This window comes from Mesocricetus auratus, unplaced genomic scaffold, assembly GCF_017639785.1.
Source record: "Mesocricetus auratus isolate SY011 unplaced genomic scaffold, BCM_Maur_2.0 Super-Scaffold_100021, whole genome shotgun sequence".
In the NCBI taxonomy this organism is placed as follows: Eukaryota; Metazoa; Chordata; class Mammalia; order Rodentia; family Cricetidae; genus Mesocricetus; species Mesocricetus auratus.
In genome coordinates, this window is record NW_024429202.1 from 531,485 (window position 1) to 671,807 (window position 140,323).

Genomic DNA, 140,323 nt, shown 5'->3' on the forward strand with positions numbered 1-140,323 from the left:
ACATAATTCCTAGAGAGAGTTTTAAGGATGGGAGATGTTTTAAAATCACATGTGTTTTGCTCTTTTCTCATTCTCTGACAGATATAAAGTGAAAAATATAATGAAAAAAATTTAATTTCTAACAAATTTTCTTCAATGGTGGAGTTTTAGTGAATGACACAAAAGACAGAAGTGTCTTCCCCCAACTCTCCAGCAGACTGAATTTTTTTTTTTAGTTACATGTATATGTTTGTATATGTGTGGATATTTGCATGAGAGTATGGGTGCCTTTGAAGAACATAGGATGGCATGAGATCTCGAGCTGGAATCAGAGGCAGTTAATTACAAGCCATTAAATGTCGGTCCTGGGAATCAACCTCAGGTCCTTAACACCAAGCCTTCTCTCTAGCCCTAAATATAGGGTTTGCTTTGCTTTCTTTATAAAACTTCCTACAACTGCAGCAATTCTAGACATGTTCACAAAAGCTTAAGAGCTAAGGATTAAGGGCAAAATCAATGATCATACCAGCTGACACATTGCCCTGCTAACCTCAGACTGTTAGTGGAACAAAACATAACACCAGACAGAGTTTTCCAAAATATAATTTAAAATTATTTTGTACCAGTACAATATATTAATTTTACAAATGTAAAGTTTTTATCGACTGTTAAAGCATTTGCAAAAACCACACATTCTATTTCAGCTTTATTGCACAATATCTATAAGAAAATATTAATTTTTAAATTAGAAAACATAAAAATGCTTTCAATATAGAAGAGACCATCTGATTTTAAAGACAATACTCTATAAGAATGTCTACCCAGGAAATAACAAACTTTCACAGGATACCAAGCTGGACAGATGCTTCAGCAAAATCCGGTTTTTAAAACAGTCTGAGATACTTAATGCAATTTGTATATTTCTTCATTAAGAGTCTAGATGCCATTCAGAGTGTTCCTTGCAACTCAGAAAGTTGAGGCATCCTCAGTATGGTCTTCAGTGAACACTGAACATACAGAGCACCATCCATGCCAGAAGCAGCACTCAGGAGCATTTCCAGGGTGTTTTCCTTCACCCACACTATGTCTGCAAGCTCTTTGTAATGACTGTTAGTGACCCATTATAATTTACACTGATAGAAAACATACATTAAATACATTTTTAAAACCTCAGCCTTTACAAAAAAAATCAGTTTATAAATTTGCATCATAAAAATTAGTGTCGACCTTTGAGGTGGTCTTCATTTGATATGGTTGTATGCTAGTTGGTTTTTCCCAGAGCTGAGGTGGCTGGTGCCCACTTTTCTGTGTAGTGTAATCAGGAAGTAAAACCAAGCACTAAGTGTGAGTCCCCAGACAGATTGGTCAATAAGATTGTACAGTGGATGGACAGGAGTGGGCTGTAACTGTGAACTAAAGAAATGATGCAGGTGTTAAAATACTGTCATAGACTGGTGAGAATTCAGTTCACCTCAGACAAACACAAATCTGGAAGTGCAAATGGGAAATGTTCGCACAGACATTGCTGGTAGGGTTAAATGTACCAGAAAATATAAAGAATCATCACCTATTTGGAGCAAGACTCTCAGCACTCATAAGTATTTAGGACACATGTCTTAACATTGACAAAACCTCCAGTGTTTCCAAGTTAACACCTTTGTGGCCTGGGAAAGGATCTTTTAGAACTTAGAACCTGCACTAGCAAAGGCAAATATGAGATGGACACATATCTGCCAAGAATTATTAGATAGTGGTTGTGCACTCTCAAGCCTGTGAGGGGTAGACACTTGTAAAAAGTCCTGTCCTCAGGAGTCAAAGCAGCTGCTGCTGTAGGAGTTGCATTTTTCAGAACTGCTCAAAGCACCTCATCTAGATGAGTGTTTTAAAAAATATATATTTGTAAAAGGTCTACAATGAGACTTCAAACATCACATAGGTCACCTTGACAGGCATATTGTGGACCCTTTTCTTAAAGTCCTTCAGAATAAAATAAACTCTCATGTTCCATTAGAAAATTCATGGTCAAAATTTTCTCTAGATTCCCCTAAATCCTGGTACTGTGTGCAATTTCCTCACATACAGGTTTTGAGGAAGCCCCTGATCATCTACCATACATTAGTCAGCTACTGGACATGCCAGAGAAAATTTACATGATAGTAGTAAATAAATTAAAATCTACTCCACAAAATAAAAAAGTTTTCTATGATTTCCATTTAAATACGTCTCTGAAAAGCTAAAAGGAGGTTTTGTTTGTTTTTCAAAAGTGCTAATTATTATAAGTCTCTTCCACACATGATGTATAATTCTTAAAAACAAACAAACAAACAAAAACCTAAACCACCTGCTTTAGGCACACTGCTGATGCTTGTCTAAGGAAAAGAAATCACTTGTCAATCAACCCTGCTTCCTTAATTTTACTGAAGAAGAACTTCTCCAGGATGCTGGCACATTTGTAGTACTCGCTCTCGGGAGGGTTGTACTCTTTGCAGTTGGTGAACACTCTCTGCAAGTCCGCCATGAATAATTTCTTAGACACATAGTACCTGTTCCTGAGACGTTCGCTCATGGTTTTCAGATCTGCACAGGAAACAACAACATTAGCAACTATTGACTCCTCCTACACAACAGCTGACGAGTGTGAGTTGGGAAGAAATGTATACTATTGACTTGCTTGCATTTTTCTACCCCCAATGCCATGCTTAAGAGAAATTCCTGGGATTAAGCAAAATAATTCTAAGGCTACTCTTCTGAAAAGGGTTTGTATATAGCATGTAGCCACACTAACATGAAAAGGACCATTAGTACTTGGCTGTTCCCATCCCTTACTGTGCACCAGGAGGCTAAGGGACAGTGGAGGACCCAGGGATGCTGAGCGAGGCCGACAGAACACCGGCACAGAATCTTTGATTGCTAAAATTTACAGGTTGAGCTCTTTTTACTAAAGCCACAGTTGTATTAGTGTGATACAAAGAAAGAAGCTGGTATGATATGTGCAAATGCATCAGTAACCTGCACATAAAATACTAAAAGTAAAACAAATGAATTGTGTTCCAGGCTCCATCAGTGAAGTCAGACTTTAACTTTGGACTTTCAACTTCACCAAAAGTCATTTATTTATTGTTATTTTAATTGTATAGATACTTTGTTTCCATGATGTCAGTGTGCTGTGTGCATGCCTGGTGTACTTTAAGGTCAGCAAAGGGCATACAATTCCCTAAAACTAGAATTACAAAGGGTTATAAGTGGCCGCATGGGTGCTGGGAACCTCTGGAAGAGCATTCAGTAAGCTTAACTGCTGAGACATTGCTCCAGCCCAAAACAATTTACACACACACACCGCATACACCCCCCCCACACACACACCCTAGGTGGAACTCTTAATGGGAAACCCTCGTTAAGCAAGGTCATGAGGATACAGACTCCGGGGTATCTCTTGCTTCTGTTGTACCTTCACATATGCTGCCACAATCTTTCCCTGGTGGCTGTGAGTTTATCTCATGAGTATATCCTGATCTACTGGGCATTTTTACCTGCAGACTGTCAAGAAGATGATTCCTCCGTAATTGATATTAATAATGTTAGCTTATACAGAGTTTTGATGAACAAGTTGAATACAAGGAAATGTGACACAGTCGGCCTGTGCGTTTTGCCTAGGTGCTGCTTTAGATCTGGTTAGTGGCCAAGATAAACAACTCAATTTCCTCAGAAGCCAGGCTGGCTCTTGTTCTCTTAATGCTGAAATAACGCAGTGGCAGATTTCAGTGTGCACCATTTAGCAAAATCAAACCTTTAAAGTAACTTTAGGTTAGAACAGATGACTTGCTAGTGGCCTTTTAGATTAAACCCCAAAAGAACAACCTGAAGTTTACAAGGACATATAGCTGAGTTGTCTGATTTGTTGGGCTGGGTTGAAAGTGCAGAGCAAAGTTGCACCCACTTTCCTTGCTAGGTCTGGCTGATAACCTAGGACAATGGTTAATTCTCTGCACAAATTCCTGACCTCAGTTTTCTAATTCAGGTATGTTCCCTGAAGACGTAAAGCTCAGCCAACTGTTTTTATGTATAAAAATGTTGGGTCCTGGAATTGCACAGGTGATAGGGATCAAAAATCTGAGGTTTAGATACAGAAACATATTTTGTTCAGAAACACCACAGGGAAATATATTCAAATAATTTGACCTTATAACCCCCCCCAAAAAGTTACAAGTTTCTTTTTATGGTCTAGAGTTACACTTAGCTACATTTTGAGATTTAAAGCACTATTGGTGTCACAATGTCCTGGGAAGTGCCAGCTGAGCTGATGCTCAAAAGATTTACAGTAACTCAGGAATGCTGATCTGAGTCTGAACTAGAGAATTTATGACACCTGGAGTCTCTTTGTCTAAAATATGGCACTCTGAGAAATCTTATAAAACCCAGAACTTGCAACTCCTGATTACAGAATGTTAATCCAAAATGTTTATATAGTCATGGGTTAGTTTAAAATTTGCCTTTCCCCTGCCTGAAAAAAACAGGGCAAAAGGACAAAATGGCCCTCATTTCTAAGGACACTTAAAAGTAGTAGGCTGTTTTCGTACCGTCTTAGACTCTTCAGTAGTTTAGATTTATAAAATTCTTTATAAGACTACCTCTCAAGATAAATAATAAAATGACTGATTCTTTCTTTACTTCCACAATTTGCAGCCTGCCAATAAGAGTTCCTTCTTTGTGATATGTTGTACGTAAGTTGTCAGATAACTCTGCTTTTAATCATCCACTTAAGAAATGGGATGTGATCCCTTTGTGACTGTATTTAAGCCTTGGGGGAGAGGGAACAGAGGAGAACAACGAGAGAATAAAGAAAGGAATGGTTAAGAGAGTGCTTTTTTTTTCTAACTCCCTCAGATAAAAAGATCTTATTTCAAGCCAACGCTGTGGATTTTCCCTCCAATCCCTGTGCAGTCTTGAAGCTTGTTGCCCAGGCTGCCAAAGCCAACATTTGTCTCCCACATCACCACACAGTTTTATACCTCTACTGAGAAAATTATAATAGCATTACCCATGGGGAACCTTATAACTTCATAATATCCTGGAGCTTCTGTTCTCTTCACGGGTTCCATGAAAGGCCAAGCACTTTGATGGCTCTTGAATAAAAGAAATAAAATTAGGTGTCTCATACGGAAATGCCGTGTGGGAAAGCATTTCAAATGAGGTGAAGGATAGGCACCCACCTTCACCTGCTGCAGGATGTTCTTCAGCGTGCTGTAAAGCTGCTCAGGGTCTTTGGGCTCTTTACTTGAAAGAAGAGAAAGAAGAAGGATTAGTGCTCCTGTTCCAGGCCTCACCACTCAGCTCAGCCTCTCAAGTCCCAGCCTAGGAACTGAAGCCCACCAACGCTATATACCAATTATATCACTTGGCCCTTTTCCTAGAAAGTGCTGGAAGGGGGGAAATCACTTCCATTAACATCCTCTAGCCCGGCTTGCTTACCTTTTCTCTTTTCCACTTGGTTTCCAGCCTGTCTCTCCTATATGTCAACAAAATTAAACACTAAATGAGAACTGCTCTGGGTCAAGAGAATAACACATTTACTACTTATTAAAAGCACCATACATGACAGCCATGTCTCAATAAATGTCTATTTGGGGAAACACACTGAAATTAATAGCATTTATTTTCTGTTTCATACAGCTTACGACATAAAATGCTTTCCCAGACTGGCAGCTATATTAGTATATCTTGTTCTCCTAATTGATTAATTCATTTCTTTTGTAGCGCTAGGGATTAAAGTCAACACCTCGATCACTACTGAGGCAAGTGCTCTGTCTCTGAGCTATAATCTCAGCTGTTAGTGTTTGCAAAGGCAGGAATTCCAAGTCCTCAGAAGAAAGAAGAAAAGGGGGAGAAGAATCCAGTACTACATTTTTAATCTGCAAGTCGGAAATCTTCAATTACCACACAGTAACAGTGCTGCTGTTATCTTAGCTAGGGACAGGGCTCTGTGCTGTTTTGTTTGGCCAAGTCCCTGCTTGCAGTGTAGAAGGTTTACAGAGACCTGGTGTCTGAGGGATCTGGAGTTGATTCTTCTGTTCTCCTTAAAAAAGCCATTTTACAAGAAAGTAAAAATTACCTACCTACGAAACAAAACTACAGAAACTAGATGGTATTAGCACTTGTGACATTAGTTGATTTTGTTTGTTTTTTAGTCCAAATACCTGAACATTTGACAAAAGATGAAAAAATAAGGAATTGGGAGCAAATAAAAACAATAGTACCTGACACCATTAGGCATTCAACAATGGGGCAACTACTTGGCTATTAACAGTGACAACACAGGGAAGTGTGAGACCCAGGCTCAGCATCAAGAGTATTGGAGTAGGGCAGATGCAATGAAACAGCATCCTGTCTCTTTCCTGAAGAATTTTAGTTTTGTTCTATACTGGTGTGGGGTGAGTAGCAATTTTAAGAACTTAGGTTCAAACTAAATAAGATTGCCAAAATGATATTAATAGTTTCCAGTCTACAAACCCTGATCATTTTGTGTGGTTTAACCCAGTACCATTCATTTTAGCATATTAAAAAGAATCCCTAAGAAAGGTACTGTAAAATAGAAACTTGAAACAACTGATGAGACTCCCATCATGCATGGAGAGGAGGGAAGCTGAGAAGTCTGGCAACAGGTTCATGCAGGTGACAGTGGCATCGAGGCAGGTTGTCCACAGTAGGCCATTTGGAGAGCAGAATGGGTTGCTTCTTGCTCTGAACTTCTGCATGCTAACTTATACAACCATTTGAAGACAGTTCCTCAATTTGCAAATACAAAGATCGAAAGTTTCCATGTTTTTTAATACATACTCTTTTTGCAAAGTAGTGTGTACAAGTACTAGGCCTTAATAAATTATGTATGTTAACAATAACTCTTTTAAAGGTACTCTGAGTTAAGTTAGGAAGAAAAGACATTAGAAAGTCTTTATTACTGCCCTCCCCATCCCCATGTAGTGTCTCACTCTACTCTAACCTCAAATTCTACATCCTCTCTCAACGCTGGGATTACAGGCAAGCACCCCACAACTAGCTGGCTGCCTACTTCAAAGACCAGAAGCACCACACGTGGACAAGGGGCGGGTGAAAACTTTTCCAATGACTGTACTCTGGAAATCACTTCAAACATATCTTACAGGATCTACAGAAGAGTTTGCTTTTTAAAAGTGTCTATACGTACTGATTCCAGGAATGCTTTCTATAGGAATCTGCCGAACTCCATCTTTGAAACACGAAAGTCCAGGGTAGACTTTTCGAATCTGGGCTTGTTTTCTTTCTATCAGCTTTTTAATGATCTGAAAAGCATGAGAGAAAGTGTGTTTAGTCCAACACACCCCACACCATAATCCAGGGCAGTCAGATAAACTAAGGAGATGATGCTCCTAATGCTGTGCACATGTTCTTGAGACAAAAAGGGAAAGAGGACTAAATACAAATTACCAGGTAAGAGGTAGAAGCATTTCAGGACCTGTGACATGGCTCAATGGGTAAAGGCACCTGCCACCAAGCCTGATGACCTGAGTTCAATCCCTGGGGTTCCACATGGTGGAAGGAGAGAGGCAACCCCAGCAAGTTCTTGTCTGGCCAGAATACATGTCATGGAGTGTGTGTATTATACATGAATATAATACAAAAATTTTAAATATATCTTTTAAAAGAAGTATTCTTTTATACCACACTCAACCAGTGACACTCACACAAACCTTTGCCAATAAGGAAAGGACCATCAAAGAGAAGGAAAGGGGCTGACTAGAAAGGCTAGCAGGGGCCCTCTAGGTCCAGCCTCTTGTAGTCTCACATGAGATAGAAGAATCACCCTCCATACCACGCACAGACAACTTTGCAGATCCCTGCCTTCACATTTTCCCTTGCTTAAGTCGTGACCTGACGTTTGTTTATGCTATCCCAATTCATAAGGTATTCAGTGAGGCCACCTCACCTGTGGAGCAGTAGGCATGTCTCTCTCTGCCTTCACCTGATTTCAGAGACTAGAAAAGTTCTCAATTTACAACAGCTCATTCACTGCTTTTATTATTCAAGGAGCTTTCCACAAGTAGAGTCTGGCACTGTAGATTGAATGTTTCAGATTGTGGATTCTCCATTAAAGATGCTCAGTCACAAGTCAATGGAAATAGTGGAGAGCAACGAAACAGATTTGAAAATGCTTGGGTCAGGAACATTTTGGATGAGAGATACTTAGCCTTGTGTTGGTATCTTTCTTTTTTTTTATTTTTTTATTTTTATTTTTTATTTTTTTTACAAGACAGGGTTTCTCTGTTTTGTTTTGGAGGCTACTGGTCCAGCCTGGCCTCGAACTCACAGAGATCCTTTCTTGCACAAATAAAGACTGTCTGAAGTCGAGGTGATAGAGCTTGCCACTAGCTAACCATAGAGGTCTGGAGGTCTGTACTGACAGACAGGAAGTGATGTAGCTGAACAGAAACAGGATAGAAGCAGGGACAAACAGGAACTCACTCTCTTCTCCGAGGAGACGCTTAGGAGATAAGATGTGTTGTGGCTTGCTCCTTCTCTCTGATCTCTCAGCACTTCCCTCTGTATCTGACTCTGGCCTTTTATTATCTAGAACTTAAGAACTCCTTCTACATAGCCTGTCTCTACAAGGGAAGAATTTTATTTCGGTATGATGCAGCTGTCTTTTAAAACTCTAGTTTGTAACACTGAGCATAAGGCTATGAGGGTAAAGAGACAGATGGAACATCTTTATCAACACAGCCTTCCCTAAAGACATAGAGAACATCAGGAAAGCGGGGCAGAAAAGATTGAAGAGGCAGCAGACGGAGGAATGCTGTGAAAGGATGGCCTCACACCATTCAGCCTGTGCAGACACACATGAATGTGCTTGTCTGCACAAGAGTTAAAAATTGCATCATGAACAGGGAAAGAACTCCAGATGCCCCACCCTACGATGAGGAGCTAAGGGCAACTGGTGGCTTTGAGAGGGATAGAGGGAGGGAGAATGGCTTTTCTTGGCTGCTGTGGCCACTAATAGATTGTCCGTGCCTCAGTAGATGACCCCCATTCGTGCAAATGGACAGCACTGATTGGACTTAGTGATCTGGGGGCTTGTTTCTTCAGTTATGAAGTTGGGAATCAGATGGAAGATATATTGGGGGTGATGCTGGAGGGAATAAGTAGAGGATGGATATGACCAAGATACATTGTATATGTGTATGAAAAAAACTAGGTTTACACTCCAAACACTCCCATTGCACAGTATGTGTAAGAAGAGACTAGTGACAAAGGGAAGGGTAAAAGAGAAAAGGGAGAGGAGGGAGCTGAGAGGGAACAGAAAAGAGGAGAGAGAGAACGCCTTTATCTTTTAAAAAGTGAACCATTTTTTAGTCATCTGAAATAGGTCTGTGCTTCTGGGTATTAAGAGCTAACAGATCACCCTTTGTGAGAGTCTGCAGACTTCCAAGGGACTCTGACACTGGGGGCAGAACCCTTGTGGCTGGCGGAGGGCTATGGAACAGCAGCTGGCAGCAGGGTGCCCGTGTCAGCTGGCCAGAGAACTGCCAAGAGAACACTGAGGGGAGACAACTCTCCGGGAGGCGGGTCAGACACACCCACTGCATTAAGAGCCCTTCCCCAGCCCTACCAGGTAGGCATCTTTGGCCATGCAACACAGGTGCTTTGGTTTTCTAACGTAAAATGTCTTCGTGCTTGCATCTACAGCAGCACATGCCTGACCCCACATTAAATAAAATACTCAGCGAGTGACACCTGTCACTAGGCACAGGATAAACTTTCTGGCTGTTATGTGGGTCACATGTAGTAAGCAAAAGAACTGGGCCTAAGAATATGAGAAAGCTGATGGGTTTAAGACAGATGTGTTTCTTCAGTGATTTATCACGGGGAAACAGCAGATTAAGGAGCAGGAGTTCTGAGATGGAACTGATGTCATTCGCATACCAACTCCCAAGTCATGGCCCTGTCCTCTCCACAGAGCTCATTTGTTTCCTAAACAGTCCTTAAGGACTTTCTTTTATGCCATTCTGCCTCTTTAAGCATGTTAAATCATTGCATACTCACATCTGAAGCCTTCTGTTATTACTGTTTCTCATGTGCAAGCATAAAGGCTGCCATACCAACACAGATAACAGATTAGTTATGACCTGGACAGAAAGAGCTTGCAGTGTAAAGGGGGAGAATAATAGACACTAGAAGACATGCCTCTATGAGAAATGATTATATCCAAGTCAGACTAATGCCATAGAAGTTCAAAGGCAGCCTGGAACAGACTCTGAAAGAGCAACAGGGAATGTGAACCAGAGGGTTAAAGCATCAGCTATGTGGGGGATTAAAACAAAGAGATAAGATTGCAAAGGGGCCGGAATGCAAAAGGCCCAGTGAAGCTAAGATGCCAGCGTACTGTCTACATGCTGTATTTCACACAATTTAGCGCACACTGACACGGAACCCAGTGAAATGCAGCCCACCCCAAGGCTGGCCTGGGCAGGAGTCAGCAGCTCACCTCCTTCTGCTTCTTAATGATGACAGAGAATTCTGTGTACGGGATCTGAGGATTTAGCTCACATCCCATCAGAGTGGCTCCTTCATAATCCTTGATGTAGCCAACATACTTGGTTTTAGGTATTTTGATTTCTTTGGAGAAACCCTACAAGGCAAATCAGTTCGCTTATCAGGAGGCTGTGCAGCAACACCATCCCACGGGCTGCTAAGTGCTGGCTCTGGGCCAAGCCTGGTGCCACGGGTGAAGACGAGCACTCTTCCCAGAATTGTCGCACTGCTCTGAACAGCAGCCATGCAGCTGACCCAGAACAAACCAAATCATCAGAACTCAAACAGCGCCAACAGGAAACAGATTGGAATTAACTGAAGTGTCTGGAGGTGGCAGTGTGCACACCACTTATTCCAGCTCAGGGACTATAAATTCAAGGGTGGAATGACATCCAAGTTCCTAACCCTGCAATCCTCCTCGGACTTCACCAGAAATGAACATTTTCCAGAAGATGAATCAGTTTCCTTTAATTATGTTTTGTTTGGTTTGATCTGGTTTGGTTTTTTCGAGACAGGGTTTCTCTGTGACTTTGGAGGCTGTCCTGGAACTTGCTCTGTAGACCAGGCTGGCCTCCAATTCACAGAGATCCACCTGCATCTGCCTCCTGAGTGCTGGGATTAAAGGCGTGCCCACCACCACCTGGCAAATTTTTAATTTTTAAAGGAGATTCAGATTCAGTGAGCGATCCTGCCTCAAAGCAATAAAGCAGAAAGCAATAGAGGAAGATGCTCAATGTCTCGCTTTGGCTACCAAGTGTACACAAATGTACCCTGGACACACACGCATGCACACATGTGTGAACACAGGCTGCGGAGGCAAGTAAGGCTTCCCTGGGAACTGACCTGCTTCTTGAAGTAGCCGATGGCATACTCATCTGCATATGTGAGGAAGTTCAGGATGTCATGCTTTATGTGGTATTCTTTGAGATGGTTCATCAGGTGTGTTCCGTAGCCCTGGTGGAAGTAAGGATTCTCAAGAAAAGAAATTCCAAAAACACGACAGGAAATGACAGCATATAGGAGCTCACAGGTTTAAACAGTTTACCAACCAGGGTCTTTCTAGAAGAAACTATTATGTTAACAAGCCTTTCTTGCATGTTTAAATTTTGAAAAAGAATCACAAAGTATGATATTCAAAATTTATGGTTCAAGACAAAGATCATCACTGGGCAAATAATAGTTCCTGGTTCTTTGAAAATAGCATACTGAGACTCCAAACCCAGTCTTAAAATCCTTCTTTGCTGATGCCAGATGCTTTCAAAGTGAACACTGATGGTGAGTTTCATCTTGACCTTATCTAAGAAGCTGAGATGAAAGGAGGCAGACAGATGAATGGTGCTAAGCCTCATTAGCATACCTGAGGTATGTAAATGAGCATACAGATCTGTACTGGGTGTGTACTGATCCATTTACCTGTTCCAGGCACCAACAACCCTTCTAGCAACTGCATCACTGACACAGGACTTACAGCTTGGTTTATCGATAGACCAAGAAAAATCTGAGAAGCCCACAATCTGAGTCAGCAAAAAACAGTGGAAACAAAACTGTGGACAATGTTGAATAAATGAATGGTTTAGTAAATGAAAACAGAACCAGTGCTCTGGTGCACACCTGTGATACTAGCGCTCGGGATGCTGAGGTGTGATGCCAGCATTCAGGATTATCAAGTGACAGGGTCTATATTTGGTATATAACCTTGAGCTATATACCAAAATCCTGTCTAAAAAAAATGTAAAAATAGGTCAGGCAGTGGTGGCACACTCCTTTAATCCCAGCACTTGGGAAGCAGGCAGGGAGCTTTAGGCCAGCCTGGTCTACAAAGTGAGTACCATTATAGCCAAGACTGCTACACAGAAACTCTACCTCAAAAAAAGCAATAAATGAATAAATAATAAATAAATAAATAAGATTGGGGAGGGGCTGTGCACATGTGTTAAATTCTCAAAGAATTAATAAAGATGTATCTTAAAAATAAGAATGAATAAAAACTGAGCTGTTTAAATGGGGAAGATGCATGTGCCGGCGTTTTTCAGTAGGAAGCTCATGGAAGGACTGATGAATTTAGAAGGACTGTTTCAGAACCTCACAAAAAGACAGGAATTAGAGCCCCCAGAGGTGACTGTCGTCACACACAGACTTCATCCATACCTCACAGAACCACAGCACAGAAACTGACCCTCACCCTCGTTCACTTCCACCTCCCAAGCCTCAAGCCAAGCAGTACCCAGGCCAGATCTCTCTCTGCACGGCGTGCCTGGGGGACCCCTCAACAATCTAAGCACTTTTCAGGTCTTTCTCCAATGTGCCCTGCTACAGCATGCCTCCCAGTATCAAAAGGGGGGTGAGCTGTCTAATAAAAGTCAGCAGCATCGTCTCCCTCTCCTAGAAATTGGTCTTTCAGTGGCGTCACCCATCTTCCCCGCACCGCAATGCCAAGACACGGTGAGTCTGCATATAATGTGATTAGAAATCAAGTGAAATATCCTCCACTAGAAGGAATCATAGTGACATAGGGAAGAGAAACAACACAGAATTATATAGTATGGACCTGCACTGTTCATGACAGTTTGCTAATGCCGATTGGGCTGTGCTAGAAACATAAAATGTCCACCAGGAAAAAAAATGAATATACATTTTATACTTCCATGTTGACATATTATGTCAATATTTTAGACATTTAGGTTAAATACAAACTTTAAACATTTAACTTCATTTATTTCTCTTTACCTTGTAATATGACTAGTAGAAATTTTTATTTTATTTTATTTATTCATTTATTTATTTGGTGTTTTGAGACAACCTGGCCTGGAACTCACAGAGACAGACCTGCCTCTGCCTCCCAAGTCCTGGGATTAAAGCCATTACAACTAACATAGGAAAAGAATTACATATGAAACTTGTGTTTCTATTGTGCGGTGTGGATTCAGAACAATGTGTTTGTGATGGGTAAAAGGAAAAGAGTTAGAATGATTAAGTGAGGCATTAAAAAGGGTTTGCCAAATGGTTGGGGCTGGAGAGATGGCTCAGCAGTTAAGAACACTGGTGTCCTTCCAGAGGACCTGAGTTCAATTCTCAGTACACACATAGAAGCAAATAACTCAAAACTGCTTCAGGAAGACTGAGAATGAAGAAAGGATGGGCAAACACGCACCTTGGAATCTGCATGATTCTATAGAGAAACCCCCTCCCCAGCTCAGAACATTTAGTACACAAAGTTGAACAGGGAGGCTGGACAGTTGCATACAAGTGAACAGGTTTAACTCATCTCAGAAGGGACAGTCTCTGTAGAGGAGAGGTCCTCAGGCTGTAAATATTAAGGCAGCGATTCTCACCCTTCCCAATGTTGTGACCCTTTAATACAGTTCCTCATGTTGTGACCACCAACCATAAAATTATTTTCATTGCTAATTCATAACTGTAATCAGAATGTTATTTGTGTTTTCTGGTTGCCTTAGGCTACCCCTGTGAAATGGTTGCTCAACGCCCCCTGCCAAGAGGTGGCAACACAGGTTAAGAACCACTGTATTAAGAACACTAGACATTGAGCATACTACCAAAATCTGTACAAGGACAAGAGGAATGCTTTTCCTCCTTTCTCTGGGAGGGGGTAGAGGTTTTGCCATTTTCCCATGGGTTAAGGCTAGGGTCTCTGACATGCTGGCTTGTAGCAGCAACACATTCACTCAGGACTTGACAAACTCAGGGTTTCCTCCACTTCCCACATATAGGTAGACAACAGAGACTACTGAAAGACACTCTCAAACCATCTGAACCCTGGGCAGGACACTCTCCAGTCTATGCAGTGTGCTCTAGCCTGCACAGTGTGCTCCAGCCTGCAGTGTACTCCAGTCTGCGCAGTGTGCTCCAGCCTGCACAGTGTGCCCCAGCCTGCACAGTGTGCTCCAGGACATGCAGTGTACTCCAGCCTGCACAGTGTGCCCCAGCCTGCACAATGTACTCCAGCTTGCACAGTGTGCTCCAGGACATGCAGTGTGCTCCAGTCTGTGCAGTGTGCTCCAGCCAGTGCAGTGTGCTCCAGTCTGCACAGTGTGCTCCAGGACATGCAGTGTGCTCCAGCCAGTGCAGTGTGCTCCAGTCTGCACAGTGTGCTCCAGTCTGTGCAGTGTGCTCCAGCCTGCACAGTGTACTCCAGCTTGCACAGTGTGCTCCAGGACATGCAGTGTGCTCCAGCCAGTGCAGTGTGCTCCAGCCTGCACAGTGTGCTCCAGGACATGCAGTGTGCTCCAGCCAGTGCAGTGTGCTCCAGTCTGCACAGTGTGCTCCAGGACATGCAGTGTGCTCCAGCCAGTGCAGTGTGCTCCAGCCTGCACAGTGTGCTCCAGGACATGCAGTGTGCTCCAGCCAGTGCAGTGTGCTCCAGTCTGCACAGTGTGCTCCAGGACATGCAGTGTGCTCCAGCCTGTGCAGTGTGCTCCAGCCTGCACAGTGTGCTCCAGGACATGCAGTGTGCTCCAGCCAGTGCAGTGTGCTCCAGCCTGCACAGTGTGCTCCAGGACATGCAGTGTGCTCCAGCCAGTGCAGTGTGCTCCAGCCTGCACAGTGTGCTCCAGGACATGCAGTGTGCTCCAGCCAGTGCAGTGTGCTCCAGCCTGCACAGTGTGCTCCAGGACATGCAGTGTGCTCCAGCCTGTGCAGTGTGCTCCAGCCTGCACAGTGTGCTCCAGCCTGTGTAGTGTGCTCCAGCCAGTGCAGTGTGCTCCAGGACATGCAGTGTGCTCCAGTTAGTGCAGTGTGCTCCAGTCAGTGCGGTGTGCTCCAGCCAGTGCAGTGTGCTCCAGTCTGTGCAGTGTGCTCCAGTCAGTGTGGTGTGCTCCAGTCAGTGCAGTGTGCTCCAGCCTGTGCAGTGTGCTCTAGCCAGTGCAGTGTGTTCCAGCCTGTACAGTTTGCTCCAGCCTGTGCAGTGTGCTCCAGGACATGCAGTGTGCTCCAGGTTCCCAGCTTTTGAGGGCTGTTACCCATACTTGCTAGGCCTTGGTGATGCAGCTGTCTTTGACTGGTTTCCGCTCCTGTCAGTAACCCTTCACCCATTTTCCTGCAATAACTCTGAATAACCCTTCCCTCTTGTTATTCCTACCCAGTCTGTAATGTTTGGCCAACTCCCTTCAAGTATTTAGAAAAGTACATGGTCTATGCTGTGGCGGGGGAGGGAAATGTCCTTCTGGAAGCCATTAAAAAGTTTCCCACCAGTGTGAAGGCATCTTCAGTTTTCCTCTGGTATCCCTAAAAGTACCTATGTCCATTTTAATCAGTTCTTCCCAACTAAGTGTTTGGTACAGCCATCTTTTAAAAAGCAAATTACCTCAAATTACAAGCTACTGGTGTGTTTTCCAAGGCTCCCCTCTGTGTACAGCCAAACACAGTTTTCTTTTAAGTGTGATCCTATGTTCTGTACTTTGGGAGACATCTGGGTATGTTTCATATGAGGGACAGGTTGATGATAAAGACAGCAATAGCAGTGTCTACAGGAGTCTTGTCAGAATTCTTGAAAAGGTGTGAAAGGTCAATTTCTATCTAAGTTGAGTCTTTCCTTTCCTCAGACAAACTGTGAGAGGTCTGCATCTGGAGTTGGATGCTGGGTGTTAGGAGTCAAAACTAAAAAGCTCATTTGTGCCAGTAGGCAGAAGTAGATCTCTGTGAGTTCCAGGCCAGCCTGGTATACACAAAGTTTAAAAGAAAAAAGAAATAAAACAAAATCACAAAGAGCTAAATTTCAGGCCTATAATCCCATAACCCGTAGCACTCTGAAAGTTCAAGTAAGAACACTGACTTCAAGGCCAGCCTGAGCTCCACAGAGTTTCAAGAGAGACTGAGCTACAGGTGAGACCCTGCTTCAATAAAAATAGGGAAAAAATGGAAAGTTAGTAGAATCAGGAGGTCATGGCCATCCTTAGCTTTAAGCAAATAGGAGACCAGTATCAATTCCATGAGACTCTGTCTTTAACGGGAGAGGGGAGGGGAGTGTTAAGCCATAAAAGAAAGCACAAGTGTCCAAAACAAACCACATTTTAAACAGAGCATAGCTTCATCCAGTGACTTATTTTAGAAGCTCAAAGAACCAAAAGAATCCTTAACTCTGTCCTGCCTAGCACAGACACCACTGGCCTCTTGTGCCTGGGGAAAACTTGAATGTGGTCAGTACAAACTGAGACAAGTTGTGAGAGTAAACTACACACCCGTTTCAAATACTTAGCATATATAGAGAATACAGATGCTGTTGAAAATCCCTCATGATATTGAATGTTAGGTTAAATGAAATACACTTGTAAAATTAACCTCTCCTGTATTCGTTTGCTTTTTGAAATTGACCCTTCTAGAAAGTTTGTACTGTGTACATGCGTGACTCACGTGTGCGGCTTTCACATGGCTCTGCTGGACAACCTGCCCAAGACCACACAACAATTTTTTTGCAGTCACCATTGACCCCTGAGCTGCTTACAGTTCCATCATCACAAAGTTTCTCCACGCTCTTTTGCAGTGGTTCTCAACCTGTGGATCTTGACCCCTTTGGGGGTCAGATATCAGATATCCTGCACATCAGATATTTGCATTATGATTCATAATGGTAACAAGACTACAGTTATAAAGTAGCAACTAAATGAGTTTATGGCTGGGGGTCACCACACCATGAGGCGCTGTATTAAAGGGTCCCAGCATTAGGAAGGTTGAGAAGCACTGCTTTCAAGACTATGCAGTGCTAGAGACATAACCTTCAAAGCCTGAAGCAATGTCCTGATAGAAGTAGAGTAGAATATGACAGATGTCTACAGACAAGCTCTTTCTGTCCAACTCACCCTTCCAGGCAAACCAAAGGCAATCCTAAAAAAGCACAACCTTAGCGCTTAGGCCCAGAGGACCTATGCCAGGGACAACAACATGGTGCAGAGAAAGGACTCCAGCAGGATGAAAAGCCACGTGAGGGACTGGACAACAGCTCTATGGCAAAGGGCTAGAAGAGTGTGCGCAGACCTCTGGGCTCAAGGGAATACTCTGGCCAGACCCAGTTACATGTCTCACAGCTTCTGTCTCTTTCTTTTCAGAAAGGGTCTTCCCGGCTATCCTGGAACATAATAGGTTAACCAGGTTGGCCTCAAACTCATGGAGGCCTGCCTGCCACCCCTTTCTCAGTGTTAGGATTAAACATGTGGGCCACCACACCCAACTCCTAGAATTTCTTTAATACTTGTCTGACTTTATAGACAAGGTCTTACTGAAGTGTGAGATAACTGTATCATGTAATCTATCTGTCTGTGTCTGTTACATGTAAATTAACAGCAAACACGGGTTTGCTTCAAACGTGGATCTGCCATCCTCCACCCTTGGGATATATGCTAGGATGTGTGGTGTCCCTGACTGCGCCTGAAGGTTGAACAAAGCCTGTGTACTGAGAGTACACAAGCCGAGGTTCTGTCCCCACATACATGCAGCAAGAAGAGACTTCTGGGGAAGGCCTAATTCATCTGGAACCATCTCTGGGCTCAGCCGAGAGGGATTTCCCATGCTGCACAGCTTCAGCAAGAACGCCAGCCTCTGCTTTTGCGCTAAGACCCAGGAATTCTCTTACCTTGACTTGTTCGTTTGAGGTTACTGCACAGAAAACAATCTCTGTGAATCCCTGGGATGGAAACATTCGGAAACAGATGCCACCAATAACACGGCCATCTTTAATTAAAGCAAGGGTTTTGTGTTTCCTGAAAGAATAAGGTTAAGTCAGAGATGGATCTTTCTTGGTTATATAAAACATTTTTGGAGATATTCCTGGTTGACTAAGAAGGCTCAGTGGGGGATGGGAGGGTGTTCTTTCATCTAGACACCAGCTCACCAGACAGCCATTTTCCTTACTCTTTAGGGTGAGCCAACATCAGAGCTTCACCAAAACAAATACAAAATACCCTAAGAAGAGCCTGAGTCTGAAAGTATGTGCTTGGAGCAGCTCTGGAACTGGCTTTGGGAGCTGGAGAAGAGCTCAAAGCTCAGAGCTCGAAGTGGTAGCCAAGAGTGGCACACATTTCTGAAGAGTTCACACAGCGACAGTAGCATTACAGCACAGAACAGGCACACGCATGCAAATACAAGCCACTTGTGTGTGGAAGTCAGAGAACATTTTGTGGGAGCTGGTTCTCTCCTTCGACCATGTGGATCCCAGAACAGAACTTAGATAGTCAGTCTTGGCAACCAACCCACCAATCAAAGCAATTTAAACTATAAAGCTTTAATCTATTAATAAGGAACATTTAAGATTTATTAACAAATTAATCTTGGTGATTTTTTTGACATGAAAACTGTATCAGTGTGACTATATATCCATATCACGATAGGAAGCAGCTGGATTCAAAGTACTAGGTGACAATAAAATAGATTCCCCCTGCATTAAAGACAGAATTAAGAATGAGTTGAACTTACGGGTCAAAGACAAGCCGTGTAATGTACTCCTTGGGCATTCGGGGCAGCTGGTGAGAAAATACATTCTGTAGGCCTACCAGCCACATCAGGATCTTCTTGTTTGGTTTCTGGTTCAGGGAATTGCCCACCACGTGGAATTCAATGACACCCCTGCGCTCTTCCAGCCTGGCCGCCTCATCTCTGGCTGAATGCGCTGACAGAAAATTGGTCTGGGGTCCAGGAGACAAGAAAAGATTTCAAAGGGCTCTTTGAAAGCAATGGACCAGAGCACATGAAAGCTTTCCCTCTTTTAATAAGATGCTGGTATGAATTTCAGGGTCATAAACACATGTGCATGAGAGCACACACACACACACAAACATACACACAAACACACCACACACACACACAAACATACACACAAACACACCACACACACACACACACACACACACACACACACACACACACACACACACCCTAAGAGACAAACTAGAAGCGTGGATTAAGTACAGACCACTCATTGATCACAAGGGATCCTGTGCAATCAGGGAGAATGGAATTTGGATTCCAGAGTCCACGTAACAAGCCAGGTGAATCCATTGTACACCTGTAACCCTAGCTCCAAAGAAGGCAGAGACAGATGTGCCTCAGAAGACGTGACAGACAGTTATAGAAAAAGATACTGGACACCCTCTTCTGCCTTTATGTGTACATACACATGGAAAACCACACACATGCAAATAAATGAATAAAGTAAGTAGATAAAGCATTATGAAAAGATAACATTGCATGGATTAGGCATCGGCAAACTTTTTTTTTGAGAGGAAGTCTTGCTATGTAGTATAGACTGGCCTTGAGCTACCATCCTGCTGCCTCAGCTTTCCCAGCAATAGGAGATATATAACAGAAGTTTGGGTTAGCAAACATTTTTAAAAACCGAAACTCAACAGAAAATATTTTAGAAGAGCTGGAGAGATGGTTCAGCAAGTAAAGCACCTGCCTCCCAATGTGAGGACCAGGGTTCCAATCCCCAGAACCTACAGAAATCAAGAGGCCTGCTTGCAGTTCAACACTAGAGAAAGCTGGCTACTTAAGAGTAGTCAAAAAGCAAGTTACATGCTTGAGAGAATCTGCCACAGGCACTGATGTGCCCCTGTGTAACACGTGGGTTACTGCAAAGATTATTTTTAAGACACTACTTTAGGGGGCTGGGAAGATGGCTCAGTTCATGTTCTGCTCTTAGAAAGGGCCCACATGTGGGTCTTAGCTTGCACACTGGGTGGTTCACAACTCCCAGTACCTCCAGTCTGGAGGGTCTGACCTGCTTCTCCAGCACCTGCATTCACAAATAGACACCCTCCCATACAGATATATGCGTGTACACATAACTTAACAAGAAAATAATAAAATATTCTAGATGTTTTGAATCCTATAGTCTCTCTTAACTGCTCAATTGCCGTTACAGCCTAAAAGAATACATAGAAACACTTGGCATGCTGTTCCAATAAAACCTTAAGGGGTGGGGCTGGAAACAGGTCTCAGCACTTAACAGCGCCTGCCCTTCTGCAGAGGACCCAGGCTCTTCATTCCCAGCACCCATATTGAGAGCTTCACAACTGCCTTCAACCCCAGCTCCAGGGGCTCCAGTACCCCTTTCTAGCCACACATACCTGACCTATAGTCAGACACATAGACATTAATAAACATATGTCAAAATTCTGAACTGGGGGGCAGTGGGAAGGCTCAGCAGTAAGGGTTCGTGTTGCCACCCTGACTAGCTAAGTGCAATACCCAAAGCTGTATTAGTCGGGGGGGGGGGGGGGGGATCCTCCGGAGCATTGCTTCTGGCTTGAATTCTAGAGTATTAGCACCTAGGCTTTAAACTGCTTTTTGTGATGTTACCTTTTGTTACTGATGCCCTTTGAGGTGCCCGAATTTTATCTGAGTTCTTCCTGAAGCTGTGGTAGAATATTATTTTCAGGTGTATGACTTTTTTTTTTTTTTAGTGGTTTTTTTTAGTTTTTCGAAATGTTTCTCTGCAACTTTGAAGGCTGTCCTGGAACTAGCTCTTATAGACCAGGCTGGTCTCGAACTCACGGACATCTGTCTGCCTCTACCTCCCGAAGTGCTGGGATTAAAGGTGTGCGCCACCACCACCCAGTGGGATGTGTGACTTTTGTTTGTGCTGCATTTGTTCAACTCTGTGAAGCTGTGAGTCTTTGCCTGTCTAAACCACCTGAGCTGAACGGCCAAGAGGGAGGCAGGAGCAAGGATAGGTGGGGCTGGCTGGAAATGTATAAAATAGAAAGAGAAACAAGGAAGAGAAGCAACAGGGGCCAGCCACCCAGCCATCCAGCCAGCCATGGCCTAAATAGACTAAAAGTGAAAGTAAGGTAAGGTATGCAGGAATAGAGAAAGCTAAAAGCCCAAGGTCAAAGGGAGGTGGAATGATTTAAGTTAAGAAAAGCTGGCTAGAAATAAGACAAGTTAAGGCTAGGCACTCATAAGCAATAATGAGACCCTGTGATTTATTCGGGAGCTGTGTGGTGAGCCACTCAAAACGCAAAAGATTAAAACATTTCACACAACATGAAGCATTCAAAGCTTTTTCAAAACTTAGTTGTGAGGGGACTTAGAAAACCCACAGGTCGGCCGGGCGGTGGTGTCTCACGCCTTTAATCCCAGCACTCAGGAGGCAGAGGCAGGCGGATCTCTGTGAGTTTGAGGTCGGGCTGGACCGATAGCCTCCGAAACAATACAGAGAAACCCTGTCTCGTAAAAACAAAAAAAAAAAAAAAAAGAAAACCCACAGGTCTTGTGACTGAGAATTGCTTTGGCATTTGGTTCCTTCAAGGAACTTGAGATAAGCGGTTTTGGTATGTGGAAATTGACTTGCTAATGTGTAAACTGTGTAACAGTAAAAACAGCATTTTGCAAATTAATGGTCAGTCAGTTCACCAGAAGCTGACTACAGTCTCTGCTGTTTAGCTAACCCTAAAATTTATCCTGCAGTGAACCTTCTCCTCCACAGGACCTTGCAAAACAGAACACAGTCAGATTCTCTAGAGTTACAGAACTCATGAAATGAATCTCTCTCTGCACATATATGGATATATACATATACATATATATAAACACATATGTATATGTATGTAGAGGGAACTTATTGGAATGACTTACAGGCTGCAGTCAAACTAAACTAACAATGACTAGCTGTGAACGGAAAGCCCAAGACTCTAGTAGCTGCTCAGTCCCACAAGGCTGTGTCTCGGCTGGTCTTCTGTAAATGCTGGAATCTGAAGAAGTAGGCTCCAATGCCAGGGAGGGAATGGATGCATTAACAAGGTGAGGGGTAGCAGACAAAGAGCAAAATCTTCCTTCTTCCATGTGTTTATACAGCCTTCCTGCAGAAGGTATGACCCATTTAAAGGTATGCCCACCTTACTATCCCCATCAAAGGTGGGTGTGTTGTCTTCCTGCCTAAAGATCCAGATCAGAGTGTTATAGTGAAAGCTTTGCCCCAGCCCCTGGCACCCACATACCCAAAGAGTCTGGAATGTTCTGGTGGAAGTTCTACCCAAGTCCCCTCCTCTATCTCACTCCAAATTCTGCTGCATCTCAGAAAGCCCACCAAATGATGACCCCTCCCCCAGAGATGCTCAAGACCATGACCACAGGGCATTTAAATTGTCCCCCAGAAAACAAACTTGTGGTTTTCTAGTCTCTCCTGCCTCCTCTCTGGGGGTGGGGGTATATCTGTTATCATGGGCTTTTTCAAATTCGGTTTGATTTGGTCTGATTTGGATTGCAGCACCAACAGAGAGGCTCATCGGGGTACAGAGACTTCACAGAGGTGTGTCTTCCTATCTCAAGGTCTGGATTAGAAATGTATTTACCCACTTCAAACCAAGCAGGAAATCTTTCACAGGTGTACCCTCCATTTCTGGGCTGTAGTTCATGCCAGATATAGTCAAGTTGACAACCAAGAATAGCCATCACACATACCAAGACCTATCTGAGGGCAGGAGAGAAACAATTCCTTCCGAAGGCCTCTAAACTCCATACCCCACACCACAGCACAAGTGTACATGTGCTTGTACACACACACACACACACACACACACACTGAATAAAGAGGATCAGTGAGATGGCTTATCACTTCACATGCCTGATGATCTCGATTTGATACTCAGAATCCACAACTGAAGGAAAGAACTGACTCCTGAAAATTGTCCTCTGACTTCCATGCATGTGGAGTGACTCCTTTATACAACAGAGTAGCAATAATGATGAATAAATTAAGGCCCATTAAGATAATGGTCCCAGAACCTTGAAATACACCATCAGCCATATTTATAGTCTTAGCACCTTTTTGGAAGACAGTTTTCTTCCCAGAAGTATCTGTTGATCCTGACTTAACTCACAGTTGGTTGCTTGGCCTAGTGCCTGCACCTCAGGCTTTAATCCGCCCCATGCTGACAAACTGTTCTGCTGGGAAGAAAAGTGATAACTGTAGCACACTACCTTTGAGAGCTCCAGCTGGGTGCCCAGGTGACCTGGTATCACTGCGGTACAAACTCCCCAGACATTTAACAGCCAGCGTGCAAAGACATCAGAAAATGCAGCAGCTTTCTGGCCATGCAGGTGCAGTGCAGTACTAACTGCAGCAACAGATTGTAAAATGGGTGACTCTCCCCACCCCCGACTTTATATCTGAGCAGACCTGAGAAGGTATGAAAACCCTAAACACACACAGAAGGAGCTGACCTGACTGGACTCAGAAAGGAAAGAATTTTAAGAGAAGATCCGTTCTTTGCATTATCCTTGGCACTGATAAAGAGCCACAGAAACAGAGCAGTGTGAAACTCATTGATTTAGTCTAGCAGAGCCACTCAGAAAAGACAGAAGCTGTTTATAAGCTCAGGCCATGTCTTCACTTCCTGGAAATGTCTTGAGCCTCCCGTCCCTGTCCCTGGATGTCTTGCAATAAGATGCCGACATCACTTCCAATAAAAATGTTTTACCCGAACTGATCTAAACTATTACACAGATCCAGAGACGTTATGCAGAACTAGCCAACAAGACTCCACAGCAAAGGCAGCATTGCAAGGGAAGAGGAGGGGCCTGGAGAGCTGTTTGGGGTTAGCAGAGACTGGAGACTGGGCTATGGCTCCGGTAGGGTGCTTATCCAGCATGCAGGAAGTCTGGGATTGGATCCCCAGCACCACATGAACCAAGCATGGTGGCTCAAGGTCATTCATCCTGGCTATACAGTGACTCCAAGAGGAGCTCCCTACATGACACTTGTCCAAAAACAAAAAAAAAAAACAAAGAAGAGCACACAGAGATGAAGAAATGAAAACTAAATTCTATGCACAGTTTCTAACTCAGTCTCCAGCAACAACACAGCAGCAACCCATATGGCAGAATTTGGTAAGATGGTCACTGGATATAGGTTGCATATTGGGCCACTGGTCAGCAAATTTTTCAGTGAAAAATCAAGTGATGACCATTTTGTTTTGCAAGACATACATTCCAAGCTTCAATTGTCCAATTTTCTACTATTTGCAATGGTGTACAGATAACACTGTCCTTGAGAGATGTTACAAGCCTAGCCTAGTGGGATATACCTTTACTCCTAGCTAGTTGGGAAGCTGAAGCAGAAAAATTACTTCAGCTCACAAGCTGAATAGCAGATCTGACTGGCAGTCTGCAGTCTGCCAACCTTAAACCAAAGAACCTTATAACAAAGCTAAATTTGCTGAGTGCTAACTCATGCGATTATACAAGAGAATTGCTTCCGTATGAGACACAGGAAAATACATTAGGTATGAGGTATTATTACACCTGTTTGGAACTCTGCAATGATTCTAAAAGGTCCACAGGAGAGGAAAAAGAAGGTAAACCACTGGAAACGGCATACGATCACCGCTGCATCTCCAGGTGAAGTCCATGGGCTTTCCTTACAGACTTTTTGCATTACCGACAGAGGTTTAAAACTCTTCAAGATGGAAAAGTTTCCAACTATTTGAAACTGTAGTTTGGGACCCTATAATTGGTATTCCTCAAGCGGGGGCACATCTTGGTTAGCCATCCTGCCCTCCTCACAGGGACCTCAGTTGCTGATAGCTAACAGTGTGTTCTCAGCACCCCACCCTTGTGCCTGACAGTCGGTGTGGCAGGGAGGCTTCCCAGCTGCCTGCCTGGTTCCCCCTGCTAACCTCCGGTCCAAGCATCACTGCAGGATCCGTGATGGTAGACATGACCTCATTGATCAGTTCCACAGGGATATCCCCCATCACTCGGGACCTCTTGGCTTCCTCTGGAGCATGAGAGTTGTTCATTTTCCTCTTTTCTCCTTTGATATTAAAAATAAAAGGCAAAAGCAGATGGTTTGAAATGGAAAAAACATTCTGATGAATCTAACTCATTTGGGGAAGGGGATGTGGGGGGTGAGACAGACTCTTGCCATGTAACCCTGTCTGGTCTAATACTCACTATATATAGCTCAGGTAAACTTCAGACTTGTGGGAATCCTCCTGTTTCTACCTCCTGAGTGCTGGATAACATAACAGGTGTATGCCATCACACTGGCCTCCCACCTGATTTCCTCCTGAGTGCTGGATAACAGGTGTATGCCATCACACTGGCCTCCCGCACCTGAGTTCCTAACAGCACTGATGGCTGTACCTGGCTTTCCAGGAGGAGAAAGGCTGGTGGTGGAAGAGAAAGGCCCATCATCACCACTGCCAATTCCAGATCCATTTTAAGGACTGCCTATTTATTAAGGCGATTTCCAGATTGACATATGAGTTACTAGATCATGTTTCTCTTTAAAATTTTTAAAATTTATTTTTATTTCATGTGCATTTGTGTTTTTCTAACATGTATGCCTGTGTGAGCTGCCATGTGGGTGCTGGGATTAAACCTGGGTCCTCTGGAAGAGCAGTCTTATCACTGAGCCATCTCCCCAGTCCCCAAGTTTCTTTTTTAAGGTATTTTTATGTGTATGATTGTTTGCATGCATGTGCACCATGCGCGCAGTGTGTGTGTGTGTGTGTATGTGTGTGTGTGTATGTGTGTGTGTGTGTGTGTGTGTGTGTGTGTGTGTGTGTGTGTGTGTGTTGTCTACAGAGGATAGACAAAGATATCAGATCCCTGGAACTGAAGTTAAAGACAATTGTGAGATGTCTGATATTGGTACTAGAAACCAAACATGGGTCCTCTGCAAGAGCAACCATTTCTCCAGGCCCAAGCATGTGTTTCTTCATCTGAAGAAATAGTTTGGTTTCATTATTCTTGGAGGATTGGGAGCTCAAAATCAGCCTTGGCTACATCCTTGACTTGAGTTCATGAATGTCAAAGATTGTTAAAGACTGTTTTAATAGTCCCAAATAAGTTTTGTTTTGTTTTGTTTTTTGTTTGTTTGTTTGTTTGTTTCAAGACAGGGTTCCTCTATATTGTTTTGGAGGCTATCTTGGAACTCGTTCTGTAGGCCAAGCTGACCTCAAACTCACAGAGATCCTCCTGCCTCTGCCTCCCAAGTGCTGGGATTAAAAGCGTGCGCCACCAACGCCGGGCGAGAAGTTTTTGTTATTGTTGTTTTGTTTTTGTTTTATAAATGTCTTCATAGAAAGAATCTATGTTTTCCAATGCTGGGGTACAATAATCCCTGAGTACCCAGCAGCCCAACCCTGGATGACAAATTTTTAGACCACCTAGATTCTCTTTTCTGTTTTTATCTGCTTAATCTAAGAATTACTTGAGTTGTTTCTCAAACCTTCAATGCTGTTTTGTTAGCATCCAGGCACACCTTGGCCCTGCCCCTTGGAACCTGGCAGAGTGCATCACCCATGCACGCATAGCAAACAGTACCCTGGCTCTGCACACAGCTGAAAAAGGACCCTTTAAGAGATTAACTCTGCCTACTTCTGCTCTCTCTTTCTGCCATTTCTCTGAGGAGGCAGGCAGGTCTCTGTCTCTCTCTGTCTTTCTCTCTTCTCTCTCCCCTCTCTCCCTTATCTTCCCCTACTCTCTTCCCTTCCACAGAAAACTTCCCAGGTAAATTCTGCCTGTATGGTGTATTTGTCTCTCACCTACCAAGGGATCGAGCAAGGTCTCTCTCAAGCCACGTATCATAACAGTTTGGTCTGATTATATCTCCTTATAATCTCACTTATCTCCATTTACACACCACACAGTAAGTGTGCATATGCATGCATGGGTATTTTACTTAGGCTTCGTCATACATATTTGGAAAGTACTAGTAAATTGTCTTATTTTAATGAACAAAACAGCTGGGGAGATGGCTATGGTAAAAGAACCTGCTTTGCAAATGTGTACATCAAAATTCAGATCATCAGAACCTACAAAAGCCAGGCAGGCACAGTGACAAACTTAATTCCAGCCCTTGCAAGGAGGAACCCAATGTCTCTACAGCAAGCTGGCCAGCTACACTAACCTTCATCTGTCAGCTTTGGGTTCAACTGAGAGACCCTGCCTCAAGGAAAAAACTGGAGAGTGATGGGGGGAGAATGTTTTTGTTTTGTTTGTTTTCCAAGACAAGGTCTCTCTGCGTAGCCCTTGGTGTCCTGGAACTCCCTCTGTAGTTCCTTCCTGCCTCTGCCTCTGCCTCCAAGTGCTAGGATTAGAACACGCACCGCTACCACCAGCAGCTGGCGAGGGAGAGACTCTTAACATCAACCTTGAAGATCCGTGCACACATGCACCACACACACTCACATGAATGCCCTACACATATACACGGGAAAAGTAATAAAAAGTTAATAAGTCATTTTAAGATGGATTATCTTACCTTAACAATGATACTTCACAAGGCTGGTAAAGACATGCAAAGGCACACAGCTCTTCAGTGTTCCTACTGAGAATGTGGAGCACAGAAGCTTTTTCTTTTTTTAAGTCATGTAAACACATCTTGTGTGACCCTGTCTGGAGGTTGACTTACTATGTAACCTAAATTAATCCTGAAATCCTAATCCTCCTGCCTCGGCCTTCTCAATGCTAACATTAAAGCGCGAACTACCACACACAGCTTGTCGTGACTTCTCCTTTCTATTCTCATGTTTGGTTTCCTGTTTTTTTTTCTTTTATTATTATAACCTGCATTTATTTTTTCATAGATGTGGGGTGTATGTGTGTGTGTGTATATGTGTATGTGTGTGTGTTTGTGTGTGTGAGTGTGTATGTGTGTACATATATGTGTGTGAGTGTGTGTATGTGTGTGTATGAGTATGTGTGTGAGTGTGTGTATGTGTGTATGTGTGTATATGTGTGCATGTGTGTGTATATGTGTATGTGTGCATGTGTGTATGAGCATATATGTGTATGTGTGAGTGTATGTGTGTGCATGTGTGTGTATATGTGTGCATGTGTGTATGTGTATATGTGTGTATGTGTGAGTGTATGTGTGAGTGTGTGTATGTGTGTATGTGTGTGTATGTGTATGTGGTGTGTGTGTATGTGTGTGTGGTATGTGTATGTGTGTGTATGTGTGTGGTATGTGTATATGTGTATGTGTGTGTGCGTGTGTGTATGCGTGGTGTGTGTATGTGTATGTGTGTATGTGTGTGTGAGTGTGTATGTGTGTACATATGTATGTGCGTGAGTGTGTGTATCAGTGGGTGTGAGTGTGTGTGTGTATGTGTGGTGTGTGTGTATGAGTATGTGTGTGAGTGTGTATGTGCGTATGTGTGTATGTGTGTACATGTGTGTGCATGTGTGTGTATGTGTATGTGTGTGTTTATGTGGATGTGGTGTGTGTATGTGTGTGTATTTGTGTGTGTGTGAGTGTGTGTGTATGTGTGTGTTTGTGTGTCTCTGTGGTGTGTGTATGTGTGTGTCTGTGTGTCTCTGTGTATGTGTGTATATGTATCTGTGTGTATGTGTGTGTATGTGTGTATCTGTGTGTCTCTGTGTATGTATGCATGTGTATATGTGTGTATGTGTGTCTGTGTGTGAATGTGTGTGTATGTGTATGAGTGTGTGTGTGTGTTTGTGTATGTGTCTGTGTGTATGTGTGTAAATGTGTGTGTGTATGAGTGTGTGTGTGTATGTGTCTGTGTGTATGTGTGTGAATGTGTGTGAATGTGTGTGTATGTGTATGAGTGTGTGTGTGTGTTTGTGTATGTGTCTGTGTGTATGTGTGTGAATGTGTGTGAATGTGTGTGTATGTGTGTATGAGTGTGTGTGTGTTTGTGTATGTGTCTGTGTGAATGTGTGTGTATGTGTATGAGTGTGTGTGTGTTTGTGTGTGTCTGTGTGTATGTGTGTGAATGTGTGTATGTGTATGAGTGTGTGTGTGTGTTTGTATGTGTCTGTGTGTATGTGTGTGAATGTGTGTGTATGTGTGTATGAGTGTGTGTATGTGTGTGAATGTGTGTGTATGTGTGTGAATGTGTGTATGTGTGTGAATGTGTGTGTATGTGTGTATGAGTGTGTGTGTATGAGTGTGTATGTGTGTGAATGTGTGTGTATGTGTGTGAATGTGTGTGTATGTGTATGAGTGTGTGTGTTTGTGTATGTGTCTGTGTGTATGTGTGTAAATGTGTGTATGTGTGTATGAGTGTGTGTGTGTGTTTGTGTATGTGTCTGTGTGTATGTGTGTAAATGTGTGTGTATGTGTGTATGAGTGTGTGTGTGTGTTTGTGTGTGTATGTGTGTGAATGTGTGTGTATGTGTGTGAATGTGTGTGTATGTGTGTGAATGTGTGTGTATGTGTGTGAATGTGTGTGTATGTGTGTGAATGTGTGTGTATGTGTGTATGAGTGTGTGTATGTGTGTGAATGTGTGTGTATGTGTGTGAATGTGTGTGAATGTGTGTGTATGTGTGTATGAGTGTGTGTGTGTATGAGTGTGTGTGTATGTGTGTGAATGTGTGTGTATGTGTGTGAATGTGTGTGTATGTGTGTATGAGTGTGTGTGTTTGTGTATGTGTCTGTGTGTATGTGTGTAAATGTGTGTATGTGTGTATGAGTGTGTGTGTGTTTGTGTATGTGTCTGTGTGTATGTGTGTAAATGTGTGTGTATGTGTGTGAATGTGTGTGTATGTGTGTGAATGTGTGTGTATGTGTGTGAATGTGTGTGTATGTGTGTGACTGTGTGTGTGTGTTGTTGTTGTTGTTGTTGCTGTTGTTGTGGCTAGAACCCAGGGCTTTGTATGTGCCAGGCAGGCACTCTACCATTGAGCTGAATCCCCAGTACAATAACTAAAAGAAAAATAAGAATGGCAACTTAAAGTCAGGCACAATGATGCATGTCTTTAATCTCAATTCTGCAAAGACAGACAGATCTCTGTGTGTTTGGGGCCAGCCTGGTATACATAGCAAGTTCAAGGCAGCAAGGATACACAGAACTAACTACCAGTTTAAAAAAAAAGAGGAAGAAAGTGGAGGAGTAATTTTTCAATGTCCAAATGCACTTCACTATGAAACGCAGTAACCATACTTCCACACCATCCTCTCCCCAGCTTTAAAAAGCACTGTACTTTCGGAGTACACAGTCTACAGAAAAGGCTCCATAATGCTACGTAAGATCCACTACATGGTTCCAGTTGTACCAACTCTATGAAAGTTGGTTTTAGAGATGAGTGTGGGTTCTCTTTAGACAGCTGACCAACAAGTCACCACAGTACATGATTTGCATGTGACCTTGGAAGGAGCCGCCAATGGCATTTCTTCATTTTTCCCCAACTGAGATTACAAGTGTACCCATCTGATTTGTTGTTGATGCCAGAGTGAGGCAGTCTCCACCTCAAGACACTGAGTATTTCCTTTGTTTTCAGAAAGAAAACACATTTATTTAGTGCACTGTAAGGGCTGTGGGCTGGGCAGCAGCAGGGGGTGCTGTGCTGCCTGTAGACAACACTGTATCTCAGACTGACCTGTGGTAATGCCACTGTCACAAGAACATACTATATGCAGTACAATGTCCCCAGAGAAAAAGATATACGTGTGGAGGAAAGCTGTTTCCCCTTCAGTGCTTCTGCCAAGCCACACCCAGAATGAAGACCACAGAGTAGTGGGTAAGTCCAACCAAAACTGAGTGAGGCCAGCTGAAGTGTGATGGCTGCCAAAGGCACATGGGGGCTGTGATGTCAAGCTTGTTTGCTTGTTTGTTTTTTAGCTTCTTCAAACAAGGTTTCTCCATGTAGCCCTGGCTGTCCTGAAACTCACTCTGTAGACCAGGCTGGCCTCAAACTCATAGAGATCCACCTGCCTCTGCCTCCTGAGTGCTGGGATTAAAGGTGTGTGCTATCAACAGTCTTTTACAGTTATAGTTCTGGCACTGTGGGTTTGTTTATTACAGAGCAATGCACCCCCAAAGTATCCAGCCATTAAAGCCGTGAGGAAACATAATGGGGATTGGGTCTCAATGTACTCTGGGGCCCGGGTGGTACTGAGTTTCCAGTGTGAGCTGCCGCACGCTGACTCCCTCCATCGCTTACCTGGGTTTGCTTCAAGCCCAGAAGGGGCTCTGCAGCCAGGACTTGTTCTCCCTCCTCCATTGATCTTCTCATGGGAAGAGGAATTTGAACTGAATGATCCTGTCCCAGTAACAGGAGGATTGATCACTGTCCCAGGAAAAGGAAAAGAGGGTATTAGTTGACAACAAGAAGCCCAGTCCACGTGAGATCATGAGGCCATCCTATGACTGCTCAGCTCCATAAAAGCCATTATAACTCAGTGAAGAGAATTATAACATATGCAGGCTCACACTGATAAAATAGTGAGGAGACGAGAATGTAATGCTCATCTGACATATGTCAGGAAATAAATAAGGATATATGTTTGCTCTTTCTAAAAAATTTAATTAATCATTCAATAAGTAAACAAATCACCATTTGGTAGTCATTGCGATAAAACTAGTTAAAAGAAGATTGAGTATGGAGGCTAAACTTTGTGAGTATAATTGACAATGGTGGGGTATTGACAGAGCCTAAAGTTGTCCCCTTGAAGAATGCTCCCTGAAATGAAGACAGCCAGAGGCCTCCAGACTAACAAGTAAGCAAGCCCCACACCACGAGTAGCAGACAAGCTTTATCCCCAGCCTCCACAGCTGACTGAAACTACTAGTATGCTAATTTACTGAGGAAAGAGGCAAAAATTATAGGCAGCCTAGCCACCAGATAACATTGCATCCAGATACACTTACTGGCTTTAACAAGAACATCATCCCCATGGAAGAAAATGTCCTTGGCTCTGAGAGGAGTTCCTAAGTGGGAATTTTTGCTATTGTGAATTGATTTCTGAGAAAATGCATAATACAGCTGGTGTAGTAGTTTGAATGAGAAATAGGCTCTTTTATTTTTTCATCCAAGGCAGTGGTACTGTTCAGGGCAGTTATTTAATACTTCGGTGCAGCTTTGCTGAAGAAACTACTAGAGGGTTCCAGCCTCACCCCACTCCCTACCTGCCTTCTCTGATTCCCATGAGAATGAGATGCAATTGGCCATCTTCCTGCTCCTGCCACTAACATATTTTCTCAGCAATGATGGACTCTTGCCCTCTATAACCATAAGCCAAAATAAACTCTTCCCTCTATAAGTTGATTTTGGTCATGGTGTTACATCATAGCAACAGAAAAATGGATACACCAGGGATATGCGGAGATGTGTGTGTGTGTGTGTGTGTGTGTGTGTGTGTGTGTGTGTGTTGAGGCAGAGGGCACACACACGTAGAAAGTGAATGGGAAGGGAGCAATTCTTATTTATTGTAAATATGTCAAGTCCTAAGGCTGGAATGCCTTGTTTTAAGCTTGTAACTGCTCTGCACATCTGACTTTTCTTTCCAGGTAAACTGTTGGTGGTTTCCATCATACACTGTAGCATGTTCTTTTTCTGGGTATGCCACTAATTTTTAGCTAAAGAAGTGAGAGATGGCAGGTAGTGAACACTCTCAGTAGCACTGTAGCACATTCATTCACTGAGGTTGCTTGGGCAGTAGTGGCTCATGATGTTAGCAGCAGCCAAGTCGGGATGGAATAAGCAAGCCAGGTGACAATAAGTCACTAACCCCCACACTTCTATCTGTAGGCAACTGAATTACAATAAAAAGGGAGGTACAGCAGTCCCAGATACTTGGCAGAATGTTGTCTCAGCCCAAGAGTTTAAGGCTAATCTGGACAATATGGAAAGTTTCTCCTCTTCGCCTCTAAAAGGCGGCTGGAAACGTGCTGAAGAGTGAAGCTGGCACACAGGCTTCTAGATTGCAAGTATCAAGAAGCAATGTGAACAGAAGTAGCTCTGGAGACCCAGAAGACACTGGAGTAGCTGACAGAACTTCAGAGTTGTTATTAGGACAGCCATTTACTGCTGTGGCATGGTGTGCAGACATGGCAATGTAGGTGCTACACTCTACTGTCCCAGCCAAGAGCACATTGTAATCCCAGCTGAACAGGAGAGGGCAGCTCACGTCTGACTGGCTCCCTGTAACACCAGAATGGATGATCTAGCTTAAGGGTACAACCTTAAGCCACAGAGACTATCCAGTGCTATGGCAGGTAACCTGACCAGAAGTGAAGCAGAACGGGAGGAGTTTAATTAGGCAAAAGTCACAGAGAGATATTTTCCAGAGATCTTTCACCAAAGAATAAGCAGCAATGTGTGTCAAAATTCCTAGTATATTATAAAGGCGGGCTTGGCATTGGTAAAGACAATAGCAAGAACAACCTGGCCCAGTTGAAAAGTACTTTACATACTGAAACCAGTGTCTCATTCATTTACCCACCAATCCACCATTTTTCGTAAACTAGATATCACAGTTGGAAAAGCCAGATTGAGGCTTGATTCCTGGGTGTAGTTTGCCAATGACTGCTATTGTGATTTCAATGTGAAATGTCCCCATTAGGCACATGGAGTTAAACAATTGCTCCCTAGCTAGGAGTGCTGTTTTGGGAGGTCTTAGAATCATTATAAGTGGACCTTTGATGGAGGAAGTAAATTCACTGAGGGAAGACTTTGAAATTTTATGGCCTGACTCCTGTTTTCTCTCTCTTGACTTCCTGTGTGATGATGAAATGTGATCAGCCAGCTTCCTGTATCTGCCGCATCTTCAAAAAGCCAGCATTTCATGGCAGAGTTGTTTCCTAGAATTTGACCCTTCACTAATTGGACTATGCAAACAAAACTTCCTGTCCTTAACATGACTGTAACTGTTGGGTTTGTGCTTGCACTGCTCCTCAACACAGACATATGAGTTAACGCCTGCTTGCTCATCATTGTAGAATGCAGATAGAAGACTTATTGCCTCGTCACCCATCTCCTTATGGTAAACTCTAATAAATGCAAAGTGAACTACAACTAACACTCTGGCTTGATCTTCCTGGTTGCTCTCCAATTTATGTAAAAGACAATGTACCTGTTTGGATTCCTAGTGGGCTGGTTCTGGAAGAGGCTGAGAGAAAATCCTGATCCCAGATAGGAGAGTTTTGACTATACACTTCTTCTTCCAACATGGACAGAAACCTAGGCACAAAAATAAAAACAAGAGTAAGTTTCTAAAAATTATAAGTTTTCCAAAGTTCAGAGACCATCTTGGAAGAGGGAACAAAAACATTATAACAGCCAGATGTCAGGAAGGGCTAGAGCAATACACTGTCTTCTGGACATGACAATACCACTGCACTCAGTAACTCACAGCATCCATGGCTGGCTTCACAAGATCAAGCCACTCAGTACCCCATTATGAAGAGAGAGAAGGGCGCAGAAGCATCCACCCCAGCTGAGGAGTTATTGACAGGCTCTGGGGAAGGGTGTGTCTGTTGGTAAGTCAAACATGCCACCGTGGGTGGCCCCACACTGAGAGGTACAGGAGCAGCACAACTTGGACTTGATGGGTCACTCAGAAATAAAAGATGACACAAAGGGTAGCAGAGAGGTGAGGTGGATCTGGGAGGAGTTAGTGGGGAGTGAATATGATATTCTCAGAGTTAATAACAATATTTTAATTAAAATAGAGGCAGGAAAAATGGCTGTATGGTCAAGACAATTCACTATTCTTCCAGAAGACCCAGATTCAATTCCCCGTACCCACATGGTGACTCAGAAACATCTGTAACTTCAGTTCTAGTGGATCTGATGCCTTCTTCTGGCTTCCATGGGCACCATGCATGCACTAGGTGCACAGATATACATTCAGCCAAAAACCCATCCTAATAAAATAAAATAAAAACTTTTTAAATAAATAAAATGAAACCTTTAATTTATTACCAGAAAACAAAATCCTCAGTCACTCATAGCAACCACCCTAGAACAGGGTTTCTATTTCAGCCTAAAATTTATTAGACTGATGACTCAAGTGATGATTTCAGAAGGGCATTCCTGCGTATTCAAATATAGAAAAGTGTTTCTACAAACACCTCCTTTTTATTGTGCCTGGCTTACTGGCTACAGGGCACTAATGCACTAAACAGACGTATCCTTGGTGATGCCCCTGGCAGACGGATGCCAGTTCTCTATGTAGCTGTCATTGGCATCACCACTGCCACTGCCAGTGTTTTTATGTACTGCTTGGGCACCTGTACTGCTTCTGGGACTTCTGGAATTCACACTGACTCAGCTCACCTCCTCTGTGAGCTGTGCGTCTCCTTCACACACATCGGTGCACAACTCTTACTACTTGACAGTGTTCTGAGGGATGGATGCCCTTGCTAGCCTCATAAAGCTACCATAAAACAGAATCCACTGCACCCATGGAAACATGGAAGGTGTACCCATGACTACTAAAAGGCAGGGTGCGAACCCAGACCAATGATGAGCTATTCCCCAACCCACTGTCAATCACCCACATTTCAAGTTTTGGAGGCCAAAAGAAATAGATGCCCCAATGTCACCCCAGATTATTTCTTCTCACCTCTGATTCAGGAAAAAGAAACAGAAATATAGAAAAGAAGGGGTGGTTAATAAATGGTGGTATAGGAAGAAGGAAGGGAGGAGGAAGGATTCTTGTAACAATACAGAGAGATGGGAAAGGCACGAGTTAAAACCAGTACAAAAACCAGGCATAGCAGCACCGGTCTATAATCCCAGCTACTCAGGAGGCAGAGATACAAACATCACCTTTTCAAGACCAGTCTGGGTAATTCAGCAAGGGACTCTATTTAAAAAAACAAAACAACAACAACAACAAATATGCATTTGTGCATGTACACACACACACACACACACACACACAAGAAAAAAGGGAGAAAGGCTAGGGATATGGCTAGCATGTATGAAGAAGCCCTCCCTGGATTCAGTCCCAATATCTCAAAAATGAATGTTAGTTGGGTATATGCCTTGCATCCCAGCACTGGGGAGGCAGAGGCAGGTGGATCTCTGTGAGTTGGAAGCAGCCTGGTCAAGTTCCAGATCAACAAGAAGTCAGAGCTACCAAGTGAGACTGTCACATGAAATAAAAAATATTGGGGAGAGGGGAAACTGGGAGAAATGGAGGGAAGGGAAACTGTGGTCAGGATGTAATGTATGGGAAAAAATAAATTTAAAAAAAGAAATAACAAAGGCAGTCAGTGAAAGAAAAGGCAGCATAAAAAGACAGGAAGAAGGCTATGAAATTCAGGAGAGAAACAGAGCCCTCACTGTCTACTGAGAAAGTAGGTCCTAGCTCTCCATCTGACACATACGGCCAGATTCAAAGAGTACCTCGGACTTACAACAAGTGTGGTTCCACAGCCAAAACTGTAGGTATAAATCCCCAAGAGCCTCCCTCAAACGTTGTCATATGCTATGAAAGAGGTTTAAAAGAAGTGTGTCATAGTTTCACCCCACCATTAGTAACAGAAGAAGGAAAGAGAGCAGCCTTGATTTCTCGCTCAGTGCACAGGCATGCCAGAACTGTGAGCGGAGGGAAAAACACACTAGAATTAGCAAATATTTACAAAGAGCAAAATAATTTTGCTATGGGTAAAAAATAGACTGTTCACTATACAAAGTAATTAAAACTTCTCCATGAGCACTATAACGGGTGTGGCTTAGGGTCCCTCTTCATTCCTTGGCCGAGATAAATCGCTGTGGCCTGACAGCAGACCTCTCCGTAAGTGTCAAATGAGAAGCATTGGTGTGAAGCAGCTCTACCACGGAAGAAAGTAGCTAAGAGGACTGAAGTGTGGCTTCTGTGATGCTGCATGATCGGAATCACACCCCTTCCATCCAGCATGCAACCAGGTCTTTCACCTGTGACCCATCACATATGTGAGCTTTCTTAGGAAAAGCTGATGGTGCAGACATTGGGTTCCAGCCCTTCAACATTTTCTACAGCGTCCCCCAAGCCAGCGTGTGGATTCAGAGCAAACAGTTCTGTAATCTCAATCAGAAAACAATCTCTATTGCTGTGCTGTGCTTTGTGTGTGTGTGTGTGTGTGTGTGTGTGTGTGTGTGTGTGTGCGCGCACGCGTGCGCGCACTCGTGTGCTCACATTTGAGCATGCAAGCATATGTAATGCTGGGAATAAAAACCCCTGATAGACCAAAAATCTATCACTGAGGGGCATCCCCAGTCCTTGGACCTTCTTGTTTTAATATAGATAGATAGATAGATAGATAGATAGATAGATAGATAGATAGATAGATAGATAGATACTGTACTTTTTTTAAATTAGCTTACAAAGTAAAAGGTTCATACTTAGAGTTTTGATACATATTTCAATTTAGTTGATCCTGATCCCTACCCCCTAACCCAGGACCTAATTTATTCTTAAAAATTAAAAAAGTATATTTAGAGCCAAATTTGGTGATACACACCTGTAATCCCAGCACTAAGAAGGCTTAGGCAGAGTAAAACTGTAAGTTCAAAGCTAGCCTAGACTACAAGATGCTAACATCTTTCCTGAAATGTAAACTGGGTAATTCAATAACAATATCTTGATAATAAAAATTCAGTTTTTTGTGGTTAGAGATATGGTTCAGCAGGTAAGAAGATATATTGCTCTTGTAAAGAGGACCCATGGGGCTGGAGAGATGGCTCAGAGGTTAAGAGCACTGACTGCTCTTCCAGAGGTCCCAAGTTCAGTTCCCAGCAGTGACATGGTGGCTCACAACCATCTATAATGAGATCTGGTGTTCTCTTCTGGCATGAAGCCAACATGCAGGAGAACACTATATTCATAATAAATATTTTTTTAAAAAAAGAGGACCCACATTCAACTCCCAGAACCCACATCGAGTGTGTTCACAACTGCCTGCAACTACAGCTCCAGCAAACCTCTGGCCTTTTCAGCCGTCAGTGCTTATATACAAACCACACAAAGGCACATACACATAGTTAAAAATCAAATAAATCCAAATATTAGTTTTTCCAAAAGCATAATTTCAATAATCTTTGATCAAAACATACAAAACTGACTCTCCCAGTATGTTCCAAGTGGATAGTTTTCAGTGGGACAGGGAAAAAATGCTGTGTCACCCCTGGTGGGACAGGAAGAAATGCTGGGTCATTCCCTGTAGTTTTTGAATCTTTACTCTGCTGCATTGTGTACCAATCTAGGAAGAACTAAAAATTTTTTTTCATCCATTCATCCACCCCCTAAAACCCAACCATCTCATTCATGCCTTGCTGTCCTTGCTCAAAAACCCATGAGCTGTGTCCTCACTGACTCTCAGCCCCTCTCCAGAAGCCAGTCTCTTAGCTCAAACTCATGGTTCCAGACTGGGGATGTAGCTCACTGGCAGACCACACGCCTAATGTGTGAGGTCCTGGGTTTGGTCCTAAGCACTGAACATGGGAAACAAAACCCTTATGGCCCCAAAGCCCACAATACAGCACTTGAACTTCCTTTTGCTGTAATATGTTTTCTGAAAAAATACGTAACCAGCAAAACAAGAGCCAGGAGTCACAGAGAGTATGCAATCTACAAGCAATGGTTCAGAGGCACAAAGCTGAGCAGAGGGAAGCTTGCAGCCCAGCTCTGGCAGGCTGCCTTTGAAAGGGTGAGAGCCAGGAGTGAAGAGGCTGGAGCTTCACCAGAGCTCAGGGAGGACTGGCCAATGGGCTCTTCTGCACCCCCGGAATGGACAGAACTGCACTCACACGCTCTCCCGCATCCATCCTCAGCATCCTTGTAGCTGAGATACAAAGAGCAAAATAAGGGTGGCCCTGCACAAGACCGGCCCTCTCAACAGTCAGTCACAGACAAGAGTTAGACACACACCTCACTGATAAACCATCTGTACTGAGACACTCTGGGGGTGAAGAGACACTGTCTTCGGTTGTGTACCCACTGAAGAACGCAAAGGATAGTTTCAATCCCAGGGCCACACAGACAGTCTTGGTAGAGCACAGAGGGACCCACTAAACAAGAGTCTGTAATGTGGAGATGGTATGCGATAAAAAAGCAGTGGTCAGAGCAAACAGAACGTAATATATGCTTATGTGAAACGTCAGAGAACAAATTTGCTAATTTAACAAGTACTTAGATGTCGTGGTGATCTGAAAGAAAATGGACCCCAAAGGGCGTGACACTATAAGGAGGCATGGCCTTGTTGGAAGAAGTGTGTCACTGTGGGGGCAGGTTTTGAGAGCTCCTTCTCCAGCACCGTGACTGCCGGCACGCCGCCTCGCTTGGCACATGCTTCTCAGTCTGTAAGCCTGCCCCAGTGAAATGTTTTCCTTCGTGGGTGGGGTGCTGTGGCCACGTGTCTCCCCACAGCAACAGAAACCTTGACTGAGACAGAAGTGGGTGCACACACCTTTAACCCCGGCATTCAGGAGGCTGGGGCAGGTGGATCTCTATGAGTTTGAGGCCAGCCTGGTGTACAGAGTGAGTTCAAAGACAGCCAGAGTCTCAAAAAACACGAACAAATAAAAATAAAATAAGTACAGGTTTGCTGTATGGAATGCAGAGAACTCTCCTGGGAAGTGAGGGTTCTACTTCCTCTCAGGACTCTTTCTCTGATGTCATGATTTTGGTACTTATGTAGGCCTTGGTGGGTTTTTTTGTTCTTGTTTTTGTTTTTCCAACAACCTCAGGCCGTGGGATAAAGCAAAGTCCCACAAGCACACCCCCTTACTTTGGGAAATGTGTGAGGATTAGCGTGCGCTTCTCCAGAGGCAGTTTGTCTTTTTCCTGTCTGGCTTGCTCCAGGAGCTGTCGCCTCATGATGGTGAAGACTGAACGAAGCAGCGTTCGCCCAAACACCTTTGTGGTTTCGTACCGAGGGAGGCTGTCACAGAACTGTGGGACATTGCAGTAGCACAGCCACCTGTAAGAGAAGCAGACAAGGGCCATCAGTGGGTCACCAATTCCCGGTCATCCAAAACACCCAGGCACAGAGACCTCCAGACAATGACACTTAGTTGACGAAAGTAGGCCTTTGATGACAGCCAACAAGATCACTACCGGGTAGGGTACCTGGGATGAGAGCAGCTGGCCCTTAAATCCCTCCCCACCTCCCCATCCCGCCCCTCCCCTGTGACTGCATATCGGACTCTTCCCACTCTGTCATCAAGCAGGGAACCTGAAATCCAACCCTGCTTTGCAACTTGACTACCAACATGGAAACATTACATTGTTCCGTGCCCAGTTTCTTGCCTATCAAACAGGGACGAGTCATAGCCAATTCAAGGGGTTTTCTATAGAATGAGGTAGCATGGTTAAGGTACAGAGTGTAATTTGACTTTTTATTGAAATTATAGTTCAGGAGCTACAGTCTATAAAATAGCACTCTGGATGCTAACGTGGATGAGTGCTGAAGACTGCACCCAACATTCCTGTGTGCCTACAGGGAAGAGAATCCGTACCTAATTCATTGAACACCAAGGGAAGTGTGGCTGCCCACTTGTGTCACTGAATCTTAGGAATTCAAAATACAGCATAATCAGATGTTCTGTGTGGCATAACCCTGTCACTGTTCATGTGAAGTCAGACTGATAGATCGCATCAATCAGAAAATGTATTAATCTGTTCCTGTTTTTAAAGATAGTAAGCATCAGAAAAATGCACATAATATCAAATCTAAGTGACCTAAAAGAGCTTATCTAATTACAGAGAGTTTGGTAATGACTGCTTTTTATAAATTATTTGGTAGGTATAATACATTTTAATAGTATAACGTATTTAATTTTTGTTTAAATTAAATAAGGAAGTATGTATAAAAAGCAGGGTTTGGGATGTAGCTCAGGAGGTAGAGCTTTCTTAACAGGAGCAAGGTCCTGGGTTTGATCCCTGGCACTGAAAAGAAAAATAAATAAATAAACTGCGTAAGTGGGAAAGAAAGAGGAAAAGCAACAGAGACACAGCCAAAGTTCCATCCCTGAGACCCAGATGGAGAAGGAAAGAACCAATTCCTACAAGTTGTCCTTTGTCCTACACACATACACGCATGCACATACTCCATAAATAAAATGCAATAGAAATAAATAAATACCTATGAAGCTAGGCATGACGGCACACCCTTGTGACCCCAGAACTCAGGTGACTAAGACAGGAGTATCACTGAAGTTTGAAGCCTATCTGGGCTAGCTAAATATTAACAGTTTCCTTTCAAATACACACACACACACACACACTTTTGTCTTGTGATATATGAATGAATGAATGAAAAAGATGAATTGCCTAGGCAACACTCTCTTACCACTGGAGCTGTGGGGAGAAGGTGAAGAGCTCTAAAAGTTCAAAACCCAGTCAGGTGTATGAAGTAATAAGCTTTGAGCATCTGTTGCCTAGGTACAGTCTGTGTAGATGGAGAGGAACGAGGCTTCCTTGATCTGACCACAGGTCTGCAGTGAACTGCCCATAGGGGGCCATCTTGTTTGGAAAGCTCCTTCCAACACTGATGCTAGATAACAAAGAAATCACAAACAGCCCTTGGATTTTCAGTCGGCAGACACAGGCTCTGCATCTCCCAGGAACAGCTACAAGCACAGATCATGGGAATCCCAAAGTGCAGCTCTAAACTAGGGAAACACCTTGGGAATGTGTCATTTTGCACACCATTCTCTTCCAAATGAGTGCTGCTTTCAAAGCCAAAATCCATCCTCCCTTCAGTGAGGACACCACAGGTAAAGTGAAGGAGGATGGAAATAAGCAGCAAACCATCGTCTTTTCACCTCATACAGTATCTAACACCCACACTACCCTATGAAGAACAGCAACGGAGCAGTAATGTTTCACTTTGGAGAAAGACTTTCCTGACCACACACACACCTATAATTTCCCTTATCCGGAAGGCTAACGCAGGAAGGTAGCAGATTCAACACCAGTATGAGCTACACGGGGAAGTGGGAAGGGACAGGGAGGGAAAGAGACAAGACGGGTGGAAAGAAGGAAGAGGCTTTTTGTTTGCTCCCTGCCCCACACTCATACTCTATGGTCTAGCCTGGCCTTGAACTCACAGCAATCCTGCTAGCACAGATGCCTGGGTCCTGGGGTTACAGGCAGAAGCCACTCGTTAGGAAGAAGCAGGTTACTGTTAACTGCATCTGCTGTGATTTACAATTTTCTCTTCTTTTTAATTTTATTTTATGTGTATGGCTCCTTTGCCTGCATGTATGTATATGTACCATGTGTGTCTGATGCCTGAGGAGGCCAGAAGAGCATGTAAGATCCCTTAGAACTGGAGTTACAGGCAGCTATGAGCTACCTAATATGAGTGCTGGGAGCCAAACACACAAGTTCTCTACAAAAGCAATGTGTATTCTTAACCACTGAGCAATTTCCCTAGATTCACAATCTTAAAACCCTATATATGCTACTTCTGTTTCTTCTCTCAAATTTCTCTCCTAATATTTCATTACAAGTATTAGTTTGCAATAATTCTGAATTTTACCTATTTATTGAAAGTGACCTTGTTAGCAAAAAAAAATCATTATTTATTCTGTAATTCCAAAATTCATCTCTATGGAAGCCAATAATATTGGCTCCTCAAATTGTTCCACACAATAGAAACAGACAGAACACTGCCAAACTCTTTTTACAAGACTACAATTACCCTGATACCCAAAAAATAAGAAAGACGCCACTAATAAAAAGTATTACAGACCAATTTCCCTCATGATCAATGATACAAAATACTTAATAAAATATAGGGAAATTGAATCTAAGAACACATCAAAGAAACCATCCACCATGATCAAATAGGCTTCATCCCAGAGATGCAGGGATGGTTCAACATATGAAAATCCGTCAATGTAATCCACTATATGAACAAATTGAAAGAAAAAAAAAAAAAGAAACACATGATCATCTCATCAGATGCAGAGAAAGCCTTGACAAAATCCAACACCCCTTCATGATAAAGGTCTTGGAGAGATCAGGGGCAACAGGAACATACTGTAACATAATAAAGGCAAAATAAAGCAAATTAAACGAAGAAAAATTCAATGTGATTCCTCTAAAATCAGGAACAAGACAAGGCTGTCCATTTCATATCTATTCACTATAGTACTCAAAGTTTTAGCTAGAGCAATAGGACAACAAGAAGAGATCAAAGGGACACAAATTGGGAAGGAATTAGTTCAACTTTCACTATTTGCTGATGATATGATAGTTTACATAAGTGAGCCCAAACCATCTACCAGGAAATTCCTACAACTGATAAATACCTTGAGTAATATTGCAGGATGCAAGATTAATTCAAAAATATCAGTAGCTTTCCTATATACAGATGATAAATGGGCTGAAAAAGAAATCAGGGAAGCATTGCCATTCACAATAACAACAAACAACTCTAACCAAACAAATGAAAGACCTGTATGACAAAAACTTCGAGTCTGTGAAGAACAAAATTAAAGATGATATAGAAATGGAAAGATCTCCTATGCTTTTGGATAGGTAGGATTAACACAATAAAAATGGCAGTCTTACCAAAAGCAAGTTACAGATTTAATGCAATCCCCATCAAAATCCTACCACAATTCTTCGCAGAATTTGAAAGAACAATTCTCAACTTCATATGGAAAAACAAAAAACTCAGGATAGCCAAAACAATTCTGTACAATAAAGGAAATTCTAGAGGCATCACCGTCCCTGACTTCAAGCTCTATTATAGAGCTACAGTAATAAAAAAAAAATCAGCTTGGTATATACATAAAAGCAAACAGGTAGACCAATAGAATCAAACTGACAACCCTGATATTAATTCACATACCTATGAACACCTGATTTTTTACAAAGAAGCTAAAATTATACAATGGAAAAACAGAAAGCATCTTCAGAAAATGGTGCTGGCATAACTGGATGTCAACATGTAGAAGAATGCAAATAGATCCTTATCTATCCCCATGCACAAAACTCAATTCCAAATGGATTAAAGAACTCAACATAAATTCAACCACACTTAACCTCATAGAAGAGAAAGTGGAAAGTAACCTTGAATGAACTGGTACAGGAGATTACTTCCTAAATATAACACCAGTAGCACAGACACTGAGGGCAACAATTAACACATGGGACCTTCTGAAACTGAGAAGCTTTTGTAAGGCAAAGGACACAGTCAACAAAACAATTCCATTCCAGCCTGTGGAATGGAAAAAGATCTTCACCAACCCCCTATCTGATAGAGGGATAATCTCCAAACTATACAAAGAACTCAAGAAACTGGACACCAAAATACCAAATAATCCAAATAAAAAAATGGCATAGAGATCTAAATAGAAAATTCTCAACAGAAGAAACTCAAATGGCTGGAAGACATTTAAGGAATTGCTCAAAATCCTTAGCCATCAGGGACATGCAAATCAAAACAACTCTGAGATACCATCTTACTCCTGTCAGAATGACTAAAATCAAAAACACTAAGGACAGCTTATGCTGGAAAGGGTATGGAGTAAGGGGAATACTCCTCCACTGGTGGTGGAAGTGCAAACTTGTACAGCCACTTTAGAAATCAGTATGGCAGTTTCTCAGAAAACTGGGAATCAGTCTACCTCAAGATCCAGCAATTCCCCTCTTGGGCATATACCCAAAGGATGCACACTCATACCACTAGAACATTTACTCAACTATTTTCATAATAGCATTATTTGTAATAATGGAAAAAAACCTAGATACCCCTCAGCTGAAGAATGAATCAAGAAAATGTGGTACATTTACACAAGGGAGTACTTCTCCGAGGTAAAAAAAAACAATGACATCTGATGGAGGCAGATGTGGAGATCCACAGCTAAGCACTGGGCAGAGCTCCCAGAGTCCAGTTGAAGAGAGGAAGAATCAATAGTATTATCAAAGGAGACAAGACAATTTTGGGGATATGCACAGAAACAGCTGAGCTGAGCTAGTGAGAACTCACCAACTCTGAACTGACAGCTGTGGAACCTGCATAGGACTTAACTAGATTCCTGAATGCAGGTGACAGTGGGTGGACTGTTTATGAGGCCACTGCATTGGTCCAGGATCTATCCCTAGTACATGAACTGGTTTTTTGGAGCTCATTTCCTGTGGAGAGATCCTTTGCTCAGCCTAGAAACAGGCCTCATCCTGGTGATGGGACAGACTTCAATGACTCCCATGGGAGGCCATACCCTCTCTGAGGGAGGGGGAACTTGGATTTATATGTAAAATTAAAAAATAAAAATTAATTAATTAAAAAAGAATTGCAGTGGTCTTCACAGCAATAGAACCACAACTACGACAGAAAGAGTATCTGGGGATTAGAGGAGGCCAGCTCAATAACTAATTATGAAAATATAAACACATGAGCTAGCTGGTGACATATCTTAATAATCAAAGTCCAACTCCATGCAACTCTGATTATCCTGACACTATTTATGATTTGACATTAAAATACAAGAAAACAGGGCCAGAGTTATAACACAGTTGGTACATTACTTGCATGCAGGCCCAGAATTCAATCCTCAGTACTACAGAACACCAGAAACGAGGCTTGACAGTACACTTTATAATACTATCACACTTTTAATCAAAGTAATTGGGAATTTTCCACATTGATCATATAGACAGATGGCAATACTTTTTTCCTTTGTTGTTTTTTGGTTTGTTTGTTTGTTGTTTATTGAGACATAGTTTCTCTGTGTAGCAGTCCTGGCTATCCCAGAACTCACTTTGTAGACCAGGCTAGTCTCCAATTCACAGAGATCAACTTGCCTCTGCCTCTGGAATTCTGGGATTAAAGATGTATACCACTATGCCTGGCATAGATGACTATACTTTTAATTTTAGTATCATCTCAACCCTTTTGTGAATCAGAGTCTCATGAAGGCTGGCCTTGAACTCAAAAGTCTCCTGAGTACTAGGGTTAAAAGCATGTGCCGCGGGGGTCATTTTCCCCATATCTGTGTGGTGCTGACTTAGGTCTAAATCACATGACAGCCAGCTGATGCTCTGAGAAGGTGGCATTCCCGCTACAGAGGTGACAGTTCATAAATACAACAAAAACTTTTATCATTTGTTTTTGAAATAGTTTCTCTTTGTAGTCCTGGCTGGCCTGGAACTAGCTAAATAGTATAGACTGGCTTCAAACTCAAAGATACAACTACCTGGGATTAAAGGAGTGTGCCACCACGACTGGCTAAATTGTAATTTAAAGCTTTTATTCATAATAGTAACAAGCAATAATGCTAAATCTGTTTCATTTAGTTTGAATTTTGAGGTAGGCTCTCCTGTAGCTCAATCTGGCCTTAAACTCCCGGCCTTCCTGTCTTTCCATGCTGAGGACTAAAATTACAGGTGTGTATTACCACAGGTTGTTTTTTGGTTTTGGTTTTGGTTTTTTTTATTGAATAAAGCTATACAGGTTACTCTGGAACAAGTACCATCATCTCTGAGTCCAATATGACTACAGAAAATACCATTTTGCCTCATTTCCATGCTAATGGTGTATTCCATGAGTATGTGGCTTCTTTGTTTTAGCCCCCAACTTTGCTGGTTTCTTCTCCCTGCTTTGCTTTCTTTATCAAAGGACATGACAGAAGAAGCTGGTACTATGAACAGAGGCTCTGGGTCTAAAAATGGACAGGTTGCAGTGCACGTGAGAACTCATCCATGCCTCTCTGGGCAGCCTTCACCTGTGGCTGTAGGGTGTAGATGATGAGCCCCGAAAGGTTCCTCTGCTGTTTCTATCAGATGCTATCACAGCTTCCAGGATATTCGCTGTAGACAGAATTTTCTTTGGGCCACCAGCTTACAAAAAAAATGACACAGAGACTTATTAATTATGAAAGCTTGGCCTATAGCTTGGGCTTGGCCCACCAGCACTAACACCTTAAGTTAACACATTTGTAGTAATCTATGTTTTGCCTCATAGAATTTTACCTCTCTTCCATCATGCACCTCCTGTTCCCTCTCTGTGTCCTCTGGCATCTCTCCCACACCTAAATTCATCTCCTCTCCTTCTCCTGTGCCTAAGTCTCACTTAAACTCTTCCTGTCTGGCTATTGGCCATTCAGCTCTTTATCAAACCAATCACAAGATGCCTTGGCAAAGACACATCTTCACAGTGTACAAAGAAATTATTCCATGTTTCAACTATAATATAATAAAATTGTAAACAATGAAAACAATTATCAGATAAGAATTCTATTCACAATGTGCAAGTGATCTGCATTTGATAAATTCAGAGAAAATACTACATTATCTATCTGATCTTGGTGAGTCCAAAGTTTTATACCTTGAAGAATTCACTTCTTATCCTAACTTGTATTAGGTCTAATTTTTTAGTCCTCAAAATATTTTCTTAGATAAACAATTTAAGCTTTTATGTCCCCCAGCCTTGTACACTTTATACCTCTTCTCATTTTTGAATTTAGTAACAAAGAAAACTGAACTGTAACAACTATCTCATCTTCAACTCCACCAGAGACCCAAGAAGGATATAATATTACTTGAGTAAACAGGAAGTGCCAATCAAGCAACTTCGAAAACTACAGAAGTGACAGCAACAACTGGCTACCTAGACAGTTATCCAACGCTCCTCTATAGTGTTGGGGCATCTGTCTTCAGCCTACAGGCCTAGAATTCTGACAGACATTTCCGTGAAGCAGGAAATTTGAAGGACTGTACCACTTTGTCTTAGTAAATCTCGGCAGTCTTATTCCTTTGTGACTGTTTGTCCAGTTTGTACAGTATGCTATCAGCCATCAAAGCAAGGGCAGTTTCTTGCCCAAATGGCTAGCTTTGTCACAATGAAAGTAGGCACCATATGGAGGCTCTTCAATGCCCATTATACCTTTATGAAGTAGACTGGTACTGTCAGGAACAGATGTGTCTCACTGTCATGAAAAGCCTTAGGTTATTAAAACATCTTAAATGTCATATTCTGTAGGTCTCTGAAGTGTTTGGAGACCACCTATCTATGTATAATATATCAGTTTAACCATGAAAACATCCCTAACATCACAACAAATTTGATTATCATATAACCTGTCTTTCTTATTATCTGATGGGGGAGGTCCTTTTGTATATATGTTTCTCTTATTGGTTGATGAATAAAACACTGACTGGCCAGTAGCCAGGCAGGTAATAGGCAGGCTACCAGACAAGGAGAATTCTGGGGAGAGGACTCAGAGAGAAGCCGCCAGGAAGACACCATGTAGCTACTGAAAAGACAAAATGTCAGACATTTTTCAGTAAGCCAAGATCACGTGGAAATACATAGATTAAGAGAAATGGGTTAATAATTAAGAGAGAGGTAGCCAATAAGAAGCCTAAGCCATTGGCCAAACAGTTTATAATTAAGATAAGCCTCTGTGTGTTTATTTGGAACTAAATGGCTAGGACCAGGCAGAAGAGAAACTCCATCTTCAGTTATCCTTAATAACTTTCAATGACTAGAACTTTGGTTTTTTTTGTGTGTTTTGGGTTTTTTTTTTAAGTTTGAAAGTAGATTCAATAATCTACCCTTTTATCCTATTATTTCCATATCCCCCTTTTCTTTTCAGAACAGGATCCCTGAATCTAATTTCCTTTGTTTGGTGTCCTCCCTGACTATAGCCAATAACAACTGTGAGCAACCCTACCAAATGATGACAAACCATCATCATGTGATCAAAAACCGCCCACCCCATCTCTGGAGAATGTGGATGTTGTGATCTTATAATTATTTTCTGTTTTCTGAGACCCTGAAAAACATTGAGATAAACATATAGAATGCTTCATGAATGTGCTTGTCATCCTTGAGTAGTGGCCATGCTAATCTTCTCTGTATCGTTTATCATATAGCTACACTAATGCCCAGGCTGGCAGACTGTGTTTTAGACAGCATTGTGTGTAGGGTGCAAATAAGACCCAAAATCTTCCCTGCATCTGCTTTTTTTTTAATATATATCATTTTTTATTTTAATTTTAAATAGGTTGTTTTACATGTCAATCCCAGTTCCCTCTCCCTCCCCTCCTCCCGCACTCCCCTTCCCCCCCAGCCTCCCACCCTATTGCCAATTCCTTCCACATAGAGGACATCTAGAGTCTGTCATTTCACTCCGGGTAGGGTCCAGGCATTCCCCTAAGAGTCCAGGCTGAGAGAGCATCCCTCTTTGTGCTATGGGCACACAATGACTGTTTGTATCACATTTGGGGGGGGTCCAGATCAGTCCCATGTTAGCCTCCCTGCTGTCACTCTGGGGTCCAAGAGCTTTCCCCTGTTCAGATCAGCTGTCTCTGCTGGTTTTGCCAGCCCATTCTTTGCCAATTTGCTCATCACTCCTCTCTCTCTCTGCCACTGGGTTCCTTGGGTTCAGTTCAGTGTTTAACTGTGTGTTTGCCTCTGCTTCCATCAGCCACTGGATGAAGGCTCCCAGATGGTTATAGACATCAAGTTCACTATCAGGAATGGGCATTCGAGGTGGTCTCTCCACTATTACTTAGCTTGCCAATTGGTATTATCCCTTTAGATCACTAGAGGTCACTCTGGTGCCTGATCCGTCTTCTAACCTATGATTCCCTCTTCCCCCTATTCTACCCCCACCCACTCAACTTCCTGTTCCCCCATGACCTACTCTGTCTTTCTCTTCTCCCCCTCTCTTCTTCCCAGCTCCCACTCCCCCTTACCCCTCACCGTGTTCCCCATCCATTCAGAGGATCTTGTCTCAATCCTTCTTGGGTACTATGCATATATGCATATCTTTTAGGTTCTTTCCTGTTTCCCAGACTCTCTAGAAACCATATATGAGTGAAAAGCTTCTGTAAGGCAAAGGACACAGTCAACAAGACAAAAAGGCAGTCCACAGAATGGGAAAAGATATTCACATCTGACAGAGGGCTAATCTCCAAAATTTACAAAGAACTCAAGAAACAAGTCTCCAAAACACCAAAGGATCCAATTAAAAGGTGGTGTACAGATCTAAATAGAGAATTCTCAACAGAGGAGGCTAAAATGGCCAAGAGACACTTAAGAAAGTGCTCAACATCCTTAGCCATCAGGGAAATGCAAATCAAAACAACTTTGAGATACCATCTTACTCCTGTCAGAATGGCTAAAATCAAAAACACCAAAGACAATTTATGCTGGAGAGGATGTGGAGAGAGGGGAACTCTACTCCACTGCTGGTGGGAGTGCCAACTCGTACAGCCTCTTTGAAAATCAGTGTGGAGATTCCTCAGGAAAATGGGAATTAATCTACCGCAAGACCCAGCAATTGCACTCTTGGGCATATATCCAAATGAGGCAAATTCATACAACAAGGGCATCTGCTCCACTATGTTCATAGCAGCATTATTTGTAACAGCCAGAACCTGGAAGCAACCTAGATGCCCCTCAACTGAAGAGTGGGTGGAGAAAATGTGGTACATTTACACAATGGAGTATTACTCAGCAGAAAAAAACAATGGAATCTTAAAATTCGCAGGTAAAAGGATGGCACTGGAGGAAGCCATCCTGAGTGAGGTAACCCAGTCGCAAAAAGACAAACATGGTATGTACCCTGCATCTGCTTTTTGCCAGACAAAAGTACAACCTTCCCACAGAATATAACTGCGTCAGGTAAGAAGGGATGGGTCTACAGCTCACAGAAGTAGATAGAGAAAGAGACAATACCAGGCCCACTCGGAACCCACTTTCTGATATTTCCTAAGTATATATTAATATATGCCAGTCATTTCTTGATAGTTCCCAATGACACCCTCTATTATTCTTCTCTTTTGTTTGTTTGTTTGTTCTTTGGAGACAGGGTTTCTCTATGTAGTCCTGGCTGTCCTGAAACTCACTCTGGTCTTGAACTCACAGATCTGCCTGCCTCTGCCTCCTGAATGCTGCCATTAAAGGTGTATGCCACAACACCAGGCTTTATTTTGCTCTCTAAAATATGGCAATGTCTCTCATGTTGCTTTTACATTTAACTATTTCTCTCTTTACTCCTTTCTACTCCAAACCCCCTCTTAAAGACAATGGCCTGGGACTCACAGTCCTCCTGCCTCTGCTTCTCTGAGTTAGTGGACAACCCTTCCCTGCAGAGGCAAATAGTAATTTCATGTTTGGAGCCAGAGTGCAGTACCTCAGTTCAATTACCTTGTGTAGTTCTCCTTGTATCCAGAGATATCATCATTGGGAGACCGTAGTCTCCGCTGAGACGGAGCTTCCAAGTGCCAGTAGTTGATTCGATTCAGAAACATCTTGGCCAGCTCAATTGTTGTCTGTCTCTCTTTTGATGGCAAGTGACTAAACTTGTACTGTACAAAGTTATTCACACCCTGAAAAGAATGGAAGGCAGCGTGTCCATGTAGCTACATGACCACACTAACACTGTTAGCAAAGGAACAGATAATTCTCAGTCCACAAACATGTCTTCACTTTCCTTCAAAATATACAATACTGTCAGGGAAAATACCCCCTCTGGTCACAGTGGTAGAAAAAGTGACAAAACAGAATTATGATTCTGTCACCATTTTAATCCTGGAACATCAAAGAGAAAACCATGGACACAGATGAGAAGGGTCAAAACCCCTTAAATGAGATAGCATGCAGAATGAGGTTCTCACGTAAATGTTCCTAGCAGTAAAATTTTTAAAACTTTGCTACCTGATCCTTCATTGAACTAAACACTAAAATTTATACCTTTATTAACACTGTTGTAGTTTTAGCAAGAATATCAGAGGAAGAAAAAACATTCAGAAATGTGCACTTTTCCAAGAGATTTGTAGATTAATCTACATTTTCTATAGAATACTCCCATCTCATCACATTAAAAAAATCTCTTATTAATTTAGAATCAACATGAAACTTATTCTCAGCTGGGTAGTGGTGGTAGGGCACACCTTGAATCTCAGCACTCGGGAGGCAAAGACAGGCCTGAGTTTGAGGCCAGCCTGTCCTACATCTTGAGTTTCATGATAGCCAGAGCTACACAGAGAAGCCCTGTCTCAAAAAAAATAAATAAATAAAACAAACAAACAAAAACATAAAAAAGAAGAGGAGGAAGAGAAAAAAAATTTGTTCTCTCCAAAAACTACTTACAAAAAGCCATTTATTTATAAAGACTCTGGTATCATTTGTGATGGTTAGCTCTGTCAACTTGACATAACCTAGAGTCACCTGGGGAAGGAAACCCAAAGAGTGACTGTTTACACTGGGTTGGTTTTTGGGCACATCTCCAGGGGTGGTCATAATCGAGGTTACTGCTAAGGGATGAACTACAGGTGGCACCATTCCCTGTGACTGAGGGACTGACCTCTGTGAGAGTAGAGAAGCCAAGCTGAACTTAAGACTGTGAGTATGATCTGATGAGCTTTGTGGAGCTCCTGCCATGTAACTTCCCTGCTGTAAAGGACTGCAACCTGGACTGTAAGCCTAAAGCCTGAAACTGCTTTTTTGAAAATCAAGTATTTTATCACAGCAACTGAAACAAAGCTAGAATAAACTGACGACCCCCCCTACAATGTTTTCCACATCGTGAATGAATGCCCTCTCTCCTCACTAGGCTTTTCAGACAGTGCCAAATAAAAAACAAAGACTTAATTTTAAAACATCAAGAGCAAGAAAAGGCACGTTTTATGAATTCTTACCAACTACACGTTCTATGCATTTTTCCCTAGATACAGAGTGGGGTTTAAGTGCACAACACTCCTAAGACAAAAGCCAGATTATTTATTTAAGTGGGCATGATTGTGGGAGCCAGAATGTCCTAGGTGACTCCGTAGTCTTTGTGTGAACACCTTGAAGCTGGGTGGGGATGGATGCAAGGCCTGTGTGAAGCTGGAAGTTCTTCAAGCCAGAGTGCAGCTTAAGTGTATGATGACTATTCACAAGGTTCCAGGTGTGAGCCCCACACACAGAAACTGGGAGGGGCCCTTCAGCCTCAAGTTCATGTAAAAGAGACCCTCAAAAGCACTTACTTGTTCAATACTCGGCTTTTCAAATGGGGGCTTCTTCTCCAATGAGCCTTCAACCACAGGTTTTCCTCTTTGTAAAATCGACTTTCTCAAGAGCTGCAAAGAAATCATTTTTAAAAACAAACTTTAGTTTGAGAGGCTTGTTATGGTGTATCTGTGGGAATGTGGTTTCTGGTGTTGGTTTTTTTGAGACAGGGTCTCCCTGTGTAGTCCAGGCTGATCTTCAACTCATGGCTCTTCTTTCTCAGCCTCAGCTTTCCAAATGACGGAATTACTGGTACATACCGACATAACTGGCACTACACACACACACACACACACACACACACACACACACACACACACACACACACCCCACATCACATCATTCCTTTCCTTCTGATTCCCACCTCACATGTACCTAACCTTTAAGCAAAGGCACTAACTATATTCTACTTAGTCACATAAGAATTAACCTTTAAGTGAAGCGCACAAACTTCTAGAAACCACAGACTTGCCTCCATGCCTCTAAACAAAGCTATACACCTTTCAGTTCTGAGCAGCCTGGATTACCCTGCACTGATCCCCACACTCTACCCTTCCCTCCATTTCCCCTTTGTTTTTCCTTACTAGGGACCCAGAGGCCCATTTAGACTCATCGAGGTCACCAGAGGCGGCTGAAGCTCTCAGTCTTGACCACTAGAAAAGTCAGGATCCGCTCTGCATAAATAAGGCCAGAGACAACTGTTCTTTGGGGAGCCATGCAGCCCACATGTTACCATGCTTGGCTGAAAGCACCTTTGCCCACTGAGCCATCTTGCCAGTCCTTGTTCTCAATAAACTCCAACTCTGAAAAAGACAAAAGACACTGAAATTCCTTCCATTCAACCCTAACTGAAATCGCCCACAGCTTCCTTCGTGTGTAGGCCATGCATCTATTTGCTCTTTCCTTCTTTTCTCCATGTCTGCCTTTCCAGGAGAAATGAAAGAGAGCAACTATTCTCTGTATCAACAAAACTGATGAATCCAAGAGACTGAACTTCTCCATCTGTAGGCAGCGGGCATGTGTTCTCATTGCCTACAACCAAATATACTACTTTTAATTCCTGTTCTAGGATCAAAAGCTTCCAAGGAGAAAACACAAGAAAGGGGCAGAAAAAGGAGTACACCACCACAGAGCACATACCCACTCAGGGTCCCACATAAGTTGAGTGCAGACCACTTACTGGCCATTTCAATGGTTTGTGTCCAACTTCACAAAAATTAATTGTAATAAAAGTAAGCATTGCGTGTGTTCCCGGCGATAAAGATTACTCCTGAGTCAGTTGGGATGGCCCAACTGGCATCCCAGAACCTCTAAGGTGGAGGCAGGAGGACCAAAAGGGTTGGGTCATCCTCACCTGCATAATGAGTTTGAAGTTACAAGAGACTCCAACCCAGTACTCAGGAAGCTGAGGTGGTAAAGACTGCCACAAATTCAAAGCTAGCCCATGACTCCAACTGAGTTCCAGGCTAGCCACAGCTACATAGAAAGATGCTGTTTCAAACAACAACAAGAAGACCAGCATGAATTACACAGAAAGACCTAGTCAAAAGAAAAGAAAGGAAAAAAAAGAAGAAGGGGGTTGTTGGAAGAGAGTACAGTGGCTGTCTTGGATTCTGATTTTAGAAGCAGCATGTCTGTACTGTTGTTTGATAATGCAGAGGTGGGGGGCAGCAGAGACCACAGTGCTATGACCCAGGGCAATGCTTGCTGGCTTGCTAAACTGGCTGCAAGCCACATGGCCTACATGCAGGATGGAAAGCCTACCAGCACCTTCACTTGGCAGGGCAGCAGAAGCTGCAGGGCCCCTTGCTCCAAGACAAACAGCAGCTGCAGCTATGAAGTCCTGTTCTCCCTCAACCAAGATCTTTCTCCAAAGCAGAAACAGCTTGAATCTGCCAGGGTGCAACCAGATGACTCAAGCAAGTTGCCACCTGAGGAGCCCAACCTGACATCATAGTGTGATTCAATCCCCCATCCACCCCACCCCATCCAGAATATCCCAACAGCACCCTAAAACTTTAGAAAAAAATGGATTCTCCTTCTCCCTCTGTCTTCTATTTACCCCCAATCCCTCAATTAATACAATAAAAGAGAAAAGAAAGGAAGAAAGGGAGGGAGGGGAGGAGGGAGTAAGGGAGAAAAGAAGGGAGGGAGAGAGGGGGGGACGGAGGGAGGGAGGGAAGGAGGAAGGAAGAAAGAAGGAAGGAAGGAAGGAAGGAAGGAAGGAAGGAAGGAAGGAAGGAAGGAAGGAAGGAAGGAAGGAAGGGCCCCCGAGCAAATGTTTACAAGACAAAAACTATAAGAACCCTGTAGAGAATCCACTGAGATTCCCAGCAGCCACACAAAGAGGGAATTCCATAGCTAACTCAGTTCTCTGTGTTACCCAAAACAAGCAGAGGCTGGAATACAACTCAATAGAGCATTTGTCTGGTACATACAAAGCCCTGGTTTCAATCCCCAGTACTGCAAGGAATAAAAACCAAAATCCAAAATAAAAGTAAGTTAAGCACAGTTGTTCTTATTTAAAGAAGAAAGTTTTGTGGTATGTGCCGTGCACTCATGTGGTACACAGACTTACTTGCAAGCAAAACTCTCACACACATAAATAAAAAGCACTATAGAGAAAGAGAGCAACCAGGAAGGGAGGTTAATTTGCTTCATAAAAATCGATGTCACAAGGTTTGAACCTCTGTTATAAACGTTGAGGAATTATTGTGAAATGTTTATTATGTAGCCATGAAAGCTGAGGATGCTCTTATTATAGTAAATGGGGGGAGGAACCAAGTTATATAACAATATGTTATTAAGTTTTATGCCACATGCATAAAATACATCGAAAGGATGTGCATTAAAAGTCTGATAATAATAAAAAAATCGATGTAAATGGGGGCTGGAGAGATGGCTCAGAGGTTAAGAGCATTGACTGTTCTTCCAGAGGTCCTGAGTTTAATTCCCAGCAACCACATGGTGGCTCACAACCATTCATGGCATGTAGGCAGAACACTGTGGATGTAATAAATAAATGAATAAATCTTTTTTTAAAAAATCAATGTAAATTACTAGGTATGGGACCCTGCACTAGTGGGACCGAAGCAGAAGACTGTGAGTTCACATTCAGGCTGGAAATCACTGAGAGACAGTATTTCAAAACTAATCTTTAACAACAAAATAGTGAATCCTAAAAGAAAATACAGACATTGGTACATGTCTCCTGGTCACACCTTCTGCTTTGATATGTTTCCTGACATTTTTACAAGGGTTGCACAATACAGTGTCATCTGCAAAGAACTCAAGAATGGGTGGTTTGTCACTTTGTGTGTCTCTTTATGAGACACTGGGTACTGAACCCAAGTGCTCTCAGCCACGGGGCCATATCTCCAGTCCCAGTGCTCTTGTTTTAATTGTTCTTCTACAGCCTCATTTAGGAATCTGGTTTTGGCAAGTTGTATCATCAGCACCTGTGAACAGCTCCAGGGAGTGGCAGCAGCAGTCAGTGACAAAGACATCCCCAGAAGGTCGGCTGGCTTTCTTCCCTTGACACCTCCGTCCAGGCTCTACCTGGAAGGCCACTGCCATGCCTGCACACCACAACCTCTCTAGCTGCCTGCAAAGCTTCCTGAGCAGGAATTGACTCTTTTCCCCTCACATGCTTTAACATTTCAAAAATGCTATCGATTGTACATTGGCCATCTCCTTGACTGACATAGCTCCATAACAGAACTCTGTCTCATCAGAGTTCTGTCCCTAAGGGCTGGAGAGAAGGCTCAGCTGTTAGCGTTCTGTCCCTCAAATACCCCAGTGCCATCTACAGTTCACGCTGTGCTAAACACTTATTTGGTGGATGTTTAAAAACTCTATAAACATATGTGACCGAGTGTTCACTTTTGCACACATATGTGAAGGTGTTCACAAAGCTCATACTAGAGCCTCCTGAGGAAGCAAAGCCTCAGGAGCAAACCTGAGTGCCTTCCGCCCGCAAACTGCACATGGGATTGGGCTTGTCTGAACGTTTGCTTTGGAAATGTAAAAGCCTCACTTCACACTGGGCACAGTGGCCTATAACTGAAAGGCCAGCACCTAGACTCTCGGTCGTAGAAGGTAGACGCAAGAAGTTCAGGCATTTAAAGTAGGCCTCGGCCACACAGGGAGTGTGAGGCAAATATGGAATATATAACACAATGTTTTAAAAAACACTGAGGGCTGGAAAGATGGGTCAGTGGTTAAGGGCCGTTGTTGTTCTTCTAGAGAACTTGAGTTCATTTCCTAACATCTACTTTGGACAGTTCATAACTGCCTGTAACTCCAGCTCCAAGGGATCCAACAGCCTCTCTGGCCTTTGCAGGTACTATATTCATGTGCCCATATCCCTAAACACACACACATATGCACATAATAAAAAATAAATTAATCCTTTAAAACAATAATACGGGGACAGCAGGGAATGGCACTTGCTACCAAAGCTGACAACCTGAGTTAGCCCCTGTGGCCCCAATGGGGGGAAAGAGAAAAAGGACTCACACAAGCTGATCTTCACATGTGAGCCATGACATGTGTGAGTACAGTTGTACACATGCACACATACAAATAAGTAATTAAATGTAGTAAAAAAGAACGCTAAAGTCTCACCTTGAATAGGTAGAAATAAACTTGTTTGGTATCGGCGTCTTCTTCTTTGTGGACGCAGGTAAAGAGGTACTCCACATCCAACACGATTCCCAGGAGTCTGTTCATTTCCTCCTCTGACACGTTCTCCAAGTGGGAAACATGAGCAGCTTGAGGGGAGACCAAGGAAGAGGTGTAAGACTCAAGGGACAGTCACAAACATCATCCACAGTAAAACAGAAGGTTGTCACCTAGCACGGTGGCACTTGCCTATAATCCCAACACTTGGCAGGCTCAGACAGGTGGGACACAAGTTCCAGGCAAGCATGAACCACAGAGCAAGATCCAACAAAAAAAACATAGAAGAGTGGAGCCATCAGGACGGCTCAGCAGGTGAACAGGTTGCCACCCAAGCCTGATGACCCAAGTTCAGTCACCAGAGCCCACGCTGGAAGGAAACAGTTCTCTTCTTCTGGCCTCCTCACATGTACCACTATGTTCACACCTACACTCACCCACTCACACACACTCACACTCATGCACACACTCTCACACACACACACACTAATAAGTAGCCAATCACGGTGGTTTTGGTGAGCTGGCTCAGTGGATGAAGGTAGTTACTGGCAGAACTGACACTTCAATCTTATCTCACACAGTAGGAGAGAACCAACGCCAAAGCATTGTCCTTTGTCTCCATTAACACACTGTATACACAAGTACACAAACAGACACCCACACACACAATAAAAAAATTTCCGAGGCCAAAGCCATCCTTGCAATATGCTGCTTACATGGATAAATCTAGTGGACACATCTGGATTGACAATCATTCACACAGCATCTTTGCATTATCAGGTTGAAAAGGAACTGATTAGCTGGGCATGGTGGAGGACATTTGCCATTCCAACACCTAGGAGAACTAAGAGTTTAGGAAGAGCCTGGATTACAGAGCAAGACCTCACTCAGAGGATCCTGGCTAGGACACAGTATAGTGGTACACGTGTATGAAAATGCCATAATGAATTCCCCCACTCATATGCTAAGTTACACTTAATTATGAAAAGGAAACCCTCAGCAGTGCTCCTGTGTCTCAGGTTTGCGGCTGCTGTGGATAAAAGGGATTGTTTCCCAGGCTAGCGCCTAGTAACCACACCTTCTATCTCTTCATTGGTCACCACACTGACAGATGTCAGGTTAAGCGCTAGAGATCTGCATGCAGAAATTTACTGATTTTTTAATCTTGGGTATTTTGGGGTGAAGGGGACTTATTTTTGTTTTGTTTCAGACAGAGTCTCACTACATATCCCTGACTAGCCTGGAATTTACTATGTAGACCATGCTGGCCCTAAACTCAGAGAGATATGCCTGCCTCTGTTTCCATCTTTGCCTGGTGTGTGTGTGTGTGTGTGTGAGAGAGAGAGAGAGAGAGAGAGAGAGAGAGAGAGAGAGAGAGAGAGAGAGAGAGAGAGAGAGAGAGAGAGAGAGAGAGAGAGAGAGAGAGTAGGCAGGGAGAGGGGGAGAGGGGGAGAGGGGGAGAGGGAGAGGGGGAGAGGGGGAGAGGGGGAGAGGGGGAGAGGGGGAGAGGGGGAGAGGGGGAGAGGGGGAGAGAGCTGCCCAAATGTGGCAATGAGAACATTTAAAATCTACTCTCTGGGCAGTTTTCAAGCACACAATACATAAAGAACCATCTTTTTCTTTTTTTTTTTAACTTTTTGTTTTGTTTTTTTGTTTTTTGTTGTTGTTGTTGTCTTTTGGTTTTCTGGTTTCTTGTTTCAAAACAGTGTTCCTCTGCCTAACCCTGGCTGTCCTGGAACTCACTCTATAGACCAGACTGGCTTTGAACTGGGAGATCCACCTGCCTCTTCCTCCTGAATGCTACCACCGCTCAGCTTCTCTTTCTCTGAAAAAATTATTTATTTATTCTTTTGTATGTATGTTTGCCTGCATGGATGTATATGTATCATATGCTTGTCTGCTACCCAAGGAGTCCAGAGAGAGGGTCAGACACCCTGACACTAGCATTAACATTTATGAACTGGAAATTGGACCTTGGGTAGTCTACTAGAGCAGAAAGTGTTCTTAACAATTGCCCCCATCCCCAGAAACCATGTCTTAAAAAACATGTGTGGTGATATATTATTTAGGATTTATTAAAGCTTGCCCAAGGATTCAGAAGGCAAAGACAGCCATAAGCCATACAAGCCAGGCACACACCTTTAATCACAGAACTCAGCATTAAGAATCAGACATATCTCTGTTAGGTCAAGGCCACACTGAGCTACACAAAACTGATCCAGTCCTAAAGAGAAACAGCTCACACAAAGATGATCTCAGCACTTGGAATCACACATCTTTAATCCCAGGACTCATGACAGGAACAGGGTCTTAGAGATGGCATTCATTCTCCAGCTACACTGAAGATAGGAAGGTATAGAGTCTCAGGATTCTTCAGCCATGTTGAGGGGAGCCAAGAAGTCTGGGATGACAGTCTGAGGTTTAGTGGAGTCAGGATCGCTTTTCAGCCTGAGGTAGAGGTAAGAGCTAGTAGCCAGCTGCTTTGACTTTCTGATCTTCAGCTTAAAGCTGGAACCCCAATATCAGTCTGTGGGTCTCTCATGTGTCGTGCTACAAGCATGCCTTCTTAGGACTGGTATGGTTTCATGCAGCACTTGCCTAGAATGCTTGAGGCCCTGAATTCAAGCCTCTGCAGAAACACAAACAAAAGTACCAAAAAAGGAAGGAAGGAAGGAAGGAAGGAAGGAAGGAAGGAAGGAAGGAAGGAAGGAAGGAAGGATGAACCTAAGAAAGACTGCTCTGTTTACATCAAAAATCTTCCTTAGAAAAGATTAAGAGACTGAAGAGACGGCTCAGCAGTTAAAAGCTCTTGCTTCTCTTCCAAGATCCAAATTCAATTCCTAGCACCCACTGGAAGGTTCACAGCACTCTATTAACTCTAGTTCCAGAGGATCAAATGCTTTCTTCTGGCCCGCACAAGCACCAGGCACATATGGGGTGCACACACATGTAAGAAGGAAAAACATCCATACACATAAAATAAAAATAAATAAATCTAAAAAGGTTTTTTTTAAGACTAAGAGTTTCTTTTAGCAATGAGTGGGTCTTTAGGGCATAGTACAAGTTGCTTATCAATGAACAGTTCTGCCTTACATTAGAGGTGCTGGCATAAGTGGGGGATGACTGAGTGCCTGGAGACCAGAGATAAGCTGAGCATGTCCAGTTCTAGCAAACAGGCCCAAAGAAGGAGAACTGTGGCTTAAATGTGAAATCCCGACCTCACCCCACTGATGGATTTGAACATTTGTAAACCAAAACAAACTCTTCCTCCCCTTAGCTGCTTTGAAAGATGTCAGAGAGCAGCTTTCCCTGTTTGAGCCCCTTGAATCCATGGTCCTCAGTCCTGTCCCACCACCGAATCCCCCCAGAGAGACATGGAGGCAGACCCAGCCATCCAGCATCTCCCACCATCCCAGTCTTGGAAAGGCACATACGAAGTCTTGGACCACCACACACAGGAAGAGAAGAGGCAGAGAACCCACCTGTGACCAATGAAAGAAGAAATGGGAAGATGACACTATAAGAACACATTCAATAACAGAAAGACTAATACAACACCAGCAGAGTTTAGGGATTCTACACCTCTATACCAGGAAGACCTGAACATCCCAAAGCACAAGAAGCAGAAGAGAATGACCTTAAACATAACTTTATGGAAGAAAAACAAAACACTGGAAGAAATGGAGGAAAAGACAAACCAAAAATGCAAGACATCAAAAAATCTCTTAAAGAAAGCAAGGAAAGCGGGGCGGTGGTGGCTCATGCCTTTAATCCCAGCACTCGGGAGGCAGAGGCAGGCAGATCTCTGTGAGTTCGAGGCCAGGCTGGACCGATAGCCTCCAAAACAATACAGAGAAACCCTGTCTCGTAAAACAAGAAAAAAGAAAGCAAGGAAAGACAAGAAAAAACAATCAAACAGATGAAGAAAACAATTCAAACAGTTCAAGACCTGAAAATGGAAATAGAGACAATAAAGAAAACACAATCTGAGGTAATGCTTGAAATAGGAAAAAAATTAATGTGTCATCGAGTATATTTAATGCTTTTCTGAAAATGTAAAGGAGTAATTTTAGGTGAACTAAAATAAGATTTAATGTAACTATACCACCTTGTAACAAAAATGATGAATACTGAATTATACAAAGACACAAAATGTAAAGGAAAATATATTTATGGATAAGAGGTTCAATATAATAAAGACATAAATTCTCCTTGTTTTAATTAGTCTGCACATAATATGGAAATAGAAAATTTGGGTAAACAATCAGGAACAACAGATGCAAGTATAACCAACAGAATACAAGAGATGGAAGAGAGAATCTCAGGTGCTGAAGATAAACTAGAGGAAATAGATTCATTGACCAAAGGAAATCTTAAGTTCCACAAATCCCTAACATAAAATATCCAGAAACTATGGGATACCATGAAAACACCAAACCTAATAATAATAGGAATAGGAGAAGCCCAGCTCAAAGGTGAGGAAAGCATATTCAACAAAATCATGAAAGAAAGCTTTTCCAACCTAAAGAAGGACTTGCTTGTGAAAGTACAAGAAGCTTACAGAACACCAAATAGACAAAAAAAAATATCCCCTCGCCACATAATAATCAAAACACCAAACATACAGATTACAGAAAGAATATTAAGGGTAGCAAAGGAAAAAGGCCAAGTAACATATAAAGGCAGATCAATTAGAATTACACCCAACTTCTCAAAGGAAACCCTGAAAGCCAGAAGGTCCTGGATAGATGTTCTACAAACATTATGATACCACAGATTCCAGCCCAAGTTACTATACCCAGCAAAGATATCAATCATTATTGATGGGGAAAAAAAGGTATTCCATGACAAAGCCAGATCTAAACAACACATATCCAAAAATCCAACCCTACAGAAAGTACTCGAAGGAAAACTCCAACTCAAGGAAGTTAACTACACACACACACACACAAAAAAAAAAAAACATAGGCAATAAATGATCCCACATTACTAAAAGCCAAAACAAGCAAAGAGGGAAATCCACACAGAATACCACTACCTAAAACAAATCAAAATGAACCAAGAATCAACAATCAATAGTCAGTAATATCCCTCAATGTCAATGGCCTTAATTCACCAATAAAAACACGCAGGCTAACAAAATGGATATGAAGAAACTGCTCAACATCCTTAGTCATCAGGGAAATGCAAATCAAAACAACTCTGAGATACCATCTTACTCCTGTCAGAATGGCTAAAATCAAAAACACCAAAGACAATTTATGCAGGAGAGGATGTGGAGAAAAGGGAGCACTCTTCCATTGCTGGTGGGAGTGCAAACTGGTACAACCACTTTGGAAATCAATATGGCAGTTCCTCGGGAAAATGAGAATCAGTCTACCACAAGATCCAGCAATTCTTCTCTTAGGCATGTACCCAGAGGATACAAATTCATACAACAAGAACATCTGGTCAACTATGTATAAAGCAGCATTATTTGTAATAACCAGAACCTGAAAGCAACCTAGTTGCCCCTCAAATGAAGAATGGATAAAGCATTTTCACAATGGAGTACTACTGGGGGATGGGGGAGGGTGAAATCTTGAATTTGCAGACAAATGGTCAGAACCACCCTGAGTGAGGCAACCCAGTCACAGAAAGACAAACATGGTATGTACTCACTAATATATGGATATTAGACATAGAGCAAATGATTACCAGCCTACATTCCACACCTCCAGAGAAGCTAAGAAACAAGGACCCTAAGAGAGACATACATAGTACCCCGGAAAAGGGGAAAGGGACAAGAGCTCCTGAATAAATCAGGATAACAGGGGAGGGGGAGGGAGAAAGGAAAAAGAGGAGGGGAGGGAATAACATGAGGGAGCAGGAAGATTGAGTTGGGGGATGAATAGAGGAGAGCAAGAAAAGAGGGAGCCGGTTGGGGGGAGGGCACGGGAGGAGGGGAGGGAATGGGAGAGGGACCTGGAACTGACTTGTGAAGCAACCTCGTTTCTTATCTAAATTTAAACTGGAAAATAAAATATAAAAAAATAAATAAATAAAAAAGAAAAGAGGGAGCCATTATAGATTTAAAGAGAAATCTGGCACTGGGGAAATATCCAAAAATCCACAATGATGAACCCAACTAAGAAGCTAAGCAATGGGGGGGGCTACCTTAAATGCCCTTCCCCTATAATGAGACTGATGACTACCTTAAATGATATCCTAGAGCCTTCATCCAGTAGCTGCTGGAAGCAGAAGCAGAGATCCACAGATAAGGACTGAGTCAAACTTTTGGAATCTAGTTGTAGAGAGGGAGGAGTGAAGAGCAAAGAGGTCAAGACTGGGCTGGAGAAAGCCACAGAATCAGATGACCTGAACAAGGGGGAGCTCATGGACCCCAGCCAGACAGGTGGGGAACCAGCATAGGACGGAACCAGGGCCCCTGAGTTAGGGTGACAGTTAGGAAGCCTGGGCAGTCTACAGGGCCTCTTGCTGTGGAACCAGTATAGTGCGAATGGACTTTGGGAGCTCATTCCCCCATGAAGGGATACTCTCTCAGCCTAGATACACAGGGGAGGGCCTAGGCCCTGCTCCAAATAATGTGATGCACTTTGATGATCCCCCATGGAAGGCCTCACTCCTAGGGAGTGGGATTGGGGTGGTGTCAGTGGGGGACATGGGAGGATGGGAAGGAGAGGGAAGTGGCATTGATATGAAAAATAAGATTGTTTCTAATTTAAATTTTTTTAAAATGTCAGAGCAAGGAGACAGTAACTCAGTCAAGCTATCTCAAGGTCTTGAGGGATATGGCTGTTTGAGTAAGGACATGATTAGACTACCTGACAGATAGGGCAGTCTGGAGTGTAAGGAAATGCAATAGCTCTGGTAGGTGACAAAGAATGACTGAATTGGAGGTTGATGGGGAGGAAGGCAATGATAGAGACAGGCCTGCTGTCATTTCAGGATGATGCGTCACGTCCAATTTGCCCTCCTGGTGGTCCTCTTACGTTTGGGATAAGGAGGCTGGGGTTCCCAAAAGACCGGCATTTGAAGAAGCTGGCTGGTGGCGGGGATTGGGTAAGAGCAAAGGCTGAGAGACACACGCCTATAAACTCGGGGCTTGGGCAGCAGAAGGAAGAGCTTGAGGCCAGCCTAAGTGGCCAAAAAATAAAATGATAAAATATATTATCTCTGCAATTAACCGACATAAAAATTTTTAGCCCAGTTATCTCCAAAATAAGGCCAGTCCCTTATAAAGGCTTCCAACTGACCTCAAGGAAGAGCCTGTCCAGACCTCAGAAAAAAAGTGACAAATGATCTCTTCACATGAAGTCTAATACTGAGCATACTATCAGAAGTGATAGTCACATATTGTAGTCAAATATAAAATAACATTTTCAAAATGTACTTATGTAATTTTTAAATTTTATTACGTTATTTTTTGAAACAGGATTTCCCTATGTAGGCCTGGCTATCCTGGAACTAGTTCTATAGACCAGGCTGGCCCAAACTCAGATCCCTTGCCTCTGTCTCCTGAGTGCTAAGATAAAAGGCCAATGCCACCACACCAGACTTTTGTTTTTTTTCTTTTGAGACAATGTCTCACTACGTAGACCAGGCTGACCTAACTCAGAGATCTGCCTGCTGGGATGAAAGTGTGTGGGACATATCCAGCTTGGATGCAAACTACATATAGTCCTAGAAATAATGGAAATTTAACCAGTTCCTTTTCCAGGGTAGTGTTTTGGTTTATTTTCTTGAGAAAGAGTCTTATATGTGGCCCTGGTTCTCCTTGAACTTACCACGTGGACCAGGCTGTCCTACTGGCCTCAAACATGTGACAATTCTCCTGCCTATGCCTCCCAAGTGTAGAAATTGCAAGGAAGCACCTTGATGCCCTGTCATCCCCAACACACACACACCACCCCCCTTGACCCTGCCCCACCCCCTGGCAGTGTCTCACTGTGTACTTCATTGTCTTGGCTGGCTTCAGCTTTATAACCCTGCCAAGCCTGGTTAGGACATGCTGTTTTAAGCTTTGATGGGTGCCCCCTGACCCCTCAAGAAGTGTTCATCAGGATGATGTAGCAACATTGTGGGAGAATCTCCCGTTCATAACTACTTTATCTGGACTCATTCTCATAGTATATCAAGCTGTAGAGCAGCAATGGCTGCCGATGTTCTATAGATGCTAGGTACTGCCCATTACAGTCCACAACATACTGTGCTCTCTAGTACTGATAGTTCCCCTGCCTGCTTTTTGAGGATGCTAGTGTTTTCCTTAAAAGAACTGAGGTACTAATGGTCCATCTGCCATATGCTCTGAAGGGTTTGTGAGGGCCTGAGTCTGGCTGAATAGATTTGGTGACACAGAACTTTTAAATTTGGAGGCTGGAAAGACTGCTCCGTGGCTAAGAGTCCCGGCTGTTCTTCCAGTTCCTGAGGACCTGGGTTCAGCACCAACATAGCAGCTCATAACTATTATTCCAATCCGGGGTGGGCAGAGTGGTACTCTGACATCTTCTCCTTATCTCCATGGACACACCATATATGCAGGTCACATACATATACTCCAGCGCAAAATGCATGTGATTAAATAAATGAATTATTTCTTTAAAAAGAAATTTAAATCCAGGCATGGTGGCATATGCCTTTAAGAAAACTGAGTTCCAGGACAGTCAGGGCTGATACACAGAGAAACTCTATCTCAAAAAAAAAAAAAAAAAAAAAAAAAAAAGACGATGGAATCTCCCCCAAACACTTTGTTCTTTCTGGAGAAAGGTCTCTCTGTGGCTAGTGTGAAACTTGCCATATAAACCCAGCTAACTTCAAACACACAGAGGTCCTCCTGTCCCTGCCTCCCCAGTACTAGACTAAAGGCAGGTGCCACCACGATAGCACTTTAATGAGTATATTTTCAAATTTTAAAACACACCTCTGTGAAAATGTCAGTATCACTTTTTTAAAAGGCTAAGAAAATGTTTCAAATTAAAGAAGACTAAGACAAAATTATTTGTGCAATTCTAGATTGGATGTTCAGAGAAGAGGAAAATATGTTATGAAGGATATTTTTGGGATAGCTGGGAATATCAAGCATACAAATTATATTAATATTAAACTTACTGAAATTGTGGACTGAGCAGATATTACATAAAGATACAGCTGTGATGAAACAAGCCCAAAAGAAACTTGGGGAAGAAAGGGGTGTTTTAGCTTATGCTTCCACTGAAGGAAGTCAGAACAGGAACTCAAACAGGGCAGGAACCTGGAGGCAGGAGCTGATGCAGAGGCCTTGCTTACTGGCTTGCTCCTCATGGCTTTCTCAGCCTGCACAGAACCGCCAGCCCAAGAGTGGCACCACTCACCAAGGGCTGGGGCCTCTCTCATCAGTAACTTACAGCCAGCTCTCATGGGGGCATTTTCTCAATTGGAGTTCCCCTCTTTAAGGTAACACTAGCTTGTGTCAAGTCAACATAAACTATCAAGCACAGTATTCAACAGTATTTGTGTGTGTGTGTGTGTGTGTGTGTAACTATAAAAATTAGAACAAATAGGAAAGCAAATAAGATAAAATGTTACCCACAAGTAAAACCTAGGGGAATGACATATGGAACATTCTTCACCCTGTTCTCATGATTTTAATATTTTTTTTACTTTAATTTTCTTTTTTGAGACAGGGATTTTCTGCGTAGTTCTAGTTGTCCAGGAACTCACTCTGTAGACTAGGCTGGTCTCAAACTGAGAGATCCACCTGCATCTGCGTCCTGCATGTATGTGCCAGCACCGCTCAGCTATTTAAAACTGAAGAGATGGCTCAGCAGCTGAGAGCACCTGCTGCCCTTGCAGAGGAACCAGATTCAGTTCCCAGCTCCCCTGTCATGGCTCACAACCACCTGAACTCAAGTTCCAGAGGACCTGATAAAGCCTTCTGGCCTCCTAAGGCAACACACACATACAGTACACACACACATAAAATAAACAAAAAACTTAAAGTTATATCCAGCTGGGTGTGATAGCACAATTAATTCCAGCATTGGAAAGGTAGAGGTAGGAGATCTCTACGAGTTCGAGGCCAGCCTGAGCTACATAGGGAGATCTTGTCTCAAAAAAAAAGTTCTTTCCAAATAAGTGATATTTTTGTTTGACAAAACATTGTTCATCTTTGTTCTTCTGCTTGGTTTCCTTGCCACTGGAATTACAACAGTGCACCACATACAGCTAATTACTTTTAATACATCCAAACTTAAGAGTCAAATCTATTGGGCCTTGCTTTAATTCAAATAGTCTTCTAAAAGCATGTTATAAGACACGGATATAATTATCTCGAATTGTCCAGGGATACAGGATGCTGACACAGAAGAATCATGAGCTCCACGCCAGCCTACAATGCAGAGTGCGACCTTACCTGCAAATCTGAAGACTGGCCACACCTTAACTCCTAAGAAAGATTCCCTCAGGGCAATCAAACCCTCGGGGATCTACTGTGTGCAGAGGTGGGGTGAAGTGGAGAGAAGGTGAGCCTCAAGGTTCAGGGGGGCTGGGCATCTTGTGACATCTCTCCAGGGAGTGCACAGGGGACCTCTCAATGCTACCTCGCATTACAGACACTGGAAAGCTATGAGGTCCCTGCCTGTGACTGCTGCTAGTTGTCACCTAGCAGGAGACCTGTGGTCTCATGGTCCCTGTGTGCTGCAACCCTTGCTAAGTGCCACTGACTGGTTATACTTCCCTGTACGCCTCAAGGCCAGTTTGACAGTGTTTTTGAGGCGTGTTAAACTAGAAGCAAACAAAGTGTTTGCATGATTTGGAAGCAGCACAAGTCAGTTTGTTGTGGTCAGTTTTGGGTTTTTAGTTTTTTAGGGTTTTTGTTGTTGTTTTTAAGGAACTCCTCATGTAACTCTGGCTGGCCTAGAACTTAATAAGTAGGCCCAGCTGGACTTAAACTCATGGAGACCGACCTACTTCTGCCTCCTGAGTATTGGGATTAAAGACATGTGCCATCGCACTGCCTAAAATCAGCTTTTCTCTTTAGAAGAGGTAAGATTAATGTGTTCAATATCAGAAAACAAATGCTAACAATGAAACCTGTTAACAGGCCAATGGGCAAAAGGCTCATTGATCATTTAAAAATTGTTTCTCTTTCATAATCGCATATTTGAAACGGAAAAAGGAAAGTCTAAGAGTCAGAGCCCATGAGAGGACTGCGATCAGTGGAAACCCATGGGAACCAACATTCAGATTTAAATGTCCCATAACTGCACTGAAAATGGTAAGAGAAAGTGGTGTGGCAGGGAGCGATCCAGACCAACCTAAGCTACATTAGGACCTGCTTTAAAACAAAGCAAAACAACAAAAACAAGCAAACAACAAGCCAACAATCAAAGACAAGGTACAGGAAGAACAAAGAAGCAGTTTCACACAAGCCTGGACCCGAGGCTCTTGGGGAGCTACAGCAAACAACAAAAACAAGAGAAACCTCGCCTCAGTAAAGTGGAGGTGAGGGCCTACTCAGAAAATTCTCCGCTTTTCTTTTTACACATGCACACAAACATGCAAACACAAACACAATAAATGAGAAACTATTGGAAATAAAAAGAACCACTTTGGATACTTCAGTGTAGGGCATGTGTGAGGCATGGTCCAGCCCCCAAACATTAAAAAGGTAAAGGAGACAAAGTCTACTTTAATCACACGTTTAACTTAATGTGTATCAAATGATTGCCACTGCCGTGTGCTCCCTATTTGAAAATTACTGTGGTGTCTGAATGGGAATGGCACCGAAAGCCTCGTGTGTTTGAGCTCATATGTCTTTGGAAAGACTAGGTGGTGTGACCTTGTTAGAGAACATGTGTCATGGTGGGGGTGGAGGGAATGAGGTTTCGAAAGACTCTGCCTCCTCCTTGTAAGTGCAGATATGAGCTCCCAGCTGTCTCTGCCACCATACTTTTGCTCCGCTGTCATGGACTCTAACCCTCTGGAACTGCAGCCCCAATTAGATGCTTTCTTTTAAGTTTATGTTTTACCACAGCAACAGAAAAGTAACTAAGACAATTAAATTGTAATTTTTTTTGGTTTTTCGAGACGCTGTCCTGGAACTCGCTTGGTAGTCCAGGCTGGTCTCGAACTCACAGAGATCTGCCTGCCTCTGCCTCCCGAGTGCTGGGATTAAAGGTGTGCACCACCAACGCCTGGCGACAATTAAATTGTATTTTACATTTGTTTGCTGTAGCCCATCTTCAACGTAAGTATGTGAAGTGACCAGCGTCCCCCCCCCACCCCCTGTTTCAGCAGCCATGACAGGCTAACATGTGCTTGCATGACCTTGCTGCTCCAGTCCTGATCACTAGGAGGTCATATGCCCTCCTCCTGGCAAGGAACCAATCGGAAGTTAGCTGGTGGGGCTGTGGTTTAAAGCTCTGAGTGTGCTTTACCAGCAAGTATACAACAATGACTGCAGAGCATAGCAACCGCCCTGGGAGTGACTATGGGCCATAACAACCAGTTGACCAATCAACACAGGGAAGGTCGTCCAAGCCTGGAAGTGCACCAATCCTGAGACTGCTTCATACCCCTAGACACTCCCCTTTCGCTGCCCTTTAAGATCCCCACCTTACCAGGTTTTGGTGGCTGCACGCCTTTAATCCCAGCACTCGGGTGGCAGAGGCAGGCGGATCTCTGTGAGTTCAAGGCCAACCTGGTCTACAGAGCGAGTTCCAGGACAGCCTCCAAAATAATACAAAGAAACCCTGTCTGGGAAAAAAAAAAAAAAGATCCCCACCTTGTGGTTTCTCGGGGTCTTTCTCCAGCCATCCAATGTGGTGAATGAATGAAAGGCAAGACCCGAGCTAATGGGTTAGCTCATTAAACAACTACAATAAAAGACTCTTTGCTTTTGCATCGAAATGGGCCTCTTGGCGACTTTGGAGTTCAGAATTTGGGCACAACATATGCATTTTACACCTGAAACTCATACCAATGTGCCACATTTAAGTGCTGTTAGGTAAACAGGGCCCAGTTTTAAACACTGTACCTACAGAGTCTATGTTATGAAACCGCATCTGTAGGTCCATGTCTCTCAACACAACTATCTAGCCCTCTTTCCTTCTTACCATCTATCTATCTATCACCATCTATCTATCTGTCATATCTATCATCTATCTCTCTATCATCTATCTATCTCTTTTAAAACATTATTGGACATAAAGAAAAATATAAATTGTAATGAATAAAAAAATTATTGAGTTTGATACTACCAGTGAAGGAATAAACCCAATTTTACAAAGGAATTAAATATATTCTGAACTGCAAGCAAACGTCAGCCCTTAATCATAGTCCAGAACAACAGTATGTATTTATAATTATACACAGGGAAGCATCCGGAAGACCTTTAAGAATACCTTTTTTTGTTGTTGTTATTGTTTTTTTTAAGCATCGTCAGGCTTGAGACAATAAGAATTCCCTAGCAGAAAATAAAACAAGCTATCGGTGGTGGCACACACCTTTAATCCCAGTCAGCACTTGGGAGGCAGAGGCAGGTGAATCTCTGTGAGTTCAAAGTCAGTCTGATCTATAGAGCAAGTTCCAGGGCAGCCAGGGCTGTTACACAGAGAAACTCTGTCTGGGAGGGGGGGGGGAAGGAAGGAAGGAAGGAAGGAAGGAAGGAAGGAAGGAAGGAAGGAAGGAAGGAAGGAAGGAAGGAAGGGACAAGAAAAGAAAACAGAAAACAAAACAAAGGCACAGGGTGTGGGCAACCAGATCTGAAGCTGGGGAGGGAGGGCATAAAGCAGCCTTCAGGAAAAAGTGTTGTGCAGGAGGACGGAAAGCCTAGCTGCCTGATCCAGCCTCTGACCCTGAGTCCCTACAATGTGCATGCTGACTGAATTTACTTCCAGTGCAACTGAAAATCAAAGGTGGTTGGGTATGACTGTGTACATTTTTAACCTCTGAATTTGGGAGAAGGCAGGAAAACTAGGAGTTCAAAGCCAGTCAGGGTTACATGAGACCCAACCTCAAACAAACAAAACAAGACTTATGATATTTTATTTTTCAAAATTAAAAGGTTCCCCCACTTAAGTGTCTATCATAATTACAAAACAAGACTTTAGAAGCTACCTCTACTTTCCTTAGAAAGCACATAGATAAAAAGATGAACATAGAACACGGTAACAAAGAATTTTCACTTGCCCTGAAAATGTCAGTCCAAGCTAGTAATACTAGTGGTTGAAAAACAAGTAAAAGCAAGTGTGATAGCACATGCAGATAATCTCAGAACTAGGGAGGTGGAGGCCTCAGATTCCTGGCTATCCCAGGTCAGTCAGAGACCCTGGCTCAGAAAGAAAGCAAGGTTGTTCTGGGTTGGCGGCACACACCTGCAATCCCGTTACTCTGGAGGCAGAGACAGGCAGAGCTCTATGAGCTCAAGGCCAGTCTGGTTTACATAGAAAGTTCTGGGCCAGGTGGGAATACATAGTGTGACTGTGTCTCCAAAAAACAAAACACAAAGTAGACAATGATGTCCCTGAGGAAGAACACTAAAGTTGATCTCTGATCTTTACATCCACGAACACACACGCGCGCGCACACACACACACACACACTCACACACACACACACACACACACACACACACACACACACTTCCTCACAAAACTAAAAACTAGAGGCTGGAGAGATGGCTCGGCAGCTAGGATCACATGCTGCTCTCCCAGAGGATGCTGGTTCAGTTCCCAGGATCCCCATGGCAGCTCACAACTGACAGGACCTCTAGTTCCAAGAGATCCAATGTCCTTTTCTGGCCTCCAAGGGTACCATGCACGTATGTATGTATGTATGTATGTATGTATGTATGTATGTATGTATGTATGCAAAACACACTGCACATAAAATTAAAATAATTTTATTTTAAAAACTGACAGCTCATCACTAGTGAAGTCTGATCCTCAGCAAATGACATTGTTCAGAACAATAAACTCCAAAACAACAGAAAGTCCAGCTGTACGAGGTCACTTGGTGTACCTTTTGCTTCATGGTCTTAAAAACAAGCTTCTGTATAAATGTACAGTCCCCAATAATGAATGTTCTGTTTTGTCAGGACAGATTCTCATGAAAGCCTGGAACTCACTATGTAGGCCAGGCTGGTCTCAAACAAAGATCTACTTGCCTCTGCCTATATTACTCCTGGGAATCAAGGTATACACCCATGTACACACACACACACACACACACACACACACACACACACACACACACACACACCCTTTCTTCCTTTTAAAGGCAAACATTCAGCTGTTTTTCCAGGATAATATGCCTCTGTGAACCCAAGCTCGCTGTTTCAGCTAGGCTGGCTGGCTGGCTGGCTGGCTGGCTGGCTGGCTGGCTGGCTGGCTGGCTGGCTGGCTGGCTGGCTGGCTAGTGAGCTCCTGAGATCTCCTATGTCTGCCTACTGACACTGGGGTTACAGATGGGCATTTAAGTGGGACCTGCAGGTTTGAACTCAGGTCCTGCTGCTTTCATGGCAAATGTACTTATCCACTGAGCCAACTCCTGGGACCCCAGGATGCTTATTTCCTAACTCTCAATTAAATATTCTTCTTATCTGAATGTATTATCCTAAGTCCAAGGACGCAGAAGAGTCCCCAAAATGACAATTCATAGATGCCTGGGATGACAGCAGTATAGGCCAAACCCTCGGGGGGTCAAAAGAACATGTATGGGAGAGGAAATTTTACACAAGGCCTTGTCAACAGAGGCGATAAGTTGGCATGTTTTGCATGCAGTTCAAGGACATCATGAACTCACTCTGTGTTCTTTGTTGTCTTTAACCACTCAGTGGTCACATGAAAACAGACATAGCTCAGGAGGGGAATACTTAAGCATTCCTGCTTACATGGTTCCAGCAGAATTCCCTAGTTCACAACCATATTAGCAACAACACAGCACATGCTGATGTATTTCCATGGCAGGATGTGAGACCCTGTCTCAACAAATAAACAGATAGATAAATAAATAAATTGTTGGGCAAATAGTTCTGTGGCAGAATGCTTGTCTAGCTTGCATGAGGGCCTAGGGTCAACTCCAAGCACCTCACTCACACACAGAGAGAGAGAGAGAGAGAGAGAGAGAGAGAGAGAGGGAGGGAGGGAGGGAGGGAGGGAGGGAGGGAGGGAGGGAGGGAGGGAGGGAGGGAGGGAGGGAGGGAGGGAGGGAGGGAGGGAGGGAGGAGTAATCTGTATGACTACAATAAGATTAAATGCCCAGAGAACTTGCTTAAAATACCCTAAAGGTAAAGATGAGGGGATAAAAGATGGAGGAGAGAAAAAAAAAGATGGAGGAGAGTGGTAGGAGCTAGGAACAAAATAAACAAATGTTAATGATCCCCATGTGGGAGATGTGTCCAAGGCAGTTTGCTAAACTAGTTTCTATGATTGCATTTATTTTAAGCATGGGGAGGACAGTGTAAACTCACGAACCAGTTTTCTAGACCCTGACAAATGAATAAGCTAGCACTCCAGCAAGAATCCCAAGAGTTCCTGGAAATATACAGATATTTCCTTTATGAAAGTTGTCTAGGAGCCAGGCGTTGGTGGCACATGCCTTTAATCCCAGCACTCAGGAGGCAGAGGCAGGTGTATCTCTGTGAGTTCAAGGATAGCCTGGTCTACAGGGGAAGTTCCAGGACAGCCTCCAAAACAATACAGAGAAACCCTGTCTCAAAAAAAAAGTCATCTAGGAAAAGGGAGTGGTGGTGGATTCCCAGGGCAATGGCATTTGGAAAGCTAAGGCAGGCGGATCACATGAAGGAATAAATCAGAAAGCTTATTCTTCCCTTTACAGCAGATGTTCTCAACCTATCCTAAATATCAGGTATTTACATTGCTACTTCATAACAGTAGCAAAATTAGTTATGAAGAGTAATGAAAATAATTTTATGGTCATGGTCACCACAACATGAGTCACTATTAAAGGGTTACAGTGTAGGGACAGATCTTACCTACCTGTACTGCAGACCATGCCCATTTGGGTGTGGTCACAGGTACATAGTAGGGATGGGAGGTAAGAGTTGGGGGAAAGGAGACATGCTCACTTTTGGGGTTCCAGTTGAGTCTCTGAGAACAGCGGACTGCTGACCTCAGGTTCTCAGATTCTCATGTAAGTGACTTCTCCCTCAATAAATATTATATGACAACCTACCCTGTGTAGCTCAATATCCCCGATATTGCAGTATTAGAAGGGCTGAGGACCAGTTTACAGTGTTCTGTTTTCTAAACTGATTAAATGGGGATGTACTCAGGAAGGCCGTGGTGTTCTAGATAGCTGCCCCTGCCTTTGAGAAGGACTTCTTTCCATGAGATTGTCTGAGAGTGGAGATCAGGGTTGGGCTAAGACAGGCAGGGTTACACACATTGTTTCCCTTTCCTTCACGATCCTTTTTTTTAACTACAGTGTGTGTGGGCACACACACGTGTGCATATGTGCCAGGATGCAACACACGTGTGAAGATCAGAGGACAAACTCTAGAAAGGGGGTCCTCTTCCTCCATCCTATGGGACCCAAGAATGAAACTCAGGGTAAAGTGCTCTAGTCATCAAGGCATCTTGTCCAGTTCTTTAAATACAAATAATGCCACAAACCAGAGCATTTTCCACATTCCTACGGCTGCACTAACTGAACGCAGTAGGTTACAAAGAAAGAGAGGACATGGAAGAAGAAGGGGGGTGCATGTGAGGAGTTGGGAGGAGTCCGAAGGAGAGTGAGATTGAATATGATCGTATACATGTACGAAATTGTCAAAGTAAATAAAATATACTTAATAAGTAAATATTTTACAAAGTCCTTGTAACTTAATTTCAAGGTACATCTTAATTTGTGCATACGTTAATTTCAGGTGTTAATTTGCAATTACAAAGGGCATAGAGCTATACAGACACATACGTATACATGTACACACTCTGTTGGAGAATAGCTCAGTGACACAGTACTTACCTAATTTATAGAATGACCTCAACTAGCACTGAAGACCAAAAATTTATTAAATTAAATAATTGCATACTTATTTTTCCATTCTTCACTATGTATAAAAAAATAAGGGTATCTGCTGCCAAAGCTCGTTCAGAAAGATGAAAGGAAACCAAGTCAGATGGTTTTTGTCACTCGCACCAGTTCTGGAATGCATGTGTGCTCACATGCACAGAACCAGACAATCCTCAGCTAGGGGAGAAAAGGGGGTTTGGTTTCATTTTGTTTTGTTTTTGAGTGGTAACTGATTTGAGATAACAGGATTTCCCACTCAATATGGGCACAGTTCAGCCCCAAGCATAGATTTCTTGAACTCCACTATTAAGTGCATTACAGCTCTCGGGTTATTCAATTCAAAGGGCACCCAGTCTATTAGCCCACAGATGGGCTATAAAATTAGCATATTATAAGCTAAGAATCTCTGGATTCTTTCCTTGGCACTGCTGAAAAATAATACAACAGGCAAGATGTTTTTGTAATGAAAGTATTTTTCTTTTAATCACAGCTTAGATTATTTTTGTTCAGTCAACACAGTGATGCACTTGGTGTGTGTTGATTTCTTCTGTGAGATCTAGGCTCTGTTTCCTTTTGAGGAGTGTTCCAGTGCAGGTCTTCCAGGGAAGGTCACATCATTGTCTACTCTTTTGCTTTGCAAGTACTGAAATATCAATACTGACATACCCTCTAGCAGAAATATCAATACTGACATACCCTCTAGCAGAGAACAAAACAAAACATCAGACTCAGCTAAGAGGAGGCTGGCCTCAGAGGTGGGGCCACACCATTTGAACCAACAGCAAACTCTCAAAGACAAGGCCAAAAATGCCATCTTTTCAGATGGCGGGTAGAAGGGGTGAGAGGGTTCCGTGATCCCTTTTGCCCAGTGCTTGGCCCTTGCCATGCTAGACAGTAAACCAGACTTATTTGGCATGGGCACACAAGTCTAATACCGGGGCCTTTCCAACCAAAATGTTGCTATCTAAGGACGACCAGTTCCCCGCTGAACTTGATCACAAACAGAATTTGCACACACCTGTGATCCTGGCACTTGAGAAGTAAAGCACAACTTCTTGAGGTTTAGACCAGGCTGGCTGTTTGGTGAGACCTGAAAGGCGAGCTAGTGTGTGTGTGTGTGTGTGTGTGTGTGTGTGCCGGCAAGAAAGAAGGAAGACAAACTCATCTAAGGCTGAGGTTGTAGTTCAATGTCAAAGCATGTGCTTTACATGTGAAAACCCCGGTTTCATCCTCAGTACCAGAAAGAGGTGGAGGAAATTTATCCCAAGACTAATATTAGACTCGAGTGAGGCTCAGCTAGTTAAGAGCACCGGCTCTCTCCAAGAGGACCGGGTTGGAGTCCCAACAACCACATGGCAGCTCACAACATTCTGTTCCAGTCCCAAAGGATCTGAGCCCCTCTTCTGTCCTCCACAGGCTCCTGCACAAACAAGGTACACAGACACACACAGAAAGTAAATAAATGCTGTCGGGTAGAGCTGATCTGGGGACTTACCAAGGGCATGACTACAGCTCCGGCACGATTCGGTCAGACTGACAATTATTTGCTGGAGGTCTGCTCTTGGTGGAGTGGGAGAGGGGTTGGGGTTCTTCCAGCCATTGCATTTACAGGACTCCTCTGCCTAGAAAAGGGAATAAAGAGAGAAACAGAGCTCTGTACTGGGCAGCCACGAACAGTTTTACAAGACAGCCATGAACACCAGTTATCCACAGGGATTTGTACCCACACTATGTACATTTCTATAATGTAAGAGAAACAAAGCCAGGGGAAAGCAAGGGGGCGCCTTTCCCGACAAGGGTTGATTTTTGCTTCTGCCAGTGGTACCGGCAGCTCAGACATTTTGCTATGGCCTTCCCCAGGGGTTATTCAGGGGACAGGCAGTTCTAAGACAGTCCAAAGCACGAGCTTCATAAAACAAGCCACACTCTACTCAGTGGTAACAGGAGAGAGCTTGCGGCACTTGCTATGAATCTCAGGTTCCCCAGAAGACTCATACCTCCTTAGCTCTGCAGGGAAAATGAAGCTGACTTACTTAGCCTCTGTGCAGCGACCTAGGCTATGAAAGAGAGAATAAACATGAAGTCTGCATGATTTACACTACCAGGCTTGCCAGACTGCATGGCTAGGAAGCCTTCAGCTAAGTGTCCTTCCACTGAATGACCCTGTTCCTCCTGGAAAGTCCATTCCTTCCCTGATATCATTTACTAGTAGTACTGGCTAGTTTCAAGCGTCAACCTGACACAAGCTAGAGTCATCACAAGAGAAAAAAAGAGCCTAAATTGGAAGAGATGCCTCCACAAGACCAGCTAAGTCATTTTCTCAATTAGTGATCAATGGGGAGGGCTCAGCTCATGGTGGGTGGTGCCATCTCTGGGATGCTGGTCCTGGGTTCTATAGGAAGGTGGGCTGAGCAAGCCAGGGGATATAAGCCAGTAAGCAGCACCCCTCCATGGCCTCTGCATCAGTTCCTGCCTCCAGAATCCTGTCCTGATTTGAGTTCCTGTCCTGACTTCCTTCAGTGACATGTAAGTGTAAGCTGAATAACCCTTTCCTCCCTGACTTGCCTTTTGGTCGTGGTGTTTTGTCACTGAAGCAGAAACCCTAACTAAGACACTAGTGCTCTCAGTATGTCCACTAGCCAAAGCAGTAGGCTCCAGCTGCAATGAAAGACTATCTCAAAAGACAAGGTGGACAGCTCCGAAGGATCTGACACCCTCACCTAGACTCTGGCAGAACCTACACTTATGACCACACACACACACACACACACACACACACACACACACACACACACACACACACACACACACACACACGAAAAATAAGATGGAGAGAGACTGAGGAAAGACAATCAACCTTGAACCTCGGCCTCCCCCACCCCCAAACTGTACTTGTTTGTCTCTGAGGAAAGGATACTTGAAGGCCAGACCCCCTCTTCAGGACTAGTCAAAATTACTGGGGCCTAATAGGGCAGGTGGGGTAACTACATAACAACTCCAACTGACATGCCCTAGCACCAAAACAGTTGCCAGTTGCCACAGCAACAACTAGAAAGGCCCAAAAACAGAGAAAAAGAAACCGAGTTTTTGTTTGTTTGGTTTGGTTTTCTGAGACAAGCTTTCTGGAAGCTGCTCTGTAGACCTCAAACTCAAAGATTTACCTGCCTCTGACTCCTAAGAGTGCTGGGATTAAAGGCGTGTGCCACCACCACCTAGCTAGAGGCAGAGTTTAGATTCTGCCAGAAAACTTCTGCACATTCCCGAAAGACTACATAAAGGTCCCCCCCCCTTCCTAAGTCCCTTCTCTTACTATGTCTCTATGAGAACAGATGGGATGACTCTTGATCTTACACTTCTGTCCTTGACTAAGAACAAGCTTCTTGCTTCTGCTCAATTGGTATCATGGTTGCCACAATTCCAAGAGGGAGGAAAAACCCAGATTGAGATGGAAAATTGCAGCATTTTTGTTATATGACAAGAAACAAAGAGCCTTTTCTGCAAGCTGTCAGGCAACACAAAATGAGCAAAATACACTTCAAAGCATCAGTGCTGCGCAGAGAGAAGGTGCCCTGTAAGGAAGACAGCAAGGACGAAAGGGTGCCGGTCCGTGGCTGGTGAGTGCGGCTGGAGTGCAGCCAGGAAGGTAGAGAAGCAGGGATGAGAGAAGGTGGTGAAAGGAAGAACCCTGGGAGGCTGCATGGGCAGCCACACCCTCTGCCTCTCAAACTCGGACTCCAGGGTTTGGAATGGCAGGTGCCTTCACCCTCCTCGATTCCTCCAGTGGTCACCCAGTCCAGCATCCACACTTTCCCTCCTTTGATAGCAGTCGCTAAGGCTTGGAAGGAACCTATCCATGTCTTTTCTGTTACTAGTGTCTACTAAATCACCTTTCTTTACTCCTAGTACTTGAGAGGCAGAGGTAGGTAGATCTCTGAATTTGAGGCCAGACTCATCTACATAGGCAGCTCCAGGGCTGCACAGACATTGTCACCAGCAGATTCCAGATTCAGTGAAAAACTGTCTGGAGGGAATAAAGGCAGAAAGTAATAGAGCCCTCTGGCCTACTTGAATAAGTGCTCGTGTGTGTGCACACGCACGCACGCACGCACACAGCGATTTAGCCAAAAACAACAATTGAAGGACCTGGCAAGTCTGGTGGCACATACCTGAATTATCAGCCTCTCAGGAGGCAGACAGAGCAAGAGGGTTGTAAATTGAAACCCACTAGAGCTGCAGAGTGGGTTCAAGGTCACCCTGGGTAACTTCGTGAGGATCCCTCTCAAAAAACTTTAAAAGTGTAGATGTGGCTTAGTGGCAGAGCACTTGCCTAGTATATTAGCAACACTATGTTAAACCCCCAATAACAGGTAGGGAAAGAGAATTCAAGGATCCAAAACTTGTCTCCCTGTGGGGTTGCTTATAAAAACCCACCTGATACAGAGTATACAACCATAATACAGACAAAACACCCATGTGCATAAAATTAAAAATAAATAAATACAAGTAAAATCATTTTAAAGGGCTGGAGAGATGACTCAGCAGTTAAGAGTCCTGGTTGCTCTCCCAGAGGACCTAGGTTCAATTCCCAGGACCCGAATGGTGGCTCACGACCTTCTTAACTCCATTCTCAGGGGATCTGACATTCTCTTTTGGCCTACTCAGCAACAGGTATGCATGCAAGCAAAAACACTTATATACATTAAATGAAATAAATAAAATTAAAAACTAAACCACACACACTTGCCTTCCTAGTTGAAATACAAGTGAACAAATAACCACTTTTGGGTAAGACCCTGCAAACTTACAGGCCAGAGATCACAACTTCATTACTGCAATGGACTTATTGCAATCAGCCTAGAAAGACAAGATTACACCCTACTTGCCTCTACATGACATAAAATAATAGCCCTGTTCTCCAGGGCTCATAAACCTCAAGTCACAATTCTCGAAACAGGATAATCAAGTCTTAATTTCTCGTATGTATCAAAAATATTTGCCACACTTATTTAAGCCACCAAGGTAGAATGCTGAATCAATTCTACCACCCAATGAATACTGGCACTTAAACGTTCTGGGGATTCAATATATATGTATGGCTTTCCTTGAAAAGCTGGCTAATTTTACTTTCCCACCAAATCTCCGGACTCCGGTAGGTTTGACAAAGTCAATTCCGTTTCTTTTGTTCAGAATGAGTGGGTTTTTTCCCCCCAAATAAATAGAAAACTCCAAAAGCGAAAGGACACAAGAAGGAGAAGGCATGAAGCAGAGCAATGACAGTCCAATGGTTTGTGGCCCCATGGCACTCAACAGTGCAAGACAAGACGGGCAAGCCACAGGGACAGTGGGACCAGGGAAAGTGACAGCCTTTTGGGGATGTGGCTCAGTGGTACAGCCTTGCATGCATGAGGCCCTGAGTCAGCCCCTAGAACAAGAAAGAAAAAAAGCATACGTGGTGCTGTTCACCTATAATCTTGAGGGAGGTGATTAAGACTGGGGGAGGGTCATAAGTTCAAGGCCAACCTGGGTTACATATTGAGACCCTGCCTCAAGAAAACGAGCAAACAAACAAGGCAGGTATGGCAGTGGCTGCCTTGAATCCCACAACTATGGAGGCAGAAACAGGTGACTCTCTGTGAGTTCAAAGACAGTATGGTTTACATACTGAGTTCCAGGACAGTCAAGGCTACACAGATAGACCCTGTCTCAAAACAAAATCTAAACGAAAAACAAAAACAGAAAAAGAAAAAAGTGAAGGAGCCGGGGCCATAGCTCAGTGTTATAGCACTACTTACATAGCAAGCTTCAGACCCTGAGTTTAATTCTGTAGCTGGGTTTAATTCCCTAGCAGTCCATATGGCAATCCAAGTTGAGATATACATACATTCATACATACGTTCATACATACATACATACATACACACATACATATTTTTTAGACAAGGTTTTTCTGTATTGTTTTGGATGCTGTCCTGGAACTCGCACTGTAGACCAGGCTGGCCTCAAACTCACAGAGATCTGCCCGCCTCTGCCTCTCAAGTGCTGGAATTAAAGGCATGTGCCACCAACACCCAGCCAAGTTGAGATATATTACCACAAACAATATTAAAATATATGGGGCAAGCAAGATGGCCCAGTGGGTAAAAGTACTTGCTGTCAAAACTGATGACCTTACTCTGATCCCCAGGACTAGCCCTCACAGAGATGTTGTAGTACACGCAAAGACTTACATATATAGGCACATACATGCTAACTGAAAAACAAATATAATTTTTAATCTTACTAAATTGAGTATGATAGCTCATATATATAATCCCAGCACTTTCCTATAATCCTGGCACTCAGGAAACTGAGGAAGGATAATGGTGAGTTCAAGACCTATATAGACTACTCAGATAGACCCTAAAACAAACAAAAAAAATCACTGGGACAGCAAGATGACTAATCAGTAAAGGTTCTTGCCACCAAGCCTGACAACCTGGGTACAATCCATGGGACCCACATGGTGGAGGGAGAGCCTCGCAAAGGTTTTCTATAGACATGTACTATGCCATGCATACATTCCCACCCAAACACAGATAATGTATCATTTTAAATAATTTTCAATTATTTTATATTTGCTATATATATAATAATAATTTTTAGAGTACCAGTCAGAAAAAATGATTTAATTTAATAAAATTTAAGTTCTAGTCTCGCTCTCTCTCCTCTCTCTCTCTGTCTCTCTCTCACTTAAATTTATATATGTCTATATAGAGAGGCGTATATATTGATAGGTACATTATACATACATATGTGCATACACATCTCCAGCTCCTCTTGCTGAGGATCAACCCAAGTGGTTAACATATTAGACAAACCTTGTACAACGAGGCCACACCCCAGCTATACCATTTTCCCAGTGATATTGTGAGTTGAACAGTGCCTTCCCCCACAGCTCAAAGACTTGGACACCAAGACCCAAGCTGGGAAGAAGGCCAGTTGAAGACAGAGGCAAAGACTGGAGAGGTAAACCAGCCGAACAAAAGTTATGTCAAGGATTGCCAAGAGGTGCCACCTGCTGAGAGGAGGGAGGAAGAGGAATGATTGGGGAGGGAGAGGGAGAGAAAAGGGGGTCTTGGGAGGGTCTTTAGAATGAGGGAGGAGGAGGGCCTCTAGAGGAATTAACCTCAGCTTCCCAGAGCCAACACAGTAACTGTTATTTTAAGCCGCCAACTCTTCCATCATGTGTTAGACATCTCTAAGAAATTGATACATGGAGTAAGTTAAAGCATGGTGCTTTATGCTTACAACCTCAACACTTGGGAATCCGAGGCAGGAGGACTGTCGTGACTTGGGGCCAGTCTGGCCCACATAGTGAGGTTTTGGCCACCCTAAGCTTCAAAAATAATTCAGTTGTGTACATGCCTCACATAATAACTAAGAGTGGTTACTGCACTGGAGTATGAAGGGAAACCATCCCCAGACTCCACGTCTTCACTTTGGGCATTATAGTTTAGGGTAGAAAGGTCCAATATTCCTAAATGGTTAAGAGCACCCCATGACGCATGGGAGTCCCTTGAGTTGTGCTTATTTGTAATGAGCACTTCTGGCACCTGTGCATACCCAGGAAAACGTCAATCTGCGTGCACACTGTTGAGAATGTGTGTGATGTAATGTCTACCCTGAAAAGGGGGACAGTCCTTTAAGAAACAGTCAGTGATAGCTGGGGATGTAGGACAATAATTCAGTGTTTACTTAGAATGTACAAGGCCCTGAGTTCCATCCCCAGCACCAGAAATAAAAATAAATAAACAAACCAATGTGCTCTATCGTCCTTGGCAGCCAAGAAAGCATTTCTGTCATGTTCTTTGAACTGCAGCTACCAAGCCCTCCTCTTTGGCCTACATTCATTTCTCCTTCCAAATGTTACAGCGGAGCTACTGCTCTCAGAGATAAGTGGTCCCCTTGGAAACACCTCTTCCACAGCTCCTGGTAATTAGGTATGACAGCTGCTGTCTAAGAGAACTCCTAGCAGGGTTAGCCTAGTGGCCTTAACTGAATAACAACTGAAGGACAATCTTTCAGGGAGCCTCTGCCAAGCCAATTACCACAGCAGCCAGCAACCTGGACACCAAGGAGGAACCAGCTGTCCAGGTGACTCTGTCTCCCCAAAAGCAGTCAGGACACAATGAAGGAAGAAAAAGATGATTTCCAGAAGCCTGAGACAAAAGTCAGTTTATTCTCATAAGAGGATCCTGGGCATGGAGTGAATGCAATGAGTTTCTTACAGTGAAGACATTGGAGCAACTCAGTTGGACAGACATGTGGTCACCCCCCAGATGACAGACAAGACAGGCAGGAGACTGCAGCTTGCTCAGTGCTAATGTGTAAGCATTTGTGGTATCTGGAAGCCATGTGGGGAGAAGAGGAGAAAGACAGCCATGCTATCTAACAGAACTCTGTCATGTGAAAACACTGGACTGAGTCATGTTGGTAGGAAACTCAGAAAAAGAACCCTGATGGGAAATAAACGGCAAAATCACTTCTCAGCTCTCTGAGTGTCGACAGCAGTGGAGAAAAATGATGAATCTAACAGTTATGTGTCACTGCACTGGAGAAAAGCCTGCATTTCTATCTTCCCTCACGCTGTATGGGGAAGACATGAGCTAGGCACAGTGCCTAGAGCCAAGCTGAGGCTGGGAAGTCTGTCCACCATGCAAACACAAAAATTCTGTTCTGGCAGGTACCTGGGCTGGGCGTGGGGGTGGAGGGGCAGTGGGCACTACCTCTGAACTCTGAAATTTGGCAAAGGCATCCTGTTTAAAAGTCACAGTAGGCCAGTGAGATGAACCTGGCCTTTCTGAGCACCTGCACACACAGCACATATTCACACAGACACATAAACTCATGCATAAAATTAAAAAGTCTTAAAAAGCACGAAAACACGTCCATTATCATTAATGACTAAGAAATATAAACACAAATCATCGAGGTCCCTCTCACCCCCAGGAGTATGCCACCAGGGAGAAACAAGAGCACTGCTGGAAATGAGGCAGAGAACACTTCAGGTGGGCACTGTGAGGAATGGACAATAGAGCAGTACCTCAGAGATCTAAAACAGCAATCCCACAGGATCCAACAATGCCACTGACGAGCAAGTGTTGTTTTTAAAACAGGATTTATTTATTTGTATGTGCATTGATTTTGCCCACACATATGTCTGCGTGAAGTGCCAGATCCCTTGAAACTGTAGACAGTTGTGAGCTGCCATGTCAGAGCTAGGAATTGAATCTAGGTCCTCTGGAAGAGTAGCCAGTGCTCTTAACCACTGAGCCATATCTCCAGCCCATGAACATGTATTTTTAAAAGCTGAAGCAGTAATGTACTTGCCTAGATGCATGAAGACTTGGGTTCAAGCCTCAGTAACCACAGAAAAAAAATATTACAGGAAATCCAAACAGATATTTGTTCGCCCACGTTCTAGCTGCCTTATTTATTTAGCACAATAGCCAAAAATTTAAAGCAATGCATGAACAGGTAAATACCATCTGTAAGCAATTGTATGTTTTTTGAAATTTAGGAAATGTACATATGTGCCTCTATATATGTATGTGCATGCCTGTGTGTGTATGAATGCATATGTGCTTGAATGAGTGTATGTGTTTGTGTGTGCATCTACATGAGTGCCTGTGTGACTTGATCTTGAAAGGAAAAGAAATCCAGACACCTGCTACAGTGTAAAACTTGAGGACAGTTTGGTAAGTAAAATAAGTCAATCACAAAAGGCAAACACTGTATGACTTCTATGAAGAGCCAAATTTGTATCGATGAGAACACAGTACATACATGTATGAAATATCAAAGAACAAATGAAAAACACTCATAAAAAGGAGAACAGGACTGGCAAGAGGGCTAAGCAGGTAAGGTGACTGCTGGGAAAGCGGGACACCCTGAGTCATCCCAGGGTACCGCATGGCAGGAGTTGACGCCAAAACTGTTTCTCTAAACTCCACAAACCATGTGCCCACACTCACCCCCCACTCATGAGTGTGTGCATGCACACAGGTGTGTCCACATGCGTGCACACACAAATGTGCATACACACACACCAATAATATAAAAAATTAAAAATAAGTGCGGTAGTAATAGCACACACCTTTAATCCTAGCACTAAAGGAGGCAGAGGCAGGGATCTCTGAGTTCAAGACCGACCTGGCCTACAAAGTGACTTCCAAGACAGCCAGGGCTACAAAAAACTCTACCTGGAAAAAAACATCAATTTTAATTAATTTAATTAAGTAGATAGCAGTCATCAGGATTTAGAAAGAGGAAGGAGTGTTTAATAATTCCCAGACTTTAATCTGCACACTCTCAGTTTTGCAAACAGAGAATTTTTCTTTGGTGGATGACAGTGGCAGCTGGGATTACAGAAATAAGATATTCCACCATGCTGAGAGTCTATGTCTTCAGAAGTTCACTGGCTGTGGAGACAAGTTTCAGAGGTTATGAGCACATGCTGATCTAGCAGCAGACCACGCTTGGGTTCCCAGCACCCACATGGTGACTCACAACCACCTGTAACTTCAGTTCCAGGGCATCTGATGTCCTCTCTGACATACACATGGTGCACATAAATGCATGCAGCCAAAACACTCAAACACACAAAATAAATCTTTAAAAAATTTAAAAATCTATAGTACTGTGAATGTGACCCAGAGGTTCAATTCCATGTACTACCAGCACAATAAATAGTTTCCTAGTATCACTTTTTGTTTTTTTGCTATGTAGACGTTTTTTGAATTTTATGTATGGCCCAGCATGCAGGCACACGCCTTTAATCCCAGCATGCAGAAGGGAGAGGAGGGAGAATCTATGTGAGTTCAAAGCCAGTAAGGTCTACCGAGCAAATTTCAGACCAGAAAGAGCAACACAATGAGACCTTGTCCAAAAAAATAATAATAACAATCAAAACACAAAGACAGGGATGGGGTAAAACTATAATTCAGTTCGATATTATTATGTATGCATGTGTATGACACACATATATGAGTGGAAACACACATGTCACGGACAGCTTTGAGTTGATTCTTCTTCTTGTACGCATTGCAAGCACTTTCACCGTCTCACAGACCTCAATGGAGGTTCTCAAGGAACTTTTTTTCCAGTTGATTTTATTTATTTTTTTTATTAATTCATGTTTTACATTCCAATCCCAGTTCCTCCTTCCTCCTCTCCTCCTGCTTCCCCCACTCCCCTCCTCCCACCTCTTCAGAGAGCGTAAGGCTTACCCTAGGAAGTCTACCACATCTCACTGAGGCAGGACCAAGGCACCTCTCCACCATCAAGTGGCATTTTTTAAGTCTGTTGACAATTACAAGCATGTCTCTCCTCACTGGGTATTGGACCGGTCTCAGGTTTCTCAGCCAGTGAGCCCTATCTTCAGCCCAGGAAACAATGTCTTTCTCCTCTTCCTTCTCTTTTCCCAACATTGTCTTTGTTTTGCTTTGTTTTCCTCAGTGAGATGGGTCTCCCTGTGCAACCCAGGCTGGTGCTTAGCCACTCAGCTGTGCAATTACAGGCATGAGCTCTAAGCCCAGTTTCCTTCTTGATTTAATGTTGGCAAAGTCTAGGAGAGATCAATGCTACTGATGTTTCCCTAAGTGGATATGAGGCCCAGTCACCTCCTTAAACTGTGTTTATACTCATGGATAGTGATGTTCTTAGCCTGGGTCAGAGACGCTTTCTTTTGCAGAAGATCACAGCTAATGCAGAATCTTCTAACCGTTGAAATGTAGTCTGTAATAGGTAACTGCTGAGTGCTCAGTCCTAAGTTAGGTATCTATATCAGCTCCTCTGAGCCTAGAGAGCAGCATGGAAGAGAGACTGACTGAAGAGTTAGAACATGGAGGTGTGTGCCACTGCAAAGTCTCCCGGGTGTGGCATGGCTATAGTAACCATGAACATGTGTTCACAGCACTGAGGCTGGTGTGCTGGAAATTAAGTCAAAGACGGTGCCACCACTAAACATATACAGGGTCTCACTGTGTAGCCTCAGCTAGCGTCAAACCTGAGATCCTCCTGCCTTAGCCTCCCAATTGGAATTCTTTTGGCAGGTGTGGGGAGGTGGGAGGTAGAAATTTGACACAGGGTCATACAGTATATCCGAATCCGGCCTAGAACTCACTCTGTAACTCAGCAAGCCTCCTGCCTTGGGGTCCTGGATGGGATTGATTCCATTGCCAGCTTTCAATGGGATTTCTTTTCAGTGCACACACACACACACACACACACACACACACACACACACACACACACACACACACACACACACACACGGCTTTTATATGTGAAGATACTGAAGCATCCAGCCGAGTTTTCAGCTCTGTGAACAGCCTCACCCAACTGTCTGGTTGGCACCCAGCCACTTAGACACACCCTTGACCGCTGGAACATCTCGCTCCTCCACCTGCTGGTGGGCAACAGGTCAACGGGATAAGCAAACGCAAGCCTTCTGTGCAGTTGCTTTGAAAGCTCATGTCTCCTGAAGGACACATAACCAGCTCAACCTGTGAAACAGATCTTGCAGCCCATATTCCCAACTGCCTACGCTGGCTTTCTGCCCAGAGCTGTATAACAGGGTTAGTTTTCAGCACCACGGCTCCCTTTCAAGCCCCCAGCCCTTCATCCTATGGGCCTTCTCCTAAGACTCAGCTAACACTCTAATTCAATGCCTCACCCGCCACCTCAGATTCTCAGACTCACACCTTCTGCAGTCTCATTATCAAGGCCTCCCTCAAGCCACCATGGTTGGAAGGACACTTCTTCCCTTCTCCCTATAAATCCGTACTCCCAAACCTCCACTTAACACACACACACACACACACACACACACACACACACACACACACACACACAATTTTAACAAAAATAATGAAAATCTCTATTCAAAACGCTCTAATTTTTTTTAAGTTAAAGAAGAAAGACCAATAAAGGGCAATATCAGACAGTGAGAATGGATGAAAAGAACTTTTAAATTGGGAAAGAGGATACAAGGGCAACTTCTCTAATTTCAAGTTGTGTTTTCTTTCTTCTTCTTCTTCTTTGTGTGTGCGTGCGTGTGTGTGTGTGTGTGGTGGTGGTGATGGTTAAGTCCATAAAAATGCAACCAATAGTTCAAGTTTACCTTCCTCCCGTGCAGAAGTTCACTGAGATTCACAGAGTTTGGGACTTGGCAGGTCGTTAAGCAGCTATTATGATCCAGCTGTGTGATGTTTTTGTGAGTTCCTTATAATAAAATGGTTTTCTTTTTAGACAGAATATCACTATGTAAGCTGGGCGTTGGTGGTGCACACCTTTAATCCCAGCACTCGGGTGGATCTCTGTGAGTTCGAGGCCAGCCTGGTCTACAGGGTGAGTTCCAAGACAGCCTCCAAAACAATACAGAGAACCCCTGACTCGGAAAAACAAAAAAACAAACAAAAGAGAATATCACTATGTAGTCCTGGCTGACCTGGAACTGATTATATAGATCAGACTGGCCTTGAACTCAGAGATCTGCCTGCCTCTGCCTCCCAAGTGCTGGGATTAAAGATGTGCACCACCACCACCACCACCACCACCATCAGGCTAGTCTTTTTTTTTTTTTTTTAAATCATGCTTAACAACCAAGTAAAGCATTTGATTCTTTTCAAGACTACTATGGTCTAAACCATCTTATTTTCCCAACCTCACAGGAAGGCCAGATTAACAACTCAGTGATAGAAAAGGGTGTGGATGGCCTGGGTTTACATAGCTGGCAAAGAGCAAGGAGCCAAAACCAAGCGAACTCAGCTCTGGCACTGGAAAATATCTTGTGGCACCTCCTTAAAGTGCAGGGACACAGAACTGGGTGAGGTGTAGCACAGCACTCAGTAGCTGAAGGCAACAGACCCAGGGATTCAAAGTTATCCTGGCTACACAGGCAGCTGGAAAGCATCCTAAGCTACATGAGACCTGTCTCAGTTTGCCCCCTCCAGAAGAAAGTGATGACTGATGAATGCAGCCAGTGGCGGATTAAAAAGCATACTGCACGCTGCTCTTTATCTGGTGACCATAATGCTACTAAGGACGGAACTCAGAGCCATTGCCCCTCTCGTGATACATCTCCAACTTTCTTTTTGCTGGTTTTTCTTTGAAACAAGATCCAAGTTGTACCCAGGCTAGCCTTAAATTCATTCTGCAAACCCAGCAGTACTTGGATTTTTTATCCTGTTAATGAGCAGCTGGAATTCCGAGGCCTCTACCACTGAATGACAAAACTCACAGTTTTACAGCTTCTTGGGGAGGGGGTGGGTTTGAAAGGGAAAGAGCAGTAGAAAGGGGGTCTCCAGAAGGACAGAAATGTTCTTATCTTAGCATGATGAGGCGCATCTGTAATTCAGGCACTTGCAAGACTGAGGCAGGAAGACTGCCACAAGTTCAAGGCCAGCCTACCCTACGTAGTTAGCTACAGGCCAGTATGGGCTTTGGGGTATAGCTTGCTTAGAATGTGTGAGGATAGTTGAATCTGCATCACACTCCTCACTTAAAAAGGGTCCTCGTGGGTGTGGCAGGTGGGGATTCCCGGGGCACTGTCAATACCTTCTCGGTCTTCCTTCTGTGTGGCACTTACTACCTTCTGTTATTTTCTTTCTTACCATCTGTTTCTGCTACCAGAAAGCAAGCTCTATGAGAATAAGAACCCATCTGTCACTACACCCCGGCAGCATCTACATCAACGCCTGGCACCCTAAGTAACAATGTTGAGTGAATGGAAAAGCTGGGTTAATCCACTACTTATGGAGCCCAAGTCTGGGAACAGAAGGAAGCCTCCCTGGGCCACCCAGAGGCAAAGACGCGTGTTAGAATTCGAATGCAGGTCCACATTCTAACCACCCTGAGGACTGGGTCTCTTCGTTTGCTTTCAGTTTCATTTTCTTCCACACTTCCAACTCAAGACGGCTCTCTGTGGGGACTTTAAATTTGACTTTTCACATGGATTCTTCTCTTCCTCTACTATTGTCTCTCTAGCAAGAGGCTCCGGTGGTTTGGGCCTTCTTTTACACAAACAGCAATGCCAGATGTAGGCAGTGTTCAAATGCAAGGAGAGCCAGGTAGCTGGTCCTGTGAGGATGTGTGACCCTGCCTGGGTTGCATGACTCACTCGTTGTTTCAAAGTATGCTGATGTTGGCTTCCTTGGCACCCTGCCAGCCCGTTCCAACACAGCTTGTTAGAGGAGATGCAAATTAGTGCAGCCACCATCCATCACTGAGAAGGTGGTGGTGGTGGACATTCCTTGGTCTGGGCCCTGTCCTGGAATCTCCTGCACAGCAGGGAGTGGGGAGTGAGGGGGTGGTCCCAGAGGGCTGCAGCAAGGCATGGAACAAACGTGGATTGGGACCCAAGATCTACACGGAATTTAGCACCCTGAGGCAACCAAAGAGATGAGTCTATGCCTCCTTCAGAGATCAGGTGGTGTTCATTCCAAGTGCATGGTTCACTTTTTTACAAGATCAACATATTCGTGATTTAAAAATAATAAAGCCGGGCGTGGAAGCATACGTCTGCGATGCTGGAACTCACAGAGGTGGAGGCAAGAGGGTCAGAACTCAGTCAGCCTTGGCTGCATAGAAGGTCTGAGCTCTAGCTGGGTTCACATGTGACCTGACCTCAAAAGGTGAAGAAAGGGGGCGGGGCACAGGGAAGAAAGGGAGGGAGAAAGAAATAGTTGACACCCAAACAAAGAACAAAAAACAAAGACAACCCATTGGCAACTTTACTTAAAAAGAACAGAGTACAAAAACAGTGTGACTGGGAGCTATGCCATGTAGCTTTATACACAACTAATGTCTCTATTTCATCAATATTTTCAGCAATATTTTGCTGTATAGGTTGGTTGTTTGGTTGGTTTTTCTTGAGACAGAGTTTCTCTAAGTAGTTGTGATTTTCCTGGGAGGCCAGTAGACCAAGCTGGCCTGGAACTCCCTGAGATCCATGTGTCTCTGGCTCTGGGTGCTAGGGTTAAAGGTGTGTGCAACCATGCCTTTCATGATAATTACAGTATCTTTATAAAAATATGATTTTAACATACAGACAGGGACACAGCACTTGCAGAAATTCACCTTTTTGTTGCTTTAGGCTTTATCTTTTTTGACACAAACTCTTCCTTTGTAGCATAGGCTTGCCCTAAACTTGAGACCCTTCTGCCTCAGCCTAAACAGGATTCCAGGGCTGCACCACCTCAGCCCTGGAATCTCACAATATTTGCTCAGAGAAGAATTACAATGCAGTTCTGACTTCTCTTTGCTTGCTCCTGTAGCAGAAACCCAGGCAATGAGAAAAGCTGGGTTTGCTATTGAATCTACTCCGAGGCCAGATGACACATCAGGAACAGCAAGTTTGAGACTAACAGAAGCTACAGAGCAGATCCTGTTCTCAATAACAACCAAAACCAACAAAAAGCTGGGCAGGTGGCACTGGTCTGTAAGGCCAGCAGAAAGGACCATGGCCAGCCTGGATTAAAAAATGAGCGCCTATCTGGACAGAAAAAGAAGAGCCAGCCATGAGTGAAGAGAGCCACACTTGGAGATGGCACTTCCCAGCCGCCAAGCCCTCTGCTTTGGACCCATAGCTACAAAGTCTCCTACAGCCTAAGTTTCTCATTTCCTTTGTTTCAAGATAGAGTCTCTCTCTGCAATCCAGAATGACCCGGAACTCACTATGAAGCCCAGGTTAGCCTCAAACTTTAGGCAGTTCCCGCCTCAGAGCCAGGTTGTCAAGATTATAGGTATAAGCAGCCACATATTGTTACTTGTCCCATCATTAAATGTGTTTTGTTACCAGGGATGTGATGGGGAGGTCCTTTTGTATAAACGTTTCTCTTATTGGTTGATAAATAAAACACTGATTGTCCAGTAGACAGGCAGGAAGTATAGGTGGGGCTACCAGATGAGGAGAATGCTAGAGAAGTCATGTAGCTGCCAGAGGAGTAACATGCCAGACTCTGCGTAAGCCACAGCCTCGTGGCAATACACAGTTTAATAGAAATGGGTTAATAATTAAGAGAGAGCTAGTCAGTAAGAAACTTGAGTCATCAGCCAACAGTTTAATAACTAATATGTCTCTTCGTGCTTATTTGGGGCTGATCGGCTGAGGGACCAGGTGGGACAGAAACACCAACAACAGGTGTGATGGTGTACAACTGCAATCCCAGCACTCGGGAGGCGGGGGCAAGCAGATCTGTGAGTTCAAAGCCAGCCTGGCCAACAGAGTAAGTTCCAGGACAAGCAAAAAAAGAAGCGTTTTCTTTCCTGTTATCTCACAAAGCCTCTGAATATAATTTTTTTATTCACTAGCTATTTTCGGGTGCCAAGCATATATGAGATATAGCCTTCCTGCTCTGTGAAATAAACCAAAGCCCCTGCTTCATGGGGCTTAGAACATGGGCAAGAGATGGCTTTAAGCTTTTGATTTCTAATGGTGTGGTTCAGGAAAGTGCTTCCCTACTCTTCGAGATGCCCTGGGTTCCATCCTCTGCACAGCAATATACATATATTGTATATTATTGTGTTATATAATATATATAACTAACATATAGAATACATACATATACATCCTACTACTGATAAGTAGAGCAAAAAACTGAAAAGGGTGATTGATATAGAGTGATGGATGGCATGCTGCTATTTTAGATAGGCAGGGGAGAGGATGAGGTGTTGAAATGTGAGACTATACCAGAAGTTAAGAACAGGATAGGGAAATACACACAGCAAAGGACTGACATAGAGCTCAGTGGCAGAGCACTTGCCTAGCACGCACAAGACCTCCAGAGTTCATGTCTCAGCACAGAAAACACAGCAAAGAGGGAAAGGAGGGAGGGAGGTGTGTTTATGATGTCCCTGTTCATGTGCAAAGACAAAGGTAACCCAGGTACAATCTGACATCAGAGATGAAAGCAACTCAACATGTTAGGAACTCAGGACACATATATGGTTCAGTGGATAAAGGTGGCTGTTGATGGGACCCACACAGTACAGGAAAAACTGCTCCAATGGGTTTTCCTGTGACCTCCAGAGGCAAGCTATTGCATGCCTACACATGCATGCACATAAAATAATTTTAAAATGTGCAATTAAAGCATTAGATGCCAGCTAAGAATCTGTCTAAAAATAAAAAGGTCTACAAAGTTAAATGAATGGCAGCAATACGCACTAAGTCATTCCAGCCCTGAAAATCACTCTTGGTAAACAGTGCCAGCTACAAAGAGATGAAGAGCCACATGAATCCTTTCAAAAAGCTCATTTTAACTCAGTCTTAATTTTAGTTATGGAAAAGCTGTGAGGAGCTGCAGAGAATCCCACTTCTCCGGGCCATTGCTAAGGAGAAGGTACCAGGAGCTTGGCAACAGCTGAAGAAAATGTATGAACGAATGTTCTCTTTCCAGAAGCTCCACCTGGTAGGTCAACAGAACAGAGGAGCTGCTGCCCTCCCAGCTTCCTACACTGGCTTCCGCCAGCCGTTCAGGAAAGCTGCCACCTTCCGGAACACCCCCCCTCCCCAGTTATACACAGCTTCTGAAACACACTGGGTAACAATCCTAGTCACCTTCCAGAACCAAGGGCGGGGGCAGTAGGACTTCATGTGATAGTCACCATTTCTGCACTCACCACTGCCAACACCAAAGACAAAGAACCATGACACCAAACAGAAGGAAGTCTGTGGCTGGCATTCCACCAACTGTGACATCACCTCTCTCACCTACCAGCCCATCGGCTGTCTCCCAACATTCCATTCCTACCCATATCAGAGTGGCCAGGCACACCTTGACCACATTCCGGCCTCACAAGATATTCTCAGTACATCTGAATGTCAAATTCCCATCTGTTCTTTCAAAACCCAAATTAAATTCCAGTGTAGGAACCTAGGGGGGGCTGCTGACTCAGACCCACCTGGCTGGGTCAGAAGGACTGTGACTCCTAGGTAAGCTTTTGCTTCATCACAAAACACCTCAAAAGACCAAACAACTAAAGTAAAATTATTAAGTTTTTTTAAAAAATGAAATCAGTTAATGGGGGATGCCCTTCTGTATATATGTTTCTCTTATTGGTTGATGAATAAAACACTGACCAATAGAGGCAGGAAGATAGGTAGGACTAGGAGAATTCTGAGGACCCAGGACTGGTTCTTAGAACCCACATAGAGCCTCTCAAGCAGCTACAACTCCAGATCCAGGGGATGTGATCCCCTTTTCAGGCTGCATACACTTGATGCACATACATTTAGGCAAAAACTCATACATGTGAAGTAAAATAAATCTTAAAAAATAAAATACATGACAACCTGGCTGCAACCACCAATTATTTGACACCAAATAATTATTTTGTGTATAAAAGAGAGTCAGGGTCTTATGGATCCTAGGCTGGTCTCAAATAACAAATGACCTTAAACTAATTCTTCCTCCCACTGCTGAGTGCTAGGATTATGAGCATAAGCCAATGTGACCTTGAGATGCTGGGGATGAAATCCACGGACTTCACGCACAAAACAAGCAAGAGCTCTACCATCTGAGGTCCATCCCCAGCCCTGAGATGATTCCACTGTTTACAGGAAATTTTAGGAACAGACAATGATGGGGAAATCCTTTTGTGTATATGTTGTCTTACTGATTGATAAATAAAGCACCGTTGACCAATAGGGAAGCAAGATAGGTGGGACTAAGAGTCGAGGAGGATTCTGGGAAATGTAGTCAAGATCAGGGCGTCACCATGTGATCCCCCGGGAGGAGAGGACGTGTCAGAAGGGCATCCTCAGTAAGATAAGACCTTATAAAAACATTGGTAATTATGTGTTAATAATTAAGTCAGAGCTAGCCATTAAGAAAACATAGCAAATGGCCAACAGCTTCATAATTAATATAGTATCTCATGTGTTATTTGGGGTCTGAGACAGTGGTGGGACCCAGGCAGCTGGCAGGAATGAATCCCATAACAAGACAAGAATAATTTCTGGTGACAGAGTCACGAGGGTGACCAGAGTGGGAAGACGAAGAGTGTGCTGCAGGCTGGAGAGATCCCTCTTGTTGTATACGTGTGTGGATATTGAAACTTCAGTGTGGTATGAGACAGAGGCAATAGTACACTTAGACTTCACAGTGAGAGCCTGTCTTTTAAAAGGGGGGAGGTGGGCAGCTTAGCAGTTAAGAGTGCTTCCTGTTGTTTCAAAGGATCCAAGTTTGATTTTCAGCCCCCAAGTCAGGCAGTCCACAGTTATCTGCTACTCCAGTTCCAGGGGATTTAATATTCTCTTTTGGCACCCAAAAGTACAATACACACACACACACACACACACACACACACACACACACACACACGGTAGATACACAATAAAGAAGACTTTAAAAGAGAAAAGGAAAAAAGGGGGGAGGAGTACTGGCTCAGTAGTAGAGTGCCTGTTTACCACTAACAAGGCTCTGGGCTCAAGTCCCTGCACCACACGTACAAAGCAATCCGTGGGCCACTAACCTATGATTTGAACACAGTATTGTTTTTCTTGCTTCTTTGTTTGCTTGCTTTTTTGGTTTTAATCAAGACAGGGTTTTTCTGTGTAGCACTGGCTGTTCTGGAATTTACTCTTCAGACTAGACTGGCCTCAAACTCACAGAAATCTACCTGCCTCCAATAGGTGCTGGGATTAAAGGTGTGGACGACTGCCACCTGACTTTGAGCACAATATCTTATCCATAGCAAATTTTAAAGATTTTATTTACTGGCTTGTTTAGAGATTGTGTCTCACTATGTAGCTCTGACAGGCCTAGAACTATCTGTATAGAGCAGGCTGGCTTAAACTCAGAAAACTGCCTGTCTCTGCCTCTTGAATGCTGGGATTAAAGGTGTGTGCCACCATGTCTGACCCTTTTCTCTTTTTTTAAGTAGGACTGGGTGGCATATACCTCTAACCCCAGAACTCTGGAGGTGGAATCAAAGGTTTGGAAGTTCAAAGCTTTCCAGGTTCTTGGCTACATATTAGGGCTAACAGGCTTGCATGAGACCCTGTAGAAAGAGAGAGAGAGAGGTGAGGAAAGAGCGAGGAGACGTAAGGAAGGAGGGATTGTTTTCAATGACTTTCCCTCTGTTTGTGCTGATACCACCACAGTGCAGTCTACAGCCCCAGAAGTTGCTTAGGCTGCTGGGGCCTCCAAGTTAAACATTTGATTCCTGGCCTTCCTGCACAGTTGACACCTACTTCAGCCTTCTGCCAACAGTCTGGTCTTGCCAGTCAGCTTTAAAGATTTCAGGACCCTGCACGTGTTCACCCAATACTGGTTCTGTCTGTAGCCTGTGCGGGACCCACAGCAGAGGAAGCCTTTGGCCACACCTCTCCAGATAGGTGGGTGAGAGCAGAGTGCCAGGAAGGAAAATCTTCCCAGATCCTTTAAAGTCAGGGACCCTCTCCACCTTGAGAAATGGCTAGAAGAGGTAAACTGATGCCCAGGAAAAACACTCCACAGGATCATGGACTTTGCAGAGCCGCTAAGCAGCTGGAGGCGTCTCTAAACTCTCTGGGTGTCTGTTCTCCATTAGTAAAGCAACTTTCCTTGCTGTCTTCTCACCCAGGGTAATCAAATGAAGGGAGACATCACCCAAGGCAAAACTCTGCCATTGGGGGAACACCGCTACTGCTCTGCTTTGTTTCTGTGAGTTCCTTGCTTATTTGTTCATTTATTTGTTTGAGGTAGGGACTTGGCTGTTCTGGAACTGACAACATCGTTCAAGCTGGCCCTGAATTCACAGAGTTCCCTCTGCCTCAACTTCCTGAGTTCTGAAATAACAGGTATAAGCCACTAACTTCACTTGAGCTACCTGAACACCTTTAAAAATAAAAGAAGGGATTGTGAGACTTTGCTTTCTATCTAAGGTAGTTCATTCACTTATAAGGGCCCTAAACCTCCCTTGTCCTCCTTTTTGCTGATTAGATAAGGGAGTCAGATTTTGAAGTCAAGATCCCAATGGAATGAGATGCAGTCACCCCCATTACAGGGATGAAAGGCGGACACCATCTTGGTTCACTCTGCTCACCGCAGTTTGGGCTCGGGAGCACCCTTCCGCCTTGCACAGTCGCTTTCACTTTGTGCCTTTGTGAAACACCAAGATCATTCTTTTCCCACAAGGTTCACCAGATAGAGGTGAGTTCTTATGAGTTCTACCCCAGAACCCACTTAAAGGTAGGAGAGAGCCAATTCCACAAGTTGTCTCCTGAGCTCAGCATGTGTAAACACGCATACACATACAATAATAATAATAATAAAGAAATAAGTGTGGTAGGGCATGCTTGAGTTTGGTCTGGACTAAGGAGTAAGAACGAGTCTCAAAAAATGTAAAACAGGCTGGACGTGGTGGCACACACCTTTAATCCCAGCACTAAAGAGGCAGTGGGAGGATCTCTCTGAGTTCAAGGCCAGCATAGTTTACATAGTAAATTCCAGGACAGATGAGGGGGCTCTGTAGGAAGAGATCCTGTCTCCAAAACAAACAAACAATAAAGCATAAATAAGGTGGATAAATAAGAATTGCAGTGGGCCCTGGTAGCTTTCACCAAAGAAAGAGGTACTAACTGTTAAAGTCTATCTCACACAAAGCACAGCATGATAGGTCGCAGAGTGGGGTGGCTGTAGTTTAGCTGGATGAGTGCTTACACGGCATGCATGTTCTGGGTTTAATCAACAGCACTACCTAAAACCAGGTGAGGTGGTTCAAACCTACACTCTCAGCATTCAGAAGTGGCTTCTAGAGAGTCAAAAAGAGTTCAAAGCCATCCTCTGATACTAACTAACTTTGAAGCCAGCCTAAACTACATGAAAGTCTACATCAAAATAAAAAGGGCATGTTGGCATGTGCCTTCATCCCAGCACTGGAAGAGGAAAGGTAGGCAAATCCCTGTGAGTTCCAGGCCAACCAGGGCTACATAGTGTGACCCTATCTCAAAACAAAACGTTTGAACACACGCCTTTAATCCCAGCACTTTGAAGACAGATAGGTTTATCTCTTTGAGTTTGAGGCCAGCCTGGTCTACAGAGGTCTTACAGGAAAATCAGAGTCTTACAGGACTCTCAGGGCTACATAGCGAAACCTTTAACAACACAAACCATTGTTTGCAAGTGCAGTTATCCTAAATCCAAATAGCCCTCAGGATATCTTGTTTTTTGCCCTGTAAACCTGTAAACTTTCTCAGGTATACAAAACTACAAATTACAACCTAAAATTTTTATAAGCTTGAAATTTTTTTGAGAAGACATAGAAATCTTAAATTTAGACTGTTTTTTTTTTTTCCTGAACCTGCCAAATAGCCTGTCTGTGTATTAGGCTCTAATACTTAGCAGCCTTTGGAGGTGTACGCTGTACATTTACAGTTGAGGACAAATCTTTCAAACTATGCTTGGTAGGAGGCAGAGGCAGCAGGATCACAGAACTCTTGAGGTTGGCAAGGGCCAAGACCAGAGAAAAAGAGGAAAGCGGATCTTATCTTGGTTTTCCATTTGTTTGTTTTTGAGATGTGGTCTTTAATAGCCCGGGCTGGCCTCAAACTCAGCATGTAACTGAAACTGGGTTGGAAACTATCTTCCTGCCTCTACCTCCTAAATTCAGAGACCAGAGGCTTAGTAAGGCCACCAAACCCAGCTGACAAATCTTTTAAATGACATTTTATCTACCTTCTTCACTATTTTGAATCTTATTGTAACAATGCTGGCAACTTGAAGAATATCCAAAGTATACTTCTAATTTGGTTCCAGTTTTCAAACCAGCAATGACTCAGACTTACTGTGCACATCCTTTGGCTGCAATGATCCTCGAGTAACAAGGAAATAAAGCTGTTCACAAATGTGTCTATAGGATAAGACACTTGCTGGGTGGACTTGAGGACTGCAGCGTTTAAATACTCCAAACCTAAGTGAAAGACAGGCTGAGGGTAGGGGAGGCAGGAGGCTTGCTGAGGCTTGGTGGCTGCCAGCTCAGCTCCAGGTTCAATGAGAGTCTGTCTCAAGGGAAGAAGGCAAAGAATGATAGAAAAAATGATAGAAAAGGATGTCTTTCTTCAGCACTGGCGAACACATGTGCAGAAACACACCACACACACACATACACAGGCACACGCACACACATACACAGGCACACACATACACAGGCACACACACACACACACATACACAGGCACACACACACACACATACACACACATACACAGGCACACACACACACACATACACAGGCACACACACACACACACACACACACACACACACACACACACACATGCACGCACTCACGCACGCACGCACGCCCGAAAGAACAGTGAGCAGCTTGGCAGTGGTGTTGCACACTTCAGTTCCAGTACTCGGGAAGCAGAGACAGGCGGACCTCAGAGTTAGAGGCCAGCCTGATCTATAGAGCAAGTTCCAGGACAAGGCTAACAGAGAACCCCTCCTTTGAAAAAATGAAAGAAAGAAAGAGAAGGAGAGAAAGAGGAAGAACGGTGAGCTGTTTGTTCATAAATATGTCTACGATTTACAAAGGAACGTTTTCAGGTTCCTAGTCTTGTTTAAACTAATTTTGCACACTGCCAAGGTGTTTATGAGACTTTTGAATATGATTCTCCTCTAAAGCAGAATTTCAGTTCTTGACTGATTACATTCAGAGACAGATAATTCTTTGTTGTGCTGTCCTCTGTTCTCTATCTGGTGAAGGAAAGGTCAGTCATCCCTCCTCCCAGACACAATGACAGAAAATGTTTGTTTCAAGACACAGCCATGTGCCCCAGGGAGAGTAGCAAATGGCCCTCAGAGGCCATTTAGAAAGTTGCAGACCAGTTTTGGGGCGGAGCCCTGAAGTGCTCTGGAAGTGGAAGGAGGTCAGGCACACAGAGCCACTGACTATAAAAGAGCAGCCTCAAAAAGCCAAAAGCCTGACCAACGCACACACAGGTGCCATTGCTGTGTATGTGGCAACGAGGTTTGCTCAGTGCTGAGGCACACCAGCCTCAGGCACAGGACGACACGGTTTCTCATGTGAGGACACACCCCTTCCTACACCACAGTCAGAGCTGCTTTATAATTATGTTTAACTTGTATCCATGCATGCAAGTGTGCAGACACCTGTGGGAGGCAGAAGAGCGTGGCATCAGGTGCTCCAGAGCTGTACTGAGAGGCGTGTTGTGAGCCGTTCTGCTTGGGTGCTGTGAACCAACTGGAGCTCCTAAACCACTGTGCCATCATCTCTCCAGCCACCGCCACCGCCACCATGGCATGTGCATGATGGGGGAGGACACACATGCCATGCACACATATGGGGTCAGTGCTCTCCTTCCTCCTTTACATGGGTCCCATGACCAAACCTCCTCTCATCTGTGACAGACACACCCCTGCACAAGGGTCAGTCAAGGTTGAGTAAGATGACCTTACTGAATAAGGTATAAGGAGAAGACGAGCTCCAAAAACAACTCGTCCTCTGACTCAACATGAGTGTTCATACTGGTGTGTATGCACACGCACATACGCGCACACACCAATAATTTTTGAAAGGCCAGTGGTAGCGTTTGTGTGATTGTAATAAGGTAGGAGGTACATAGGTAGGGAATATGTCAAGATGTGTGCTCATCCATGTCTGAACCTGATGGGAAATGTGATGAATTATGGGGTCTGCCTTTTTAAGTCCCCACAAAACGTGACTCATGGCCATTTCCTGGGAACCCAGGTATGGACCTAGCCAGTATTTAATTAAAGCTTGCTTCATATTTGGCTTTAAATTGTGGTAGTGGCCTTATTCTCGACCAGTGGGATTAACATTTTCTGGAGGCCCCCAACAAGATTCAGATCACCCACTTACAAATTCTAAAGCCAGACCTTCACAACTGAACTCCAGGGCTGAGGGGTCACTTCACAAAGCACAAGCTTTGAGACCTCCAAGGGTCCAAGGCTGATTCTGGTTCTCTCTCAGACTCTCGGGGTGAACTTCTGTGCTGAGAAAAGCAGCACGCATCTATAGAAACCTCCTGGTGATCACAGACTTCTGTTCTGTAGGATCCCTGGCTGGGATGTGGAGGGGGTTGCACAAGACCCCAGTATTCTCCCTACCAGGGCAAATAGTGAGATGTCACCGGCCTGCCTGGTTCTGGTAGGATGGAAGGTTTTGTCTGTCTGTTTTTTATACGTGGACAGGTCTGTGTTCTCTGGTGTGTCTGTAAGTTTTGTTGTAAAATGCATGAAGCATGAAGGGTGACCACCACATGTTCTGTTTCTGACTACTCTTCTTTGAGCATGAGTTTTCTGTGTTTCTTGGTTATATTTTTGTTGTCTCTGCTGCCACCAGTCACCATGACTGCCATGGCTGCTTTTATGACCAGGGCTCAGAATTTATCTCTGAACTCTTCTGTCACTGAATTTGGATTAGCCAGAGTTCAGATGTCTTTTGAGTGTGGGTAGCATTGAAGTAGTTGCTCTATATTATTTGAAAGCTGGCCCTAGAGTTGGGTTATGGCTCTCTATTCTCTAGATCCAAGTCTATTTAAAAGCTTCCTCTTTGTCCTGTTAGTCAACTCACCCAACACTGTGACAGGGAGAAGAAAGCAAAGCAAAACAGCCAAAACTTGATTTGGTTTATGTGAGCATTCTATATCTCAGGATTTTTAAGTTTGTTTTATTGGGTATGGTTAAAAAAAAATCTGTAAAGCCGGGCGTTGGTGGCGCACGCCTTTAATCCCAGCACTCGGGAGGCAGAGGCAGGCGGATCTCTGTGAGTTCGAGACCAGCCTGGACTACCAAGTGAGTTCCAGGACAGCCTCCAAACACAGAGAAACCCTGTCTCGAAAAACCAAAAAAAAAAAAAAAAAATCTGTAAAATCTGTGAAAAAAGTTAGGTAATCTTAGAGGAACCATGTGGCATGATCTCATTGTGGGATATAAGCACCACATGCCTTGACGTCGTCTTTCGGTAGCCAATTTCATTAGGGCTGGAGTAGGAAGATGTCATGCAACTTCACCACCCTCTTTTGACAGCCATCTTTGCAAGGGTTAGAGAAGACGGAGCTCACGTCTTGATTAAAGGTGACCATGTGACATGGGCCAACCAAGGAGGCAACAACATGTCTCCCCGCAAAATTCTGGATTAGAATAGATTTTTATATGACAATATCTGTCCTGAGAACATGGTCTATGAAAGACCGAGGCAGACAAATCTTTGTTAGTTCAAGGCCACCCTAAAGTACAAGATAATTGAGCCAGACTAAAAGAGAAACAGCTCACACAAAGGCGGTAACAGCACTTGGGATCACATGCCACATGCCCTTAACCCCAGCACTAGGGCAGTGGAGACACGAAGGGATATGGCTGGGTGCAGAGGACTATAAGGCAGGGCAGTTTAGGCAGCATTCAGGCTAAGGATTCTTGGAGACAGGACCACCCACTTGGTCTGAGGTAGAGGTAAGGCTGGCTGCTTTGCTTCTCTATGCTTTCAGATCCCCCCCCCCAACATCTCACTCCCTGTTTTTATTATTAAGAACAATTAGAATTCATGCAACATTGAAGTCTATGCGAGTTCTGAGGGCCTACGAAAGTGTTCTAAGGTACATAAAGGTATGAGCCTATGAAAGCTTAAGTAAGAAAAGGACTTAAGGCATGTAAATGCAAGCTGTAAAGGTATAAGAGAGTGATCCAAGGTATGTGAAAACAGATGGGAAATGTTTCAGGCTTCCTTCCCCCATCCACTGCTATTGTTATATTAAGATTTTGAACAGTTTTAACATTGGTTGTGGGGTTCTGGTGAGCTATCTGAGCACTGATTGCTGTTAGCAGTCACAAGCCCAAGATTTTAGATCTCCTGTAGCTATTGTGGTGGTTTGTATAGGAATGGGCCCCGTAGACTCATGTGTTTGAATATTTGGACCACAGGGAGCTGCACTGTCAGGAGGTGTGGCCTTGTTGAAAGTAGTGTGTCACTGTGGGGTGGGTTTCGAGGTCTCATATGCTCAAGCTCCTCCCAGTGTAGCTGAGTCTTCTGCTGCCTGCAGTTCAAGATGTAGAACTCCCAGCTTCTTCTCCAGCACTGTGCCTGCCTGCATAACTCTCGCCATGATGACTAGGGACTAAACCTCTGAACTGTAAGCCAGCCAGAATTAAATGCTTTCCGTTATAAGAGTTGCCATGTCATGGTGTCCCTTCACAGCAATAGAAACCTTAACTACAACAGTCGTCTTCTAAGTATAGACTTAAAGATGATGCTTCTCATCATGCTAAAAGCATCTCTGTTCAATCTATATATCAGGTTTTCTGGATAGAAAAAGTATGTTCATGCTTTTTAATCCAAAACTATAGCTTTTGCTAGGACTTAGAAGTATGCACAGCTGTTTCACAAATACCTGCTAGCTGCTTTTTCTACAATGTGGATTCCAGTACAGATTACAGGAGATATCTAAAACTTTTATCTCTTTTTGTAAACTATAAATTCATGTAAGCTTTAGGGAGTCAAAGAAGTCACAAGACTTGTATCCACCTGCCACAGGTAAAGGGGACCCCAGGTAAGTATAGCCTAAGTTTCCCCACATGCCTATTCCTGATGGTGGGATCTCTCTCCCGGTCTTGGGACTTCTCCCATCTCCCCATGTCAAGACTATGGGCCTGAAAGTTCAAACCTTTAACTTCTGTCCCTAGTCTGTATCTGTCTCATCAGATTTCCACTTGCCTGACAGACACCATCCAGGAAACGGCTGCTGACTACAACCTGCTCCGAACCAGTGAACTTCCAGGAAGCTGATGTGAACCATGCTTACTCGCTGTCTCTTCAGCTGGGTCAGCTAACCAGATAGTTCTGATGCATGCCCTATTGCCTGAACCCTCTCCTGGCCTTTGACTACCATTCCAGCCTTCCTGGGCTCTGACAAGGACATCCTAGCTTCAGCAGGAAGTAGTTACAGAAGGTAACGTCTCACCCCATGTCTTCCACCAGGCTGGAGTTGTTAGATCAAAAGGAAACTTCCCTGGCTACCATAGTGCCTACTGGCTACCAGGGAAGGCACCTGTTAAAACCAAGTAGGCCCAGACCTATCAACAGGTAGATTCATTTGCTGAAATAGTTCTAAAATATGATAGGGCACTTGGCCTGCTTTATGCAGAACAAGGAGGTATTAATTCAGTTTTAACAACAACAAAAAAATGTTGTTTCTATACAAACCAGTCAGGAATCATTAGAAATAATCTGGCTGTCCTCAAAAAAGCATTGCAAAAAAGTAGATCTGAGATGAAATAAATGGCTGGTCTCCGTTCTCATTTCCAGGCTCCTCCTAGATAGTACTCTAGGACGGTCACCATAGGGTCTTTGGCCATTCTGTTTCTGCTAAGTACAGTTGGCTCTTGCATCATTGATGCCTTAACTAAAGGATAATTTCTGTCTGGTGGTTATTATAAACGCGTACCCATCACAGAGTCAAGGATTTGACTAAGGATACAACTCAAGGGTGGAATGTGAGAATCAAAGTTAAGTGCTAGAGACTATTGCCTATGTCTTCCCTTCCCTAAACAAGTTCGTTTGACCCCTGCACATGGTGTGCTTGATCATGTGGGTGGGAGGAAATCAGCACGTACACTCGCCCCTGATTGGATGTAAGCAGGAGGTGCATAGGCAGGAAATACACCAGGATGCACGTTTGCCCCAATTGGACCTGATGGGAAATGTGGTGAAATTTACAGTTTGATCTTTTCATCTCTAGTTCATTCATTCACAGAATCCAGTCAGCTGATTTAAACAGAGCAGAAAATTACATTTTGGGGCAGGCCTATAATTGCCTCACTTACCAAGCCAAGACTCTGGAATCCTGATCAGCCTGGATTAAGATAAATCATTAAGGCTGGGCAAGGTGGCACATACCTTTAATTCCAATATTCAGGAGGCAGAGTCAAAAAGATCTTTATGAGTTCAAGGTCAACGTGGTCTACAAATGGAGTTCAAGGGTAGCCAGGACTACAAAGAGAGCCTCTATCGCAATAACTAAGTAAATCATATCACAATCAAATCTGCAGGAAGGGAGAATTTGGATGATTCCTAACAAAAATGTTGGCTAAGAACAAATAAAAGACAAGGTATCTGAGGTTAAATGGGGGAGGGGAGCACTTGGGTATTTGGGGTTTTGTTGTTGTTGTTGTTGTTGTTGTTAAGAGTCTCTGTTTGCATGTGAGATCAACACTGATTAATTTCCAAGAGGGAAGAATTGTTTTCAGATCCCAAAGGAACCATTCAAAGACCTGAGCTAGAAGGAGAACTGTTAAATACCACCCAGAGACATCAACCAGGCCAGACACAGAATACAGACTCAGGAAAGGGGTACCTAAGGACCAGAAGCCGGCAAGGTCTAAACTATATATTCCCCATCCCTCTGGCTGTGTCACACAAGCCAAGCGGCTCTGATGCAACCTTTACCAGGCACACACAGTTCAACGAACTCTAGGCTGGAGCCTGTAAAACAAGTTTGTCATACAGGCTTTTCCCTTTTCCTGGTCCAGATCTTGTCTGGGTCTCAGGGCCTGCTCTTCTTCCGGTGGCCCCCAGGAAACTATGTCTTCGCAGACTCAACTTTTCCAGCTTCCTTGCTCTCCTATTGAGCCAGGAGCCACTGGCAAAGGTCGAGTTTTTGTGGCTTGCTCGAATTAAGTACAAAGACAAACTGAAAAAAAAAAAAATGCCACAGATTATGCAAGGAAGCCTTGTCAGAGCCAAGTAACCCAGCCTGAAGAAAACACAGTAATCTAAGCACTCATGTGCACATACATAATTGAAAATAAAATAAATCTTTTTTAATGTCCCTCCCAAGTTAACCCTGGTTCCCCAAGTACCCACTAGGCCACACCAACCCTTCCCCCAGCCCAGTGGCCCCAGCAAAGGGTAGGCTCTGGCTGGCCCAGCTCCAAGCTTTCAAAGCTGTTTTCAGTTTCTCTTCACAGCAAGAAACGCCACCCCATACAACCCCAGGCAGCCAAAGGCTGCACATCCTCCAGGAAGTCACCCACTGGAGCTGTAGCCCCTGGGTTCCCCACCTCCCAGCCCCTACACTCAAAGGCTTTACACTGTCATGGCTCACTGCTTTTACCCAGAATCTCAACACCCACAAACGCCATCAAGAACTCCAAAGACAGAGCCTGGTATCATAAGGCCTGCATGGTTCCCAGTTAGAATTCCTAATATCATTTATTAAAGAAATCAGCCGGGTGTTAATCCCAGCACTCAGGAGGCAGAGGCAGGCGGATCTCTGTGAGTTCAAGGCCAGACTGGTCTACCGAGCAAGTTCCAGGACAGTCTCCAAAACAATACAGAGAAACCCTGTCTCGAAAAACCAAAAGAAAAAAAGAAAGCAAAGATAAAAAGAAATTAGCAAATAAGGACACATACTTCCAGGCTGGTGACGATACTCAGGAGGTAAACTGTTCATCTCAAACTCTTGACAAGCTGACTTCAAGTTCCAGAACCCACGTGGAAGGAGGGAGAACTGACCACACACACACACTAAACTCCCACACTTTCCAAGCTTCTCAGAAGCAGGAAGAAGGGGCTTAAATAACAGGTTTTCCTTTAAGAACTACTAAAGTTATACACTTGAAGTTATGTTCCAATACTCAGGAAAACGTCAAGGTCAGTGGAGGAGCATGGTGGTAGGGCTGTAATCTTAAACAGATAGGAGGAGTTCAAGGCCATCCTGGGCTTCATGGGGAGACATGGGAGAAAAAACGGCATGCCTGCAATATCAGGAAAGTTTCAGACACTACACAACAGCAGGCTGTATGAAGGGTGATGGGGACTCAGGAAACATACTGAATCCCAGGCAGAATTGATAACTGACTGGGTTTCTGAAAGAGCCCAGAGCCACTGCAAAAGTCAAGCCTATTATATTGAGTCCTTGAGCTTGCTCTGAGTTCCGTCTGCCACTCTCTGTTTTGTGCCTTCGTGCTACACCAGAGGTCCTGCATTCGTTACTCTGTAGCTACTGGAGCAGAACTCCAGACCTTTCCTGTGTCTTAGACGAATACTCCTTCGTAGGATATACGATGTGACGTTAGTATTGCAAAGTTCCTGTACAGAATTCAAAAGTAGTAATATACTTGCTTCGTGGAAAGTATTCTCAATTACCACTCGCATCTCCCGGGGCTTTGTTAGAAATGCAGGTCCTCAAACGCCCACCCCAGACCTGAGTCAGCACCAGCGTTTCCACCAGCTCATTCAGCAATCCCAGCGCACACCACTGTGCATAAAGGCCCGCGCTACAGCCTCCTCGGGAAGGCAGAGCCACTGCAAGACCTAAACAGGAGGTGGCCGCATAGAAAGGGCCCGCAGGAGACCATCCGAGGCCCTCCAGCAGACACTGCGACCAGCATTCCCCAGGAGGAATGTCATCCGCTAGGCTAATCCACCCTCGCTGTGGGGGGTGGGGTGAGAAGCGGAAGCCGGGAACTTGACCCCTTTTGCAGCAGACGGGAGTTGCGGCACGGGAGGTGTGTGAGTGAGCGCGCCTCTTCCTGGACCCAGCTAAGAGCGGCCAAGGCTGACAAGACCAAGTCCCCGCCCCCTTTCGCTGTCACCCTGTCAAAACAAAGCCGCAGCTTGGAGCGCTTGGCCAGTCCTCCCTGCGGCCCGGGGAATGGAGCCCCCTACACGTGCATCTCCACCCGGAGACTCCAGGATGCCCGAAGCCCTCAGGGAGGGAGACTGGCAAGAAAACTGTCTTCAAACTGAGAAGTGCTCGTCTCCTGGGCTGTCACCTCGCCAGACCTTGTTTACACCCTAGACGGCCAGGAGGGCTCTTTCACCCAACAAATAATAACACAATAATGACAGGGCTGTCGCCGCGCGGCCAAGGCCGCCAGGCGCCAAAGGACCCGGGCTTGGGGCTGTGCCCACCTCCCACCACGCACTCCGCCCCTTCGCTCCCGCAGAGCGCCAGGATTCCGGGACTCTTCGGCGCGCTCGCTCGCAACCCAGCTCCTCCTAGCGGGGCACGGTGGGGAGGGCAAGCGCAGGGAGACACACTCAGACCCTCACCCCAAAAAGATGCTTCCCAGCCGCGATCCGTTCGCTACACCAAGCACAGTTTTGCTACCCGTCAAAGGTCTCCCGCGAACTCCTACAGAGCAACAAAGCCGCAGGATAGCCCCGGCGCTTGGAAGCCAAGCCTCGTCTTTCCCAGAGGAGGGAGACAGGCAGATCCGGATGGCCCCCAGCCCTGCGGGACGCAGTGCGAGCACGCGGCCGGCGGCGGAGCGCGCGCAACCGGGGCAGCACTTCCGCGGTGCCCGCGGGAGGCCCGAGCGGGGTGGGGGAGGGGAGGGGTCCGGGCCCGGCCGTGACCCCGCGATCGCGCGCGTCCCAGCGGGTACCTTGCAGGCAGAGTACACGCCGAGTTTCTCCAGTTTCTTCGCCCGCGGAGCGGAGCGCAGCTGCGCCTTCTTCACGGCGATCCGGGCCGAGCCGCCGCCTCCCGGCCCCTCGGCTGTGCCCGCCGCCGCCACCGCGGTCGCCGGCCCGCAGGAAGCAGAGCTCCCAGAGGCGGTGGCCAGGGTCCGGGGGGAGCCGTGCGGGGGCGCGGGCGGCAGTGCGGGGGGGCCGGCCCCGCCAGCCTCGGCCATGCCGCCCCGAGTGTCACCCGCCGCCGCCAGGGTCCCCGCGGGCGCCGGTGGCGGAGCCGAGGACCCCCCCACCTCGGGCCGCCGCCCTGAGCCCTCCCCGCCCCCGCCGCGCTCCGCCGCCGGCGTTCGCAGGCCCCCGAGCGGCCCGGGGTGGCTAGGACGCTAGCGGGCCTGAGCGCCCGGGCCGCGCTCCGCTCCCCTGGGCCGCCGGCATGTTGCTGCGAGCTTGGCCACCGGCCCGGCGCGCCAGGGCCCCTGGGTGACCCCGCGACCCGAGAGGCCGGGCCGCTGCAGCCCAGGCACCTGCCGCCCCGCGCCGCGGCGTTCCTGGGCCTGACACCCTCCCGCGCCGAGACCCAACTTCCTCCACCCTAGCGGGAGCCGAAGGAAAAAATGTTTTCCAGAAGTATCCGTCAGCGGCCAATCCTCCTCTTTTGTTGCTAATTCCCCGAAATCATGGCGTGAGGGGTTCCTTTTCTTTCTTCCTTCCTTTCTTTTTTCTTTCTTTCTTTCTTTCTTTCTTTATTTCTTTCTTTTAAGAGACTTTGGGTCAAACTTTTTCTTTTAAGAATTCTTCCCCTGCTGATTTCTGAACAGAATCTGCCAAAAGAAAAACTCAAATAGATTCTGTTAAAAAAAAATACACACAAAACACACACTCAGTGGTTAAACAACGTTACCGGTCGGCAAAATGAAAGCCAAGTACGTGGGAAAAGTTTGAAATGGGTCTTCCTGCAGGGGTCACCCGGGTCGGCAGGGTTGCATTCTGCTGTTAACTTTTCTTGTCTATTATGTTTTTTAATGTGAAACCCTGGCGTGCATGCTAGCCGGGAAGATTGTGTCCAGGAGTGATGCTGATTCCGACTTAAACTTCATAAGCAAAACTATTGTTCCTATCGCTGAGGGCAGGGTGTTTAAGGTTTTCATCATGGGTCCACCCTCCTAAATCGACATGAAAAGTCCTGCATTGCCTGTCAGTACCACTGGCAAGTGCCCTAATTCTGCAGAGCAAGCATGGCCATATGTGGGACTTGGGTGGTAATGTGTTTGTGGTTGGTTGTCTCGCAAGCTTGATAGCTCCCGCCAAACTCCAGCCATAAGGGATATGCTTTCCCTTGTAAATCCTTCCTTGCCCATCCTGTTTATTGCAATTTGGTTTTCGAGATCCCCTTTCCAGATCCAGTGCCCTTTAACTGGGGCGGTTACAGTTTCTAACGGTGATGCTATGCCAGGGGAGAGGAAGTCCCTTCTCTTCTGTAAGCAGAGAAGCCTGCTGCTGTGAAATGGCAGCTTCTTACTAGGTTGCATCTGACCAGTGTCCCTCCCTAGTCTTGGCCTTGGGCCAGTATGGAGGCTCATGCCTATAATCTCAGTACTTGAGAGGCTGAAAAAGGAGGTTGGCCATGAGTTCTAGAGTGTCCTGGGCTCCAGAGTGAGACTCCTGTCTCAAAAATATGAATCAGTAAGGCCAGGCATGGTGGCCTAAACCTTCACTCCCAGAAATATGGACGCAAAAGCAGGCCAGTCTATATGACTTCAAGACAATGTAGTCTACATTAAGGAGTTCCAAGTCAGCCAGGAGACCCTGTGTATAAATGAAAAACAAAACAAAACAAAAAACAGAGGTTTTGAAGTACTTTCTACAGTTTCCCTCTGATGTTCTGTGAGTTTTTTACAAGAATGTCATTAGCCATGGTGACTTTACTGGAGAATCCAGGATCCCTTATATGTTCTTAGTGTCCTTCATCTAAGACTATTTAAACGAAGCTTGAGGTCCATTGTATCATAGTAAAAAGTGAAGCCTGGCAGCTGCCCAGAGAGAGACTCACAAAAGGAGGAGGAAAACCGGCTTCTCCTAGTTGGGATCCAGAAAAGTAAGCCTATTCTGCAGTTGGGGGAGTGCATCTTTCAGAGAAAAGCAGAGAATGCCCACCCAGAGTGTCAGGGAAAATATGCCTTTGCTTGTGGCCAGTAACTGAAGACAGAAAGTCTGGGAAAGTAAAGGATAAGCCTTCTGAGTTAAAGGTCGAAATGCAGACACAGAGGGGCTTATGGGTAGGTGTAAGAACATCATCTCATTTAAGGGGGTGAGAATGTTTCCAGGCTCTTATGTTATAGGTATATCTGATTTCCTAAGAGGTGATTTTTTTAGTAGGTTTTCTGTATCATGATAATAGGTTTCCTGCTGATGCAGTAAACCAGATTGAGCCTAATTGAAAAAGGGAAAGAAAAGGCTTATTTGAGCAAAGCAACTCTTGGGTGAGTTCTCTAGTACCAGAGATGGAGGCAGAAGTCATATGCCTGAACTAAAGAGTGAGGTTATATAGCCTGTAGGTGAGGGGTGATGATATGTCGTCCACAAGCTGGGTTTATGCCCAAGTTAAAAAACAGCACCTTAGACCTAGATTTGACTGCCGGCAACTTCAAGGGAGGAGCTACTGCTGTGCCAAGAATTCGGAACTAGGCTTTTTAGTGCCTTTGTTGGAGATTCTCTGAGAGGGTGTGGTTTGGAGAGAGAGAGATGGGACGTCTCAGATTGTGCAAGATGGAGCTAGAGGTTCCAACTGAACAATTTTTTTTTCTTGAAACAGGATTTCCTCTACTACCTCCTGCTGGTCAAGTGATTTGACAAGCCCAGTTGGGAGAGAACAATAGTTTGTCTTTGCAACCTTTATGTTTTGCTTTGAGCAGTGTAAAATGTATCTCCACCCAGAGTCAGAGATCCATCCTAGTTCTCAATTCTCTCAACAATGAAAATATAACACAGCAGGCTAAAGACAATGTTTTAAAAAGAAATCTATGCAAGGTGCAATGGCACACGCCTGTAATCCCAGCACTCAGGAGACAAAAGTAGGTGAATCTCTTCGAAGTCAAAACCAGCCAGGGTTATGTAGTGAGATCCTGTCTCAAAAAATAAAAATGAACATGTAAAGTAGCCAAGCTTGGTGCTGGAGAGATGGCTCAGCAGTTCAGAACACTTGTTGCTTTTGCAGAGAACCCAGGCTCAATTCCCAGCATCAGATGACAATTCACAAACCATCGCAACTCTAGTTCCAACAGATCTACTCCTGATCTGCACAGGCACCAGGCGCACACGTGGTGTACATCCACACATTATATGCAGACAAATATATATATAAATCAATAAATCTGAAACAATTCCTTTTAAATAGACAAGCTTTCAGAGGAAGAAACAGCCCCTTCCAAAGTGGCCTTCAACAAAGCCCTGCTACTTCTGCCTTCCTCTATTTCATACAGTATTTTAAGTTCTAAGGAAGGACAACTGTGATACTTCCCTTTCTACAACACGGCTGTGGTAGCTAGGAATGATGATGCCTACTTGCAATCCCAGGACTTTGGAAGCAGAGAGAGACGGTAACTAGTTCAAAGCCAGGCTGGACTACATAATGGGATGCTATCTTTATATTATTTAATTAAATTAAAAGCTGTGTTGCCACATGTGGTGATTTGAATAAAAATGACCGCATAGGTCCCTAGGGAGTGGCACTATTAGGAGGTGTGGCCTTGTTGGAGTAGGTATGTTGGAGTAGGTGTGGCTTTGTTGAAGGAGGTGTGTCACAAAAGGGGGGGCTTTGAGGCCTCAGAAGCTCATTCTCCAACACCATGCCTGCATACTGCCATGCTTCTCACCCTGGAGATAATGGACTAGGCCTCTGAATTGTAAGTCAGTCCAAATTAAATGTTCTCCTTTTTAAGAGTTGCCCTGGTCATGGTGTCTCTTCAGAGCAATAAAACCCTAAGACACCATGTGCCATGCAGGTGTTATATACGCTGCTAGAGGAGAAAAGAGATCAGTGGTATCCATTGGTGAAGCCTGAATGCTACAATACTGTCTTGCCAAACTCTTGCCTAGTGTCCATTGGTACAAGAGTGGCAGGAAGGCTATAGGAGTAATTAACCATTTTTTTCCTTGGATTTGAGCCAGGTCCACAGGAGAGAGAACTCATGTCTGGTACTATCAACCTGGAAACAAGTCCATGACTTGGAGGTCATAGACTACAAGAAGGATCCTATCACTGTTGCTTTGTTACGTGGGCAGACATGCTGTCAAATTTACTTTCTAAATATTTATGCTCACCAGGAAGCAGTTAATACAGACTCATAACTGGTCAGAGCGCTGAGAATAAGTGGCTGTCGGATGCTCAGCTCCAAATGGGGAATCTGTATTAACTGCCCTCCACTCAAAGCTCAGGGAATGTGGTGGAGAAAGAATTTAAGAACTAGAGGATGGGGAACAGTACTGTGCAATGGTGTTGTGCTGGATAGTTTTATGTCCACTTGACACTACTACTTTTGCCAGGGAGTCAGCTTTGTCCTCAAGGTCCTGAACTGACCTGTACACAGTCTGTACATCACCGGCAAGTCATTGAGATAGCTTGAGTATGTCTGTATAGCTACTCCCAGGCCTGCGGAGCCGGTGGCTAAGGCCCCTGATACTCCAAGTCCCACTAACAGGGGGGTGAATTGGATGGCTCTCCTTATGTCTGGGAATAGGATAGTCTATGCTAGGTATTGGAATGGGCTCACTTCCTGGAATAAACTCTACATCTGGGAGAAGGGTGGCTAATACACATAACTCTGTCCAATTTGTAGGCAACATGGAATAAGCCATTCCATTTCCACATGAAAAAACTTGTCCAGGCCTAGGACAAAGAGCTATGGATACAGCAATTATTGAAGAGCAGGAAGTGAATGACGCTTATTGTACATCTTTATCAAGGCTATTATTTTAAAAATGTTAATAAAGGCATAAGGAATGATTAAATCCTGTGAGTTGTATCTTAAAAGGAATACTAAGAGAGCAATTATCACTTGGTGGGGGACCATCAACAGGTACAGAGGAATTTTGCAACACTGGATGGGCCAGAGGCCAAGAGGTTCCCAAGGCCAAACACAGCCAGCAATCCCTGATTGGGGATTAGTGAAATTACTATTACTCCCCCATTTTAGTTTTTTAGAAGTTGCATTTTTAAGGAACTATGAGCATGCTCCACAATTCCTTGAGGATTATAAGGAATACTTGTTGTGATCAATTTTCTATTGAATACAAAATAGCTGAATGTCTTATTAGAATATCCAGATCTGTTGTCTGTTCTTTGTCACTTTTGAAACTGCCATGTAAGCAAAACATTTTAAACAGTGACTTATCACATGCTTGGTGGCTTTTTTAGTTTGCACAATGGCCATCAAGAAACCTGAATACCTACCAACTGCCATGTGCATATATTTTAACTTGCCAAATTCTGTAATGTGAGTAACATCGATCTGCCATAAGTGACTAGGAAGTAGGCCTTGAGGGTTCACTCCTAAATTAGTTACAGATAAATGTTGTGGGCACACCTCACTGTTTGACACTTTTGACAAGCAGTCTCTCTAGTTAAGCCAAGTTGCTTTCTGATGAGAGATATGAGACTGCAGAGCTCTCTCTACCTGAGATAAAGCAACCAATTTCGTTCTTAGACTCCTGTTATTCTATCTGTTGACTCATTTCCTCTAGCCAGTGGGCTGGGAAGGTTTGAATGAGCTCCCATGTCACCCACAAAACATGGCAATTGCATTTTGAATTTGCTCAAATAATATTTAACCTGATCATTGTTAGTTTCTATGCATTGAACTGTCTCTATTACTTGAAGAGCTTTAAAGACATAATGATTGTCAGTATACAAATTAAATTAATCATTTACTAGAAGTTGAGAAACCATTGCGACAGCTCATAACTCAACTATCTGAGTTGAAGCCAGAGTTGTTTCTTTCCACATATTTCTTACCATCTATAACAAAAGTTGTTCTTCCATTAGAAGAACCATCAGTAAAAACTGGCATAGCATTTTTTACAGGACTATTTTTTACTACTTGGGGGAATATAAAAGGATGCATTAGCTCAAACTGTAATAGCCTATTAGCTGTAAACTGATTATCAATTCTCCCTGAAAATTGAACAAAAGCAATTGTCCACGAATCACTGTTCTGAAACAACCAATCAACTTGGTTCTCTGCCAAAATATCTCCTAGATTCCATATAGCAACTGTGCATTGTATACACTACTGCTTCAAAGTAAGGATTTAACACTTTGACTGGGGAGATGGCGTAAGCTTCCCATGGTTTTGAACTGTTAATATAATATCTGTTGATGCTGGATTACATTCTCTAACAGTAGAAGAACTTGTCTACCTTCTTTAGTTATCTGTGAATTGGAACCATTATCTTCTTTTAGAATCTCACTTAAAGGCTTTAAATTACCAGTAGATGTCCTTAAAAAAGGACTTAACCATTGAATATCTCCCAACAATTTCTGAAAAATCACTCAAAATATTGCAAACTATCCTTTTTAATTTCTAATTTTTGAGGCTTAACTTCTTTAGGTTATAACATATGTCCCAAATAACTCTTGAAAATTACTTAAGGTCTGTGAGCAGTCTTTCCTAATCCAACTTGTAAAGCTCTAGCTAGCTGACAAGGCCTCATTTGCATCTTAGCTGACATGGCCTAATTTGCATCTTCACTGACACCTTTGTGGGTGGGGTCTAACAGGGCGGCAGTTCCCTGAGGTTTCTTCTCAAAAACCTTTTACAAATCATGCATTAACTCCCATTTTCCAGATTTTCTTTTCTTTCTTTTTTTTTATTACCTGCCTGCATATATATAAGTGCACCACATGCATATAGTGCCAACAGAGGCCAAAAGAGGACCCTCTGGAACCAGAGTTACAAAAGGTTGTGAGCTGCCCTGTGGGTTCTGTGACCTGAACCTGGGTCCTCTGCAAGAGCATCGCGTGTTTTTAACCACTGGGTCATCGTTCTCTGTACCCTGCTATGGACTCCTTTTTTTTTATTTTATTTTAATTTTAAATAGCTTGCTTTACATGTCAATTCCAGTTCCCTCTCCCTCCCCTCCTCCCGCACCCCCCCTGCCATCCCCCCATCCTCCCACCCTATTGCCAATTCCTTCCGCATAGGGGATATCTAGAGACTATCATTTCACTCAGCAGATTTTCTTTTTTAACCATAAAATTTTAGGAGGATCTCTGTATCCTCTCCTCTGCTAAACTCTATAGAATCATCCATACAGATTCTCTTGGCTCCTAGGCCATGCTGTAAGCTTCTACTATTTTCCATTGGCTGGCTCTGAGGGCTCAAATCACCAACCTTTCCTGTTAAGACATTGACTGACAATGACTGGGTGTTCCTTTTGGCTATATCCAAAGCAATTTAGGTAGCTTTTTAACTATATCTGAAGTAATTTATCCTTTTCAGTATCCAAGGCAATTTGAGCAGTTCCTTTTGTCAACATTCACGCATTCACAATCACATTCCATACATACCATACACACCATACACACAGACCATGTACTCATCTCTCATCTCTCCTTTTGCCTAGGTTATGATTAGTTAGTTGAAATGAAACTTCTCTAAAATGGAAGTCTCTTGTGAACACAGTAGATATAGCCAATCCTTGAATTATGTGCATCCAAAATCAGAACAAATCCAAATTTATCCATGTTGTCTTTCTTTCTCTATAAGGTCTTAAAACAGTTTCTGGTGGCTGTATTAATAGCATTTTCTATACATTTGGCTGGGCATCAGCCATGGCAGCAGCTCTCAAGGCTGCGAGCTTCCTAGGTTTTGGCCTTGGCCTTCCTCGCCTTTGTCATCTGGCCCTGGGCTGGCCTGTTGTAGGTCATCTGTGGCTGCTTTCCTCTCCTGCATCTCAGGCACCAACCTGGTCCCCTATTTTCTCCTCTGTTAAGACATTGTCTGACCATGTGCCCTTTGGACCACATCCAAAGAAACCTCTAGAAGGCTCTGTACCTCTCTTCCTCCTTATGTCTTGCTTTTTCTGTAGGAATAACATATCTTTAACTGAAGTTCTTGCCGGCTGATATCAGAACAAATCTTAAGAAACTCATCTGTGACACTTTTTTAAAATAAGGTCTTAGTGCAGCCTGGCATGTTGCATTAGCATTCTCATAAGCTAGTTGTTTTACAATCAAAAGCTCAGCACCTGTAGCTTCCATTATTCAGGGTGACGCCTGCATTAGCTTAGAGACAAAATTCTGAAATAACTCCTCAGGTCCTTGTCTGCTCTTTATAAAGCCTTTATCCTGTGTCCTAGCAGCTAGAAGCTTGTTCCAAGTTCTCTTGGCAGCTGTGCCAATCTGTTTATACCCTGCTATCTCAAAGTTTAACTGCTGGTCTATATCTTTGTATTGCCCTTCCTCGGCAAGCATCTCATAAGAAACGGCAAGGTTTGGGGCTATATATTCCTCAGCTGTGATCTGACACTGCTCTGTAAATTCTGCTTTTTTACAACAAATAGTTTCCTTCTGGTAGGCAGGCCTTGACTCTCAGCTTCCAATCTCCTGGGGATAAGGCTTCTACAGCAATAGCTTCTATTGGCGTCTGGGTAAGAACTGCTGTTGGTCTATACTGAATACAGGCCATCTTTAGTTTCCTGAGCTGTTTAAATGGTATTGGTGTGCACACTCTGCCTATGATTCCCTGAGCATCCCTATGCTCTGTCATAGGAAACGTCTGAAATCCCTGTACATCTTCTCTTTTGTCCACCGCTTCTCTAACACTAGCTTGCACTGAAGACAGCTGAACCATTGCGATTGTCTGCCATGACTCAAGGACTACCTATACCTTAGGCTGATCTTTGCTTGCTATTATCGTAGACAAAAGAACATTTCTCTGATCTGAGGAAACCTGCAAAGTTCTTATCTCCTGCGAGAACCATTTTATTAACTCTTTCCAGCCTCTTAGCTTCTGTTGAGTTTTATCATTAGGTTTCTGCCCCTATATCTTTCTAGTTAAAAAAAAATGAGGGAGGTGAAGCCTCTCCATCCTGATACTCAGCAACACTCTCTTCATACTCATCCCAATCTCTCTACCTTGAATGTTTGTTCTCACTGCTAATAGGTTCAGGGGCAGGTATTTTCTGCTGTCCTTTGTGTTTTGCCATTGAACCTTTATTTTCCCGAGTCCTGGCACAGCTGTCATACAGCTGCAGCAGTGGCTTCTACAAGAGGAAAAGATCCTTTTGAAACTTTTGAACTCTAAAATTTTCTGTACTTGGTTTTGATTTATTTTAGCTCTCCTGGCTATTAAAATATACACAGTAAATATACAATCATCTGACTAATAATTCTCTGTCTCATATCTCTAATTATATACATTAAAATCCTCAATTTTAACCCCGAGTTCCCTGTGCCTTGAGGGGCTTCCTTAAGGCCCTGGAGAAACAATTAATGTTTTGATAATGCCTGTCCCATAATGGTGACTCACTTCAGATCTGTCTCACAGGTGGGTAGGCTGTGGCGATCAGGATTGGAAAGTCCTCTCATCGCCTAATGGGCGCTGCGGAGTTTCCAAAGTGACAGGTTCCCCTTTCATCGCCTGATGAGCACGGGGTTCTGAAAGCTAGGGGGACAGCTGCCCGAAAGTGAGCAACTTTGTTGGGGATCCCGTACCAGGAGTTCACGTTGGATACCACTCTGCCCCGACCTGCAGGGACAAGTCAACGTGGACTATCCTGGGGGGAGACACATGGGGGACACGAGACACAAAAAGAGGGAGCAAGACAAACAGGCTGATCAAGCTCCGTTTATCGAGAATTCCGTACAAGCTTATATAGGGGGACGTGGCATGGGATAGGCAGAGGAATGCAGGAGGTTGTTAGACAGGAGGCGCTGAGGAAGGAGGCAGGGGGCTGTCAGAGGCAGGAAACGTTTGATAAGAGATGAGGAGTGCAGGTGTTAACGAAGCATTGTTAACAGACGGGTTATCTCTGTGGCACCAGGCTCATCTGCCAGGCTCATCTGTGGGATGGTACCTGAGTTCTGAGAAGTGGACTTGGGCTGAGAAATCGAGATTTACTGAGACCTGGTCTTCAACACCTCTGTTCCCAGGCTCTGAGAAAGAAATTTGTATGGGATAGGGTTTCATATGAAGATTACACGAGGATAATGGGCGGCAAAATGGAGCGTGTCGCACTAAAGTTTTGAAAGTTGTGGCTGACGCTCCTGTTGACAACGTCTTTTCCTTCCACTGTCTACTTCTTTATCATTTTGTGTAATTCCCACTTCTTATCTCACCTTTCCCTTTGATAAACAATTGCCCTTAGGATGGACTTATTTTCTGTGAAAGTAATATTTCTCCCTGAAGGAGGTAGGATCTCCAGGCTGCAATTGGTGACATGATGGGTAGTACTCAAAACTTTGAGCAGCCTGGACCTGAGGGAAAATCTTATCCAAGATAACTGCAATCTTTTTAAGGAGTCGGGGATGGGAGTGGGGCGATCTGATAACAGTCCAGCATGTGCCTTAGGGATCATGGGAGGTGGTCACCTACTGACTATTTCATATGGGGTGACCTTTTCTTGGTAGGGGATAAATCACACCCTGAGGAGGACATAAAGCGAAAAGGTCAAGCCAGTTACTACTATGTAAAGAGAAGCCTTCCCGCCAGCCTGGTTCCAGAGCCGCATCAGTCCCAAATAAACACACAGGAGGCTATATTAAATATGAAGCTGTTGGCCTTGCTTGTTTCTTACTGGCTAGCTCTGACTTAAGTATTTACCCCATAATTGTTAATCTAAGTATTTCTCTTACCGGAGCAAACTTTCCGGGCTTCTTATCCCTATGGCAGTTACATCTTGACTTCCTGTGTTTCTCCTACCCAGAATCCTGCTTGACTCCTAGTCCCACCTATCTTGCTTCCCTATTGGCCAGCAGTCCTTTACTGACATATGCACAGGACTTCCCCAACACTACTAGTTTCAAAAGTATATTTAGTTTAAAACCTCCTTTAAAATTCCATTCACCCTCTCTGTTTTCCTGAGCTCTGAGGGTAATACATACAATGAAGTTTCCAATTTATTAATATAAATTAATTATATTTGCCTTAGAGAGCAATTGAGATAACTTGGCCATGAAAGCTGGGCAACTGTTGGACCCCAGAGACTTGTGGAGGTCAAATCTGAAAATAATTTCCATTATTAATTTCTTAGCTATCACTGAGCAGTTTCTACTTGGGATAGAAAAGCCTCTACCCAGCCTGTGACAGTGTTGACAAAGACCAGCAGATATTTGTAGCCACAAAGTCCTGACTTAACCTCAGTGAAGTCCAATTCCCATAATTCACCGGGTATTGAGCCTGACTCTGTTGGCCTGAGGGAGGCATGTCCTTCCTTGCCTTTACCTGGGCACAGGTCAGACAGCCATCTGAAATGCTCTGACATTTTCCTCAGCATCCAGGTACCCAGATGTGGGGTGAGATGACTTCTGGGATTTTAGGTGACAGGTACATGGTGTCATACAAGGCAGTTAGCTATGGCCCAGTACCTTTGGAACGAAGATTGTTTCATCAGGAAAGATCCACCATGTGTTGTGGCTCTCCCGAGCTCCCAAGTCAGAGTATGGTTTGATCTCTGCTGGATTGTACTCAGGGACATCTTCATTGAGGGAGAGTGGGACCTCAGGGACAGCAGATGGTTCCAGAACAGCCTGGGGTTTGGCAACTTGATCTGCATGGTTGTTACCTTGAGTTTGAGGGCTTTTGTCTTTTTGGTTTCTTGGCCAGTGAATAATGGCAGTTCAGTGGGTAACCAGATGGCCTCTAACAACTGGACAATCTCATGTTTAAAATAGTCTTCCCTCTGAGGTGAGTAAGTTCCTCTGTTTATATATTTGTCCATGAACATGAACTATGGCAAAAGCACATCTGCTGTAGTGTAGATGCTCAACTTTTGTCCTTCAGTCCGTCCTAAAGTCTGTGTCAAAGCAGTTATTTCTATTCTCTGGGTGGATGCCCCTGGGCAAGGCTTGTGCCCAAATGACCTTATGCAGGCCTCTGACCACTGCCACCCCTGCATACCTGGTTCCTTCGTGAATGAAGCTGCTGCCATCCAGATAGAGATGGCATTTCTAGTGGTGAGAGGAACATCTGTCAGGTCAGGTTGCATACCATCGGTGATGTTCAGCATTTCCAAGAAATCAAGGAGCATCATCATCCCAAAGCAGGGTGGCAGGATTGATGGCCAAGGATTTATCAAAGGTCTGTCCTTATCTAAAAGAAGGGCTTGGTACTGAGTCAGACAGGCATTTGACATCCACCAGTTGGTGGCATCTCTCAGCGGGGCTTCCACGGCATGTGGAGCTGTTACAGTTAGAGGCTGTCCCGATGTGAGCTTGTCTGCTTCCATGTACAAGAACTGCAGTGGCTTTGATGGTTCATAAACAAGGAAGCCATCCAGAGGCTACGGAATTCAGTCTCTTTGAGACGTAAGCTGCCGGCCTTTTCCAGGGACACAGAGTCTGAGTCAGGACTCCTTCGGCAATGTCCTTTCTTTCATGGACATAAAGATGAAAAGGCTTAAAGAGATAAGCAAGAACTAAAGTGGGGACCTCTTTTAAGTTCTTAAAGGCTTGTTAACGTTCTTCAGCCTGTAGTAAGATGCTTTTTCTTTTGGGGGCCATCACCCAGCTCCCAAATGAGTCACACATAGAGGCTTATTCTTAGCTATGAATGTCCAGCCTTAGCTGGCTTATTCCTAGCCAGCTTTTCTTAAATTATCCCCACTACCTTTTGCCTCTGGGTTTTTCCTATTCTCTTACTTCTGTGTGGGAACACCAGACCTTGAGCAGAGACCCACTTCCCCTTCTGCCTGGGAGTAGGCAGCTGTAAGACAATGTTTACTAAAACCATGTTTACTAAAAACAATACAATGCCCGGGGGCAATAAGTTCCTGGAAAAGGCCTGCCCACAGAAACCGCCCTGACCTCGACCTTGTCCAAAGACTAACCGCCTCTTCTGACACGCCCAGATCAGTTTTTTGGTGTCAGAGCAGAACCAGCCAGGGTAGAGGAGAGAGCAGAAGCTTCTCTGGAGGGAGCCTTTCTTAGGAAGTTTTCTTGAACCTTTTTGGGGCCTGCTTAAAGTTTTCTTTACATCGTTGAACAAGTCTCTGTGTTGTCAATCCCCGACACACTCCGCACGTTCTCAGACACAGGTTGCACGGCAGACACGACACTTCTGTAAATCTTACTCTCACTCCATGGATATCTGGCTGGCTGGGTGGCTGGCCCCTGGCGTCCTCCTCTCCTTGCTCTGAGTTTCTATTTATCCTCTCTGCCTGCCAGCCCCGCCTATCCTTGCTCCTGCGTCGCTATTGGCTGTTCAGCTCTTTATTACACCATCGGGTGTTTTAGACAGGCAAAGAATCACAACTTTACAGAGTTAAACAAATGCAGTATAAATAAAAGTCACACACTTTAAAACAATATTCTACTACATCAGTCCATTCCAAAGGAGTGTAGGCCCCAGCCATAGTAAAGTACAAAAGTTTGACAATTTCAGCAAACCCAGGTATCCAAAGACAGCATACCCAACAGCTCCCAGAAATTCAACTTGTTTCTGGGTGGCTGGAGTTGAGATTTGCATTATGGCCACTAGGCAGGTCTGGGGCAATAGTCTTCTCTCAGTTCATATCCCAGGTAGGTCATTCTGTGCTACTTGGCGAGTTTGAGGCCAGCCTGGGTTACATGAAACAAACAAAAACCCCAAAACCAAACCGAACAGGGCAAAACCTGTCTGCTTTTCATTATTCTTCAACTTCTCGATTAATGTGTGTGTCTCAGAGTAGCCAGGACTGCTGGAGCCTGGGTGTTTGCTGTGCAAAGTCTACTTACACAATGTCTTCATGTGGAACGTCTTACTGCCTTGTGGGAGAAAACAACGTGGACAGGTAAAGAGAGACAATGAATGAAACAGAACACTGCAACTATGGAGTCGTGATTACCTCAGCTTTCCTGAGTGCTTGAATGTTCCTTAATGAGGCATGGGGGGGGACTCAGATCTGACGTACAGTGACCTCCCACTCCAGACCCATTCCCCCCTCTTAATTGGGAAGACTGGCTGCTTCCCCAAGCTCTGAAGAGAAACTTGCCAGCTTCCTTTGTCTCCTTGAAAACCATCACTGTCTGAATGTCAAATGACTGCTGACATTGACCGAACATTCTTTTCATTGTTTCCCTGTTTAGAACACCCACATGACATAGTGCCTTAGGCTGGAGACTCAACATTTCAAGGTCTCTGCCAAATACGTGATGAGCACCAGGCAGAGAAATCTCAAGAGCAAAGATCTTAGGCCTGTTCCCCTCCATCTTGGGGCGTCCTGTGCACAGAGCATTTGCGGGGAGTACCAGATAAAAGCCAGTGTTTCAGTTTGCAAGGCATCTGTCGTTTATTTGCTATACTGAGAAAAAAACAAGGGTTCACAGAGTGGCTAGGACAGGCTCATGGCTGGAACTAAAGGTCAGGCTCTCCAAGGCTCTGAAGATAACTTTTTGTTTTTTCTGTTTTTCAAGACAGGGTTTCTCTGTGCATTCCTAGCTGTCCTGGAACTCACTCTGTAGACTAGACTGGCCTGGAACTCAGGAATTAACCTGCCTCTGCCTCTGCCTCTAGAGTGCTGGGATTAAAGGCATGCACCACCACTGCCCAGCCAGTGATTAGGTTTTACCTGGCTAATTTCCTGTTTTCCCTCATATCAATTCTTTTAAAACTAGCCAATTAAGAAAGAAGATTAAGTCAGATCCCAGTCAATGGGGAAAAAACATAGTCAGGACCTGTGTTAGAATACAAATCAAATTCATTTCCTGTCTGTGTGCTTATCAGCCCTATTTGGGTATTGGCACATCCTTTTTTGCAAAAAGAATTTCTTGTGGGACTACTTCTGAATTGTTTGTGTGTTCCTTTGTGCAATACCAAGACCATTCTTTGTTTGCTTCTAACACCCAGTCTGTTGATAATACAACCTGCTTTTCCTTTCAGGCAGCAGTCTCTGTGCAGGTGAGATTGAATTGGACTGCCAGAAGGATTGCCAGCCTCTCGTTACGAAATGCTAGCTGTGCCGGGCGTTGGTGGCGCACGCCTTTAATCCCAGCACTTGGGAGGCAGACGCAGGCGGATCTCTGTGAGTTCGAGGCCAGCCTGGTCTACAAGAGCTAGTTCCAGGACAGTCTCCAAAGCCACAGAGAAACCCTGTCTCGAAAAACCAAAAAAAAAAAAAAAAAAAAAAAAAAACCCGAAATGCTAGCTGTTTGCTGGTTGACACATCCTGGTGCCATGACAGCATGAATATTCCTCCCTTTCTTTTAAATTGTCTTTACCCTTGTTTCTTTTATCTTACAACTGAAACCACCCAACAAGTAAAGGCTAAATTTCCAATCTAGTCTTCCTCTTTTTTTTTTTTTTAAGTTTTCAAGATATGTTTTTTCTTAGTAGCTTTGGCTGTCCTGGAACTCATTCTGTAGACTGGGCTAGCCTCCAACTCAGAGATCTGCCTGCCTCTGCTTTCCAAGTGCTGGGATTAAAAGCATGCACCACCACACCCAGCTTGTCTTCCTCACAAAAAATAATGTAATTGAATGTTTCATGTGTGCGTGTGTGAGTTAGATAAACTGCTTGTTTTTATTTGCTTGCTCTAGGACTAGCCTCAAAACTCATACAGGAGGTTAAATAAAGCTTATTTCTGTAATTAATTACATTAGTCATTAGTACCTAGTGTTATGTCCAAGTCTTGAAGACCCCCACAGACTACCAAGGAGACAGACTCACCAAACTGCAAATGCAAGCCTTTATAGTTTAATCCTACCAGTAGGGACTCTGTCTAGTAGGCTGATGCAGCAGCCTCCAGATGGAGCGAAGTCCCTTGCCTATCTCCAGAATTAAAAAAAAAAAAAATCACAGAATTACATCAGTAGGTATGGATCAGATCCTGATTGGTTGACTTTTGGGGAACAATTAGGGAAATTTCCCAGACTCGGGGTAACTAGTTTTTCTAATGGTTTCTATGGTTTTGTCTGTTACTTGCAGGTAGCCTCTTCTCATTGCTTGGTGCTGGGAGGGAGCATTCTGTGGTTCTCTGTCTCTTGGAGGTGGTGTGTTGTCAAACACAATCTCCAGGAAGGTTGTCTTGGAGTTTTGCTTACAACACAAGAACTAGAGGCGAGGGGACTGGACTTGTTTTGAAGGCTTTTTTTTTTTTTAGTAACCTTTACATTTATATGGTTTCTCTATAGTATGAATAATAAGAGTTGAATGGGAACTTAAGGCTTTGCCACATTTATACAATTTCCCAGCAGTGTGAAGTATTAGAAGTGAAGTCTTCAATTTTGTTTACCTCTTTCACTTAGTATGACTAAAGGCATTAAAGAATTTGATCATTTATAAGGTGATTGACAACTCACGTGTCTTTTTTAGTTCATGTTTTGCCTTTATTTTGCTATTTTCTTATTTTTAAAAATTATTTTTCATTTTACATACCAGCCCCAGTTCCCCTTCCCTCCCCTTCTCCTGTCCTCCCTTTCTGCCCCTCCCCTCATCCACTCCTCAGAAGGGGTAGGGCCTTCCTTGGGGAGTCAACAAACTCTGGCATACAAAGGTGAGGCAGGACCAAGTCCCACCCCCTGTATCAAGGCGGAGCAAGGTAACCCACCATAGGGAATGGGCTCCAAAAGCCAGTTCATGTCCCTGGGATAGGAACTGGTGCCACTGCCAGGGAGCCCCCCCAACAGATCAAGTCACATAGCTGTCACCCACATTCAGAGGGTCTAGTTCAGTCCCATGCAGGTCTCCAAGCTGTCAGTCCATAGTGCAAGAGCTCCCACTAGCATGGAGAGCTGTCTCTGTGGTTTCCCATCATGCTCTTATCCTTCTTTGCTCATCTGATCTCTCCTCCCTCTCTTCACCTGAACTCCAGGAGCTCAGCCCGGTGCTTGGCTGTGGTCACTGCATCTGCTCCCATCCAACCTGCGTGTTTTGGTTACCTTTAACAGTTTACAATAAGTTAGTAGTTTTTTATAAGACTAGGACTTTACATTCCATCTCTTTAGGTTTAGCCTTAAACATAACAATCTTTGAATTGATGCTCTTTTAGTATCAAAATAAAACTGTTAATTATAGATACAGTCCATGGGGATACTGGGATCTTTCCTGATCCTTTTATAGTACACCATTTCAGAATATAATAGTTTCTTATGACTCGGTTTACCAAAATGGCTAAAGCTTAAAGTTAGCAAAGGTAAGGAGGCTAGACACACATTCTTAAATCTGACTTTAGATAAAGGAATGACAGTCTCTAAGTCAGTGGTTCTCAATCTTCTCAATGCTGTGACCCTTTAACAACTCCCCATGTTGTGGTGACCCCAGTCACTCTCACTGCTATCCCATAACTGCAATTCTGCCACTGTTATGAATCAAAACACAAACATTTGACATTGGAGACATTCTTGGCTACCCCTATAAAAGGGCTTTTCATATGCCAAAGGGTCAAGACCCATAGCTTGAAAACCTCCACTCCAAACTCTGACAGACTGCTTAGGTCATTGCTTGCTGCATCATAAGATAGGACCATTCCAGTTTCTGGTGGTCCTGCCTTTTTAGCTTTTTGTTTATTAAAGATCACATATTAATAATATAAAACATGTTATAAACTTAAAATAGTGGGAGCTGGAGAAATGGCTCAGTGGTTAAGAACACTGACTGCTCTTTCAGAGGCCCTGAGTTCAATTCCTGGCAACCACATTGTGGCTCACAACCACCTTGTGATCTGGTGCCCTCTGCTGGCATGCACACAGAAGACTGTATACATAACAAATAAACAAAATCCTTAAAAAAAAAAAACCTAAAATAGCCTTATAAATAAGTCCTATAGCCTTATAAATTTAAATATTTTAAAAGCTGTTCCTTAGAAAATACCCGTTTTTTAATTTAAATTTCCTATAAAACCCCAAAACTTCCTCTTAAAAAAGTTTAAGATCCCTCGACTATATTATCCTGAAATATCAAAAATAAAGTGTCGCTTTTATTTCGAGAGTGAAGATTCAGGGCACAACCATAATCTGCATAAGGCTCCAATAGTGCTCCAATAGGGCAAAAAGTCCAGTGCTCAATAGCTGGGATTCATTCTTAGTTGTCTGGGGCTTGGGTTGCCTCTCTGGCCCACCTTCAGCGGCATACATAGTATGCTTTCTAGATCCCATCTGGCTCTATGACTTTAAAACCAATACCACCTGTGAGACTCTTAGGTTACAACGTTGGCTGCCAGCAAGGTATGCTCCTATATATGAAGGCATGGAGATGCCATTTTAATGCCTTATAAGCAAGCATTGTATTTAAATCCTATCTTCCAAAAACCTTGTTTTCAGGTCAGGACAGGAATTACCAAAAATCCATCCTAATCCAAACTATCTTGCAGACCCATTGTTGTCTCCTTCGTTGGGCCATGCCATGTGTTCACCTTTAATCAAAATGTTGGTGAAGCCATAAGGCATCTGTCTCTCTCCAACCTCGGCAAAGATGGCTACCAGCCACGTGGCTGCTTAAAGACGGCACCAGAGTCACGTGTTCCTTGTATCACAAAACAACATGATGCCACATGTTTCTGTTAAGGTTGACCACGGCATCAATTTTAAACTATCAACTCAGTGTTAACTTTTTTCTTTTTTGCAGATTTTTAACTGTAACAAATAAAATGAATTTATAAAACTTGAGGTAGAAAATGTTCACACGAACCAACTCTACTTTTTGGCTGCTCTGCGTTTCTTTCTTCCTCCTGTCACAGTATCAAGTGGCCCAACTGATGCAGGGCAGAGAGGAAACTTTTAAATATGTTTGGGTCTAGAGAAAAGAGAGTTATAACCCAATTCTCGAGCCAGATTTCTAATAAAATAGAACAGCATAAACTACTTTCACGTTATCCACACTCACATCTGAACTCTGGCTGACCCAAATTCAGTGACAGAAGAGTTCAGAGATAAATTCTGAGCCCTGGTCATAAAAGCAGCCATGGCAGTCATGGTGACTGGTGGCAGCAGAGACAACAAAAATATAACTAAGAAACACAGAAAACTCATGCTCAAAGAAGAGTAGTCAGAAACAGAACATGTGGTGGTCACCCTTCATGCTTCATGCATTTTACAACAAAACTTACAGACACACCAGAGAACACAGACCTGTCCACGTATAAAAAACAGACAGACAAAACCTTCCATCCTACCAGAACCAGGCAGGCCGGTGACATCTCACTATTTGCCCTGGTAGGGAGAATACTGGGGTCCTGTGCAACCCCCTCCACATCCCAGCCAGGGATCCTACAGAACAGAAGTCTGTGATCACCAGGAGGTTTCTATAGATGTGTGCTGCTTTTCTCAGCACAGAAGTTCACCCCGAGAGTCTGAGAGAGAACCAGAATCAGCCTTGGACCCTTGGAGGTCTCAAAGCTTGTGCTTTGTGAAGTGACCCCTCAGCCCTGGAGTTCAGTTATGAAGGTCTGGCTTTAGAATTTGTGAGTGGGTGGGCCGGGCGGTGGTGTCGCACGCCTTTAATCCCAGCACTCGGGAGGCAGAGGCAGGCAGATCTCTGTGAGTTCGAGGCTGGGCTGGACCGACAGCCTCCAAAACAACACAGAGAAACCCTGTCTCGTAAAAACAAAACAAACAAAAAAAAGAATTTGTGAGTGGGTGATCTGAATCTTGTTGGGGAGCCTCCAGAAAGTGTTAATCCCACTGGTCAATAAGGCCACTACCACAGTTGAAAGCTAAATGTGAAGTAAGCTTTAATTAATTCTGGCCAGGTGGATGGCCAGGTCCATCTCTTCCCAGAAAATGGCCACAGGTCATACTTTGCGTGGGTTTAAAAAGGCAAACCCCACAATTCACTGAGTTTATCAGGTTCACTCATGGGCAAGCACACAGAGAGAAAGAGCCTGGTGGCAAAGCAAGCAGGTTTTATTTGAGTCAGTGTAGTGGGACTCCGAGGGGATACAGGCTGCTAGAACTAGATGACCTTGCCCTAGGTAGTTGACCTTTGAGGTTAAAGGAGACTTCTGGTAAACAGAAATGAATTTTATGAGATCCTAAAGAATGCATATTTAGGCTTCTGATTACTCAGAGTCCTTCAGTTTAAGACACTGTTATCAGCACTGCCACTTGGGGGGGAGGGTCTGTTATGGTCAAACAAGGGCCACTTACAGCTATAGAGTGAGATCCTGTCTGAAAAGACAAAAAACAGGGAGCTAGGAGATGTAGTTCAGCCTAGCAAAAAGGACATGAGGCCTGGGTTCTACCCCAGCATTGTATAAGACTGACTGTAAGGATGCTTCCTAGCAGTCCTGACACTTAGGAGGTAGAGGCAGAAGAATCACAGGTTCAAAGCCATACTAGGCTACTTGATACCTGGTCTCAAAAATGACAAAAGGGGAGGAGGGGCAGCCTGGCCGTGTGGCTCTCAGCTAGCATACAGAGGCTGTAGGAGCCACTCCGTGGAGAGCAATGAACACAAGAAACACATTCATTATGGAGGTAGACACGATGCTGAGTGGTGAAGGGCATGCACTGACCTTGCAGAGAGCCTGGATTCTGTCCCTAGCACCTATCTGTGGTGCGCATATACACATTCATGCAAAACACCCATACCCATAAAATAAAATAATTATAAAAATATTTTTTTAATCACAGAAACTAGTTATGTGAAAATCACTTAGCCTGCTGTGGGGGTGCACACTTTTAATCCCTGCACTCAGGAGGAAGAGGCAGGTAGATCTTTGTGAGTCCAAGGTCATCATGGTCTACACAGTGAGTTCCAGTATAGTGAAAGATACACAGTAAACCTGTCTCAAAAATCAAACAAACAAACAAACAAAGAAGAAAATAATTTAAGACTGGCATGTCCGTACACACCTGTAACCCCCATATTCAGAGGTTCTTGGGGGTGCCCCTGGCAGTGGCACCAGGACCTATCCCAGGGGCATGAACTGGATGTTTTGGAGCCCACTCCCTATGAGTGATGGGAGGGGGGGGTTGGTCCTGCCTCAACTTGGTAAGCCAGACTTTGTTGACTCCCCAAAGAAGGTCTTACCCCATATGAGGAGGGAATGGGGAGTAGGAATGGTGGGAGGCAGGAGAAGGGGAGGGACGGGGATCTGGGGCTGACACATTAAATGAAAAATAAGTTTTTAAAATAAAAAAGAAAAGAAAAAACTCAGAGGTTTGTTCATCTTATCTTTGAAAACAAGAAAAAAGGTGGCTTTCTGATTTCTCTTCTTCACTGTGTTATGGAGTTTCTGACTGCCGGGAAAAGGCCTTAGACTCAATCCAAATATAATTAAAAGATTTATTGATTAACTCTGGCAGGACACCAGCCTTAAAGCCAAATCTCAGGCATGTTGTGAAGGAGTGGTATAGGTATGGGTAAGGGATTTTTAAAGGCAAAAACCACAAGAAGACATTCACTATCTATGCAAGCAAGCAAAAACTAGTCTGTTCTGCCAAGTAAAGTGGTTAAGACAACTCAAAACAATCTTTGGGTATCTGTGTACACAAGTTACAGAAGTTAAAAAAGCAGTTAGTTGTATCATAACAAGTAGATGGTCACAGCTGTACATTTTTGGGTGCAGATCACTGAGTCAGGGTTATTGGGAACTTATCTTCCAGGGACTGGAGTCAGAGACAAACAGCCAGGGGGAACCAAGATGGATGCCTGGCGTAAAATTGAGCTCCTTTAGCCGTAACAGTCATGGTTATGCCCATACAGCATCTGCTTTTCGTCTTCAGCGAAGTTTGGATAAGTTACATGAACTACTCATTACACACACACCCAGTGTGTGTGTGTGTGTGTGTGTGTGTGTGTGTGTGTGTGTGTGTGTGTGTGTGTGTGTGTGTGTGTTTCCAGAGTCACTTTGTACTGGTGAAGGTCAGAAGACAACCTGCCTTTTACTAGGTAGGTCTTGGAAGTTAAACTCAAGTTGTCTTGGCAGCAACTTTACCCACTGAACCATCTCACTGAATAGAGCCCTACATGAGCTATTCCACGCTTTAACATAAAACAGGCTTTATGTTAGATGGTTTGTGAAACAGTAAACTAAGGTTGAGAGATCAAGGTCCCAGACAGTCTCAAGAATTATCCCAGATTGGCGTTGGATCTGCTCTCTACCCAGGCTGACCTGAATTTGGTAATCTTCCTGCCTCCGCCTTCCAAGTAGCTGCAATACCAGGTAGACATCAGCAGGCTGTTGAGTGTGAACAATTCTGAGTATGCCTTAGGTAGGCTGTGCTCTCCTGTGGTGTTCTGTAAGGTAGGGCTATTAAATACCATTGGAGACGGGTCTTGCTGGGTATACATAGACACATATTAGCAGTGTCTCCTGCTTGGGAAGAAAGTGCTCTGCAAGGAGAAGAAATGAAGCCCACTCCTTCTGATTTTGGCTGAATTACTTGCTGCTTTTGTAAAGTCAAATGTGAGTACTAGTTAAGCAACCTGAAAATTATGGAAACAAAATAAACGTCAAAGAGCTAAACTTTGTATGACCTGGATTTTCTGGAACAATCTTAATAGCATGAACTTTATTATTGTTAATGATAGATAATTGCTTAAAATAAACTTATGAATGATTCTATTCCTGTCTGTATAGAAAGGTTTAAACATACATATTTAAATTTTCATTTAAAAAATTTACAGTATTAGCCTGGTAGTGGTGGTGCATGCCTGTAATCTCAGCATCCAGGAGGCAGAGGCAGGCAGATATGAGTTTGAGGCCAGTGTAGTCTACATGGTGAGTTCTGTAGGCATTTTGGACGGATTGGATGGGCAGGTATTCTAGCACTCAGGAGTCACAGAATACTGAGTGTTACAGCTTGGGCAGGAAGGTATTTTGGCACTCGGGAGTCAAGGAATTCCACAGGTCACAGTGAGCATAATAGCTCACAGCCTTGCTTCAGGTAAAGGCTTCCCCAGTGTATTGGCTCTGCTCCAGCAGGAGAGGGTCTTCCAGCTGGGGATGTTTGCCCAGTGTAGCAGTTTTGCTCCTGCAGGAGAAGGTTTCCCAGGGCAATTTCTGCTTGGGGTTCACTCCTTCCCAAGACTGCTGAACCCTGGTATGCCAGCTTAATAAAAATCCTCTTGCATTTTGCAGCGACCTTCGGCTCCCTGGTGGTCTTTGGGGCAAGGGTCCTGAGAGAAAGACTGAAGGATCTTTCATTACGACATCTGAAAGGGCCTGTATTAGTGCAGGACACCCGCAAGACCAAGTTCTCAGCACAAAGGAGATTTATTTGTCCCAGAGCAACAAAGGGCAGGGAATAACAGACAAAGACAGGAGATAGAATGAGGGAGATGGGGGAAGGGAACAAGGAAGATGGTGTAAGCGTTTCGGGATGGGTCAGGACAGGATGGAACAGGAGTGGGTCAGGTATTCTGGCACTCGGGAGTCACAGAATACTCAGTGTTACACAGCTCAGGTAGAAAGGTATCCTGGAGCTCGGGAGCCAAGGATACTGAGTGTTATACAGCTCAGGTGGAAAGGTATCCTGGAGCATGGGAGCCAAGGACCACCACAGGTTGCAGTAAGCTTAGCAGCTTACAGCCTTGCCTCAGAGAAAGGCTTCTCCAGTGTATCAGCTTCACTCCGGCAGGACAGGGTCTTCCAGCTGGAGATGTTCGCCTAGTGTAGCAGTTTGCCCTGCCCTGCCCTGCCCTGCCCTGCCCTGCCCTGTCCTGCCTTGCCCTCCCCTGCCCTCCCCTCCCCTGCCTTGCCCTCCCCTCCCCTCCCCTGTCCTCCCCTCCCCTCCCCTCCCCTGTCCTGCCCTCCCCTCCCCTCCCCTGTCCTGCCCTGCCCTTCCCTGTCCTGCCCTCCCCTGCCCTGCCCTGCCCTGCCCTCCCTTCCCCTGCCCTCCCCTGCCCTGCCCTGCCCTCCCCTGCCCTGCCCTGCCGTGAGATCAGCTGGCTTTGTAGAACTGCTGTGGTAAAAGCTGGTGGTTTTCAGCTGTGCTTAAGTATCTTTTGACTTGACTCAAAATTCTAGGTTTTCGTATTTTTATTTGTTGTTTTTCTTTAAGCTTTAATAGAACTAAAAATGTGGTAGTGACTTAACTGCAATTTCATTTTGCCATTTTGTTTTTTGGAGTTTTAACAGTTTTTGAATATTTTTAATTTCCCCTGGTTTGTTTTTTATTGTTCTTGTTGCCTTGATCTCCAGGTCTCTTGGAGAATAATAAATGTTCTTAACTGTTCCACCACCTCTCTACCCACAGCAAATGCTTCTTACGTTGTTTTAATCGGATGTCAGCATGTGAGTGTGGTTCTTACGTTGTTTTAATGGGCTAACTTGTACCACAGCACTTACTCTCCTGTCTGTTGAGCCTTCTCTGTCACTGAGGCCTCATTTTCTTGGGATGTTTTGTTTTGTAGTGCTGGGGATAAACCCCATGTCTCACACATTGTTGACAAGCTTTCTAACAATAACAGCCTAAACAACAACTTCTTTCACTGTTGGGTATTGTAATTGTTTTGTTTTCTGATCAAACCCAGCACTGCCCTGAACTACACCCTAAGCCAAGACAATACACACCCTCGTTATATTTTTGTGTTTGTTTAGCTTTCTTGTGGTACCAGGGGTTGAAACTAGGTGGGCCTCCTTGCACATATAGGGCAAATGCCTACCACAGAGAAATATCCCAGGCATTGGTTATTTTTTGTTTTGGGACAGGTCTCAGTAAATTACTCTGGCCTTGAACACATTCTGTAATCCAGGCAGGCTTTGAACCTGGGGGTCCTTGTAGCTCAGACTTCCAGTAGCTGAAACTTCAGGTCCAGATAAAACAATAGTTTTAAAGAGCAATACACACACATTAATTAATAAACATAGTCTGGAAAGACGGCTTAATAGTTAAAAGTGCTTGCTGGGGCCTGGAGAGATAGTTCAGTGTTTAAGAGTACTGGCTGCTCTGCCAATGAACCTGGGTTCAATTCCTGGTGCCACATGGTGACTCACAGCTGTCTGTAACTCCTCTTCTGGCCTTTGTGGGGACTACACATACATGCAAGCACAATTAGAGAGAGAGAGAGAGAGAGAGAGAGAGAGAGAGAGAGAGAGAGAGAGAGAGAGAGAGAGAGAGAGAGAGATTGTTGCTCTTCCAGAGGACCTGTGTTTTGTTCCCAGCAGCCACATCAGGCAGTGCATAGCCACTTTTAACTTCAACTCTAGGATGGCTGACACCTCTTCAATATCCAGTTAAGTTTACACGAACTTAAACTTGAACACTTAGACTTGAACACAAATGCAGCAACCACTCACATGGCGTCCTTCCTCCCCTCTTCTCTCTCCCTTTTCTGATTGTTAGCATTTTTCATAATGTACCACCTTTTGTTGTTATTCCTACTCGTTGCTGCCTCCCATGAGCAACTAACAGGAGCCCAAGGACTATTTGACTATGTTTTTAGTGTTGCCTTTTACAGAACCCCAGGCAGGAATATAGAGTATGGAGCCTTTGCAGGCAGGCTTCTCTAACTTGGATGTATGCATTTAAAGTTTCTTCACGCCTTTTGTGGTATGATAGCTTACCTCCTTTATCTTTACATAGTATCCCACTATGTGACTGCACCATTTGCCCATCCAGTCATCTAAAGAAGGGCGAGGGTGCTTATAAGGATGGGCCATTGTGAAAGAAGCCGTTGGAAACATTACTTTGTAGGTTTCATCCTGCTTTGAAGTAGTCTTATTGTAGCAAAGGCTGGCTTTGAACTCTTGACCACCCAGACTTGTCTCCAGCTCCCATGTGCTGGGATTACAGTTGTGTGATGCCACACTGGGCTTGTTTTGCAGGCCTTTGTGTGAACACAAAGTCTCAAATCCAGGCCAGTGACTCCATAGTTAGAAGTGCTTGCTGCCAAGCCTGGAGACAGCCAGCTCCCACGAGCTGTTCTCTGATCTCCACACATGCACATTAGTGTATACACACACACACACACACACACTAGCTAAACAATTACAAATGAAATAAGTGTATGAACAGACACACACTAGATAAACAAGTGAAAATGTAATTAGTGTATGAACGCATACACACACACAATAAACAAGTGAAAACGTAATCTTTTCCCAGTTTGTGTAAATACCAAGGTGTGTGATGACTTGTCACATGCTTAGATTGTTTAGTTTTGTAGTAAACTGTCAAAATGTCTTAAGACAGTAACAGCACCATTTTGCATTTCTACTAGCAATGGATGTGAGAGTCAACAGCATTGTAACTGCCATTCTGATAGACTGTGCTGCTATTCACTTCCTTTAAATTCTTTAGAGATGCAGTAGTATATACTGTTAGCATCTTTCATATGCTTATGTACCATACATTTCTCTTCCTTAGTGTTTCTTCACATTCTAAGTCTGCCCATTGCGAAACTGGATTGTTGTGCCTAGTGGCCCAGACCTATGATCCCAGCTACTAGGGAGACCGAGATAGGAGGAGGGGCCTAAATTCTAGGCTACAGAGTGAATTCAGGTCAACACAGAGAATTTACTGAGACCTATTTCAAAATAAAACTAAGATATGTATATATATGTATATATACATATATATAATGATTTTTAAAAAATAATTATAAGTCAAAACAAAGATAACACACTTATCAAGCCAGCAGGATAGTTCAGTCACCAACCCTGATTTCAATCCCTATTACACCCACATGGTGGGAGAACTGTTTCTTGCAAATTGTACTATCTTCACAAATGCCATAACATGTGTGTAGCCCCCAGCATAAATAAAAGTAGTCTTAGAAAGCAAAAGGAGCTTGATATGCTTGAGAGGCAGGAGGATCGGGAATATGAGGCTATCCTGGGCTTTGTGAGACACTGCTTCAAGTAAAAGGCAGGCAGCTGGAGAGATGGCTCAGTGGCACTTGCACCTCTTGCAGAGAATCTGGGTTCGGTTCCCACCACACACAGAGCAGCCCATAGCTGTCTGTCACTGCAGCTGCTTCTTCCAGGCCCAGAAGGCACCAGGTATACACCTGGTGCGCTGGCATACATACAGTCAAAAGGACCCCCCCACACACAAACACACACAAGTAAATAAAGACAACAAAAACAACAAAAAAAATGAAGGCTGGATACATTGCGTGGTTGGACAGTGCTTTCCTATAACACACAACACCCTATGTTCAGTCTTTAATAATAGAAGAAAATTTAAGAGCTGATGTAACTCAGCTGGTAGAGCACTTGCCTAGCATGCAAGAGGTCCTGGGTTTGATCGCTAGCACCGCATAAACAAGGTATGGTGGCACTTTCCTAGCTCTCAGGAAGAGAAAGTATGTCAATCAGATGTTCAAGGTGATCCTTGGAAGTCCATAGTCGTTAACATGGGCCGAGAATGTAGCCCTGTGAAGGGAATTCTGAGTGTTTATGAGAAAACTCCAAGAAACAAGGCAAGTCTTGTAACCCCAGTTTCTTTAAAAACATGGAATTGTTCTTGGAATGTGTTTTTGTGCCCCTCCCAGTGGATAGGAGTGAGTTTAGTTTAGATTATTCATCACAACTGAGTATTGTTACTGTTTTCTCTGGAAAAACATGTTTTTGCCACATGTAGATTGTCCTTGTTATTATGTCCTGATGATGTTCTGAATAAAGTTGGTTATCACATGAGATTTTAGCCTACCTCAATATTAGTCTTCACTCTCCCAGGTTCCCACTGCCAATTGATGACCAGCCTGACTCCATGTTAAGATTCAAAGACATCTCCATTACAAGTTCAAAATAAGTTCATCCTTTTTCTTTTTTTTTCTTAAACTTAGCTTGGACCAGGTCTTCACGCATTTTCTGGAATTTGATATCCCATACCCTGACCACCACCCTTATAAGGTGGTCTGCTAAATACATTTGAAGTGTTTAGTTAAGTTCCTATGTAACTCAGATTCCTCTGGAAATCCCCCGGCCCTTGAAAACCTCCTAGTCTTACAGTTTTTTGGGCTATATAAACCCAGTGGTCACTGCCAGTTTCTCAAATCCTGTTTTAGAGAGATAGCCATGTCTACCAAAAAATAAAGCTGACTTAATTTGACTAAAAGAATTTGGTTAATAGGATTAACACAACTAGAGCAGAAAACATGTAGTTACTTCCAGACCAGACTGGGTTAGATGAGCGCTGTCTCAAAAACAAGTTATTCAGTGTTTTCTTTTGAAAAAAAGATAAAACTATAACTATAATTACATCACTTCCCTTTTCCTTTTCTTTCCTCCAACCTTTCCGTGCCCCCCTGAATTGATGGCCTTTTTTCATTATTGTTTCATATATAGTGAGAGATGCACAAATATCTGGAACAACCTGCTGGGTCCATTTCTGTTGTTTGTGTGTATATGATTTTAGGGCTGACCACTTTGTACTGGAAAACAAATTGGGGCCTCATTCCTAGGAGAGAGGCACTAGCTACCTGTATGCTTTTGTGCAGTTGCCTGTGAAATCCCCTTCTTACTGAATTAGCATTTCTATTGATATTGTCCCTGCTTAGATATTACTGTTATAGGGCCCCAGACATTAGAAGACTCCCAAATCTTAGCACAACTGACCCCATGATGGCAATCTTCTCTGGTGAACATTACTAAGACAGTCATTTCTGGGATACCTAGTCTCACAACAGATTTCCTGGCCCCTCTGCTCTTACAAACATTTTGTCTATTTGTTTGTTTGGTTTTGTGAGATAGGGTCTTTCTATGTATCTCTGATTGTCCTGGAACTCTCTATGTAGACCGGGCTGGTCCCAAATTCAGATTTGCCTGCTTCTGCCTCCCAAGTGCTATGATTAAAGGTGAGTGCCACCACATCCAGCCTTTTGCTTTTACAAACTTTTTGCCCTCTCTTTCTACATGTTTTCTAAGGCTCAAGTACAGGAGTTGTGTTGTAGATGTATCCACTGGGCCAAGATCTCCAAGACTGGTTGATCTCTATATTGTATCCAGTTGTGATTTTTTTTTTGTAACCATCTCTATTTGATGTAAACAGAAACAGTTTTGATGAAGGTTTAAAGCTACACTTATCTGTGAGTATAATAGGATGATTTTTTAGAATGCAGTTAAGAATTATGCTGGTCAGCTGGGTGGTGGTGGCACACACCTTTAATCCCATCACTTGAAAGGCAGAGGCAGGCAGATCTCTGTGAGTTCAAGGCCAGTCTGGTCTACAAGACCTAGTTCTAAGACAGCCTCCAAAGCTAAATCAAAAAACCAATAACAACAACAACAATAATTATTATTATTATGCTGGTCTAATAAAGTGGTAGGTTCACTTCTTGATCCATGACTCACTCTAGCCCTGAGTAGTTCACTAGGTTTCTAGTACAAGGACTGGTTTCTCTTCTGTTGACTGGGCCTGAAGTACAATTAGACAACAGTTGGCTGTCACCAACATGTATACCACTGTTGCCCCTTTAAGGATATCTTGCCATGCTGGTCATTGTTGTGGTTCATAGGTAACATAGTTAGAGGGCTATGGATTGCTTTCTTCTCCTGGCAGTTTGCACAGGGCTTTCTGGAACTGAGGAAGCTAGACTATAGGAAGGAAGCTTTCAGATTAGACTCAACTTGAATCCCCTGAGTTTTGTGTCCTAATAAAGTTTATTTTTCTTATCTATGTCTATATGTGTGTCTGTGTTCAGGTGCCTGCAGAGGTCAGAGATATTGGGTCTTCTGGAACTGGAATTGTGAGCTGTCCCATGTAGGTTCTGGGAACTGAAGTCAGGTCCTAATTCAAAAGGTTTTTAAACTGAACTTTAAAAATATGTCAATATGAATTATATAATGAAACCCAAGGCTAATGTTCTACATCTTCAGTGATTTATTCACTTATTGACTGGTTGATTGATTGGTTTTTCAAGACAGGGTTTCTCTGTATGTAGCCTTGGCTGTCCTGGGTTCTCCCCCTATAGACCAGGCTGGCCTTGAACTCACAGAGATCCACCTACCTCTGTCTCCCCAGAGTAGTGGGATTAAAGGTGGGCATCACCACCACCTAGCTAATTTACTTATTTTTGAAACATAGTCCCATGTAGCCTAAACTGGCCTAGAACTTGACATTCTCCTGTCCCTGCAGTCCATGTACTTGGATTACAGGTCTTTAACATCAACCCAAAATGGGTTGATTTAAAAAGACAGAAATTCATTAAGTTTATATGTAATGTATTTAGAAGAGTAAGATATGGTGTTATGACCTGCAACCCTGACAGGTGGAAGCTAAATCAGTAGGACAGAGGAATTCAAGGCCAGTCTGGATACATCACAAGATCCTGTCACAAAACTAATGATTGGAGATGAGCTCAATGGTAAACATTTTTATGTTATTATTTATTATATGTGTGTTTATGTACACATAAATGTAGATGCCCATGGAGGCCAGAAGAAGCCATTAGATCCCCTGGAGTTAGAATTAAAGGTGGTTGTTGTTATTTTGCTTAAGATTAGAAGTTAGAAAAAAGGAAAAAGAAAGTGTCAGCAGGAACTGGGGACAGGAATCAGCACAATACAGCATGGGCCATGGAGAGTGTATTAATCATAGTTTATTATAGTGGAGAGAGACCGAAAGGGGGAGAGAGAGAGAGAGAGAGAGAGAGAGAGAGAGAGAGAGAGAGAGAGAGAGAGAGAGAGAGAGAGAGAGTAGGCAGGGAGTGTTCTTTAAAGGGGTCCTTTGCACCTGCATGCAGACTGGTTCTCACGGAACTCTTGGCTGGCCAGAGTGCATCCTGCCAGGTAACAGGCAGGCCAGTGTGACGCCCGAACCTTTCAGTTGTGAACCCAAGGGTCCTGGCATTCAAACTCTGGTCTTCTATAAGAGCAGTGTACACTCTTAACTACTGAACTCTCTCTCCAGCCTGTTTGTTTGTTTTGAATTTCTAAACTATTATTTTCTCCCAAGAGTGATGTGCTGGGGTTACAGGAATTGTTTGTT

At 43.9% G+C, this 140,323-nt stretch overlaps 1 protein-coding gene, 1 long non-coding RNA gene and 1 pseudogene across 4 annotated transcripts; all 3 read right to left on the minus strand.

Annotated features, from left to right (window-relative positions):
- Nucleotides 1-566: 566 nt before the first annotated feature.
- Kat2b (lysine acetyltransferase 2B) lies at nt 567-109,639 on the minus strand. Of its 3 annotated transcripts, none has more exons than XM_021228616.2 (18): nt 109,287-109,624; nt 77,384-77,510; nt 57,820-57,965; nt 53,172-53,264; nt 51,349-51,530; nt 39,964-40,155; nt 34,320-34,426; nt 31,409-31,534; nt 25,167-25,303; nt 18,964-19,172; nt 18,125-18,251; nt 11,386-11,496; nt 10,496-10,639; nt 7,181-7,295; nt 5,449-5,485; nt 5,190-5,253; nt 5,018-5,102; nt 567-2,556 (listed from the first exon to the last, which is right to left on the minus strand). In XM_021228616.2, the coding sequence occupies exons 1-18, from the start codon at nt 109,533-109,535 to the stop codon at nt 2,363-2,365; spliced, it is 2,445 nt and encodes an 814-aa protein (XP_021084275.1). In that variant the 5' UTR covers nt 109,536-109,624; the 3' UTR covers nt 567-2,362. The 3 variants fall into 3 exon arrangements, with proteins under 3 accessions (XP_021084275.1, XP_040585146.1, XP_040585145.1); XM_040729212.1 differs by lacking the exon at nt 109,287-109,624 and adding an exon at nt 99,701-99,724; XM_040729211.1 differs by lacking the exon at nt 10,496-10,639 and having other exon boundaries at nt 109,287-109,639.
- On the minus strand, nt 48,985-49,080 carry LOC121133398 (annotated as a pseudogene).
- Nucleotides 105,779-109,277, minus strand: LOC121133255. Its single transcript, XR_005870066.1, has 2 exons — nt 107,308-109,277; nt 105,779-106,585 (listed from the first exon to the last, which is right to left on the minus strand). It is a non-coding gene; the product is annotated as an uncharacterized LOC121133255 (long non-coding RNA).
- Nucleotides 109,640-140,323: the final 30,684 nt, after the last annotated feature.

What these genes read in the sequence shown, in the direction of transcription:
- Kat2b (XM_021228616.2), bottom strand. Translation starts at nt 109,535, where the DNA reads ATGGCCGAGGCTGGCGGGGCCGGCCCCCCCGCACTGCCGCCCGCGCCC. An exon ending in GCGTGTACTCTGCCTGCAAG is followed by an intron (nt 77,511 to 109,286) that starts GTACCCGCTGGG and finishes TCCCTTTTCTAG; the next exon opens with GCAGAGGAGTCCTGTAAATG. An exon ending in ACATCCTGCAGCAGGTGAAG is followed by an intron (nt 5,103 to 5,189) that starts GTGGGTGCCTAT and finishes CTTTTATTCAAG; the next exon opens with AGCCATCAAAGTGCTTGGCC.